Here is a 120,674-nt window from a genome sequence, read left to right as displayed (position 1 = left end):
CTGACCGACTGTGGATAACAAACGAGAAAAAGAAACTGCGGCCGACTTAACAACCACTCTCTCTTCACGATACTCAATGTATATGTATACTAGTGAAGGCGCGTACCACTGAGCTAAGCAAAGTTGAGCTTGCTCACACTCAACTATGCCGATGTTGGGAGAATCGAGAGTATTAGAATTAAGAAAGAGTAATTGACATAGTACCAAGACGATCATTGAAGAAAAACTTTGAACCGTCCCCGCGTCATTGTCCACGGGAATCTATATGAAACCACAACTCGAATCAACCTTCAATCACAAGCTACGCCTCTGTCTCCTTGGCTTTGTTATCCTCCTTTTTTGCGTCCATTTTGTTGATATCGTCCTTCAATTTCGCATTTTTCAACTCTTCTTGCTTCGCAATAATGGCTTGTTGCTGTTCAGGTGTCAGACGTGGGAGGGCCGGAAGCATTTGAGAGATCCACCCAATGATCTGTGGGGATTTCATCGTAATACTGATCGGAATATCAGCTTTTGACAAAATACACATCGAGATCAAGAATACCCACCGACAGCCGGTAGAAGTCGCCTCACATTTCGTACTCGCTTGAGACTCCGTGTGAGAGTAATCGGCAGACACCTTGAACGGTCCATAACTAACACTTGCTTTTGCAGATGTCGAGGATGACGAGAAATGTGACTGGACATGGGTTGTTTCACCACTAATCTCCAGAACGACATTGCAAGCCAGGAGGAAAGCTGTGAAGCGGAATAAGTGACGGGTAAACTTAAACTTACCAATGCGATGACTTACCAGTAGGATACATGGGGAATGTGCTGTATCGGCTCATTTCCGTAGTATGGTCTGCCGGGCTTTGACCAGTTTTCGCTTCCATCAAATCCCGCATGCGACCGACACCAGGAGAGATGCTAGAAAATTCCCACATATTGGCGGTTAGTGACCAAACTAAAGAAACGATTCAAGGGCACGTACAACTCTCCAGGAGGAACAGTCAAATCGGCATCATAAAAAAGCTCTGCCCTCAACCACGGCCGCGTAATATCCACCCTCATACACTCAAAAGATATCTTGCACGAGTTACTCGCCATACTGTGCTCCGCCTTCGAGTTCGCATTTGAGTGTTTACCCTCCACACTAGCACTAACCGGGGACCACACGCCATAGCTATAGCTCGCCCCAAACGACATAGCCGAAGCGCTTGAAGACGCTTTATCCTCAGAGCTAGAAGCAGAGATATCGAGACTGATGGGCGTGAAGAAGTCGAGTGCTTTGTCCTTCGGCTGGTTCGACGCAGGATCGGGAGCGGGTTTAGGAATATCTGCAGAGTTAGCAAGAGCCTCCGCAACCCCATTCTTTCCCTTCGATTTCTCAGTCATGAGAGCGTCCCTATCTGATATGTAGGTTGCGATCAAGTTCTCGTTCTGTATCCTCTCTCGTTGCGCAAGCCCAGTTGTGCCTCGCAGCTGCTGCCGCACTTTCTCCTCAGCATTTCCAGAGAGTTTAGAGAGACTCTGGATCTCGGAGTTACTGGCCTTCTCCATTTCCTCTTGCATCTTCGTTTTCGCGTCGGTGTAAGTCTTCAAAGCGTCCTGTTTCTCCTTAGGTGTCCTGCCATCGTGCAACCTTCGGTTCAAGAACGAAGGACAAAAGAACAGAACGAGACTTACGCGTCCTCCTTTGCCTCCGTGTTCTTATATGCGTCGCTTGCTTCTACAAAGGCCTTGATTACAGTTTTAAGGCTCTCGTTGACTTTGGTATCACTCTGGGGAACGCTGTTGGTGTCCTTCTCTGGAAGCTGTAGTAATGGCCATTAGCCAACCATACGTTTATGAGGAGAAGATTTTCTAGCGTACGTCCTCCAGCGTCCTGAGCAAGGCATTCATTTTCTGAAGCCTCGAGATTTCCCAAGTATACCATTCCACAGTACGAACACCGTCAGTACCGCTTTTGGCCTTCTTCATCGCGTAGGCAGCCCTAAGTAGAACCGAGTTAAAGGTGCTCTTTGAACAGTAACAGTAATCTCGTGAAAGGAACATACCAGCAAGATGGAGTCAAGCGAACTTTTTGGTACTCAACGGAGCCATCGGAATCCTGTATGACCATAGCACGCATGGCTTCCTGAAATCAAGGGATAAGTCACCTATCACAGTCCTGCATAGAAGCTAACCTTGCTCTGCTCCACCCTCGCCAATGCCGAATCCTGATCCACAACCGAGAAGTAGTACTCGACCTCCTCCTTCTTCCCCGTGATAACCCAGTCCATATACGCAGCTTGCACGAAGTTCCTGTACGTTCGAGCATTCTCATTGACCCAGTTGTCGTATATGGCACGAACATTTTCCATATTGCTCGGATCGACAGCATTACGCTTTGCCTCTTCGAGTGCTGTATTGAACGCCTTGGTTTTTTCCTCGACGACCTTGGTATAGGCATACTGCTTCTTGGTGTAGGTTTCGACTCGGGACTGGTGCGTCTTGGGGTCTTCAGCAGTGAGCCATTCCATGGCCTTCTTGTATCGCAGTTGAGAGTCGCTAAGTTTCTTCCCAGATGTGTCCACTCCAACGGTGGTGCCTATCGGAATAAGATGGCAGGTAAGGAAAAGCACAGACAGTCTCAACCGCGTCTTACCTGCAGGTACTAATTTAGAAAGTGCCGCTCCGTAGCTACGAGCAACAGATCTCCCGGTGGGGCCAAGCTGAATGGTAGAGTAGGTCGGCATATCATCGCATAGCATGGCCTGAGCGAGTTCGGTTTTACTAGGGAGAACGGGTGTGGTCTCGTTGCCGTCGATGTCGAAGCCACCCATGTATTCCTAAAAAAGAGAGAAGCGTTAATCGATGGCCTCTTCGAGGTCGTCAAAAGGGCTAACCTTGAGATTGAGAACCTTCCCTGGGACCATCACGGTGAAGAATTGCTCTGGAGGAGCTGGCAGAGCAGCACGGATGGCTTCACGGATTTCGTAAGAGATTTTGGCCATACGAGCTGCGGGATCGAAGTCTGCGGACATTTTGACGATGAAATGTTGGATACAGAGGAATAAGTAGTGATCGAAGTCGTGGCGACTTGATAACTGAAGGACTCGAGTTGACTCGATGGTTGTTGAGTGCAGGTGTAACGCGACTTATATACTTGAAAATCGACAGGGTACGAAGCGTACAGGTCCAAGGAAGTGGTGTATGTGCCTTCTGTCACCGGAGATGATCTTTAACCGTGACACAGGTTTCGCGCCTAGGGAGTGCAGTAGAACTAGAAATCAGGGGAACTGACGGCGTTCCTTGCAAAATCTTCATAGGACCTGGTGCCTTCACTTTCGAACTGAGTCGAGATCCGAGATTCGACGTCGGTTAAAGGAAAATAAGCCAGTGCAAGGAACGTAGCGGGTCGTTGATAAGCTGAGGAATGGAGAGTTCGTGTTATGTTACAGTTGTCCAAGGACGTTCACGGGGTTACAACTCACCGAAGGCTGTTATTTCTTGACACTACTAGGTACTACTAGGTACAGTAGTAAAGCTGCTAGGGGTCTCGACCTCCGTTTTGGTGCAATCGAACTCCTTCTCAGTCGAACAGTGCCGATTGGAAGGAAGGTGAAGATTGATACCCGGAAGCGGAATCCAACAAATCGATCAGTTTGTGGGTAGCGGATAAAGTTGTTCTTGAGACTACAAAATCTAGGAATGTGCTGGGCTGACATGTATCTGCAGCGTTAACGATGTAGGACGTTGAGTTTATTTTATAATTAGCACCTTCAGGTCCTCCTCGCCTTGTCCGGATGTCGGATCACAATCTCTCGCACGGGTTCGGGTTATTTGGAGTGGATTGGGAATGGCGTGTAATTTATTCACCAGCGGTAGCATTCCCAAAATGACATATTGCATTGGTCTTCTTCATCCAAGATTACGCATAGCCTGTCGTGATGAACTGGAGTCTGAGTCCTGATCTTGAACGCCCACGGTAGCCTTAGACAATGGATCCGCTAGTGATATGAACGCTAAAATTCACCTCGGTGCTAGGGTTTCCTCCGATGGAACTTGTTGAAATGGCAATGGTTCGCGGCTTTACGTTTGAGATGTTGATGTTCGTGGGTATTGCAAGCGTCGACAACCTGAGGCATAGTGGTTGGATGATGAATCGATGAGGAACAAACGATTTGCGAGTCAAGGTTCTGTCACGGTCTCGGCACTTTCCTACGCACCACTCTGCTCGCTCTCTATGATTAAAAAATTTTCAAGCAAAACCAGCGGTCGAGTCCTAGATCCCTTATACTACTTCACTAGACTCATATTATTATTTTTTCAGAGGTACGAAGTTGCTAAGTTTATCTGTTCAGCTTTTAAAAAACTTGAACTCACAGAATCCTCTGGGAGGGACGGACGTGTCAAGATCTTCAATTGAACATGAATATTTGAATGCCCGTCCGAGAGTCGACCTAGCCGCTCCTCAGGTCTGTGAGCGGAACGGTCCACGAGTCTTGGGCCTGCCCAAACACGCCGCGCAATTCTTCCTCACACCACATTCTCTTCTCCCTTTTCCCTGCCTCTTACTGTTGACGGCTTCCTGCGTTTAATGATGGACTCAGAAGGCTGTTGATCTGGTTGCTGAACGGAGTAGGGTTATAGTAGAATCAGGTGCGCCTAGTAGTTCCAATTTCTTGTTATACGGAGTACCACAAAATGACTTTGTAGTACGTCTACCTGGAATGAGTTTCCCAACATCTCCAAAAGGAAGTCCGAAGTAGGCGTCTGCTGTGTTCGTGCGTTCTTCCTCTATCTGTCATACCACTTTCCTCACCTTTTCACAGTTCTCCAGCGCATCATTTCTGGCGAACGCTATTGAAAGTAATCCCTACTTGTTCTATCGGTCTCTGTTTGGCATCCTGATATAGGGAGGGTTAGAGTTCTTTGGCCAATATATCAGCAATGTGAGTTTCGTATCTCTCATTTTTGATTTCGATATTCTGCTAATCGCGTGCCGTCTTTGTTATTCGTTTTCTCAGTTGGGCTCGGTACACATGCACTGACTGCGAAATTCCGACAGAAGGATCTGGTCCCGTGTTCGCGTTTGAAACTATGTTCAAGACTTCAGCTCGACGCGCAGCCGCACATCCGCAGTCCTGCGCCGGATTGGGAGGTAGACGGGGAAAAGACGGAGTACAGCATCAGGGAATCAGAGGCGAAACTCTGAGGTTATTTCAGATCGTCTCGTTATAGTGGAGGAACGCATACGGGATGGCGAGCATATTGACGCCGACTAGTATACTCAAACAATTTCCATTTATTTGCATAGAACACACAAATGTACAAGGAATCGAGTTCTTTTTGGTGCTACTTGTGTCCAATAATGTCACCTTTGAGGCCTTGAGGGCTCATTCTCTTGGTTACTTTCAGATATCCGCTCCTGTAGGTTGTTAGTAATTCCGGCAGTTCCAAATTCAGGAACCAAGCCGTGTAATCTATCTATTATCCATCTAGTCACCTTGACACCGCTGTCATGCAGTCGAAATAGTTTCAACCACAACCTCCATGAACATGAACTCACCCCTCTAGGATGTTCAACAACTCGGCTCATAACAACATCACCAGCGGAACCTTCAACACAATCTACGGAAATCAATACAATACATGGTACCCATCGCAGCATGAAAGTCAGCGCATAGGTTCTCCGGAAGAATGGAAAGTGAAGTTGTCTCAGGAAGTATGGACTTCAATTTCACGGCCATCCTCATTCATGATTCGACTCATACCACTTGTAGTATGACCGAATTCCAGCCGGGAGAATCAAAATCCTCAGAACGATCGGTGAATCCAAAGCTTGGAGAGGTGAACGTGAAAACGGCGATCTGGAGGAACAGGAACAATTCAATGGTCTCAGGGCGAAAAGAGTTATTCATTCAGCGTGTCTCATCGGTGATAGAGAAGACTCTCCCCCCTTCCTGAGTGTTGCGTATACCGGTCGCGATGCTAAGAAGGTCAGACTCTTAGGATAAAACTCCGACATTTTTGCTCACTTTACTTATTCGAATAGGTCTTCAAACGGGATCTCATCGCATTCTCTCGCATCAGGTACCCTTTGTTCTTATTTGGCACCTATATGACTGACGGTTACTCATTCAGACACGGCAACTTTGTGCAGCTACGAGGTTTCAACGATTCAGACATCCCAATGATCATGTTTCAAGAGGGTACGCCTCTCCATTGGTCCACACGGTTCGCCTCTAACCCTCCCAAACAGAAGTCGTCCCTGTGCGCCATGTTCTGGAACGCCACGGTCATTCACCAGCTTTAAAGTGTTACTTTTCTTTGCAGGCAGGCATGGTGGGTACTGCTCATGGACTATCGCTACACCGTTCATTCAATGCCACCACACCAGGCCCTAATGGCCGTGCAGGATTGGCATCAGACGCCGTCGTATCCTTGTGACGGCGTGTGGATTCAGCCGAGGAAAGGAACAGTAACCTTAGGTCCACGAGGGCCTTGGCCCACCAAATTGTTTTATGTTTCTCTAGATTCACAGATCGGAAGCTTGAACATTCCTGCTCTCCCCATTAACCTTTACAACATAGATATACTCCTCAGGTATTTGGCTGAATATTCTTCAAGCCAGTCAGTTCTGTACAGTCTGGCCGCGCCGACACGCTATCACTCATCAGAGACAGTTGGCGATTTTCCTAAGCACTATCATGTCTGGGTACATTCTTCTGGTCAACCCGTGGCGAAGTTCCAGTCCCACTGGACACATCGGGCTTCCCTCTCTGTGTATGACGAAAAGTTCCGCCGGAGATACTACGCGCAAGACCAGCCGATGGTGATGGAAAGCGGGATGACGCGGTAAGCCGTTCACTTTTAAGTTGGCAGCCGCCTGTTCCCTCGGCATACACTCAAGCATGCTCTAAGCTTTTTGCTCAAACGGCCTCGAAACCTGGATTGCGTTAACTTTCGTTTCGAATTGGATATGGGCACACATATTTATCAGCCTGCGAGCCATTTGTCGTGGCTATCTCAAGCTTGCAGCATCTTCAGCAAGTTACATAGTTCCCCGGATGAGTGGTCGAATTATGGTGAGCGACAGTCACTAGTCACCGCCTGCCCAATAGTCATCTAATTCACCTTTGATCCTCTAACAGCGTTACACGGCGACTGTTTTTACCTGGAACTTGTTCCTGAAAAATATGACCATGTTGTGAATGCCCTCGAGACGCCGTGTTATCTGTTCGTCCTCCCACCACTACAATTTTTTGACGGATATCCCGATATTGCCGCTTGGATGCGTGGAGAGAATTTGTATTACTGGTCTTCTGATGCTACTGGACAATCCATTATGCCAGAGAGTCAACGCATCCACCTAGGTTTTCCTTCCCTCGTTCCCAAACATCCAGGACTATATTCGAATGTTTGGAGTTCTGACGTCTACCATTTCATCTGGAAGTGGCAAGAGATAAAGGGTTTTGATCCCACCACGACCGAGTTTACTCGTTCCTTGGGCTTTCCTGTCCTTGAATTAGTCATTCCTGTCTCGAATGAGGCTCTATCCGGCGATAAAGGTATGTTCAGTTCGAGCGCCCGCTCAGGTTGGTATAATCATTCTTTTCTTAGATTTTACTTTCGAAGCCGGAACGGGTACTCAAAACGAGGAATTTGTGGACATGGGCACTCTCACGTCTACTGGGACTCGCCTTGATGGGGGATATACAAAGGCGAGCGAGAATAGTGCTACAATCGAAGGCATGAGCGTGGAACTAGACAAATGCTCTGTTCTATTCGAACGCCTTGGCCTCGACTCAAACGCGAATATGGAGGTGGACTAGCGTGAACCAACGCGCAGATCACGAAATAGCATGCATTAGGGATAGCGAATCTCTTGATACTAATCAATCTGATGGGTTACATATCTGGTCATGTGGAGTTTCTATTGAAATTCCCGATATTATAAAGTCTTGAGGCCCGTACCATAACCATACCCTTCGTTTCCTAACCACCATCATCGACATCAATGTCCCCAGACACTATCTTGGAGTTCTACGACATCCCGTCAAAGCTGCCAGGCATTGCCTGGTCTCCGAATACCTGGAAGACGAGGTACCTATTCTCTCGATCCCCTATCCAGTATTTAGTACCACCCTCTCACACCACGTAAGGTACTGTCTCAACTACAAGGGTATACCGTACAAGACGATCTGGGTCGAATATCCCGACATAGCCTCCACATGCAAGCGCATCGGTGCCGCACCAACGACAACCAAATCCGATGGAACTCCCCTCTACACGTTACCTGTCATCCGCGATCCGTCCACGGGTATAGCGATATCTGATTCCCCACGCATTGCAGACTACCTCGAAAAAACCTACCCCGACACCCCCCGTCTGTTCCCACCAGGTACACGAGCTCTCCAAGCCGCGTTTTATGACGAATTCGAGGACAATCATCTGAAAATGGCATCATTTGTTATTCCTAAAGTCGCTTTGATTCTCAACCCCCGAAGTTTTGAATTCTTCAAGGAAGATCGGTCGAAGCGGTTCGGTAGTATTGCGATGGAGGATCTATATCCCAAGGGTGAAAAGAAAGTCGAGTTGTGGAAAAGGTGGAAGGATACCTGGGGAGTTGTTGCTAGTTGGATGGAGGATACCGATACTTTCATCATGGGGAATGATACGATCACATTTGCTGATTTCGTTGTCGCCGGATGGGTCATCTGGCCCAGGCATTTGTGGGGAGAGGATAGCGAGGAATGGAAGGATATTGCCAGTTGGCATGGTGGAAGATGGGGAAGACTAATTGAGAGATTGTCAGAGTACGAAACGATTGTATAGAAAGGTGTATAATCATTTCGGTATCAAGAGGAAGTTAGCTTGTTTTCCGGTACAGCATGTAATTTTACAATTTCAGATCCATTATGCACGACCAAGACTAAACCTTCATAACCGGCATTTCTCCCAATCTCAGCCTCGCAGCGGCGAAAGGCACCAGCTTGACCTCAAATCTCTCGTCTGTAGCGCATGCAACAGGGCTCTGAGGCGGGGCTGCGGCCGTGTTCTTCTCCAAGCCCCATTCAATCTGACAAGCTTGCGCTATTGTTGTTCAGCCAAATACCTTCCACTTCGTAGACACAAAAGAAAAGGACTGACCAGTGAACCACAGCGGCTGTGCTCCAGGTGCCCACACTTGTTCTGGTAAGCTCGTCGTCGAGGCAGACTTATCGACCAACTTGAGCGTGGAAGGGTCGATAGCGAGACGCCATTCACTTGTAGGCAGCAGGGTGTGGTCAGTCGTATGATTATCGGTCTGTTTACAGAATGGGCATATCGGTTCAAACACGGCGAAAATAGAAAAAAACTTCGTTACTTACAGGCGTCAAAAACTCGGGGGGAGCGTTTGGATACAGCCTTCTCACGTCTGCGAGTGCCTGGGCGCTCCTAAATTCAAACTCGCCTTCAGCCCATGACATCTAGGGAAAAAACCGGGGTCGCGTACCGAAGTCCAGGCGCCGAGGTTTCGTTATTTGACAGTTGTAAAGCAAAGTTCAGTGCACCGCGAGTAACAGAGACCGCGCCGTTGAAACGAGGTTCGATGACTGTTGGTGCATCCAGGGTTACCTCCACTTTGCTAGTGCCTCGAGGAACCTAAAAGGAAATCGGAGTGGGTCTTTGACGAACAGGGTGATGAATGAACTATACCTGGACAGTATGTAACCCATGTTCATTCTCTGCTTGAAGCTGCGCTGCTTGGCCTCCGTTCACCGCGATCATGCTCTTCCCTGTTTGAGCCCATCCGGGTACTCGAATCTTGAACGGGAACGCCTTGCTCGCCGTAATTCGATAGGTGAGAGATGTTCCGAATGGATAAAGAGTATCGACAGAGACTATCAGAGATGAGGTTGGTCTCGTCACATCTACTTCAAGCAGAAAGTAAGTAAATGCTCACCGGTTACGTCGTTGCCATCAATGGTTCCTTTGAACTGGGAAGGACCCAAGAACACATGCAACAGAGACGAGTCTGACTTGTCAGTGAAGAAAGAGTGCGCCCAGAACTTGGGATACCCAGAAGGGTGATTCACGGTGCAGCAAGGGTAGTTCCTATCGAAAAGAATCAAAGGTAAGACTACGCAGATGAAAAGCGGCCAATAACACGTACGGTTCGAAACCAAAGACATTGGAGTTCGGTCCATTGTCTCCCCATGGAGGGGGATCCATAACTTTAGTCCAAATCTGATTCACTATCGAACGGTTAGTCAAAAGATCGACGGATACCGAAAGGCAAACCTTGTTGGTCATACTGGTGTGCTGAATAGGGAAAAGGAATACGCCGTGTTAACTTTCATCGAAACCGAACGGGTGAGTGAGCTTACACCACCAGTCATACATGATACCAGCAGGAAGCGCGTTATAAGCTGCATTTCGGGTAGTCAGTTTTACGATGATTAGCGACGACCACCATTTGAACGCACCCAGTTTCTCGGCTCTGTCGGCCACAGAGTTGTTTCCGAAGATACCGTAAATAGTAGCAAAAGAGAATATCTGTTCCCTAATCAGAGGATGTGAGTTCTAAAGAGAGGACGGACGCATGCTATTGACATACACGACATCACATAATTCAGTCCTAAAGAGTTGCGTAAGCTATAGCGGCCAAGGACATCTCCTTTGAAGGCTCACCCTCGAGAAGGATTGAGACCAGCGACATGTTCATCGGCTGCAAAAGTACCAGAAGCACGGCCGTGGTATCTGTAGAGCATGTCGATTCGATCAAAGGTATTTTGTCTATCTGTTGGATCTCCCGTGAAGCGGAAAGCAAGAGCTTCCGACTTCAAAGCTGCAGAATGGGGTATCAGAGAATGATATTTGTTTATGGAGTTTCGAAAAACCTTCTGCGGTGTTGACGCCATGACTTCCGGGGGTATAAGATTAAGATTCTAATGAATGCAGAGAAAGGGACATAGACCAACGTTGACATGTTAAGGTTCGTAGCAGCTTCTTTCGGGAAGATTGATTCTTGGAACCAATCATTCTTCCACGAGAATCCCGCATCCCTCAGGAGTTGCATAGTTTCGAGTAACAGGTCTTCTTGCCCTAGATGATGTGGTGCAATGAATGAGACTATTTCCGCTGAAAGTGTGGAAAACCTTACCTTTAGGATGGTTGTCGTATAGCCACTGAAGAGAGTACACCATCTGGCATGGTGGTCAGTTGACCGGTAAGATAACGACAAGGGGCCATAACCTCACCTCTTCCCATCTCACAAATTGGTAGTCAAACTCTCCCCCAAGAGAACGATCACCCTGTTTCCCTGCTTTCCATGTGGCATGAACAAGCGGAATAAAGCGATGAATCGCGTTCACGATCCTATCCGTTTGAGATGGGTCAGCCTCTGCGTATTGCTAGTTTGCAGTAAGCTCTTCGTTCAAGCAGTACTGCAGAATATACTCACAATCAAACCGAACAGTACAAGGTATCGAGGCCAGGTGAGGCGCGGGACGGTCGAATTGGGAATGAGCGGTTCTGGCCCGATCCAACCATCTGATTGTTGGTGATCCAGAGTCCAATCGAGAAAATCTCTGACTTGACCCTTGAGACGGACGTCATCAAGTTGGAATGCTAGAGCAACCTGGGCGTTACTGGGGTGATTTCAGACTTCCGACTACCAAGGGAAAGGCTGGATGATATACTTACAACCAGTACGGTGCCGATTCGTGCATTGCGCTATACTCGATGGATCCACCTTCAACCCAAATAGAGCCCTTTACGCTGGGGAAAAAACGTCTGCATCGAATGTAACGGGTAGATATATTCCTTACTAGGCTCCAAAATCTCGAATATGTCCTGCTAAACCATTTGCTTGAACACGAGCCTGGCCAAGAGCCCATCCCGTAGGCTTAACTGATCCTGTTGGAACGCGTCCGAATAACGGCGGGCTGACTAGACGCGAGGTAAATTGAGCCTCTAGGAAGTTTAGCTCCCTGAAGGCGTGACTCACGAGTTCCAAAGCAGTGCGGAAGAATGAGAGAAAGTGACACCAGAGGGGTGAACTTCCACTGTCAAGAGCCATTAGAACAAAACACCAGGACAAGAACGCGAACGTTGACGCACCATTCTGCGTAAGATTTTTGCGCCCATGACCCATCTCAAAAAGCCTCTAAATACTTCCCAGTTCCCCACCACTATACAAAACGCCCATGACCCATTCATCAGATGGTATTGTCACCATACCAGTCATTTGACGGTAAAACGCTGATCTTCCTGAAAGCCACTCTATTTTCGGGCCAAGAATTCCCACTACCAATGTCGTCAGGAGCACTCGACCAGGAGTTGAATAGAATAGTTATGAGGCGGCCCGTTCCTCGATGCGTGAACAAGATTTTGCGGAACGTTGTCGGTTTTGCTAGAGTGAGGGAGTGTATAGTTTGTATCATGCGGAACTCTCTCGTCCATTCAGATCTACAGAGTTTCTCGGGGTCTATTGGGGTGCGGGTAGAGACTCCTTCAAGAAACATTCTGACTCCATTCGAACGAACTTTCCAGCATTCTCGTGTTGGCCAATGATCATGATGCAGATGGTGAGGACTGAACATGTTGATTCGTCACCTGACCACGGTTTGGCATGCCGCTCTGGTTCATTCTGCCCCTCTACCATGATCGAGCATGACCGCTGCCATAACCTTGAGCCAATTGCCTATTCTTCCATAAATGCACAATCCATCTCCGGATCCCTATCCCCTGTCGCCGGCGTGGAAGTACAACCCTTGGCACCACTGCCTGAATCACTTGATCATGATTCTGGCACGATCTCTGTATCTCTCGATGCGCAATATACCGTTCCCGGCTCAGCTGGTTCTAAAGCTGTAGCAGCCACCGGGCCAGAGTATACCAACCCGGTGACTGCACTAGAACCACCATCCCAGTCTACTACCCAGACGTCAGTCGCTTTGAACTCGGATGGATCAGTACTCTTGAGAGAAGAGACCACCATTTCGACAGAATCCGCTCTCATCTCCAACTATCATAACCCAGCATCGCAGAACGATTCCCGAGTTTTCCAAGAGAAGCTGAAGAGTTTCCGGACATTTATAATGCAGCTACATCAGGACAAAAAGGAGTTACAAATCAAAATAGAGCAGTTGGAAGGACAGTTAGAGGATGCAAATCTAAATTTGAACGACACCGAGTACAAGTTAAAAGGTGAGCCGCAATAGCCCTTAGCCCTCTACGCAACATTTACCTAAATTGCTCTCTGTCCACAGACGAGATTGCTCGTACCACGGATCTCAATCAACAACTTGAAATCAACCGTCGTGAAACAGGGGATCTGCGTCGTTCTCATGCCCGACTCGAAGAAAAGATCAAAGGAAGAGAGGATGATTGGAACAAGCGAGAGGAAGAGAAGATGAGGGAACTAGCAAATTTTAAGGCCGAACTGGGAGCCAAGGTGGCGGAGCTACAGGCGATGGCTGACAGTCGGAGGGCATTGGAAGGTCAGCAGTGTTCAACTCAGCACGCAACGTCATGCGGTCGTCTCATTTTTCTTTTAATTTTTAATTTTTTGCTTTGTAAAGAGGACTACTATACGGCGGTCGCGACTAATCGGTCAAGTTTGGAGCGCTGGGCTTACGAGAAGAAGGCATTGGTGGAAGGTATTGCAGAATATGCGAAATCGTTAAAGCGGGTTCAAAGAAACGCGGAACAACGACATCAGGAGGCGAAGTGGGAATTTGAAGGTCAGGCTGCGTAGCGCGGGTCTGAAGCTGTTATTCTGATACTTTTTCAGAACAACTCCGACAAAGCCAGGAAACTGAACATGAAATAAAAAGGGGCTTGGAAGGTCAGGCATTATTCAAAGTCTACAAGATCATCAGTTTTCTCATCCATTCCACAGCTGAAATTACGCAGATGAAATATACAGTTCATCAGATAGAAGAAAGGTGCCGTCTTCAAGAGCAGGATAGCACGGAGAAAGAGAAGATACTTCGACAACACCACGAGGAGATTCTGACAGACTATAAAGGTAAGTCGTTGGAACACTGATCACAATACAACTTCTCATTCAGGCAATAGATAAAATTATACGCGTGGAACAATCGGTAGAAGAACTGAAACGCCAGATTGAACAATCGCGTCAGCTGCAGGGTGAATGGCAAGCAAAGGCAGAGGCTCGCGAGGTCGAACTACGACAAATCCGGATGTCGTTGGATGCCAAGACGAGAGCTTGTAATAAGATGGAAGATGCGCTATCAGGTTAGGGGCTCTCAGTTCGCATCGAGACACCAGATAATGATGACTTTATTCTTCTCGCAGCGGAACGAAAACCTGAAGGAGGCACAGAGAAGACTATCAATGAACTTGTAGCAATCAAGTTGAGAAGCAAGGACAAGCAGCCCAACATTGACTTGGGTGAGCAAACTCTGTGATTTAAGGCTTTTCACACTGACTAAATCCATGAAGCACTCATCCACAGCAACATCGAACGTCTCGTTCAACAATTCCGCAGCGTCAGCACGGCCCTCGGTAAAAAACAGGCTTCCAGTGAAACGATCTTGGAGACTTGCGATCATTTGGGGTGGCAGTTGGTTGCCATAGCGGATAGCATTTCAGAAGGTCTGGACAAGAAGGATAGCCTCGAATCAATCGCCAGTCCCTCGTCTGAGGATCCCCCGACTCTGACGTCCCGGTCAAATTCGAATTCCCAAAATGCTAGTCACGGTCACCCTCCAGCTAAAGACGCGATATTAACCGCTCCGCCCTCTTCACCAGTAGTCCTTAATACGAGCATCACGCCTTCATCACCTTCCTTGTCGTTAGCCCCTACCGCGCAACCTGACCCTTCATCTCGGTCAACCACTCGTACTTCATCTCATGAGTCCAACGTAGCAACCACAGCACCTACATCCCATTCATCGGCGCCCCCTGCATCTCTTGCGGCTGATGGCGAATCGGCCTCTTCATCTAGCGTCGCTCACAAACGCAGCCCTCCCCTTCAAGCAACATTTACTTCCTCGAGGCCTACGAAAACCATATCTTTAGAGCCTGACGTCATAGCTGTGCCCTCGAAAACTGAAAGCAAAGTAACAAATAGGCTTTCTCTAGACAGAGATGAGGAACAGGGAGCACTTGCGGCAACCACGAGGAGTCGCCCACACATGTTCTTTACGCAGCCTAGGAGGAGATTTATTACCTTCAAACGTAAACCGAGCTTGAAGCAGCCACAGTCGCAGTTCCATTCTTTGGATTCGGATTCGGATTCGGAAGAAGAAAGGAGTTCCTCAACCCACAGCTCGTCGTCAATTACACAACAAGATTCTACGACGACCACCGAACAGCGGAAGCCCAGGTCACAGTCAACGAGGGAAATCGGCGGCTTGGGCGTTGTTCCATCAACATTGAAATGGCACAAGCAGCCCGTTTCTTCGGAACAATCTATTCTGTCAAAGGCAAACTCGACTTTCCAAATAACGAAAACGGTAGCTTCAACAGATGGCGAACAGGAGTTGAGAACAGGTCTGAGGCAACGGACTGAGTCTTCTCAGCTGAAGTCGTTTGACCCTGGAACCGCCACGAAATCGACCTCTATGTCAAGAGCAGTTCGTCGGAAGCAGCCAGGCTCATCGTCTTCAGATGAGGAGGAGCTCCGGACACAACCTCGCAAGAGGCAATGTTTCTAGTTTGACCCATTTTAAGTCTCGCTTTCGCTTTTAAGTAGGTTTTAAGTTTCTTCTTTTTTGATTTAAGTGTACCGATTGCTGACTCCCGGTTTCTCTGATAGATACTTGGTCGTGAAGATTCAAGAGGAGTCGCATTGGTTGGTAATACCTTCGACGGTTATGAACATGACCTGTTCGTACCTCGAAACCTTGCAAAGATCCCTGGGCAACGATCTTGCCGGCAGTTTTCGAAACATCCGGAACGCGAACGTCCGCCGGAGTCGTGGAATACAGTGTCGCACCTGTCCTGGGTTGCGAACGCGACAGTATGCTATGTCTTTGGTCAATGCCCAGTATTCAGTCTTCTCGACGGACACTAGATACTGGTGGCCGATAATCACCAGGTTCTCTATCTAGTATGCACAGATACCAATAAGTGACGAAGTTGGTCTGGTGTTGGTAGATATTTAGGGACATATTTACCAGGGTGTTGACATGGAGTCTGCGGCTTCTTATATAAATAGGACTTTGAACCAAAGTGCATTTTCTCGCGTCCCTGTTGAACATACCTGCTGTAGTAGCAATTTACCGGTTATCGACTCCCATCGAATGAATTATCGCATGCATGCATGCCTAGAAGAATCATCAGTGATACTTCCCATGTCCACCAAATGGATTATATACAATTGTGAAGTTGTGGGTGTGAGTGATATGTATGTTCTCTACCCACTGTTCCTTTGCTTGATATTCATGGCTCACCGTTACCCCTTCTTAGCTTCAAACTTGATTGCGACTTTAGATAATATCCCTATCATTCATGCGTGAAAAAAGTTGAACCACTTCAAATCGTACCACTGGACACACTGGGAATTGAACCCAGCACCCCCCGCAATACCAGCACGAATGACCATGCTAAGCGGATGTGATAACCAACTACACCATGTGCCCTTCCAGAAGGTATGGGCCAGGTTGATCTTGTTGGCAAATTGGTTTGAGGGATTTCCCGAAAATACGCCGAAGTTTAATCTCAAGCTCAAGGCTCAACCTAGCTTGACCACGTTCACTTTTCTGGCAACCGTTATGGCCAAGCACGTCAAGGACCCCATCATCCTCTCTATCGCGCACAATCTCAACGGTGTACCATGGTGCGAAGAATACGAAAAGATGGTTTCTGGTATGATGTGTGTCCCATGGCATTTCGGAGTGCTCCAATGCTCTCTTAACCTCAACTTCACCACAGGTACGACCCACTCCACCCCAAACTCCTACAAGGCCGCCATCGAGCTCGTTGCCTCGCCTACGACTTCAACAACCGAGATCCACGAACAGAACAGTACGTCGAGAAGCAATCCGACGCCATCGAAAAGATGTTGGGAAAAGTCGGCCCAGGGACGTTCATAGAACCGCCATTCAGACCAGATTACGGATGTAATATCATAATCGGGAAGAACTTCTTTGCGAATTTCAAGTAACGTTCTCTTCTCTCTTTCTCTTTCCACGCTTTGACCTGACGAGGTCGCGATGAATTAATTGGTAAGCCTAACGATCCTCGACACCTCCCTAGTTATCATCGGCGATCGCGTTCAGATGGGTCCAAATGTTGCCTTGTACACCGCTGGACACAGCACGAGCGTGCTTTCCCGTATCAAATTCGTCGAGTACGGACTTCCAATACGGATAGAGGATGATTGTTGGATTGGCGGCGGGGTTAGTGTCATGCCTGGCGTGACCATCGGACGTGGAAGTACGATAGGTGCTGGTTCGGTTGTTACGAGGGATATTCCTCCTTATTCGGTGGCAATTGGAAGTCCAACGAAGGTGATTAAGACCTTGAAGACGGTAGAGGAGGAAAGACAAGATCCCAATAATCCCTATAGAGATTTGCCTGACAGGATGTAAAAGTTCAATAATATTATGGAGCTGTATGATAGGGAGTTTGCGCACCCGAAACGCCAACATGTGAGTAACAGAAAGACCCAAAGATTGCTCGCAGTTTTGAGCAAGGAGAAAGAGATAAAGGATCAAATAAAGAGTAATTTTTTTGTGTGATGTTAGAATAAGATAAAGATAAAATTGCCTCGCGCGATTCATCACACTGCTCTTCGTTCGAGCGCGGCCGCTTTTGAATGTACACATTAATAGGATGTAGTCACTTTCACGATGAGAAGATCGATATAAGAAAGAATAAAAGAACAAGCCCTCAACGTACCCATCTCTCATCATTCCAGCACCAAGTCCAGAAAAAACTGACATTCACTTGCCATGGCCAAACATAAAAAAGACACTACCATCCTCTCCATCGCACGCGAGCTGAACGGAGCGACATGGTGCGAAGAGTACGAGAAGATGGTATCTGGCATGAAGTGCGTCCAATGTCTATCCGCGCCAATTGGCCACAAATGACATCGTCCCTCCGGTAGCTACGACCAATTCAACCCGGACATCTTCAAATCCCAACTCCGAACTCGCGAACTCGCCTTCGACTTCAACAATCGCGATCTACGTATGGACGGGTACGTCGAGAAACAAAGGGAAACCCTCCAAAAGATGCTGGGTAAGATCGGACAGGGCACATACATACGAGCACCATTTACCCCAGATCACGGGTGTAACATCGTCTTCGGAAGTAACTGTTTCGTGAATTTCAAGTGAGACTGTTCCCCCCCTTCGTCTCTCTTTCTTTTCACCATCAATTTCTCGCGATGCAACTCATCGACCGTCTCTTCCAGCCTGACAATTCTCGACACATCTCTGGTCATCATCGGAGACCGCGTCACATTCGGCACAAACGTATCTTTGATTACGGCAACACAGGAGACAAGCGTGCTTTCACGTATGAAATTTGTCGCTTATGGACTTCCCATACGGATAGAAGACGATTGTTGGATCGGCGCAGGCGTCACTGTTCTGCCTGGAGTGACTATCGGGCGTGGAAGTACGATTGGGGCGGCGTCGGTCGTCACAAGGGATATCCCTCCGTACTCTGTTGCGGTTGGGAGTCCGGCGAGGGTGATCAAGACTGTGCAGACGGTGGAAGAAGAGAGAGAAGATCCTAGTAATCCATATAGAGATCTGCCCGATAAGACGTTGGTATGATGATAAAAACCACCGGTGGTGTGCAAACTGCCCAACTCCAAATTGAAGCGGTCAACCAAAAACTCATGAAGGGAGCATTTGTATCTTCGTTGTGTCGTTCACAACTGTTTAAATCAGAGCGTGAAAAGGGGCTTTATTTCTTGCTGTGTAATATATCTAGGTAGTCAACCAGGGAAACAAATCAAAAGGAACGGCCTTACGTGCTGATCTACACCTGCTCCCTCCTCTTTTTCAATCAGAGTCGTGTCGTCTTCGCAGCCAGAACGGGCCTAACGTGCGTCGGATAAGGAATCAGCTAAGAGATGCAACCGCACTACAGGGGAGAAAGAACGAACCAACAGGATCATCGATATCGTGGAATACGGTCGTCCATGATCCCTGACCCCCCAAAAAGAGTTAGCATTCACACCTATCACACGCAACTACCCAACCCACCAACACCCCATATGTAGACCGTATTCCTCCGATTTGCACTCCTTCACCACTATCCGACCCGCGACAATTAGCAAGTGTATTCGGTGCCCTCAGAAAACATAGGGAAACCGTACCTCCAAATAGGATTGCCTGACTCTCCACTAACAAAGCTCCATCTGACCACCTCTTGCCCATCTTCCCCGTCATCCATAACCCTGACGATCCCGTTCATGATACTTTGATTTCCACCACCACCTAAATCGAGTTGGCCACCAAAATATAGAACAGGTCTCCCCGGAAACTTCGGGTCTTCGCTGATTTTTGTTATCTGAAAAGTAGCAGCCATAGTTCGTAGGACTTGCATTAGATCGAGAGTCGTGAATTGCAGGGTGGGGCCCCCACGTTGCTGAAGGAAGAAGGAAATCGGGAACAGTCCAAAGGAACAAGGTAGAAGTGACGCACAGCATGATTGAAGCCTACGAGGAAGAGTGAAAGAAAGGGACAGTTAGTATGTGGACCACGAAGGGAACGAAAAGTAGAAACTCACGTATCAGATCTCCGTGATCACAAAAACAGAACGAGATCTCCCACTTCCCCTCGACACCCGCCCAATCTCTTCCTATCCCATCTTCCGCTTCTTGCCTGGGCAAAATAAGCTGAGTGTGCGGGAAACTCAACTGGTAGATAAATACATCCAGTTGGCGAATATTCTCCCTTGCCTCCTCCGGTATCCCCTCAAAGAGTGCCATGGATATTGTCTGATGAATGTGGCGAACATGGATCCAGTTTACTCGCAACGTAGTGTTGCCATCACCAATTCCTCGTGCATCCACACTGCCACTATCAACACCCAACCTCTCCTCCCGGAACGGTCCAAATTCATTCCCCCAATGATAATTCCCCATCCGATAAACAAACATCCTCGATTGTCGCTGAGCCGATTCCATCCAATCATTGGGCGTCAGCCCGAGATACGTATGTAGTTTCGCTCGCAACTGAAGCTCTTCGTCGTCTTCCTTCCCTCCTAAACCTGCACTTCCAACCCCTGGAGCATCAGGATCCACCAACGCCCCCTTCCTACACTCCGCTGCAACCCACATCAAATTCGCTGACATTTTATCGCTGTCCATGTCCTCTTTGTAAGACTCTAACGGTGGTACAAAGGCAACGAGCTTCAATAACGTCCTCAATGCCCGTTTCCTGTCTTCTCTCCCCCATTTTCTGGGACCATTTTCGACGATAGTCCGAGCAAAGATAACGTCTTGTAGCTCTTTCTTCCAATCAAAAGATGAAGTAGGGGTGGAGCGATGACCAAGAGGAGAGTAACATAACGTAGGATCGTCCAAGGGCTGTGACAGATATAAATTCCTCCATAGATGGTGGTCGGGTGAGTGATAGATCAGCGCATTGAAGTAGCGAGATGTCCGGGAGACGGAGGATACATCGAGGGGGTCAAGGAGAAGAAACAATTGCTCGAGGGTTTCGGGTGGTAGGATGCTAATGTGCATCGGTTTTTGGTTTGGTCGTATATGTTTTTTATGGAGGTAGTTCGAGGGGAAGAAATGACGGAAGCTAACCGATCGCGTTAATAAGGCGATGGCGTCATGTAATCAGGTGAAGAACGCGCTCATGTGACAGAATACGAGTCCACTGACAACTACGACCAGGACTCGGAGTAGGAGGCAAATCCAGTACTGAAGTTCAGCGTTCAGCTTCAAGTAGGATTCACGATAGTCGTCAGTTTGGTTCGAACACAACGCCAAATGGCTTAGGTACGTTCATGGAGCGGTCATTTCGGCAATCGCTCAATTTCGCCATCTCCAGACTCGATAAATTCTAGGCTCGTCTCTCATCTTCAAACTTCAGAAGAAAACAGACGCAGGGAACCATTTGCTTCGAAGGCATTTCTGAACGTCGTTTGTTTGAGCGGCGGTCCAGATCCGTGACCCTGTTCTTTCTGTTGCTCGTACTGACCACTTTTGAAGTTTTAAATCACATGAATTGGTCCTATAGCATCCACTGACATCTCATCTGGGCTCAGGTTTTCCACCATCTCCGGACTCGTTTTACTCCAGAAGATCGATGGGGTTCGTTGATTGGGTTTTGACTACTTGTTGGAAGAATATTTTATGCCCATCCCCACCTCTACGGATTATTGAGATCCTCTCTCTCTTCCTCTACCGTCGGAACATTCTTAATCATCCTCGCTGGAACTGACCCTGCCTCGATCGTACTTCCACGCCCGATGGTCACTCCAGGTAGAACAGTAACCCCAGCACCAAGCCAACAGTCGTCCTCAATCCTGATAGGAATAGGAAGTCCCCAGCCAACATATTTCTGTCGTGAAAGCAGGCTTGTGCCGTGTGATACGGTTATCAAGGAAACATTTGGGCCGAATGCGACCCTGTCACTGATGATGACTAGGGAAGTGTCGATAATCGTCAGGCTGGATATTACACCCATGGTCTGGGGTAAACCGGGGCTGTATGTACGTCCTTGGCCCGATTTTTCCCAACATACTTTTGAGCGTTTCTGTTTGTTTTTCAAAGTACCCTCCTGACCGTGGATCGCGATGGTTGAAATCGTAGACGAGGCCACGCGTTCGATGCTGGCTTACTATATGGACCTCAGGATTAAATGGGTTATAACTATCAAGCAGCAAGTGTTTTCATTATTGATTGTGTTGGCGAAAGGAGGCATAGAACGTACATCATGCCAGATATCATCTTCTCGTAATCTTCAGACCATGTTACACCGTTCAGGTCGCGTGCGATGGCGAGGAGTTCGGGGTCTTTCTCGTGTTTGGCCATGGCGGTCGTTCTCGGGGTCCTATACATGAGGCACTATTCAAATATTCAAACTCCGCCTGGCACAGTGCCTGCCGCACGCCGAAATTTACTTTGAACTCCCCATTTGAAAGCTGATTTTGACCTGATTTCGAGGCGAAATCAAGTTCGAAATAGGCTCGAAATGACGTCGAAATACGCGTTCGAAATCAACTTTGAATTCCCCTAATGCCAGCATAAACATGAAACCTGTGCGGTATGGTGTTTGTAGGTTGTCATGATAACGCTCAGCACGAGAAAGTACTGTCAATAACTATATCGAGAGAGAGATAGAGTTTTAAGGGTATCTTCAGAGCCAGGGGAGGGGAGCGACCATCGAAGTCGCTGCAAATGCTTGAGGGCGTGACACGACGCGCCTCCCATGGTGCCTCGATTCCACCCCTTGAAAGAAGTAACACTCTCTTTGTAGTACGCGTCTTTGGACTACTCTTAAATTTATTGCACTAGTATGTGTCGACTACCACTCTCCCCTCACGACCGAAACCTACAACTTTGAAACGAACGATGCTCATTGTTCGGCGTGCGTAACTCGACTCTTTCCTTGCACTAGTAACCTCTGGATGCTTTATATCATCTCTGAGTCTCTGACACCAGCCTACAAGTCCATTGCCATTTGCAAGCTGGTAATATTGAAGTCTACTAGAATGGTGTAGAACGACGTTATCATCGGAAACCGGGTGAAACCCAAACGACCTCGGATGAACGAAGTCTGGACGGTGCGCGAAGACACTGGTTTTCGCGTTCTTGTTTCGCCGCACGACCGATGAAGTTGGACAATGAGTCGACTGAGTTGCTTTAAGTCGGCCCTCGTGAGGAGATGACGATACATAGGTTCGCCAGGTAAGAGATTGGATTTGAAGAGAACCCAACCAACGAAGTCGGAAGCCACCTAAGACGACTCCTCGGTGAGGACTGATCGGCTTTGGCTCTAAGACTGTCGCCCTACCTCCCTAATCCACCTCCATATCCCCACCCGCACTGACCACCGGAGCTCCATAATCGTCTACATCCATAGCAACTTCGCCCTCGTCACCGAGCCCGCCGAAAGAAGAAGGTAAATCTAAGAAATGAAACAGTTATTTCAACTGATGCTAAGAATATCGAATGGAGACATACAAGTGCCGTCAGAGAGAACCTTGAAACGCCCTACCTCGGCCTCTACGGGGTCGGAAATTATTGGTTCCATAATCGGGTAGTCCAAAGAACGAGCAAAATCGGTCGTTGAGGGGTCAAAAGTTTTCGCCTCCTGCCATGCCCGTATGAGGTCGTACGTCTCAGAACTCCAGCTTCGGTTCAGACCGTAAGCTTCTGGAATAAAGGAAGGAAGCCCCAATGATATGCGTCGACTCTCTGGCATCACCGTTTTCCCATCAGGATCGGAGGACCAATAGTACAGGTCCTTTCCTAACATCCAAGTAATCACGTCGGGAGAATTGTCAATCTTTTGAGGTGGCGGGAGTACGAAGAGGTAATGCTGAGTTTCGAAGTCATGGGGAATTCGAGTCATATCGGGGGCAACGCAGTCAAACTCGGTGTCATTAATGATAAGCTCCAACCAAATCTGTCCAAGCAACGCTATCAATGTCAGAGATTATTCAACTGAACAGAATCAGAAAGCCAGTATGATATACGCACTGCAGTCTGACCATTCATGCCTCGGTATATTCATTGTGCTGAAAATGCTACATGATTGGGAAAGCCAAGTTGTACGTCTAAGGTGATGTGAGAGTGCTCCATCCATCTCGTATATGAACGAGACAATCCTCTCACGCAAGAGCTGGGAAGCAATTGATTTTATAGATAACCTAGACGCTAATTAGGTATATCTTCGAAAAATAATCGAATGACATACCGTGTCCTCCCATCTTCCAAGGTGATCAGTTCGTAATGGTTTTCTACAAGGATGGATTGGACCACAAAATGAGTCCAACAGGACCCAGGTTGAAAGTTCGCAATAGGTCGTCCAGATGAACAAAGCCAGACTTGATCGTTTTGAGGGATGTACACTTTTTCTTGATACAACAGGTAAGTGATGGATGTTGAAGCAAGACCGGACAAAAAAAAATTGTCCGAAGAATAGTTGAGAAGATGCTTGAGGAGACAATTGGTGTTGTACATGTCAGTAGGAAGAGCTGGCATGTCGGTGCAGTTTCCAAGCTGGCAACCGCCATACACAGAAAAATATTCAGTCCGAAATACCTGTGGGCCGAACGAGATCCTTCCATTCCTTGGTTGAACCCAAACATTAACGCAATAATAGTCGTCCTCGGTCTGGTGCCATTCATCTATCCTTTTCTTTGCCTATGTCCACAGTGACTCGTCATCAGAATGGCAACTTCATGAACAGCTCGGAAACGTACGATGCTGGCTTGCAAAGCAAAGTAACATCGCAGAGCTATCGAGAGTTCGCGGTGTCTTTGCAAAATATGATGTACCGGGATGAGTTCTACGTGAAAACGATCTGAGAAACAGTTTTTAACGACCCAAGATGACAGTCACCTTCATGAAAGAGGACCATCGGAATATCAGAATCATTGAACCCCCGAAGCTGCATTACATGGGCATTTCTAATCATCTGTGGTTAACATTAGCCAGCTGAAGGACGACAAAATGAGACGCACCTGATACCAGAAAATGCGACGCAATCCCGTTTGAAGACCTGGGTGTTAAGAAGGTGAGTAATCCATCCGTTGATTCACAGAGAAACGCGCAATAACCTTCTGCGCGTCGCTTCCAGTATACGCAACACATAAAAATGGTGAAGACTCGTTCATCCCTTCGACGAGACAAGCCAGATGTGCTTCTCGATTCGCCCTTGATGTGTCAGATCGCTCGAGCCACAGGAGACAGTCGGGGTCATTGTCGTATTCTCTTCGCGAGACACGTTCCACCGCAACGGTTTTGATGATCTTGATGTTTCCTGCCGGAACATAGGTGTACTACAACACTTGTGAGCGAAACGAGGAGACTCGAATACTTGAAATTGTACGCACCTCTCGATACATCTTCCTCTTCCATTCCTCTCCACCTGCATGGGCCGGTACAGATTGATGCTGGTGTTGTAGGTAGTAGTTGATGTGCTGGTTTCCCTGAATGTTGTTGAGTGTTGCGCTTCCGACTTTGTTGGAATACGAGTCATTGAACATGTCGAAGCGGAAGAGACTACGCTACTGGTGGTGTTGGGGGAGGAAAAGAGCTGTTGAAAGGCTGTTCGGACTTGATCCATGATGTTCGGCGCTCAGCGCTCAGCAATGTGCCGTAATATGCCCTGAATGACGGATCCGGTATTGAAGGTAACGTTCGGCGCTAGCGATTCGCTTTTTGCGACGCCAGATGTACTATTCTGGGTAGGGATATGCAACACGTCTGAGATCCATTTACACACACCACTTACCGTCTTAAAAATTTGACCAGAACAGTGTATTAGTGCTCAAACTGTTAACCTGAATTTAGCTGAATTTTAGGAGACTTGTACGAAGTCTCGGAGAGTGTCCGAGGGTGGAACGAGAAGTGCAAAACTTTTTGTCACGTATCGTCACGTCCGGCAACAGCCAAGCCATCGGTCTCGCCTACTGCTCGATTGGGGACTTTTGGGACTCGTTTTGCTTATTTTACACTACCTTTCACTCCCCTGTCTCTACAAACTTGTATTTAGCCTTATCAGTGTTGTTTACATCTTGCTATGTCTTGATATTTCTACTCTACAACGAGAATTACACTGTTCCTGGCTTGTCACGCCATGATCACCACAGACACTTCACTGTATTTTAATTGTCTTGTTGGATCCTGTGTATTCCGGTGGCCACAATTGTACATACAAGCTTGTATGTACTCTAAGAAGCTTGTAAAAAATTGTTGAGCCCACAAAACGACGGGAACACTCTGTTTTATGAAATGTTGCATATCCCGGTGCTTTACACATCGAAACCCAAAATAGTAGTTCCCATTTGCTGTACGACGGGGAGGATTGGATGGAGGTGGTTGCGGATATACCCGGGCCGTTTGAATTTGTTGGGCGCTTTGGCCCAGGCCAAGCAAATCCGCTCATTTTTGTCCTCAACTTCATCTTCTCAGTTATTCACGATTTAGTCGTCAGTTCGACATGACACACATCTTCTTTGACTCATTTTGGGTCCGAATTTCTGAGGACGCTTAATCGAGGGAGTTGGGACACCGGCGAACTAATAAAGAGTCTTGGTACCACATCAAAAAAAAATTTTCCGAATGCTCCTCACACTGACCTCAGAGCGTTTTATTTTATTTCAGTCCCGAGGCCAGCCAGCCAACAAATTGAATCCAATTTACAACTCTCTTCAAGACTTGAAATCATCGTCTCTTTCCTCCTTCCTAACCCGAAACCACCGAAACCAACCCAATTCTTCGTATACCAGCAGTTGGTTCAATCTCATCGAGATCCACGGATGGACCCGAGCAGAATCGAACACAAGGACAACGCTAGTGCCTACACCGGATCCTCAAGAGGGAAAAGGCCCGCAACTCCCTTTACAACAATAACGCTTACCGCCCCTCAAGATCTCAGGAGCATCAACTTTCTCTCCGAGGCCTGTGGTTCGAGATGGCACCCAACAAGTGCAGAGAGCACCACCCGGGTCTAATTGCACAATAGTGGATCCTCGAGGTCTTTAATCACACGTTTTCGTGTATGCTCAGGCCTCGGGTTTTGCCTCTCTCAAGCTGGGACTTCGGAAGATGCGACAAAACGAGCCAGGACCGGGTTGAGAGTGATTGCAATGTGCCTTGCCATCGAGTACATGTTGATGATATTTGTGGTGGTGCAGGACCGTGTATGTGGTAGTCCAACGGGTGTTGAGATTGTCGAGGATGGAAGGAACAGGAGAGGAATGGTCGAATCATCCTTTCCATGGGAGGTATTCTCGTGTCCGAGACCGTGAAGTTGCTTATGGTGAGTAAAGAAGAGACACTGGAACCCTTATTATCATCTTCCATTTCTCCAGCGAGTTCTCTTGCACTACACGTACTCTCTACTTCTATCACTCTTTGGGCTTCCCAAAGCTTCCCTAATCCCTGTTCCCTCATATCTTCACTCGCTGACCGCCATTCGCTTGCCATTAGGACACGAATGTACGACCGAGTCGGCTTAGCAGCCCCTCTTCGTGCTGTCCACCTGTGACAATGGACTCCTCAGAGTCATTAAATGTGGCGATCGGATGTTGGGGGTTTTCTGGGAAGCGGTGCGTTATGGTGTCGCCTGTTGCTTCCCTTCTCTGCGTCATGCACTGGCTCATCCTTCCTCTTTTCTCTCTGCCCTTAGACCCATGCATTCGACTTGAACACGACCCCAAATCATCAGTTCCTGATCTCGTTATGGCCAACTCAAACGAAATCCCTCCTGAACAGAACTCACGACATAGGCTGCACTCATATACGACTTAGGAGCCACCACGATTTGTTTATAGCACGGGAAAAGTTCTAGAGTCTACCGTGGTTTGCGGGTCCAAGTGTGGCTCCGAAAACCCGGGCTCTCTTTACGTCGTGGTTGAAGTCGGTTGTTGACATGCGATGAATTCTAGGACAGTCCGGCGCTATGGATGTGTACCGTACTCGAGGTTTCCGGTAATGGGGAGAAGGCTTTGGAGAGATAGGACGATAAAAAGGTTTGATCTAAACTCTTTGGGATGTACATATACTGACCCACATCGTGCAGAAATTACCGAGCCATTAACATCGGAGTCGAAGTTTGGAATGGTAGTAACTCAACGATAGCAAATACTACATAGAACGGGTGGACAACAATGTATGTGTACCCCAAACCAGCTGAGTACGTATACTTTATAAATTATTGTCAGTGGTCACATGGGAGATACATTGCGGGGTAATTCGAAAAGGATTAATGGCGTTGTGTGCCACGCTGAGAGGACATAAGGATAGACATGGGAGCCACTAGTCACTAGTCAGGACTTGCAATTGCGCAAAATTACCGCTGACCTACACCATGATCTGCGTCAGCCTGTTGAATGCTTCCACTTCTTAGTCCACTTCCATGTCTGTGTCTGTGAACAAGGAGTCATCTACCATCCCCATGTTCTTGTCACCTACAGATCGGAACTGACTGGATGCTGAACCAATACCCTGCAGGTGGGAAAGAGGTGTCGGCGAGTCTAAGTCCATGGCTCCCTCGTCTTCAGTACCAACCCTGTCTATATAAGATGATGATGAATCTACGAGAGGAAACTGTTGTTCTACAATCATGGGAGATAACTACTAACAAGTGCCATAATAAATATTTGCTGTTACCACGTCTTAGTCCACTGCCATATCCATATCCACAAACAAGGTGTTGTCTGCCATCATGTTCACATCCTCGTTCATGGAAGCTACAGGTGTAAACCAACTGAAGGCTGAACCAATATTTGGCAGGTGGGAACAAGGATTAGATGGGTCTATATCCATGGCTTCCACACATGCAGTATCAATCCTGTCTGTGTATGATGGTGAGCCTAGAGAGTAAAGCTATTGCTCCACTTGGGATACATAAGTGGAACATACCTGTGTCTTCAGAGAGATCCTTGAAATGCCCATCATTCACATTAGAGTATATCACTTCCATGATAGGATAACCCAAAGAATGAGCAAAGTTGATTGTGGTGGGATCAAAGCCTTTCTTCTCTTGCCATGCTGAGATTAAATCATATACACCAGCATTCCAGGTGTATGCATCTACCACAACATTTGGAACAATAAACGGAAGCTGTAATGACAGGCATTGGGATTCTGTCATGACTGATTTTCCATCAGGATCCAAGGAGTAGTAGTATAACCCCTTCCCTGACCTCCAAGCTTGTATGTTGGGAAATCCATCAGGAAAACATGGTGGTGGGTGTAATATCAGATAGTAACAGTTGGTTCCAATGTGATCACCAATAATTGTATTGGGAAACTTGTCTTCAGCCTGGTAATTGCAGGTTCCAAAGTTGATATCCAGGTCAATCCAGTCAACAAATACTATCAAGATTAGGAAGGTGTTCAGTTGAAATGGATTCAGAACACCGATATACTCATACTTACCATAGTCTGACCATTCATCCTTTGGTATATTCAGCATGCTGAAAACACTGCATGCTTGGGATAGCCAATCATGCCGATGCCATGGCATATCTACCTTGTATCTGAACCAGGAAAAGACTTTTCCTTGCATGTGCAACTGAGCTGTAGCATTTATAGTGAAGCTGAAAGACAATTAGATGTACCTGAGTAAAGATTTAAGTTGAACAGCATACCATATCCTTCCATCTTCCATCACAGTTGGGTGGAGATGCTCTTTGGTAAACCTGGAATACTTTGCTTCATATGTCCATTGGGACTGAAATCTTGCAAGTGGTTGGCCAGAAGAATGAGCCCAAACTTGACTTGTATGATGGGGATATTTTTCTGTTTTTGGGTACATGTGGGTGGACATGCCTGTATTGAATGCAAGAATGTCCAGGAGGAATTGAGCAGAGGAATACTTAACCAGATACTCGGTAATACAGTCAGCATTGTACATTGAAGTCTGAAGAACTGGAATGTCTGGGCAACATTCAAGCTTCCATTCAGGATCAGGATCAATGTGAAAGTAATCAGGCCGAGGTCCTTCTGGGCCAAAAGATATCCTTCCATTGTTTGGTTGAATCCACACATTGTGGCAGAGGTATGGATTCCACACTGTCTGACACCATTCAGGCATGTTTTGCTTTGCCTAGAGTCTCACAGTGATTGGAATGGATTAAAATCTTGATGATCAAGGGAGGGACACACAATACTGGCTTGCAAAGAGAAGTAGCATAGCAGAGCTGTTGAGGATTTATGGTGCCGTTGAATATGATGTACAGGAATAAGTTCTGTGTAGAAATAAATCCAGAAACATGGTCAACAAGCTAATATAATACTCACCTTCATGGAAGTGGACCATTGGAATATCTGATGAGTCATTGAAACCTTGTAGCTGTATGACATTTGCATATCTACTCATTGCTGCTGTTATTATCTGCCAACTGCAGAATAGGGAGGTAAGACAGACCGGATTTGGGAGTATTTGAGGCAGTCCTGCTTGAATACCTAAAGCTTAGAGGTGAGCATTACATCATTTGAAACCAAAGCAGACTCAGTGTATAATGACCTTTTGCGCATCGTATCCAGTGTATGCAATACTGAAGAATGGCAAAGACTCTTTCATCCCTTGGACAAGACAAGCCAGATGAGCAGTCCGTTTTGCTCTTGACCTGTCCCACCTTTCAGTCCGACTGAGATTTTCAGGATGGTCTTCATATTCTTGTCGTTGAACTTTATTTTCAGTAAAAGTTTTAATGATTTTGATTCTCCCTGCAGGGATTCGGTCATACTATGGTAGTTATGAGTGGTGCAAAGGAACCCATATAATATTAAGCAACATACCTCCCGATACAACTTCAGCTTCCACTCTTCCTCCCCTGGACCAGGTACTTCATGCTGGTGTTCATGCTGCAGATAATGGATAATAGTCTGGTTTCCATGAACGATGCTGAAGTTTGCATTTCCAAAATTTAGGTGAGACGAATTGTTGAACATTGTGGGGGAGTTGAAGCTGCAGTAATGGGCCTACCAGCAGTAGTGGTCATATTGCCCCACTCATCGCCATGTTGTCAACCATCAGCTCTGTTGCCAAGGGGTATCCAACTGTCATCTATGTATATGGTGAATTCCAACGGATAAATCTGGTGCTAAGCTATGATTGTAGGCTGTGTTCTTGTGAGATTTACTGTCATTTATGTTTTACGAGGAAGGTCAGAAACAGGTTGAGAAAACAGTGTTTGCAGATGACGGCTAAACATGAGTGAGAGGATAAAAATCGTAACAGAAACTTCAGCGACCGTTATAAATGATGGAAGTTTCACAATCACAATTAGAGAATGATTAAGGATCACTGTTTACTATCTGTCCATTCGTATCATCCACATTCAGCTTCTGGGAGCACTTGGAAGTAAGGGGCACAAGCAAAGAATTGACTTCGGTACAAACAAAGAGACGTACAGGCTTGTTCCCAGATTGCGAGCGTCCCAACACACTGAAATGTTGGCTTGGTTACTGGCCATGCAACCGTTGCAAATTGCGAATGTGTTACATTGGTGTTAGATCCATTCGGGACCATGTCGATATGTTCATTCGCGTTGGCCCATCTGAACGTGTTGTCTGGATAGGACATTCATTGTTGGTCTCCACTTCTGCTGATGTGGGTCTTAAATTATACCGTCTTTCGTGTTTCAAAGTTGTTGCACTGATATGAGATTCCGTAGTTTCTATGGCGATGCAACGGTGGCCATCCCGAAAAATATACCAACGGCAAACTTCATTTGGCGAACAAGGATATGTCGTGAATGATGACCTGCCCATGAATGTATCGAGAAGGTCAAATACTGGTATTAGAGTGATAGAAGACAACAAATAGAAACGCACACAAAAGCACCAACCATTCGCCTCCCAGACAAAGCAAAAAAAAGGAATGAAAAAAACCTCGACAAAACTTCCTTCTCTTGACCCCATTTCCTGAACTGCCTCAGGTAACCTACACAATCTAACCACCCAGGGCTTTGTTCTATTATATAGGGATACCTGACGGAGCCTCCGTTACACAAGACGAGGCATTTGGTAACTTGGTGCGGGGAACGACCCCAGGTGATGTTTCTGGAGGGAAGGTGGAAGCGACGTCGTCGCATGGGGCGAGAGACTGGAGCACCGTTGGCGAACGTTCTCAGTAGCGGCGAGGCATGTTGGGCTGAACGATAGAGAACGGAGGAAGAAGAGAGGAAGGTTAACAGCCAGTTTAGACACGCAGTTCGGAGAATGAGAAAAACGTACATAGAATAGTCCTTCTTCAGGGGCAATGGTAACGGTTACAAGTTGACGTAGGTGGTACGTCTGAACGTGCTGGTTTCCTTGAATATTGTTGAGCGTTGCGTTTCCAAATTGGTTGTACGAGTTGTTGAACCATGTCGAAGGGGAAGAGACTCCGCTACTGGTGGTGATGGTGAAGGAAAAGAGCTGTAACAGCTGTTGGAAGGCGATTCGTAGGCACTTGATGTTTGACGTGCAACGTCCGCGTCAACGTCCAATGCCTTGAATGACAAATCCGGCGTTCGGCACTTGCGATTTCTTGCTTCCGTCGGTTGGCCGATTTGGTCCTCAGTTCAAACACACATCTTCTTTGACCCGTTTTGGGTCCGAATTTCTGAGGACGCTCAGTCGAGGGAGTTGGGACACCGTCGAATGTCCAGGCCAAGTTCAGGCGTTAACTAGTAAGGAGTCTTGGTACCACATCAAATTTTCTTCCGAATGCTCCTCAAACCGACCTCGGAACGTTTTATTTTTATTTCAGTCCCGAGGCCAGCCAGCCAAATCGAATCCCATTTTACAACTCTCTTCAAGGATTAAAATCATCGTCTCTCCCCTCCTTCCTAACGCGAAACCACCGAAACCAACCCAATTCTTCGTATACCAGCAGTTGGTTCAATCTCATCGAGATCCACGGATGGATCCGAGCAGAATCGAACGCGACCACAATGCTGGTGCCTACACTGGATCCTCAAGAGGGAAAAGGCCTGCACATCCCTTTCCAACAATAACGCTTACCGCCCCTCAACATCTCAGGAGCGTCAACTTTCTCTCCGTGGCCCGTGGTTGGAGATGGTACTCAATGGTAAGCAGCGGATCTTTGAGATCTATCTTTAATCGCACGTTGTCGTGTATGCTCAAGTCTCAGGTTTTGTGTAGATCCTCTCAAGCTGAGGTGTTGTAAGATGCGATAAAACGAGGCATGACCAAGTTGAGAGGCGTCACAGTCGAGTATACGTTGATGATATCAGTGGTGCTGCAGGACGATGTATGTGGTAGTCCAAGGGGAATTGAAATTGTCGAGGATGGAAGGAACAGGAGAGGAATGGTCGAGTCATCCTTTCCATGGGAGGTATTCTCGTGTCAGAGACGAAGTCGCTTATGGTGAGACATTAGAACCCTTATTATCATCTTCCATTTCTCCAGCGAGTTCTCTTGCACTACACGTACTCTCTACTTCTATCACTCTTTGGGCTTTCCAAGCTTCCCTAATCCTTGTTCCCTCATATCTTCACTCGCTGACCGCCATTTCGCTTGCCATTAGGACACGAATGTACGACCAAGTCGGCTTAGCAGCCCCCTCGTCATGCTGTCCACCCGTGACAGTGGACTCCTCAGAGCTATTAAATGTGGCGATCGGGTGTTGGGGTTTGCTGGGAAGCGGTGCGTTATGGTCTCGCCTGTTGCTTCCCTTCTCTGCGTCATACACCAGCTCATCTTACTCTTTTCTCCCTGCCCTTTAGACCCATGCATTCGCCTTGAACAAGACCCTAAATCATCAGTTCCTGATCTCGTTATGGCCAACGCAAACAAATGCCTCCTACAGAAGTCACGACATAGGCAGCACTTACATACGACTTGGGACCACCGCGATTTCGTTTATAGCACGGAAAAGCATTCATCGAAACGACATGGTCTATCCGTGCCCGTTGTTACCACTCGAACGTTCCATAAGGCTGGAGTAGCATGAGTCACGGCACGAGAGAATTGTAGAGCCTAGCAGGTCAGATGTGGCCCCGAAGACCTGGTCTCTCTTTATGTTGTGGTTGAGGTCAGTTTTTTGACATACAATGAATTTAGGGAGAATATGGCATTATGGATGCGTAAGTACCATACTCGAGGATTTGTGAGTCGGGATCCGGTAGTGGGGAGGAAGGCTTCGGAGAAGAAAGACGATGAAAAAGTCTGTTCTAAACTCCATGGCGTGTACATGTACTGACCCACGTTGTGCAGAAATTATCGGCCATTAACATCGGAGTCGAAATTTAGAATGGTATTAACTTAACGATAGCAAATTCTACGTACAACGGGTGTATGTGTACCACAAACCCGGCAGCTGAATGCGTACAGATTATTGTCAAGTGGGAGATACACTGCGAGGTGATTCGAAAGGGAAAAGAGCGCCTGTCTGAATTTGAGTTCCTCTCCATTAATGGTGTCATGCCTATAATTGCGAATGTGCTGGAATGTGCCATGCTGAGAGGAGATAAGGATAGACTCAGGAGTCAGGACTTGCAATTGCGCAAAACGACCGCCGACAAACAACACGATCAGCATCAGCCTGTTCGATGCTTCCACTTAGTCCACTTCCATGTCCGCGTCCACGAACAAGGAGTCATCTACCATTCCCATATTCTCGTCGCCTACAGATCCGAACTGACCGAACGCTGAAACAATACCCTGCAGGTGGGAAAGAGGTGTCGGCGAGTCTACGTCCATGGCTCCCTCATCTCCGGTACCAACCCTGCCTGTATAAGATGATGGCGAATCTACGAGAGGGAACCGTTATTCCATCAGCTTGAGTTGGGGGTATTTAAGCGAAACGTAGTACCTGTGTCTTCGGAGAGATCTTCAAAATGCCGATCATTTACGTCCGAATATATTACTTCATCAGCAACTTAACAATTTACTGGTGGGAACTTTTTAGGGCTTTTTGGGGCTTGTACAAGTCGACAAGCCACCAGCCACAAGTTATGTCCAATTTCTGACAAGCTCAGATTTACTCGGGTCCCTCTGCCAAAGTTTTCCAGTAAACATGCGTTTTTCGGACAGCCTCCGATGTTGGGGGTTCTTAGAGAGCAGAAATCATGTTCAGCAATTTATATAAAGCTATTTAGGTACTATTTGGTGGGGGATAGTTGGGAAGTGCAGACAAGCCGGTGGACTCATGAGCTTGTGGGCTGGTCAAACCAGCCGAAAAGCCCAGAAAAGCCCAGAAAAGCCAAGAAAGTTCACCAGTAAATTGCGTAAGTTGCTGATGTTCCATGATAGGAAAGCCCAAAGAACGAGCGAAATCCGTCGTGGTGGGATCAAAGCCTTTTTTCACTTGCCATGCCCAGATTAAATCGTATACATCAGCCTTCCAGGAGAATCCCTCCACAACAACACATGAAATGACGGAAGGGAGCCGAAATGACAAATGTTGGCTTTCCGTCATGACCGATTTCCCATCAGGATCCAAAGAGTAGTAGTAGAAATCCCTTCCTGATCGCCAAGCATGCATGTCTGGAAGTCCGCCAGGAAACTGTGGTGGTGGTGGAAGTAGAAACAGGTAACAGTCAGATCCAGAATTATTGATCGTGTAAAAGTCGTATTCCAAGAAACCTCCAAGTTCACATTGCAGGTCAATGGATTCAACAAATTCTATCAAGGTCAGGAAGGTGTCGTGCTGAATGGAATCGTATATACTTACGGTAGTCCGACCATTCATCTTTTGGTATATTCAGCGTGCTGAAAACGCTGCAAGCTTGAGATAGCCATCCCGAAAATCGCTGATACCGTGGCATGTCTATTTTATATTTGATCCAGGAAAATAATTCTTCTCGCATCGACATCCCCAACAAAGTTTTTACATCTTTTGGTATATTCAGCCTGCCGAAGTTAACGCTGCAAGCTTGAGAGAGACATCCCGGAAATTGCTGATACCGTGGCATGTCTATTTCATATTTTTTCCAGGAAAAGAAATTTTCTCGCATCGACATCCCCATCAAACTTTTTGAATTTATAGTGAAGCTGGGAGAAAATTAAATCTATCCTCGACATTTAGGTGTGAATGGCATACCGTGTCTTTCCATCTTCCGCCGCTAAATAATACTTCGGGCGTCCATCCGGACCGGAATCTTGCCAGCGGTCGGCCAGAACGAGCCCAAACGTGACATGTATGACATCAGGAAAAAGGGGTCTGACGCTGAGCTGTGTTGAACATCGTCAGCGTGCGTTACAGGCGGTCGCACGTGTGAACGCCACAAACGCGCCAACGCACCCAACGCGGCTCAGCAGTAGGTTAGTTAATTCCGTGAGATGAATGCACGCCAACGCTCACTAACGCTTGGTCGCCGCGGCCAACATCAGCGTCAATGTGCACTGGGAACGCATGTACACGCACTCAACAGGTCAATTTGCCTGTGTATACTCATTTAATAGGGCTTCATTTATGTTCAGAACAAGACAGTAATGCAAAAAAAGACATTTATTATGATTGTTCATTTAAAATAAAATACAAACAGATGCTAATTAAAAGAAACTAATGGCACTATCAGCCCTTTCAACTCTCTCAACTTTCAACTCAATGGGCAAGCAGATTCGAAGTAAAAAGGTGGAAAGTCTGAAAATGAGGAATCAATACAAATTGAATGTAGAAGGAAGGATATAAACTCACATGGGTTATGATGTTCTTGGGTCATGTTCTAGTGGAAGGAGAATCATAGTCAAGACAATGAATGTACAAAGGAAGGAAATAAACTCACATGGGATGGTGTCAATCGAGAGCGAGGGAGAGGGACAAAGATATTGTGGGATGAGAGGGGGGAGGGAAGGGAACAAGGGACAGCAACAGTCATGCACAGAATTTAAATGCGCCGCGCCATGAGGTTAGTGTAGCTGAGTAGCCGAATCCACGGACCACTCAGTCATTGCGGCCTACAGTGTTCACATCGTTACGATCAATGATGAGTGCTGTAGGCCGCAATGACCGAGCAGCCCTCACCGTCACTATAGCTGTTCAATTCCTACCCTACACTTATTCGAAAATTTTTCAAACTCCGCCACACACGTAACTTACCCCGACTTGTCTGAGCTAAGCACCTTCCCGCCAGCCGCCCGCAGTCGTTTTTTTTTTCGAATAAGGGCAACAATTTTACTTTAGTGTAGTGCAATTTTCAACTTAGCTGTTTTTTTAGCTAACATTGTGTCAGCACACTCAACTGTTGTTGTCCCTCATTGCATTCCTTCATTGCATTCCCTCAGCCATACCAACCCCACATTATTTAGCTAAACTTGTTTATAAGTATGTCTAGAATAATTTAATCAATAAATAAAAGGGACTCTAAATGAATGAATGTTGATGCCCGTTCACTGTAGACTCAACTTGCACTAACGCATGTCAGGAAATATTCTAACCACCCCCACAGTGTAACACAGTGTCACGCCGTCCACGCTGTGGGTGTGCGTTGGGGGCACACTGGGTGCGTTCAGACCGTCGACAGCGTGTCAAATTCCCTGATTGGCCGACACTGTTCAACGCAGCTCAGCACCAGACCCCATTTTCCTGATGGACGCGGATATCGTTCTGTTTTTGGATACATACATGTAATTCGGTGTGCCTGTAAGCCCGAGAATGTCCAAGATAAGGTGATCCGAGTAAGACTTGACCAGGTACTCGGTGATACAATCGGCGTTGTACGTCGCAGGGTGAAGGACCGGAATGTCCGAGCAACTTTCGAGCTGCCACTTGGGATAAGCCTCGACATAAAAGTAATCGGGCCAAGGTCCCTGTGGGCCAAAAGATATTCTTCCATTTCTTGGTTGAATCCACACATTGTCGCAGTTATATGACTCCCACTCTGTCTGACACCATTCAGGCATGTTTTGCCTTGCCTACAGCCATGTGATAATGTTAGAATGGAATAAATATGATCAAAAGAGGAACGAACAATGCTGGCTTGCAAAGAGACATAACATCGCAGAGCTACTGAGAATTTATGATGCCGTTGGATAACGTGATGTACCGGGATGAGTTCTGTATAGAAAAAAATCCAGAAACATGCTCAAGTATCTGATACGATACTCACCTTCGTGAAATAGGACCATCGGAATATCCGAGTCATTGAAACCTTGTAGCTGTACGACATTTTCATATCTACTCGTCCGCTGCCATTAATATCTGCCAACTACAGGATAAGGAGGTTAGACAGACCGGTTTCGTGAATATGAGAGGCAATCCCGCTTGAATACCTACTTTGAGGTGAGCATTGCACTATTCAAATCGATACAGTGGTGCGTACTAACCTTTTGCGCATCGGGTCCAGTGTATGTGATACTCAAGAACGGCGAAGACTCTTTCCCCTCTTGTACAAGACAAGCCAGATGAGAGGTCCGTCCCGCTCTTGACGTGTCCCACCTTTCCTTCGAACTGAGATTTACAGAATTGTCTTCATATTCTTTTCGACGGACTCCATTTTCGGTGACAGTTTTGAGGATCTTGATTCTCCCTGCAGGAAATCGGTCATACTATGATAGCTATGAATACAATGAAGAAACTCGTATAATATTCGAGCGACATACCTCCCGATACAACTTCACTTTCCATTCCTCCTCCCCCGGACCGGCAACTTGATGTTCGTGCTGCAGACAATGGATAATGTTTTGATTTCCGTGCACGATGCTGAAGTTTGCGTTTCCGAAATTCAAATGAGACGAGTTGTTGAACATATTGAAGGAATGGACGCAGCAGTACTGGGCGAGTGGTGATGGGGCAAGATAAGGGCTGTTGAAATGCTGTTCGTGGGACGTGAGGCCTGTCCGAATCTGTGTATAAGGTTTGATGTACTGTGCTCAATGTTCTATTGATGATCGTAGGTTGTGTGTTATTCTCCTCAGCGCCTGAGATTTGGCAAATAACCACTGGACGCCGTGAAGCTTCGGAGTGTGAATGTCAGTTATAACCACCTTTAATTTACATTGTCAAAACAGAACATGAAGGAAGGATTGCAAAAATGTCCGCGTTATCCGTGTAGGACGCATAGGTATGGTTCGATAGATACCGTTCCCGAGCTGGCTTCCATTCGTATCATCTTTTATAAGCACCTGAATGGACAATCGTAGGTCTCCGCTGCAGGCGGTTCCAACGAGAGCTGCACCGTGATCGAGGAATAACTTGGTCAATGATTTTACGGGTTTCTGATGATCGAGAAGGGGGACAACGGTAAGATTGGAATAGGAGATAAGTAGGGAGGAGCGCACAAGTCGCGGTCCGGTAAAAGAGGTGGTGGATATTATTCGATCGACGTGAGTGCCAGATCGAAGCTTTAACGTTTAACCTTTGAAGTTCGCTACGTTAATTCCGTCTCATACGTCGTCGAGGCATCGGTCCAAGGAGAAAGGAGAGTGAGAATGCATCCTTCTAATGCTGTTGTCGTATGTACGCCGATGAACAGCAGTTGACAGCAATCCGTTTTGGGCGAGCACACGCCCAGAGCGATAGTAAACCGGCGAGGAGACGAATCTGATCATCTGTCAAAGGAGAAGATCTGGAAAATAGTATTGGAAACGATATGGATATCAAACGCACGCAAGAACCCCTTCTCGTCCACGTCGTCCACAGTAAGACTCTGCTCTTGATAGTATCACCTTGTCTTAAACCGATGTCCGTTCATGTCCAGATGAGATTTGATAGACGAGATTTCATTCAAAGGAGATTCCTGGGACTTCTCCCTACAACCTTGAGAAAAAGGGAATTTTAATTTTTCATTGTCAAATCCTAATCAGAAACGCCGACAAAGCAAAACATACCTCAGGGCGTGGTTCCTATGCACAAGAGAACAGAAGCAGCATCGACATAATTTCCCTTAATTACGAGCCGTCGATTCCGAGGTGCAAAGAAAGTAGGTGTCGTGCAGCATGCGTTAGGTGAGAAAGAGAGTGACTCGGAAAACACGTGGGAACAAGTATAGTTTGAACTCGGATTTGACACCCATAGACACCCACGTTGATACCGCCGACCATCCGCCACCTCCACTTCCTTCAACCCCATCCTTTAATCCTTCAAGTGCACGAACACATTATTCAAAGAATCAACCAGCGTGACTTTTTACTCCCAACCGCTTCAACCTTCAAGATTACGAAGACTGGGTAGCCGATACAAAACAAACAAGAAGTGAGCGCGTTTTACTGTCACTCAGCGATCTTTTTTAAACTCCTTGCTAGAGAAGCCCATCATATTTCTCGCGTTGGATTAGCTATGCAAGTTTGACAACGGTCTCCAAGATCGTCCCTCTCCCACAAGCGTTTGATATATGCAAGAGAAGGGATGGTTCTTGAGGTGGCCTTGGAGGGATCGATAGGAAGTTCGCGCTTTTGAGGGCTGCCTTTGGAATAGATCTCGGAGGTACGCTTATTCTTTCACTTGCCTCGACTTTAGACTAACGCAATCATTAGGCCCTTATATTTGACATCGGCCATAGTACAAGCTCGGAGGAAGAAGTTCTCGCAATCGAAGGTTTTGGTTACTCGTCATCACCCTCTCCCAGATTTCCAAAGACACTCGAAGCCAAAATTCGGAAATCGGATCGGCAGGCCTGCAGTTTTCTCGGAACGCTCCCATCAGCTATTCAGAGAGAAAAATCGGTGGAAAGCGCTACGCCATATTCGCTGACCTTGGCGATACAGGATTTGAATTTGGCGTATATATTATTCAAACGTTGGGTCGAACAATTACTGGTTATCAACTGGTTATCCCCAGCATCTCAAACTTCGGCTTTGTATCGCTCAGAAAAAACTTCAAAAAACGGACTTTGGAGCCGACACAGCGTCAGGTAGCTTCCCTTTTCCCTTTTCGCTCATTTCTTCACTCGCTGACCATCATTTCGCTTGCCATTAGCACACGGATATACAACGAAGTCGGCATAGCAGCCTTTCCTCGTACTATGCGACCGTGGCCGTGGACTCCTCAGAGGTATTAAATCTGCGTTGGACTTGACCTTGTTGGCTATCGGTTACTTCAAGTTTGCTGGGGAGCGGTGAGTTACGAGTCACGACTCTCTCGCCTTCTCACCTCCCTTCTCCGAGTCATACGCTGCCTCACTCTTTCTTTTTTGTCTCTGTGTTTAGACCCTACATTCATTTGTTCGGATTCTGTATTGACTCGCATCGGGCCTGAGCCTTGAAAGACGTTTATTGACGTGGTACTGTAGTGGAATGAAGGCTTAATTCATGATAGAAATACGGGCTACATGTATGCGAAACAGGTGATAATACGATCCACTAGAAAGGCATAACGAGTAAACGGCACTGTCGACAGCTATTGGCAAATGAGGTACCAAAGGAATAATGAAAGTTGAAAAAAGCTATCTCGAATGGACGAATAGCACGGACAGTGTTCGTGAACCTTGATATGAGGGGTACATCCAGATCCATCGTCGTGAAAAGGTGGCAACAAGGTCGCCTGGGGAAGAATGTTGGGTTCGGAACGAAACGGAGTGGCGAGCCAGGGCGGCAAGGCCACTCGCTGACGAACTGAGCTTCAGCTTTAGGACTACCGTCTACCCCACTAATCCACCTCCATATCCGTGCCTGGAGCTCCGTAGTCGTCTGCTTCCATCGTTGAATGGGAAAGGGATGCCATGGAATCTACATCCATAACACCCTCTCCCTCACTGCCGACCCCGTCGAGAGAAGATGGTAAATCTAGTCGATGAAACAGCTATTCCAGGTGATGCTAAGAAATCCAAAGAAGACATACCAGTATCTTCAGAGAGAATCTTGAAACGCCCTTCATTTGCATCCATGGAGTCGGGAGATATGAGTTCCATAATCGGATACCCCAAAGAACGGGCAAATTCCGTTGTCGAGGGATCAAAACATTTCATTTCCTGCCATGCCCGGATGAGGTCGTACGTGTCAGCGCTCCAGGTATAATATTCAGCCCAAACATCTGGAATGAAGGAAGGAAGCCCCAGTGATAAATGTTGATCCTCTGGCATGGCAGATCGCCCTTCAGGATCGGTGGACCAGTAGTACTGTTTCTTCCCTCGCATCCAAGCATTAACATCAGGAGAACTATCAGGAAATTGGGGTGGGGGATTCAGAAACAGGTAATACAGAGTTTCGTCATCAATCATATCCAGGGGAATGAAGTCTGACTTGGCGCCCCGGTCACAGTCAAACGTAGGTATAAGCTCCAGATGGATCGAGTGAATTAATGCTGTCAAGACAAGGTAGGGCAATCATTCGGACGGGATCAGAAACGTAGTGCGACATACTCACCATAGTCTGACCAATCGCTCCTCGGTATGTTCAGCGCGCTGAAGAATCTGAACGCTTGGGATAGCCAATTTTGATATCCATCGGAATACGTTGTATCCCTCTGATATAGGAGCTTAGGAAGGTCCCACTCCCAAAGGCCAGGCGGAGGGATATATTTGATGGAAAAGCTAACGGACAGCTTGAATGAGCATATTTATATTCTTTGAAACTTTCAGATCGAACGACACACCGTGCCCTTCCATTTTCCATGATGATTGGTAGGAGATCCCGGTCGAAGATAGACGTATTATACATCCAACGGGACTCGAGTCTAGCGATAGAGTTGCCACAAGAAAGGGCCCAGACTTGGAGGGATGGGGGAGGAGATTTCTGTCCTTGATATATGTGAGTGCCTGCATCCCAAACAAAGTGTTGCAGGAAGAACTCGTCCGTAGAAAATTGAACCAGATAATCGAGGACATAACCAGCATTGTACATGCCCGTAGAGAGAACAGGGATATCTGAATAGTGTTCAAGCTGCCATTGAACGCTCTCCAACACTAAGAAGGTCTGGTCAGTAGGCCAAGGCCCTGCTGGGCCGAAAAATATTCTTCCGTTCCTCGGTTGAATCCAGACATTATGGCAAAGATACGATTCTAAGCAATGGTGCAAAGAGCGCATGGTTGCCAACGCCTGTAACCACGTGGCACTGTCAAGCTCGTGAAAGATTAGAAACAAGGGACGAGCTCACAACGCTGGCTTGCAATGAAAAGTAGCATTGCAGAGCTATAGAGGATTCACGGTGCCTTTGGAAGACATGATGTACCGGAATGAGTTCTATATCGAAAGGATTTCAGAAACGGCTTCGAGGACCTAATATGACATTCACCTTCGTGGAAGAGGACCATAGGAATATCAGAATCATTAAACCCCCGAAGCTGCATTGCATATGCATGTCTAATCATATGTGGTTAATATTGGCCAGTAACAGGACAACAAGACGATGCGAACCTGGAGCGAGAAAAAGCGAGGCAATCCCGTTTGAACAGCTGTATGTTCAAGAAGGTGAGTAATCCGTCGCTTGATTCACGGAGTGGTGCATAACCACCTTCTGTGCATCACTTCCAGTATATTCGACGCATAGGAATGGAGAAGACTCTCTCATCCCTTCAACAAGACATGCCAGACGTGCAACTCGATTTGCTCTTGACGTGTCGTATCTCTCGTCCGACTCAAGGTGGTCGGGATCGTCCTCGTATTCACCTCGTGAAACACCTCTCACGTCAACGGTTCTGAGGACCTTGATTCTGCCTCTCGGGAACCTGTCATACTAAAACAGGTTGGAGTGTCAACAAGAATGTCCCGATACTCAAAGCGTACTACGCACCTCTAGATACATTTTCATCTTCCATTCCTCTCCAGCTGCATGGGCAGGTACAGGTTGATGCTGCTGTTGTAGGTAATACGTGTGATTGTGTTGGTTTCCTTGTATGTTGTTGAGGGTTGCGCTTCCGACTTGGTTAGAATACGAGTGGTTGAACATGCCGAGGGGGAAAAGACTGCGTTATTGGTGATGAGGAAGGAAAGAGCTGTCGAGAGGCTGTTCGTGGGGCTTGCAAAACGATGTATATAACTAAGGTTCGATGTTCAGCGCTCAGCACAGCACAGCACAGCACAGCGCTGAGCGCTCTGACATACGTTCCAAAGGGAACATCGTCTTTTGCTTGGTGCCTGACCCTTGCACTGATAACTTGTTGAATATAATGATTATGGAAGATTGGACGGAGTGTAAGATGTGCGAAATTCCCACGCTCAGTCAGGTATACCGAACAGTTTCATTTTTGTCTTCCCTAAGCCTTGGAATGGGCCGTCAACTTGTATTCATTCCGGTACTATGTGGCGTCCATCTCAACTCGACTCATGTTCAATCTCCGTAACTCGATTCCAATTTCCGAGTCAGGTCCTGTCGGAGATTTTAATTTCGGCTTGTAAGCCGGTGGGAATCATAAACACAACATAAGCAGCTTATCATCGGTGATAAGGGCCGGATCAGCTTTGTAATGTTATTTACAAGTGATTAATTATGTTACAATGAGATTATCTAGATGCAATAAGATTATCAGCTCAATGCGTCAAGATAATCCGCTTATCAGTTGCTTATCAGGCCCAGCGCAAAATGACAATTTTAATGCTGCAAGAATGAATTTCGATATCAAAAATACAAGAACGTCAACACAAGCGAGTTATACAGATTCAGATAGGGTATGTGGAAGGAGGGGTGCACGTGCAAATACTGAACGAAAGACGGAAACATAATGATGAACGAACGCGAATTCCAGGTCCTTCAGCTCCAGGAATTCTACAACAGGGGTCTGCTGAATGTCGAGACGTTGCTTTACGGTCGAGTTTCGTATTGTCCGGGGAAGTTCTCCTGGCCCTCCAGTCCACCCTTCCATCACAAGATAAAGTCCATATAAAGCGTGTCTTTTTCCATCAGCTGTATTCAAGCTTTTGGATCCAAAGCTGGAGTGTGCTGCTGCAAGGCTATGGGGAATTATGGTGTTGTTGAAGTGCCGGATGTATCCCAGGACCTGCTGCTCACGCTCGGATTTTGTGATGTCCGTTCGATAGCAAAAGTGGTCAAGGGCGACCAATTCATAACGGAAGTTGGCCTCGAAAAGCTCCCAAAGGATTTGATGGACGATATGAACTGGCGGCAAAGTAGCTGGAGGGAGCGCAGAGCCTTGCCATTTCACTGTCGCATTGCTGAGCTTATCGAGATTTATACTACCCTGGTTGAATTTTAGGAGTCGGCCATTGCAATCACGAGAACAGGCGTAGAACTTACCTGCATGTTCCCAGTATCAAGACATTCTTGTAACATTTTTTGTTGCTCAGCACGCAATTTTGCTGCTAAGGTATCACTCTTCAGACTGTGAACTTCCAGTCCCAACACACTTCGCCATTGCTTGGTCTTCAGCGGTTGAAAAGTTGGAGATCGAAGGCGATAAAATAGTACAGGCCGCAATTTCAACCAGGTCATGATAAACATCGCCCGCGTCGAGTCATTGGCCGTACCCGCGATTATGTTTGGGTCGGGAAATGCATAACCATTATCGTGGCCATTGGGAGGAGGAGTGTTTGGATTGAAGGAAGCACCGGCCTGTACACAAGCCTCAGACCAGACTGGGAGAGCAGGAGGTATCGCAGGGGAGATCACATCGAGAAACTTGTTACGTGTCTGTAGGCTTGACGACTGGGAAAACTTCACTGGTTCACCTGTTTTAGACCATCAGTATTGTACGTAGCAATATATCTGTCCACTCACGTTGTGCACGGCTTTGCTTTGCTTGTTTTCCAGTACACGCAGGCCTGGAGGATGGTTCCGATGGGGGTGGAGGTGAGACCGTAAAATCTGTATCTTCCATAAAGACATTGGTTGTAGAAAATCTTCGTAAGTATTGGCCCATTTCTTTATACCGGGAGATGTCACTGATCCTTCCTTTGAATACAACAGGATGGGGGGGTGATTCGTCCTCGAGAGAAAGGCGGAAACCGTTATCTTCAAAGCGTTGCATGAAGGCAGAAGATTCTGCATTCAACCACCGGTCGACTCGCGTCGAATCCTTCTGATCTAGAGGCTGCAGGTACCATACAGGGATTCCTGAGCATATGCGAGATGAGCAGGAAATAAAACGACAAGTAATTGTTCTTACCAGCATAGAAAAGCCGCTCTGCTGTCTCGCTATCTCCGGTCAGAGCCCCAACGACATTTGCCTCCTCTAGTGGGCGAACAGAAGGAGGGTTATGGACCCGTGGTCTATAAACAGAGAGCCACTCGATATGGGCAGCCAGTTCGAGGTATGCTCGCTGACATAGCGAGAACGTCAGGGCCGCTTCTCGAAAAGAGGAAAGGGTGTTCAGGTGAGCGAGCAGAAACTTGATGTCGAAGATATACTGTTCCGTAAGTCAGTCGGTCTTGAGGCCGGAGGCTTTTGAACCCTTCCCGAGGTCGTCTATAGAGAGAATAGTAATCCGATTAACCAAGGCATCGAACGCGTTCCGCAAAGGTGCTCGAAATTGAGGTGTTAAACTACCCAAGCCTCGAGAAGGGTCGTCTGGATTGGTGGGAGTAAAGTCCTCTTGCCTGGGCATTTTCCATGCCGACAAGTGTGGACTGGTGGGGTCGGAGGTAGGATATGGAATGATAGAGAGGTGTCCAATTCCAGGAGTATAGAGCTGAGGGAAGTACAGTGGATCCTCTTCCCCGAAATGAAAGTCTCGGCGCATATGAATCTGGCGCATCCCATGCAGTGAAGGAACGATATAGAGACTGTTGGGGGATGTCATGAACAACTTCTGATCTTCAAAAACTGCTCCAACACGCCCCTCATTGGAACGAATTGGTCTGTGTCAATGGGCATCAAAGTATAGCACAGTGTCAAAGTTAACGAAACAATTTAAAGAGAGAATAAACCGTCAGAGCTAATCCAACGGTGATTCATTTGCAGTAAGCACTTAACCTACTGTCAACGACGACACTGAATCACCGTTGAAGAACGAAATGTAGAAGGTATTAATCGATTAATAAAACATACCTTTTTATACCTTGAATGTGGCGACTCTGCGGCGATTCCTGTATGTCCATTTCCTTCGGCCTTGATAACAATTTAGAGTCTGTAAAGATTGTGAGGGGTCAGTGTTTATTGAATGGCAGATTCGTATAGAAAAACGTACCGATCCGATAAGTGAGAGGTGAAAGTCGAGGTACCAAACGCGACCGACACGTGAGGACGCGACAAGTCGGCAAGCGCCGAGCTGACTTCGTAAGCACCAAACAAACACTCTATGCTTTCTCTTCACTACCACTCCCTCTCTTCGATTCCCTGGCTTAGTGCTTTGGAATCACCACCGGTCATGGCTTAGTGCTGTGACCGGCTCTGCTGAAGGTTTTAGTGATCTTCAGCTTATCTTCTTGACAGTTTCTCGTTCAAATCAAAGGCGATCGATTGAGTAATATCAGTCTCTGCAAGTGCGTCCACAATTTCACTTATTCAGCTCAAAATTAGCATCTGATGATCTGAAAATCCAGAAGCAACTCCAGAAACCACCGTAAAATGATCCTAATACCCTTGCAAGCTAACCATTTCCCGTATGTTATGATTCTACCGTACTGATTACTTTCAACGTTAAACGACCAACAGAGGAAGCTGGAGACCGCCCAGCCCATGGGAAGGCAAGGCTACCGTATCGTCTTTACGGTGTTTCTCAAAGTCTCTTCAAAATGTTCATATTTCGATCCCACTTCCATCTTTACATACGATTTTGAACACGGGGTCGGTGATGAAGAAGATTGAGGAGCACAAGAGTCGTATCCAAAACAACGGCCAGTTCAAGTTGCCGTGAAGAAGTTGTATAATGTTAATGCGAGATGCGTGGACTCTTGGACACGGGGTCGGTGATGAAGAAGATTGAGGAGCATTCAAAACAGCGGCCAGTACAAGGATGCCGTGAAGAAGTTGTATGATAATGCCAGACGCATGGACTCTTGAACACGGGATCGGTGACGAAGAAGATCAAGGAAACACAAGACCAATTTACCGGTAATAGCTGTGGTACGCTCCGATTTTTGGTCAAACCTATGATTCCGCCTTACTCCATCTTATCCAGTTGCCTACACGATTGGCCAAAATCTCATCAAAGTTCATTAGAGTAGATGGGCTGTAGCTGTTTATATAACTCCCCAAATCGATGTCCTTCTCCCATTCCCATTTCCCATTTCCCATCTCCCATCCTTTCCTCATCGTATCTGTCGATACGTCTCGACATTCAGATTAGTTGACCGCCATGGCATTTAGACGGAAGCCTCAGTCTTCCACTTCGACGAACAAGGAGCCATGCCCGTACTGTAATGAGTTGGTTACCAGTGGCGGTGCAATGACCACTCATAAACGTAGCTGCTTGGAACAGCAGCGGCAGGCGAACGAATTGCTAGCCTATCGGGTTCGATACGAACTTCAAAGTAGTACCGGGCCAACGCCTCCACGAGGTAGCTAGCTCATCTACGCTTGATGGATATCCACGCAACTAACGGAGCCATTTCATAGCACAACAAGCTCAGTTACCTACGTTTAGGTCGCCCGACATAATCGAGGATCCAGGGTACTGTAGGTTGTATGCTATTCAATCATTTGCATCTGACTAACCATGTATGTCCCAGATACTCCTTCTTACCCTCCTTACCCTCCTTCCCCTTTCTCAGAACCTCCTGACGATGCACCTGTAGCAGAACCTCCCAATCAACAAACAGACCTAGACGATATAATGACCCAGTTCCATCCAGCAAGCCGCCGGCCCAAAGAACAGAAAAGATTTGAACAGTACGGCATCACGATAGATGTCGACCCAACTCCCCTTTTATCAATACCGTGGCGGCCGTTTCCCACACGGTTCGATTTTGAAGTCACTGATCTTGCTCTGCAGTGCAGCATGAATGCAGCACAGACCAAAACTTTTTTACAATTACTCCAACAGGCTCGGGATGGTTCCGAAGTCCATATGAAAAACTATGACCAGGTACAGGCAATGTGGAATGCAGCGGCAGATCGGACTACAAGGGTTCGTCACTGATTCAGATGTTATAACTTATTATGACAATACACTAACCTAATTTTGTCCTTGTAGTTCCAGAACGATGTAATCGAAGTTCCGTTCAAGGGGAATATTAGAACGTACAATGTCCTGCATCGTCCCCTCTGGAATTGGATTGTCGAGGTTGTCTCAGATCCGCAGTTGGTGCCCCTGATGGAATGGGACGCTCGTCGAAACTATTGATTCGACGGAGAGAAGTGGGAGCGCTTCATTGATGAGCCATACACAGCTGATAGTTGGTGGGAGGCACAGGTTTGTCCTGTGGCCAAGGGATCTGTTAAGTCTTACTGATTAGATTCTTCGTCTTCCAGACTAGGATCAATCTACACCAACATGCAAGCAGTTTGGATGCCAAGCCCTTGGCGCTGATCATATACGCCGACAAGGATAAGTTATCATCTTTTGGCACCGCCAAAGGCTATCCTGTCATAGCCGCCATTGGGAACTTTCCGGCAGACGCAAGAAATGGTGGCGGAATTAGCGGGGGTAGAATCGTCGGTTGGCAGCCAGTTGTGAGTATCATGTCCCGACGGGTAGTAATCTTTTCTTACCTTTTTTCATTCAGATTCAAGAGGAAGCCAAACACAAGAAGAAGAAAGCTTTTGTAGACTTCAAGACCGTCGTGTGGCATGAGGCCGCTCTGAAGATGTTTGAGTCTCTACAGATATATGCCGAGGTCGGGTGTGTTCTACGGTGTGGAGACCAAATACAACGCCTCATATTCGTCATATTGCTTATATTGTCCGCTGATTATGAAGAGCAGTAAGTGTACCGCCGTTTTTACCTCATCTTTTTATTCAGACACTCTTCAGGTGCATTATGTGCATGATTCGAGGCCTCCGTGCACTGCACCCATGTCCCAAGTGTATGGTCGAGAAGGAATCACTATCCGACCTTTCCCAACAACATGAAGCACGTACTCCAGCCCAAACAACAGAAGTCCTCGAGCGCGTGTCATCATTTGCAACAAAAGGTGAACAAGAGAAACTACTTAAAGAATACAGCCTTCGCGCTGGAAAGGTATGTTTATCTGCCATCCCATCCTACTAAGTGCTTTCTAGAATGTGTTCATGTTCTTTTCTGGCTTCGATCCATATAGTGCAGTGTCGTTCGATGACCTACACTTTGATGATAGTGGGTTATGGGGTGCCCATCTTTTCCCACAGCTGAAAAAACACCTGGAGGATATAGGACGAGATGCAGAAACAGAAGTCGATAGACGGTAAGCCCCCGAGAAAGACACCACCGGCGATTAACTTACCAGTTCGCACAAGGTTCATGGAATTTCCAAGATGGCGAAATCTAAACCACTTCGATACGGTAACAACAATCAGTTTCAACGATGGATCTAAACATCGCGATGTTGCCAGGGTTCGTGGGATAATACCTATATTACTTTTTGATATTAACGCATCTAGGCGTGTTTAGATGTTTTTATTCGCTGCAGAAGGTGTAATCAAAGAAGCAGAGGATGCAGCAGCTTACCAATTACTCATATGCACTCGTGCATATTTAAATATGACAATGTATGCCGGTCTTCATGTTCAAACCACCGCAACATTGAAAGCAGGTCGAAGAAGCCTCCAACGTTTTCATACGCACATATCAGTACGTCCACTTTTGTTAATCGATTTTAATTAATCCCTCATGCACTCATCATGTTGACAGGTGTACGCCCCTGATGATGACGAGCTCGCCGATAAATCATGGGACTTTATAAAAATGCATTATCATAATCATCTCTTCGATGATATACAGCAGAAGGGCGCGCTTCGATGATATACAGCAGAAGGGCGCGCTTCGATGATATACAGCAGAAGGGCGCGCTTCGAAATTTTAGCACCAGACCATTCAAGAAGAAGCATGGTAAACTGCGCGAAATTTATCACAGGCGAACAAACTTCAAGAATATTGAGCCACAGGTTCGTAAATCAGGATTAAATTTGACATAAATTCATATCAACTGACCCTTAAAAGATCTTGAACGTGCAGCACCAACTGGATGTATCGGATGTTATACGGAATGACATGATTGCAATGGAAGAGTACGAGGATTACCTCAAACAGCGGCGCGAGGAGCCAGGCGAGCCAGGCGACGCCGAAGAACTAATATACGAGAACTCCAAATTATTAGGAGGCGGTCACTTCACCATCAGATCAAAGCTCAAACCCATCAACTTACAGGACTTTGGAAGCAAGCATAACCTTTCGCCCCAGGACAGCAATAAGTTTCGCAGCGCTCTTGGCGATTTTATGTCCAAATCTCTCCAAGATGCTGGAATTCAACTCCCAGATAACCTGTGGATCAAATTCCCCCCTACTCATATAGTAAGCACCAACGAGCCCTTGATTATGAGCAGTTCTCATGAACACACAAAATGTCAGATAACTCCATTTCAGTATCTCAAAGTCAACTATGAATCATATGAGACGTGGAGAGTAGCAACCGATTTTCTTCGATGCAACCCCCGCTTCCAGAACCAACCTCGTTACGATTTTGTCATATTCCGAACAGAGAATGATGGACTCATGTTCGCGCAGCTCAAGCACTTATTTACGTGCGCAGTTGGAGCCGAAAAATATGCCGTCGCATATGTACAGTCTTACAAAGTGGTTGCGTTTGCACGGCGCTCACGGTCAGACAAAGCCTTGGGTATTCTTAGAGTCAAGAGGGATAAGATGGAGTTTGTTTCCGTTCATTCCGTCATTCGTGGGGCGCTTCTTGTCGCTACAACAGCCAGTGACGTTTTAGAAGAGGAGCGACTTGTTGTTGATACAATTGACTACGATATGTTCTTACGCGTAAAGAAGCACTGGCCAGGATATACCGACAACTAGGTGGAAAAGGTATGTTGTTTATTGCGAATTTATAATTTATAATTCTGATACTGTAGATATTCGGACATCCGCATGGACAGTTCCTGCAGGCTTATAATGTAATAACTTCGCATTTTGGAGGGGTGTGCTAGTGCTTCTTCGGCAATCTTTTTTCCATGGACGTTACACTTCGGATAATCGCCTCATTGTGTTCGGAATACCATCGATCATTTAGGCATTTCAACTCTCTTTCAACCTACTCACTTTGGTATACAGCGACTCGTAACAGCGACTCGTAATAATTCTCAATAAAAGCAGCCTCACAGAATCCTCTCTCTACTCACATCCACCTCGATTTTCTCCCGATCCATTTTCTTTACCACCAATGTCAGCAATTTCTGCAGCGTCTCCTGACTCCGACATCGAAGATGTCTCAACACCGACCTACACTCTACCAGTTGGTCCACTCTCCGATAAACGAGTGAGGGAGGTAAGGTTTTGGTACGATTATTATCGTTGCACAACATGTCCTCACTATTCAGTCAGATAATAGATATGTTGCAACAACATTGCGAGCAGTTGAGAAACAATAATTCCATCCTCCGAATGGAAATAGGCGCACTGAAAGCTCAAGCTACTGCTACTACTCGCCGGGGCAGGAAGGCAAAGGCCGCCGCGCCAGATGCACCTTACTCGCGAGATGTCATCCTATTGAAAGGAAAGCAATGGCCGGTCATGGGCTCGCCCTGGCTCCACCAGGACGTGTTCTTGAGGTGGCCTAATCCCAATGCACTGGACCCATTATCACCCGACCGATACCTCAACAACGACTCATATATCGAAGGAACGACTATAGAGCTGCATGAGTTCTTGGGCTCTGATGAGCTTTGCCAGCTGGCGGTTGAATTAGGAAGCTTCAGGGACGACGTACGTGATTGAAACCCCTCATATTCATCCATTTCACTAACTATCGACTATTAGTTCATTAACGAAGTAAACGCCCAAAGGTCAACGGGGCTGAACACCTCGCGGACCGCAGTGAACAACATCCTTAGCGAGTTCAACCTACCCAGTACCATTTGGCTGAGCGCTAGCTATCCCCAGCGCCAGAACCATGAAACCCTTTCCGCACTACTAAGAGCACCAGTAGGTACCACCAACCAGAACAGCAATCCCTTCAGTGCAGTCTTCTTCCCCGGCCAAGTATATAATATGGCACGTTTATTCATGAATGAATACCAACCAAAAGTAAGCCTTTTTTTTCGACATCATCGGCACCATTTCAATTCTTAACAGTTCTTGCACTGCATTCTTTTTGGACCTTCCTCAATTAATGGTGGCAAGTTTGCTGCCCGCAACAATCTTGTTGGCATTCGATGGAACGTAACAGAAGTCAACTCATCTGCGATAGCGTTCTCCGCGATACTGGTGCGTGAACGCCATAATATGTTGTATAAATTTTTCTTGATTAATCTACAGGTTCAATTTTTGTTGTCGCAAGACGAAAACCTCGAACCTAAAGGCACAAGGTCCAACATCGATTACTGGAAGAACTTCATGACTTTCAAGCAGATCATCGACAACGATATATACATCAAAGGCACTTACGCCCCTGCCTTGTTCAATTACTATAATCGTCGTGTTTTTTCCGGCATTCGAAGCGTCATGAGACCTCACGAGGATGTAACATCTCAAGATACATACGGAGATGCTGTAGCACAAGCTTTCCAGGATTTAGCTGTCAGTCGGAACCCAGGTGTGTATTATTCTTACCAGTTAATTATCTTTACTCACTGCGACTTCAGCACCTGAATCTGTTCGACGTTCGGAATCGCCTGAATCACATGATTCATCTGAACTATCTGATCCTGCAAACGAAACTCCCAACCCGACCCCAACTATCTATGAAGAAACCGAATCTGATTCTGATTCCAGTATTACTCTCCCTGCAAACCCTGCCCCTCCTCATCCTTGCACTGCTCGAGAGGTACACCCATTGCATTCAGATGGAACAGAGATTTTAGGCGGTGAGCCCCTTCGTACCGGACCACCACAAGCTGGAAGTACTCTTGGCCGTGGTGGCCGTGGCCGTGGTGGTGGTGGCCATGGCGGACGCAGGGATCATAATAGTCACGACAAAAGTGGAGGTGGTGATCAGGGCGCCTCTGTCACGCCTGATACTATTCCAACACCAGTTCCTGAACCTACATCTACGACACCTATGCCTGTGGTGGCGGCTGCTAAGAGACAAACTTTGAAGAGGAAGTAAATATAATTTTTTGTTTTTCTTGGAGCATACCGAAATTGATAGTAATATCTAATACACTATTCAATATTCAGTTATGTAGAAAGTAAACTATCTCTTGTGACGACATCACTGCAAGCTCGTTGTGCAATTTGGAAATGTGCCAGCAAGCCGAAAATTTACCCTATAAATTAGGGTACACCTCCTGTACTAATAACGGAACGTTGGCATAGTGGTCAAACCGTATTTAAAAAAACGCCCAGGTTCCTAAGGTCCTTATAAGGCCTAGGGTTCGAACCCGGATAATAACAGTCCGGTAATGTAAGATAAGTAATGGTGTTATAGTCATCATTTTGGCTTATGAGTCCGCGGATAGCCTTATCAATCTGATTAAGCCAGAAGCCGAATATTGCTTGTCAGTGCCTCATCATGACATCATAAGGCCCCTATCACCTCACCCCCTCAGGCTAGATAGTTGCTTACAACGATGTCATAAAGTCCTTATCAGCTCACCTGGTCTGGTTAGATAGCCGCTTACAACGATGTCATAAGGTCCTTATCAGCCCGGTCATAAGCTCCTTATCAGCCCGGTACACCTCTCTGGTAATAGATCCGCCTTCTCCTGTAAGCGCTTGTAAGTGCACCCGGTCTTAAGGCGTCTTATTGACCTCATAAGCGCTTATGATTACTTAATACTTTTTCCGACACCGACTTCAGAGAACGATAAGTCTTCATCGGAGTCACGCGCTTGCCAATTGAGGGATTCGAGACACAGTCGAATGTTCAGACGTCACATACTCGGTGGGTCACCCTTGTTATAAAACTAGGTGGTATTATAATCTACTACATGCGCAAATGGCGATACACTCCGTGGACTACCATCATTAGGGATCGGACCAGGAGACCAAAGTCATCTCGGATGAACGAAAAAGCGCGCACAATGCCCTATCAACGGTTCTGAGGGCCTTGATTCTGCCTCTCATCGTCGTCGGCGCCTCGAATTTCTTCGATGGGTTAAGGGTGCCGGTGAACGTTCGGCTACATAAAGAAGTTGTAAAGAAGTTGGTGACTCAGATGACTGCTCTTTCGTTCGCCGACTAGTCAACGTTTGTGATGCGGGAAAAGGCGAGTTATGGATCTTCCGTCTCCTCGATATACAATCTGATTCGTTTCCTTTCAGACGCATCTTCAAATTTAATACCGTATACCTGGTGCTCATCCCGGCTGGATTCGCGTTCGCCTCGACATGTTGTAGGTACCTAATCTTCAACCATGTTCAGCCGAGGGTATACCGGCGTAGAATGATCCTATGCATATGTCGAGTGGACAGAATACACAATAGAAAGCTCTGATGCCTGTATACACTCCAGACTTCGAGGAAATGTGTATGATTATAGACAGAAACACCGACAATGGACAAACACGGTACTATCAAGGGCTCCAAATCAAAAACTGAGTGGAAGAAAGTCAACATGGATGAACGGAGAAAGGCGTAGTACGACCCTTGAAGGAGAGGGCGAAGAACACCAGCGTTGTCGACTCATGAAGTCGGGGGAGCCCTCATGAGGAGCCGATATTCCTCTGGGGGGAAAAGACGGAATCCAGCGAACAAAGTCACAAGTACCTATTTCGGTAACGACGAGGTTCAGGTCTGAGACTTTTGTCTCCTAATCCACCTCCACATCCGTATTCGCAGCCACAAAACCTTCAACCACCGAGGTTCCGTGGCCACCTACTTCTATTCGCAAGCTGGAAAGGGATGTCGGCAAATCTACATCCATGGCTCCTTCGTCGCCATTATGGGCCTTCAGCGTAGTATATGATGGCCCATCTGAAGAGGATAAAAAAAGTTATTCCAACTGATACAAAAACATCGAATGGGAACATACCCGTATCTTCGGAAAGAGCCCTGAAACGCTCTACATCGCCATCCATGGGATCGGAAAATAATGGTTCCAAAATCGTGTGGCCCAAAGAACGCGCAAAATCGGTCGTCGAGGGGTCAAAACCTTTCGCCTCCTGCCATGCCCGCATGAGGTCGTATGTCTCAGCACTCCAGGTCTCGTAGGTACCCCAAGCTTCCGGAATAGGGGAAGGAAGCCCCAACGATACACGTTGACTCTCTGGCATCACCGTTTGCCCATTAGGGTCGGAGGACCAATAGTACAGGTCCTTTCCTAACATCCATGTAATCACGTCGGGAGAATTGTTAATGTTTTGAGGTGGCGGGAGTACGAAGAGGTAATACTGAGTTTCGAGGTCATGGGGAATCATATCGGAGGCAATGCAGTCAAGCTCGGTGTCATCAATGATGAGGTCCAACCAAATCTGTCCAAGCAACGCTATCAAAGTAAGAGGTTACTCGGTTGAATAGGATCAAAATTTTGGTATAATATACTCACTACAGTCTGACCATTCATGCCTTGGTATATTCATTGTGCTGAAAATGCTACATGATTGGGAAAGCCAATTTCCATGTCTACGGCAATGTGGAAGTCCTTCATCCATCCCGTATACAAACGAGACAATGCACTCATGCAAGAGCTGGGGAGTAATTGATTTTATAGATAACCTAGAAGCTAATTAGGTGTATCTTCAAAAGATAATCGAATGACATACCGTGTCCTCCCATCTTCTAAGGTGATCAGTTCGAAATGGTCTTCAACAAACGGGAATTGCCACACCCGATGAGTCCAACAGGACCGAGGTTGGAAATTCGTAATAGGTCGTCCAGATGAACGAAGCCAGACCTGATTGTTCTGAGGGATGTACACTTTCTCTCGATACAACAGGTGACTGATCAATGTTGAATCAAGACCGGACAGAAGAAAATTGTCTGAAGAGTAGTTGAGAAGATGCTTGAGGAGACAATTGGCGTTGTACATGTAAGTAGGAAGAGCTGGCATGTCGGTGCAGTTTCCAAGTTCCCAACCGCCATACACAGAAAAATATTCAGTCAGAGGTACCCGTGGGCCGAACGAGATCCTTCCATTCCTTGGTTGAATCCAAACATTATCGCAATAATAGTGGTCCACCTCAGTCTGGTGCCATTCAAGTATACTTTCCCTTGCCTGTGTCCACAGTGACTCGCCATTAGAATCCATGACAACCTCATGAACAGCGAAACGTACGATGCTGGCTTGCAAAGCAATATAGCATTGCAGAGCTATCGAGAGTTCGCGGTGTCTTTGGAAAATATGATGTACCGGGATGAGTTCTATGTGAAAACGATCTGAGAAACAATTTTTAACGACCCAAGAAGACAGTCACCTTCGTGAAAGAGGACCATCGGAATATCAGAATCATTAAACCCCCGAAGCTGCATTACATGAGCATTTCTAGTCATTTGTGGTTAATATTGGTCAGCTGAAGGACGACAAAATGAGACGCACCTGATGCGGGAAAATGCGAGGTAATCCCGTTTGAAGACCTGCGCAGTGTTCAAGAAGGTGAACAATCCGTCGCTCGATCAACGACGTAGTACATAACAACCTTCTGTGCGTCGCTTCCAGTATACGCAACACATAAAAATGGTGAAGACTCTTTCCTCCCTTCAACGAGACAAGCCAGATGTGCTTCCCGGTTCGCCCTTGACGCGTCGTATCTCTGGTGCGACTTAAGACAGTCGGGGTCATTCTCGTATTCTCGTAGCAAAACACCTTGCACAGCAACGGTTTTGATGATCTTGATATTCCCTGCCGGAACATAGGAATACTACAACAGCTATGAGCGGAATGAAGACACTCGGATACTCAAAGTGTACGCACCTCCCGATACATCCTCGTCTTCCACTCCTCTCCACCTACATGGGCCGGTACAGATTGATGCTGGTGTTGTAGGTAGTAGTTAATGTGTTGATTTCCCTGAATGTTGTTGAGCGTTGCTCTTCCGAATTGGTTAGAATACGAGTGGTTAAACATGTCGGAGAGAGAGATAAACTGCTAGTGGAGAAAAAGCTGTTGAAACCGTGGGACTTGCAGACCGTCGTCTGTATATCAGGATTGATTTCGGCGCTGTGCTATTATTTCGCACTCTGTTTGATGAATCTGATAGCCATTTGGTACGAAGACTATCTGGCGAATTTGGGACAAGACGGGAGTTGATGTCATTTCACTGATCGCAGAACAGAGACGAAGTCATAACGATAATCCCGGCGCATCGATCATCGCCGTTGGGGTCCGGCCCAGTCGTCATCACCGTGACGCTGTTACCTTCTCCTCCTGCCTTCAAGTTCAAGTTGCCTGACTTATTTTCAGCAAGTCGGACTGCTTTTGAACCTTTCGGACACTGGAGTCCAGAATCCGCGCTCAAAGTCTGAAGCACATCTAGCAGGAAGGAAGAAATTTTCGACTCGATTGGTGATCAGCGCAACAGAGGCGAGTTTGATTTCTTTCTATTTTACCTTTCGTTATTCATTCAATGTCGGATCGTATAGATCGCGTATCGGGTTAGGGTCTCAGGGATAGCTTGCAGCGGAAGTTTCAAACTGAACTGACAATGTGAAATGGAGAGGTGAGCAAACCGTTTCATGGAGCAATGGAAACTGCAACTAATGACAACTGTGTATCGAAAAATGATTTCAGTAACTAACTCCCAAGCCTCCTTTATCCAACTGAACAAAATGTCCGAACGGAAGTTGGCAAAGAGCCCAAGATCAGAGTCACGACGGTACATCGTTGTCCCGAACTTCTTCATCGACGGGTCATCTGAAGTGAACATTGGGTTCGGTTTCGTGACTCAAATGGCCGCTGTTTCGCCCGCCCCGTTCACTAATGCACGACTCCAGTCCCCTTGAGATCCCTTCCCAGTAACTGGCGGCTATCCAACACTGGACAACAGACTCCTCAGTCGTGGAGACCTGTCCATCCATTGCACTCATTGACCGCCGACCAGTCAAAGTTCGCGATGCAAAAAGGCAAGGTCTTCTGTCTCCGCTTCTCTGATATACAAGCTGGTTTGTTTACCTTCCTTTCTCTGCCCTTCAGACGCATCTTCAACCGTTCTGCCATACCTGGCATTCATATTCAACTCGCATTCGCCTTGACTCGACTTGCTTCAGAGCCTGCGTTTTCGTAAATGTTCAGGGGGAGTAACGTAGAATGGTCAGATGTTGACTTTGAATGGCAAACCGGTAATCTACCAATAGACAAGTACGGTATGTCATAAATGTACACAAACTAGGTGGTAATGCATCGAAACCTGCTTGAGTGCTATACTATACAGATAAACCGACGACGGGCAAACACAACATTGTCAAAGGAGGAATGGAAAACCGGGCACGAGGGATGCAAACCAACACAAGATGAACAGAAAAGGCCTTTCAGCCGAGGGGGAAGACACCGATACACGGATTCGCCGATTCGTAATCCCCACTGAGTCGATGAAGTCGGGGCGTGGGTGCCCTCATGAGGAGCCGATGTTCGCCTTGGGGAAAACCAGCGAACAAAGGTCGCAAGCACCTATTTCGGGTGACAACTGACGAGCTTCAGATCTATAATTGGCTGCTCGCTAATCCACCTCCATATCCGTGCTCGCCGTCACAAAACCTTCAACCACCGAGGCTCCTTGGTCACCTACTTCTATTCGCAAGTTGGAAAGGGATGTCGGCAAATCTACATCCATGGCTCTCTCATCGCTATTACGGGCCTTCAGCGTAGTATACAATAGCACATCTGAAGCATAAAATGTTTATTACAATTAATACAGAAACATCGAATGGGAACATACCTGTATCTTCGGAAAGAGCCCTAAAACGCTCTACATCGCCATCCATGGGGTTGGAAAATGCTGGTTCCATAATCGGGTGGCCCGAAGAACGCGCAAAATCGGTCGTCGAGGGGTCAAAACCTTTCGCCTCCTGCCATGCCCGCATGAGGTCGTAGGTCTCAGCACTCCAGCTTCGGTAGGAACCCGAAGCGTCCGGAATAAAGGAAGGAAGCCCCAACGATACACGTTGGTTCTCTGGCATCACCATTTTCCCATCAGGATCAGAGGACCAATAGTACAGATCCTTTCCTAAAATCCAAGTAATCACGTCGGGAGAATTGTCAATCCTTTGAGGTGGCGGGAGTACGAAGAGGTAATACCGAGTTCCCGGGTCACTGGGAACCATAATGCAGTCAAAGTTGGTATCACTTGTGTGGTCAAACGTGTTGGGATCGACGATGAGCTTCAGCCAAATCGAGTCAAGCAATGCTATCAAAGTAAGAGGTTACCCGGTTGAATAGGATCAAAATCTTGGTATAATATACTGACTACAGTCCGACCACTCATGCCTTGGTGTATTCATTGTGCTGAAAATGCAACATGATTGAGAAAGCCAAGTTGTATGTCTACGGCGATGTGGAAGTGCTTGATCCATCTTGTATATGAACGAGATAAAGTCCTGATGCACGAGCTGGAGAGCAATTGATTTCATAGGTAACCTAGAAGCTAATTAGGTATATCTTCGAAAGTTAATCGAATGACATACCGTGTCCTCCCATCTTCCAACGTGATTGGTTGGCAATGGTCTTCAACAAACGCGGATTGCCACACCCGATGAGTCCAACAGGACCGAGGTTGGAAATTCGCAATAGGTCGTCCAGATGAACAAAGCCAGACCTGATTGTTTTGAGGGACGTACACTTCTTCTCGATACAACAGGCGACATATGCCTGTTAAATCAAGACAGGACAGAAGAAAATTGTCCGAAGAATAGTTGAGGAGATGCTTAAGGAGACAATTGGCGTTGTACATGTCAATAGGAACAGCTGGCATGTCGGTGCAGCTCCCAAGCTCCCAACCGCCATACACAGAAAAATATTCGGTCAGAGGTACTGCTGGGCCGAACGAGATCCTTCCATTCCTTGGTTGAATCCAAACATTACTGCAATAATAGTCGTCCTCGGTCTGGTGCCATTCAAGTATACTTTTCCTTGCCTGTGTCCACAGTGACATCGCTATTAGAATCCATGACAACTTCATGGACAGCGAAACTTACGATGCTGGCTTGCAAAGCAATATAGCATCGCAGAGCTAGAGAGGATTCACGGTGTCGTTGGAAAATATGATGTACCGGGATGAGTTCTATATGAAAACAATCTGAGAAACAATTTTGAAGACCCAAGAAGACAGCCACCTTCGTGAAAGAGGACCATCGGAATATCAGAATCATTAAACCCCCGAAGCTGCATTACATGAGCACTTCTATTCATCTGTGGTTATTATTGGCCAGCTGCAGGACGAGCAGACGAGGCACACCTGATGCGAGAAAAAGCGACGCAATCCCGTTTGAAGACCTGCGCGTTTAAGAAGGTGAGTAATCCATCGCTCGATCAACGGCGTAGTGCATAACAACCTTCTGTGCATCGCTTCCGGTATACGCAACACATAGGAATGGAGAAGACTCTTCCCTGCCTTCGACGCTGATACAAGCCAGATGTGCTACTCGATTCGCTCTTGATGTGTCGTATCTATGGTGCGACTCAAGACAGTCGGGGTCATTCTCGTATTCTCGTTGCCAAACACTTTGCACAGCAATAGTTTTGATGATCTTGATATTTCCTGCCGGAACATAGGTGTACTACAACAATTATGAGATGAAGATACTCGAATACTCAAAAAGTGTACGCACCTCTCGATACATCTTCCTCTTCCATTCCTCTCCACCTGCATGGGCCGGTACAGATTGATGCTGGTGTTGTAGGTAGTAGTTGATGTGCTGGTTTCCCTGAATGTTGTTGAGGGTTGCGCTTCCGACTTTGTTGGAATACGAGTCGTTGAACATGTCGAAGGGGAATAAACTGCGCTACTGGTGGTGACAGTGGAGGGAAAGAGCTGTCTAAAAGCTGTTCGTGGGAGTTGCAGACTGTTATCTGTATATGAAGGTTTGATGCAGCGCTATGCTGTACGCTCTGGTGTGATAGATTTTGACATTTTAAAACAACACCATCTTCGCTCGGCGCTTGAGCTTAGCTGTTTTGCCAGCTGTAGAGCATCATGACTGTTGGTTATATAAGGAGGAAAATCGGATTGAGTTGCAGAGAGTTGCACAATCACTGAGATGATGAGAGTTGCGGAGATACATCGTCACCTCTCACGGTTTGGCAAATTCATCTACAAACCATTAGTTTTTGTCAAAAAACTTCCAAAACAGCCTTTGCCTTGACCGACACTCAGCGCTCAGCATCCAAACTTTCATGCAATATCAGCCTACATCCTGAAACTGAATCGTTCGTTCAAAGGTTCTATCCTCAAGAGTATCCGACCCTCGCCTGGAGCACGCATAGATTCAAAGAGGCTCGTCAAAATTCATCTTTTCGTAGCATTATCAACCATAAGAACATCATTCCCTCGTATCATCAGATTCCTCCTGTCTGTTGCTTAGAAAACTCGAAGCATACAAAAGAAAAGGGCAAACAGAGACCGTCTATCCGTGTGTCTGTACCTAAATGGCGGTTCCATGGGGTTTGGCGACCGTGGCCCCACAAGCATCTGATTCTTTCGAGAGGGTGTCGCTCAAAGTATGAATCTTCGCCGATTTCGCCGGCACCTGATATCGGTGCTCTCAGTCGTAGCCCGACGTTGGGATACAAGGAATGCACTCACCACTGCCCGAGATGTACCAAGGTCTACTTGCCTATTCTCTCTCAACTGCTTTTCCCGTTCACATCGTTCACGAACACGGGCTCTGTCATCCCTGAACCGCTGGCGTTCCTATCAAAAGACAACGCCTTGAGTCTCCCGGAGGATCAAGGGAAGGTTAATTAGAGCCTCACCTTCATTCGCGAATCCTCTTTCTCTTCTCTTTCCCTTCGGATCCTTAAGTCCTCATCCCTTCGAGCTTCGTTAATAGGCGCTTCGACTATAGCGTTGTTCAGGAGCTCTTCGTACAAACGAAGGCGATCGCGATAGTTGAGCAACCAGACGCGATGTTCTTGATTTTTCACAATGTCCTACAAACCATATTGAGGACGACGAGGCCTCTGTAAAAAAGACTTAGATTGGCTCACCATCTTTCGAAATCCCATCTGCCATTTGAATCAGTTCTGAGATTCGAAGAGAAGTTTTAGGTATGGGTTGTTTAAACTCACGTCAATGACCATCTGCTTGACACCAGCAGGCTCTGTTATCTTCTTCTTCACGGCATCAGACTCCATTGCTAGGATTTTGTACTTGCTCTTCGGGTTGTCCAGGTTCTCAGGTTTGAGGATATTTTCAGCAATCGAACGCAGCGTCTAGAGAAACAAGGTAAGATCGGAATATCTGACGTATGCTTGTAAGTGATAACTTACTTTCAGTGTGCGTACACCATGCTTCTCCAAAAGCGTGTTGATTTGTTTGCGGATCTCATGCCGATCCCAAACGCCTGCGTCATGGTCTTTGTAAGTCGACTTGGAAGGAACATTCAAAGACGTCGAATTTTGTAGTCTTCGAAGGCGTTCTTCAGCGGCTTGAGCTCGTCGTTGTCGTTCGCTTTGCATGATTTCGATTGGGAGGTCAGGATGATGTAGGGTCAGATGCTGCGAGTCGTTATCGTATTTATGCAGTCCTACTTTGCCCATGAGGCGATTTGTGAAAACTTGAAGTCTATTCAGTTGCGGCATATGATACCCACGTGAAGGGGGGAAGAAAGCTTACCGTCGTAAGCGCAGTAAGGCTTCGTCAAGCGCAGCAATGGTCATGTTGCTTCAAGTACGCGGTTTCGACGGAGATGAAGATGGGAAATCGTATCTACGAACGTCTGGACGCCTGGACGTAATATCGTTCGCTGCTAAGAGCGTCCATGAATTCTAGACGAAAATCGTTTTAAGCCAATGTTTTTCGAGGTAGTGAGGACGTGAATGGCTCACCGAGATCGTTTGTAAACTCTACACCATGATCCGATATATCACACTCTCCGTCCTCGTATTTTCCACATCTGAAGAGATGAGATTGATTTATTCCGATGAAAAGGAAATTTTTCCAGTGTGGATCGAGCTTGAGCCTCTAGAGTTGCGCTGGAGTCGAAATTATGAAGTATTAGTATTCATAAAGAACAAATGAGAGTATAGCGACTCGCACCAGTCAGAAGAAAACGAAAGACGATGAGCTCGAGCTGCTTGGTAGAGACCGTGTCAGCCAAGGTTTATGGGTGTTTGTGGGTGACCAAATCCGTTGACTCCATCATTTCGTTCCCACGGAGCCAGTTCCTTTGACCCATACCGCTACGCTCCCTCTTCAACGTATTCTCTCTTGGGTTTGTCGTAATGTGCTCGTTGAGGGTATGTGATTGTAAACAGTTCTGGACAGTAGCGCTCCTCGCTGATAATGTATATCAATACCAATATTTGTCGTTGACACAGGCACGATATTACCACGATTTCCAGGACCATAAATCGACCCCGGATGAGCCAAATTCAATCCATTATAAACTGCTAGCAGTACCTTCTAGTCTATGTGGGGTCTTCGCTTCCGAAAACATCCGCCAGTGCCAATCAAGACGCGTTGTGCATGGTTGAACTGGCCCTTTGCCACACATCAGTGATTCCCTCGAGTTCTTCTTTGATTGTTTGAGTCCGAGGGTCTTCTATGTCATGAACAAAAAACCCTTTTTGGGAGTTGCGAACCACAGAACGGGCCTATACCCCTGTTGAACGTTGGTATCGAGGACTTGTAAGTTTTCACAATTTTCTGGCTCAATTCAAGTTAACAGCACAGATCAAGCACTTTCAGCCTCATTTTCCAACCCGGAATCTCAAGGCTCTACTTGCATAAACGAGATGAACGAGATGACAGTTATCAGCGGTGAGGCCTTGAGGACGGGGAGCTGCTCCGGCAGCGTTGGATGAGCATCCGAACGCGGCACACATCGTCCTCTTATTATTTATAGGATGGCTTCTCCGATTCCAACTCACACGCGTCCATTCGCGTCATGGTCAACGCACCAGTCATCCCGAATGAATGGTATTCTTATCAAGACGCTCATTGCTATTCGGATGAACCTCGTCTAGATGTCAAGGTACGTTCTTACTCTCCTTCCTAGTTAACTCGAGCATCTATTCATTGGGGTTGAAGGACATCCGTGATATAAATAAGCTTTACAAATACTCCAACTACAGTCCCTTTAACATCGGAGACCTATCGCCACTGTGCGAAAATACGGAAGTATGAAGACTTTCTGTTGTTCCGCGGAGCGTCTGCGTCGGAAATTGGTTCCGATCCAGTCGGAGCGCCCAGAGATTTGGCTATATAACCTCAGAGCATTTCTCTCAAGGCTACCAACTTGTCCCGAGTCCAATACGACTTATACCATGCGTTCCAGTGCAATAATTTCCCTCGGGCTGTCCGCTCTCGCCACTGTTTCCACCGCCTCGAAGCTCCAGAACACTAATCCCGCTTGTGAGTATTCTACTTACGACCTTTCATTTGGGATTCATGCTCACCCTATCCCAGTCCTAGCCGAGGGCAGATTTGGATGCATTACCGCCTCTTCTGACGCTGATGGTGCCCCGGTCGTGGTCCAAGATTGTGACACGGATTTAACCAAGCAAGACTGGGACTTCACTGGCTTCAACTCACAAAACTCGCCACCTCAGCCACTGAAGATTTTCGACGACGACAAGGTATAATAATTTTATGCCAACGTCTTCTCTCAGAGACTGAAACTCAGAAACTCAAGTGTTTGGACGTGAAAGACGGGATCAACGCTGACGGTACCAAACTCCAAGTTTGGACCTGCATTTCCGGAAGCACTAACCAGTTGTGGATATCCGTCACCGATTTTACCTTCCAATGGGCCGGAACGAATAAATGTATCGATCTTACGGACGGTAACATCAACAACGGGAATCAACTCCAACTCTGGACCTGCGACTCGAATAACTGGAATCAACAATGGGCTCCTATATCTGTACCTAAACCTCCCAACCCTACGACGGGTGTCATGGTTGAAGCAGCAGGAACACTTCCACACCAAGCTAACCAATGTATGGCAGCTGCTCAGAACGCCGATGGTGCGAGTGTTTCACTTACTACCTGTGCCAACCCAATGGGGACGTTCCCCAATGGGAATTGGACATGGGTGCTTCCGGCTATTGGGTTTACTGGCCAGATTAAGACGTTTGATGGGACAAAGTGTCTTGATGCTACTGGTGGAGACTCGTCGAATGGGAATTTGCTCCAGATTTGGTCGTGCAGCGAGGGGAATACGAATCAGCTGTGGAATGTTGATGGTCCGGAAGCTTCGAGAGTGATTTCTTGGGCTGGACAAAGCAAGTGTGTGGATGTGAAGGATGGGAATCTTGCTTCTGGAAACGACGTATGTTTCTTATTAGTTATTGATTATGATATCCAACTGACAGCTCCCTTTTCCCTTTTTGCTTAGCTTGAAATCTGGGATTGTGACTCTAGTCGTAAACAGGGCTGGCAGCTCCTTACGCCGTTTGTGTGAAAGGAAATGCCTTCCACGACACCTCAATTGTGATTTCGTACGAACCTCTTAGTTTCTCTATAGTATTTCTCAATGTTGTGGTGTAGTACTCAATCGACTCGTGCAATATCCGAAATATCCGAAATTTTCACGCCCTTGAACTTTTGCTTTTTGTCCTGAACGCACTCTAACGCGACGTACCTTACACCATCTCTTTCTTCCTGCCAGTCATTTCTAGATTCTACATGCGTGTTATGCCAGAAATACGGTGCCAGACAGCCGGATTGTACGATAAGTGAGAGATATTGGCTGGATGTACAAACAGTCCAAACTAGCAAGGGAGGGGATAAGGGAGAATGCTCGGAACTTATCGCCGTCCGGCTGTTACCGGTTACCCACCGAGCTTATTCCCACGTTCACTCGTTGGACGACCCCCGCTTTCTTTCATTTGAACTTTGGAATCGACGGATCTCGACTGGAATACCAATGATATCGATAGTAAAATGACGCTGCACCTGATATCTTTGTGCATAGGAAACACCGACGTACGTTTTACTTACTCTAGCGTTTCTGACTAGGGTTGGACGACGAACAGTTTTTCTCTTTTTTCTCAAGGTCGTGTGGAGAGGTTGCATTTTGAACGAAGACTCGTCTCGACATGAATAGAAATAAGGCTAAGACAGGGTGATATTGGTATTATCGAGTGCAGTGATCTTATGTGCGTTTTTTTACAATTGTCGCCATATCGTTTCTAATAGTAGTCTCTAGACCTGGTTGAACGACAAACGGCCCCCTTGCCGTGTTATCTATCGCTCACTCTGGATGGCGCTCGCCCGGAATGCAATGTTCTCCATCTGCTGTTTTCGAGTACATCCAACAACAGCATTAGAAGCACATACTTTGCAATGACGATGCATGATGGAATTGGCGTAGAAGATACAAACCTTCAAAGTTCCATCCATCTCTTACGTCGACGAAATAGAAAGCTCAACGTTCAATGTTCAACGGTCGGATGGGCAGACGCCTGGTACGTTCCTCCATAATTATTCCCTTTTCCAACGGTCAACCTTTTCCTTCTTCCTTGATAATCATAGCTTGCAAGACCATTGGCCAAGATATCCTATTCAAGGCCCAGCTCTCAGCGCTCTCGCCGTCTGTTCCGTCAAGGCGCTTGGGGAGAATGATGCGAATGGAAGGTTGGCATTGGTACCTATCGAATCATGCCTCTATATGCTACATGGATAATGCGGACATTATTCTTCCTTCACGCTTCGTAACATTCTATTTTGAATTTTCCACTGTGAATCAGCGGTTGGAAATGGGTTTAAACTTTGACTTTTACACTCCGACTCTTCGCGTCTGCAAACCCGGCCCCCTCGACCCGATGATCGATAAGTCGGAATGCACATCAGAACATGCAGCAGAGTGCTGGACATCATGCATCAAACCTTATACAGAGATGACAGGCCTCATGTCCCACGAACAACATTTCAACAGCCTTTATCTTGCCCCATCACCACCGCCAGTTACTGCAACGTCGATTCCTTCAAAATGTTCAAGAAAGCATCTCATTTGAATTTTGGAACTGCGAACTTGAGCATTGTCCACGGAAATCAGAACGTCAATACGTACTACCTGCAGCATGCACATCAAGTACCTGGTCCGGGGGAGGAAGAATGGAAAGTGAAGTTGTATCAGGAGGTACGTCGCTTGGATATCATACGAATTTCTTCCTTGTACATATTCATAATTACCATATAGTATGACCGATTTCCTGCAGGGAGAATCAAGATCCTCAAAACTTTCACTGAAAATCCAGTTCTACGACGAGAATATGAAGATGATCCAGAAAATCTCAGTTGGAGGGAAGGACGGGAGAGGTCGAGAGCGAAACGGACTGCACATCTGGCTTGTCTTGTCCAAGGAGTGAAAGAGTCTTTGCCGCTCTTGAGTATAATTTACACTGGACCTGATGCGCAGAAGGTTAGTACGCACCACTGCATCGATTTGATAGTGCAATGCTCACGTCCAGAATGTTTAGGTATTCAAGCGGGATTGCCTCAGGTATTCACGAAACCGGTCTGTCTTACACCCTTAACATGTAGCGGGCAGATATTAACAGCGGCGGACGAGTAGATACGCCAATGTCGTACAGCTACGAGGTTTTAATGACTCGGATATTCCGATGGTCCTATTTCACGAAGGTGCGTATTGTATCAGATCGTCGAACATGTTTCTGGATTCCTTTTTATACAGAACTTATTCCAGTACAACATATTCAACGGCACCATCAATTCTCAACAGCTCTGCAATGTTATCTCTCTTTCCAAGCCTCCATCGTGAGTTCCTCCTTTGACCACGGATTTATTCCATTCTAATGGCTGTAGGCAAAGAAAAACCTGCCTGAATGGTGTCCGACGCAGCGGAATTCATATCACTGGTACAATGTGTGGATTCAACCAAGAAATGGAAGAGTATCTTTCGGCCCAGAGGGACCCTGGCCTGGTTACTTTTACGTCGACGATCATTCTGACTGGCAGCTCGAAAGTTGCTCAGACAATCCGGTTCTTCACCCTGCGACGTACAGCGCCGATTGTATCACCGAGTACCTGATCAAATATTGCCCGGATCACATCTTCTTGGAGATTTTCGCGTCCACAGGCACATCGAGCGACATGGATCTAAAAATAGAACGATGTCCGCGTCATACATGTCAAGTTTGGACTCGTTCTTCTGGCCGACCGTTTGCAAGATTCCAGGCCCGATGGAAGCGCAAAGTAGAGTATCCCATATTTAGCGAGGATCTCGACCCAATCACGATGGAAGATGGAAGGAGACGGTATGCTTTTCACTCGTAGACGTCGAGGGTAGATCTAATTCCCTTCCAGCTTTTCTATAAATTCGACAACTCGGTTGAGGCAAGGAGAATTCCTTTGCTGGTTCGAATATGAAATGGATATGCCACGGCGTCAGCAATATTTGGTTTGGCTATCCCAAGCATGCAGCATTTTCAGCACACTGAATATTCCAAAGCATGAATGGGCAGACTACGGTAAGTATCTCCAGCTGCATTCCTGATTCCATTCAACACGATACCTTCCTGACTTTGGTAGAACTCATGCACTCGATTGACTTGAACCTTCGTCTTGGCACTTTTGATTCTGAGGTCAAAGACAGCTTTGATTTGATTGCCCCCAAAATTGACAATCATCAAACTGATTATTGCTATCTGTTTTTACACCCGCCACCGCATTTTCTTGATGGATCTCCTGACATACATGCTTGGAGATCACGGAAGGACTTCTACTATTACTCCCAGGATCCTGATGGGAAATCGGTCATGGCAGAATACCAACTTTTGTCGTTTCGGATCCCTTCCATTGTTCCAAGTGTTTTAGTTTCCACACACTCCTGGGACGCCGATGTATACGACTTAATCTCGGTTTGGCAAGAGAGGAAAGGCTCTGATCCCACCACAACCGATTTCGCTCGCATGGAAGTAATATATTCCGGCGTGGATGATTGGCACTTTGAGGATCTCTCCGAAGATATGGGTACGTTCCCCACTTAAATACACCAACTTCAGCTAGCTGGTATAATGAGTTTCCTCTCTTAGACTCAACGTCATATACAGACAGTGTCGTTACTGGAGACGACGGATCCATGGACGTAGACTCGCCGACGCCTTATTCCCACTTACAACCTGGTATCAGTTCAGTGTTCGAGGACGTGGAGATGATGGCAGATGTCTCCTTCTCCACAGACACGGGCATGGAAGTGGACTAAGAGGTAGTAGCGTCAAACTTTAGGCCGATGCTACTAACCGTGGCATCTGTCAGCGGGTCCCAGTCTTTTCGCGCAATTTCTTACTCAGCACGGATTCCAGTGCTTCTGCCGTTCAAAACTATGGGCACGATGCCCTTTGTGAGGTGGACACAACCATTTCTACAGACTCAGATTCACACTTGACCACTGGTGTTTGTATCGCTATGACGGTTTCGCAGTAGGTTTTGTTATTACAATCTCCCAGTTCGTACGGACCCGTTCTACATAGTGTTAGTTTGCTATTGTCAAGTTAATACCATTCAAAACTCTTCGCTTGGAATTTTGAGCAAGATTGACAACGCAGACTTCTCCCCAGAAACCAAAATCTTCGATAGGTGAGAGCGTTTCTTCTTCCTCTGTCTTGTTGTCCGGCCGTTTTCGAATTGTCTTAGTCTTCAAGTCGAGGTAACCGGGAAAACAGTAAACGTACCTTATCCTGTTCTAACCCAGATACGACTTCAAAGGCGCGACCCTCCTCTCAATCCCTCCAGGACAGCCCAAGAACCATCCGTTCTCCCGCATGTATCCACGACGAGCGCTCGAGAGAGGAAAATGATCTCGGAGACCGTTGTGTGTAGTTCGATGAAAAAACTGGTTCCCCGCTGGCCCTGTATTATTCCTCCTAAGTAAGTCATGTGGCGTCGACGGGAAGTCTACGGTTGATTTTTTGGCAATTGTCCTTCCGCAGCACCATTGTCCCTCATACTCCGAATTATTCCTGGGTTCACTAGTTACTGAGTAATCAAAGACGTGTATCAAAGTTAGTGTACATCAGGTCCCTGGCATCCACTGCGTCCAAAGGGGATTTACGCACAGCGAATTCAGCGAAATGCGAAATCACAAACATTTACAAACACCAACTGGCCTCAATGTTCCCAGATTCGCAGCCAAATCTGAAGTGGTTTCCACCTGCTCTTCCTTTCTGGGAGTTGTTCTTTCCGCATCGCTGTACTCGAAGCCCGGGAACATGTAGCGTTGAATGACTTCTGGAGGGGTCGCGACTCGCCAGGTGTTACAACTAAGCTTCTTCTATGTTCGACAAATCCATAGGCACCCCATCACCAACATGGCCATATGAAGAAGGTGAGGAGGCCTCCTCCTCCGTAGACGACGGCGAAGAAGATGAAGCCAAAGCACTTGAAATACCCAACGTAGTAGCTATATCCACCAACCCCTCGCCACCCTCCTTCCACCCCTCTCCGCATTCCTCTCCAAGGACACCCCATCTGTCAACACCGGCGCTCTCGACAACGATCTTCTCGTTCCTGTTCTCGACGTGGACCTTCTCGAAGCTACATCAACTGATGCTCCTGTTTGCGTTTACGTTCAACTTACCAGAAAGTCTCCCAAATTGGATTTCCCACTGGTAGGTCCTAACATCAGACCGTACGGCGAGACATAAAGCTGAATACATGCCATCAGATTTGTAGCGAAATTGGACCTGTGCAGAATTGGATACTCAAAAATGTCCGTTCATCCCACTTCGCCACTACCTCAACGTACCTGGTCTATTGACACCGAGGTGGCCCGCTCGCATTCGATACAGATTACCTCAAGTGTTTGCATCAGCTGAACATTGCAATGAACCAGGATGGAATTCAATGAAGACTGAAGATAGGGTCATCACGACGATAGGTTTGGACGGGTTCATCCTGAACGTGTTCAGCCGCTCAACGTTCATTGAGCAGGCAAACCATCCCTTGACGACCCCTCGTAGGATGATTATCTGCTACACATGAAGGCACATGTGAGATGGTCGAGGCGTATCATGACAGGAACGGGGCACATGGCATATACAGGCTCTACTACCGGTATGAGCACCTTTCTCTTCTGTTAGATATACATGATACATGTGGTACGTAGTTAGACGTCGAGGATAATCAATTCATATGATGTGGTTTTTCTGTCCTTTGGTGCCCTCGTCTTCCTCGTCCTCCGAATCCTCAGTTTCATTAATCCTGAGACTATCACAGATTTTATTACAGATATGCGTCTTGGAGAATTGCTTGATGCCTTGTTCTCCATGGTCACCAGGTCCGGCGTTCCTGTCATGTGTAGATTGGTGAGTAACTACCTGACGCCCTTCAGTTTTACTTACCCTTTCTCTGTGTGAGCCATTCCGTCAAAGAGGATGCGCACTGGCATACTGTCCAAGACACCAGGAGAGGCTGCCCGTAATCCGGTCAGCAATTATCCGTATTATAGGAACAAACAACATACACTGAAGGTCAGCAAATACCCGCTCTCCGTTTGACCAAATCAGGCTGAAATGTGCAAATGCAGACATCGTCATAAAAGGAAGAGTTTGGCGGCTGGATTGCTGAAGGGTGCCACTGTACTTCATGACCTGAGTTGGTCTCTCATGCTCAATAAGCCAGGTTGGCCCCAAGCATTCCAGTAGCAGGTGACCAGCTGTCTCGCTCCCATCATTCCCGATATCCTCGCTATCTGGTGGGTCATTGTCAAAGACGCTGTCTTGGATGGCGAAGTCCTCCTTGGTAAGGCCAGAGGCCCTGGAGGGCGTCGAATCAATGACAACTTCGCAGGCAAGGAGACAATCGGTAACAATGAAATCTGCTATGTTGCTTAGAAAAATGGCAACTTCAGGTTACTAATGAGAAGACCATACCGTCTGAGAACGATTCACCCGTTGTTCATGCGTTTGCATAAAATTCTTCTAAGAAATATTTCATGCTGTATTGGACCTCCGTTTCCTTCACCAGATATTCGGCATTTGTCACCATATGTAGAGGTCGAGCCTGTGCCGCTATAGTCACTGGCTTAGAGCGCAATGCAAAACCTCCTGATGGTATGTTTGCATAGCGCTTGGCTACAAATCGTTCCCCACCAATCTTCAGCTACAAATACCGGTCAGAGTCACAAATACTGGTCAGAGTCACGCAGATTGAAGTTCAAGAGAAAGACTTACTTTATATACCAGCTTTGAGGTTCCATGAGCACATGGGACTGTCGCAATTTCTGCCTTCTTTGTATCACCCGCCTCCCACTTAATGTCCACCCAACCTGATTCGAGCACATTTACATGTGCCAACAACAGTTTGACTGATTCAAAATCATCATGAGTGACCCCATCCTGTCCCCCTGAAACCGTGGCCGAGACAAGTGCCCGGGGACGGAATGTTGATTGAAGAGGGGCATCTATAGGTGCACGGTGAGATTTCCCGAATCTACCTAGAAATATTGTCTTACCAATTCGTCGACGCACAGTTGATGTCATAGATGCCAGGTCATCATCCGCCGATCTCTTGCCTCGTCCTTTGCTCTTCCCACTTACAGGCGTACCTCCAAGTTCAACTGGAAGACGACCGTCCCTTTCCTCAACCTTTGAGATCTTCAGAATAACCGACACAATGAGAACTACAATGTTGCCATTTGTAGTACGTGCCGTCTTTCCAGAGTCCGTTGGCGGCTTGAACCAACTTATCTGTCTGGTTGGGAGAGACAATGTCACATCATGAACGCGACCGAGAGTGTCATACTCGGTGCATCCCATAAGAACATTATTCCCGGGGGAACCGGATATAGAAGTCATCGCTATAAGTTTACTATGAGTGAGATGGTGATGGTGGTGGCAACAAATTTATACCCTGTCAACCTCCCTGACGTTGCATCTTCCCAGATGTTTTTGTTGACCTTCTTGACGTGTAACATCACTGCTTCTATTAAGCATCACTCAGCTCGGCAGTGGGTAAGGAGCTAAAAATATGAATACCTTTGAGAGTAAGTTGGTCTGAATGTGTGTCCGCGAGACGACCAATTGCATGAATTGGCTTGACGTTGTTGTCTCCATGAAAGGTTAAATGCAAGTTGACTCGGCGTCCAATCCCGGTTTTAGCCTCCTTGATTTTGGCGTACTGTTGCTCCCGCTCCTGCTGTATCTTTTTCATACCATGCATGACATATCCAAAGTTACTGGTGGGTGTAGCACCAGAGTGTGTCGTGATATTGGCTGAGTTAACTATAGCAAGAGCGTGATCCAAGGGTGACCGCAAAATAGAAGACGACGGGGACGTGTGGAGAATTGGAGCCGAAGATGTCATAATCACTTGTGTTGACTTTGGTAGCGGAGGTGGCATAGCTACGGTGTCGTCTGATCAGAAAGATTATAGTTAGCCTGTGAGAAAATAAAGTCAAGGACTACCGCCGTAGCTCACTCTTTTGCTTGCATGCACCACAGTAAACACCCTTTAGATTCTTGCTACACGAACCACAACCAGTGCATTGCGGCATGTTCTGAAATGGAGTTGAGCTTCAATTCAGATCTGCATTACATGACCAAAGAGCGTACCTGGTATTCCTTCTGTTTTTCGGGCTGGTCTTTGAACTGGACATCCACAAGGTCGCATTTCGCACACAAGCCCCGCTCCGTCTTGAACTGGAATATGTCGAGGCAGCCTGATCCTGGATCTACTCCCTGGCACTTGGTGTGATTGTTGGCATCAGACATCTCTGCACAGGATATGGTGAAAGTATGATAGGTGTTAATGGATGGTTACGAGCATTTGGGCCATATTTATACAATGAGCTTGGTGATTGAAAAAACGGGACTGTGTTACTGTACAATGAAAAACGTGATGATGGAATAGGAATATGGTGGCTGGTGGAGTCATTTCTGCATGCGAATGGCCCATGCATGGTCTCTTGCCCGATTTGCAAGTGCCACTACTTCAAGTGCTTGCTGATAAACTGTGGCCAATCTCGGGTGAGTCTCCTCTTTTGTTAAACAGTGGATAGATGCCATACCTGCTTCGTTTGAACATAAGCTACAGAGTCCCTCGGTGAACGTAGCATTCACCTGTTCTGCAAGACGTCCACATCCACAACATTGGTCAAGTTCCTGAAAGAACAGGCATTATTGCTCAGTGTTATTGCTCACTGGATAAAGACAATGGAAAACACACTACCGCAATAATAGACCGTATCTCGCCGGGTTCCATGTTGTTCAATAGTAAGCAACGAACACATAGACCAGCGTGCATTTTGTTTGGGAAATTGCTTTTACAGTCATCTCCAGGTATTACAGAAAAGCATTGAGTAGAGGAATCAACTTCTGCATCTGCTTGATAGCTAGTTGTAGTCGAGTCTATCATGGGCGGGAGGAGAAAGAATGCAGGGCACAATACACGTCGTTGTTGCGTATTATGTAATGCACTGCCATGATTTCGAGTCAACTTCAGTCTTCCGTTCTGCGTTCAATGTCCTCATTATCCAGTGATTTTGTCCTTATAAAAGCAAGAGAAATTCTTTGCCAACTGTCCACCTGCTTGCCACACTCTCATTCTTACTCTCATCCTTACTATGGTTAATGACACCGGTGCTAATGGAACAAACATTGGCATCTGTAAGTTTTCTCTTGTTTTTTCGCCAAACCCCCGAATTGAATATCTATTCAGGCCCGTCTGATGCTGAACTGCGTGCAGCCTTTGAGAAATATACTGAAGAGAGGTTGAAATGGCAGGAGATGCAGTCACGGTTGACTGCCGAGTTCAATTATACACCCAAGTGAGTTCTCAATCATTGCGCTCAGAGTTTTATACCCATCGTGCCTCCTTTAGACGAGCTCTTATATTCAAAAAGATGAAAGAGCTCGGGATACACAACACTGCGAGAAGACATGCAAAGAGTTGGAGCAAAAGCGTTATGAAAACATTTGTCATGACTGAACTGGACAACGATCTGAATAAACGGAATGGGCCGGCTACTATTCAAGAGATCATGGCAAAGAAACATGTAGTTGTCCCAATGTAACTCATATTTCCTTGCCTTAATTGTTATTTCATGACTCAAGAATGTTGCAAATTACAGTGACTTTATACGGGGTGTGATGAAAGACGAGTATCCCGAGGGTGCCATTCTTCGCGCTCCAAGCAATCGCTTTGGAAAGATTCCACGAGGACATCATCTTGTTATAGGTCCTTGGCAAGAGCTCCATGGTGACGGGCATGAAAAATTATCCAGCAAAGCCCTTAGCATGGGCCCTGTTGGGATTGATATCTATGGCTTTCGTCAACAGGTCGGATTTATCCAGAAGCTGGTCGTCGTGCCAAACTCGAGGCTTGCAAATGCTATTGGCCATATCCACTTAGATGTCATTGAGGAAGCGGGGTTCCGTGAGTACCGTTCCAAGTACTGCCTCATATTTGACCCTCTGATCCTCCGTTTTGTCAGGAATGCCTGTTCAGATTACAGTCGACAAAGGTTCTGAGACTGGTGAAATGTTCGCTCAACAGGAAGCCTTACGGTAAGCTAACTCCAAGCTTTCCGTTATCTACCGAAATTTTCTGATTTAACATGATTACAGAACAGCATTTGGGGATTATGACTTGGAGAAATATCCGTCCTTCCGTGCTCTCCAGAGCAAACACAACATTATGATTGAGGTTTGCTGGAAGTGGTTTCAGAAGTTTTCAGGTGTTGAGTTACGTGGTGTTATAGAGGAGGGAAGACCAACGGGCTATTCAATTCAAGCTATCAAATGCATTGGTACGTCCATGCCCAGTATAGAGAGAAGACTGGACTTACCCCGAAGTGTTCAGTGATCTTTTTCATTGGCTCTGGCCCAAAATCGTTCAGTCGGTTTTGGATGACTACGTAATAAAATACTGGAATGGACATCGAACTCGGAAACAAAATGACTCACCCATGCCATCCGGAACAACTCCAACTCAGGTCATGCAGTGTCCTCAAGACTACGGCATGGCAGATGTTGGAATTGATGTCACCCCCGAGGCCATCCAGTTGCTTCGAGAACGCCTCCCAGCTCGTACCGAAATCCTTCGGTGGGTTAGCGACGAGTTTGAATGTGTCGCCCAGGATGCCTATGATGCAATTGGGCAACCAAGCTTAGAAGGATCACAAGCTGTTGCGCGAGGGTGGGAGATATTTGCACAGATGGCAGAGGCCATTGAAGTGCTCGTGCATGGCACAACATAGTTTATTTCTTCATCTATAGTACCGTATACATAGTGCAAAGGCAACAATGTCCCTGTCTAGCCAAGCAATCAACCCCCTTACGCCAAGCAATCTACCTGTGAATGATGTCTGAGATCTGAATCAGCGGAAACGAGGGGAGGGACTATTCTCGTACATGGTGTTGCCTGAGGAAGCCAAAAACACCAAAGAATATCTCTGAATGTCAAAGTCCCGACCTCAAAAATATTGCGGTCTCCATGTATAACGGGGCTGTGCATAGACAGTCAGCAGTTCGGACGGCGAAGGGTGTAACAAGAGCAACACCGATGATGAGCATGAAGATGCAGATGACAGCAGTGGTCACCTGTCCCTTCCCAATGTCCGTTCCAAATCAACATCGCGTTCATCCTTTGTTCAAGTTGAATAAACACGCGATTGAGAAGGGTAATCGAAGATTGAATCATAGAAAATTTGAGAGTAAATTACAGACATGGTAGCAAGTGTACTCACCAAATTTCAGAGCTTAGAAGTGACAGCCGCTCCGTCTAGCTGCTGTCGAGGAGGCAATGGTGCGTTGCGCGTTGCTGGCAATGGCGCTGACTAATTTCACTGGGGGACATCCCACCCAAAAGTCATATCGTATTACTCATCTACCTTGGTCGCCATCCACGCCAGAGGCCGCGGTGATAAGGGTGCTGGGTGCCACCTAGCTGGCAGTGGCCAAGGTGTAGAGGGCGCAGAAACCAACCTGGAAACAGGCCGCCCTGGGTGACGGAATGAACGAGCCTGTGTGCGGGCATGATCACTGGAACTTCCTCATCAGCTCTTGGTGACGAATGATTGTTTGAAGTGAACAAGAGCTACCTTCACGGTTGTGATCCTCTTCGTCATGACTCCATACCTGGTTTACCAGAGTGAGAGCGAACAGCGCCTGTTCCAACTTCCGTATCTGATAAGGGGGCGGGAGGGGCTCGTGTTGGTCCTGGTCAGCACTAAAGGTTTGAAGGATATGACGGTTGCTATGATTTGAACAAAGTAACACTCACGGGCAAATTATTCCCCTCAGATCCAAAACTACTGAATGCCATTACACTCAACGTGAACACCGTGTTCCGTGTTCCTTCCCTTCTCTTCCGATCACCTGTTCAAACTGAAGAAATTTTCGGTAAGTAAGATCCGGAATCCTAAGGTCACTTCGACGAGGCTGAAGAGAGAACTGCGCCGGATGCAAGTCGTGCACTTACAGTTGCATTAATTGGAGACTGGTATCGAACCTTCGTCACCTTTCGGAGAGCTTTCAACGCCTCGTATTCCCAGACTCGAAGACAGCAATGTGTAAAGAGCAACCCCAGAAAGGAAGAGTAGATGTAAATAACACCGATGCGGATGTTCAGTGACCAGTGAAAGCCTGGGAATAATTTGGAGTACGAGGGACAATGGTGCGGCAGAATGACAATTGCCAAAAAATCAACCGTAGACTTCTCGTCGACCTTATCCTAAGTAAGTCATGTGTGCCGTCCTGTATACTCAATGAAGTCGTGACATCGACTGGCTAAATTTTTCCAAGTACTTGAGTGCTTGAATCCTCGAGTCCATATGAACTTGACATAGGCTTGACTACTAGCCGGCTGTGAGAGTTTCGGAAGAGGAGTGACAGTTGGCGACTTTTCGCCCCACGCACATGACTATGATGATCCAAAAAAGGAGATCCGGCAAACCGGCATTTGGCACCTTATGTCACAGTTGTTACAATGTGACAACAATGCTAAATACTGGGGGCAAGCCCCCAGACCCCCTCATATACCTTCGAATCCCTAACCGCTAGCCCGAACCCCTAACCAAACCCCTAAATCTAACCACTAACCCGAACCCCTAGCCTCCCCAGTCAATACGTGTCCTGAGGGGAGAGTTTGAAAAAACGCAGCGGGACATTGTTTGTCAATGTTGACGTGACTTCAATATTTTAAAATTTCCGTCACAACCCTTTTTGGGACATCACGTGCGTGGGGCGAAAAGTCAAAACCTAGGAGTGACTCGTTTACGTAAATTGCGGTCAGGACGCTGGAAGCGCTACTCGGGCTGGTTACGCTTTCTTCTCCGACCTCGACGATGATCATGATAACGACTACGACTTTCTTCGAGCCGTAAAATCAAACATCTCTCACTGCTAGCCATTATCACATTTACATTACTACCTCGCCATCACGCGTAAATGTCCTTCAGACTAGGACTATCCCGCCCAATCTCAAAAAATTTGGTATTCTCCCGTTGAAAGCATATAGTTCGAGGTCATAATTATGTCAGTTCTTCTACCATCGCGAACGCCGAGCTTACTTAACCCCTTTAAAGTTGTTTTCTGATCCCCAGGAAACACAACCTCAGACTTTGCCTACTGAGACCAAACCTCACTCGTGTGCAACACTATGATCGACGACGGTTGAAGGTGGAGTTTGAGAAGTGAGCTGCATATAACAAACATGGGCCTGGATCGCCGACACACGGTACTCCACAGGCCGCTGTTGCGGTGTCTACAGTAGACGACGACGACACCTGATTCGGGTTCTTCTACGCCCCCTCATCTCGCACTTCTTTCTGTGAACGTCTTGCATGAAAAACACTCATCGTTTCTTTCTTCTCTTCGGTCGATGTCGAGCAAAGAAATAGGATTGGCGTGGTGGTTGTAGAGGATTTAGTGCGATTGATGTTGAGCATGATGGGGCCCGATGGATAATATAAGATTGATACAGAGCGAGGTTGAAGTTGGACAAAGGAAAGGGATAGGGATGCGTATGTTCCCTCTTACTATCCCCTCTTGACTGCCTATATGCTAACTCACCTCGATTTTAATCTAGGCGATGGAACACGACAGTCCTGTCCACAGAAGAAGAAAAATCCGCCACCACAAGGTGGAAGCACTAAGCACTAGCAAAATCGACCGCGTGTACGGTAGATGCGTCTGCTATACCTCCAGGTGTGGAGGACGACAATAGAGACTCACATACCAGAAGGCAAGATATGGGGTCGTTTTGGCTTACTTGGACATTCTTCCCTGATAGTCATCATACTCGCACGAGTTTTTTGATATCTCACGACTATCTAATCCCACCCACTTAGTTACCTTCGTCGCGTTTACAACTTCGTGGTTGAACACCAGTCCTGGAGCGGTATAAATATAACAGTCAAAAGTTCATTGGGGGGTAAATGTGAATTGCAAACCGAAATTCCGTTATTAGAAAGTAAGATACTAAAGAACGACAAAAAAAGAAGGTATCAAAGTTCCGGTCTAAGTCCAATAGATTCCACAGTCCACATTCTTACGACTCGAACACTTGGATCAAGACTTAGCCAAGCATTCGCTGATTAGCTCCACCACTGGTTAGTGTTGTTAGAGTCGCAGTCCCAGATTTGGAGCTATCGGAGAAGTCAGAAATCAATCAATCATCGTAACCGATACAAACGGGAGAGCAACACTTACATGATTCCCAGCAGTGAAATTGCCATTCGTGATATCAACACACTTATTCTTCCCAACCCAAGAAAGCTGAAGCGAAGAAGCCGGACGAGCCCATTGCTGGTTCGTACTTCCATCCACACAAGACCAGATCTGAAGGGGCGTTCCGTTGGCATCGCTGCCACCACGAACATCAAGGCATTTAGATCCTCCGTAAGTTCTGATAGGACCCGTCAAGGGGCTGACGGGGAAAGTCCAGGTTTGGTTACCGGCTGGGAATGTGTCAGTGACGTGGTCGCAAAGGGCGAGAGAGACGGATGCGCCGTCTGTGTTGGATTCGGCGACCATGCACATCAGGGGAGCTAGTAGAAAATCCAGGTACTTAGTTAAAAACGAAACAATTCATCGGGAGGAAATTTGGAAAAAACCTACCATTAGGAGCTGGATTCCCACCAACGACTCTTTCCCGAACAAATTCCTTGTTGGGAACATCAAATCCGCCCCACCCTTGGTTCGTGTTCCCACTGGCACACGTCCAGATCTGGAGTTGGGTTCCGTCGGTGACAGAGCCACTTGGGAGGTCAACACATTTGTTGGTGCCGGACCATTGAAGCTGGCTGGCTGTGGTATCAGTCCACAGCTGGTTGGTGTTTCCGTCGATGCAATCCCAGATTTGAACTTTGGCTCCGTCCGCGTTGACGCCGTTCACGACGTCCAAGCACTTAAGAGGGGGGAGAGAGCCTTTAGACATCTGGTTACGAGTAAAAGCCTTGACAGAAAACATACCTTGTTACCGAAAACCTTGACCTGTTGGGGTCCTGCATCTTGCCTGGTGAAGAGAGATAGATCCCAGGAATGGTTAGCAACATCTTCAGTGTTGCAATCGTGAATCACGACGGGAGCCCCGGCGGTGTTGGAAGACGCGGATATACATCCTTGTTTTCCAGCGGATTCCCCTGCAAACAACAACGGAGGAGAAATCTCGTAAGCTCACTGGAGACCAAGAAGATGAACGAGACATGAACGAGACATACAGGTAGGAGCAAAAGTTTGCAGTTGGTAAGGAGATGCAGCGGCGACTGCGACCAATGAGAGAGAGATAACAGTAGTACGCATGATGAGCAAGGGAGAAACTGAGTTCAGAAGGATGTAGATTCTTGGGCTTTATAAGTATAGCGTTGGGCGCTCACGAAGTTGAAACACCGAGCAAAAGCTGTACGCCACACGATTATCAAGTCCGTGACGGGAAGTTCAACCCGTAAGTACTGTGTAGAATATCGCGATCTGATAGGACATGCTGCCGATTTAGGTATGGACGGGCTGGAAGTGAACCGGAGATTCTCGATGATTTCCCTTGACTTCCGGGGTTTTGTGAGGGAGAGGTGATGGTAACGAGTGCAAACTGTCGCCCGCACAAGGCTGATTTATAACTGGTCGTGTTTCTGAGCATCCCCGACCACCAATCAAGAATGGTGCAGCACCCGGTGTACAGATGTGTATAGCGTATACTTGTGCTACACGGCCATAATCGGGTTTGAGCTGAAATTCTTGAGAACGCTTATGCTTACTTACTGAGCGCCCATAAGTACTCCGATATGCTCGCAATTTCACATGGGATATTGTCAAATTGATTCTGTTCAAGATGTTGAGCGCTGCCGCCAATTTCGAGTGAATACTTGGTGCCTGATTCGGTTAATAGTCCACCTCCATATCTGTGCAGATGGGGAAAGAGCTTTGATTCCAATCTCGGAAAGCCGTTCACACATGGTTTCCCGTGCCTACAACGCGCTGTGGTATTAGAACGGCTGTACGTGAGCAATGAAGAAGCGCAATGCTGACTTGTAAGCAAAATAGCAATTTGAAGCTAGCAGGCACGCTGCTGCAAGCTGTGATATATTCCATGCCCTCGAATGAAAAGGCCAGAGCTCCCAGGCCATCATGCTTCGACATTCACGAGTTATGGTTTGTAGCAGACGAGCATAGGGCAATAGCAACGAGGCAAATCATGTATTCGTTCGCTGTGAATTCGACTCTGAACATATGTCAATAGAGGTCGGCTAGCGGTGGTTTCAGCGACAATACTTCATGTCGTAATAACCAAGGAAAACGCACTCAATTGAAGCCCACGGGCCACCTCCACCTGCCTGCAAGCGATGGCGAATCCCCATCTCTCAACACCGTCTCCCTTTGCAAGAGATGACTCTTTTCGCTCTTCAAGGAGTAGTCGACCACTTTCCCTCGCTTTGAGCACAAAAACGACATTACCATCTTTTTCAAGTGATTGTAAAAATAGTGAAGAACGTACCTGAACATCCAGGCGTGTTAATCCTTCAAGCAGATTATCAGAGAGAATGGTTATGTAGATAAAGAGTTTTGGAGTTCTCGTCGGGCGTCGTGGACGGACATTGGAAGACTAGCGATCTTGGCGGTGTAGGCGATTATGGGTGACAAATTGTTGGCCGGAAATATTCCCACGGTTGATCAACTCACTTCACGCGTCGACTGGCAACAAATAAGAGCTTGAACCATCATATAGGAAACCGTTCGCTCTATCAAGAAATTCAGAAATTCGCTTTATGGTTTGATTTTTGATGGAAATTGATTGAAGTAGATTATTTGGTGGAAGCTGGAGGACGGCACATTGACCGACTGCATATTCCGCCGTTAAAAGCTGCATGAGGGTAAGGAGGCGAAGGAAAGTCATCACTTTGACGATGTCCGCTCTGCTACTCATGGTGAGCTCCTCAGTACCTCCCCAAAGCCGAATTTCTGCAGATTAATAACGTGTCTAGTGCGAAGACACACGGGCCAAAGCCAAACTTGCTTAGCACCCCAACGTTTTCCTGCAACCGATAACCGAGTCAGCCAATTCAGACGGAATCTTTGCGGGTATTGGAAGAGATATTGATGAAAGGTGGGCCAACCGGTGCCCGGTGAACATTTGAACACTGAAAGTCAAAGGGTTCGACGACAGCGATTCTCTTCGCGGATGCATATGCCAAACACGGGCCCAGCCCAGCCGTTCGCGGAGTAGCTGACTGAAACAGCTGCAACAGTCTACCCAACAGGCTGTTACGGTGTCTACGACATGTCATTGACACCGATTCGTATTCCTCGACGCTGGGATCGACAGGCTTTCTCTGCTCCCTTCATCTCGCGCTTCTTCTTCTGCGAATATCTCGCATGAAAAATAGCCATCCCTTTTCTCGCGACTCCGTTCGATGTTGAGCGAAATAGTTGAAGTGGTATAATGGGCGCAGTGGCCCGTGTATGGTATGATGGTACCCGATGATCATCAGGATGATCGTAGGAATGTTACACACAGAGCGTGTAGTAAGGTTGAAGGAGAGCAAAGGAATATTCTCTGTTACTGCGTCTTGACTTCTGTATGCTAACACATCTCTACATTAATCTAGACGATTAAAACGACATTCCAGTTACTGAAGAACAAATCTGCTGGTACAAGTTGGAAGCCTTAGCCATTCGAAGTTGGAATCGCCCGGTTCCTTAACATCTCGGCAACCTTTAGCTGTTCATGGCGACTATCTTATTTTACGTGCGTGTATTTGAAAGTTCATGGCGTTACTAGCTGTATTCAATTGGGTTGATTTAGGTTTGACTTTGAACGCTAGTCCTGCAGTACTACAGGAATACCGTTCCAAAGTAAAGAAAGAAAAATACTAAGGAAAGGGACCAAAATTTCGGTTCATGTACACTAATATCACAGTAGACTTGCAAGGAGGGAAGAGGAAGAGAAAGAGAAGAAAAGCAAACAGTTGCAGCAGCACTTGTTCAACAGCTCAACGCTGATCAGGACCACCACTGGTTAGTGTTGTTAGGGTCGCAGTCCCAGATTTGGAGCTATCAGGGAAGTCAGAAATCAATCAATCACCGTAATCGGTAAGAAACGGGAGAGCAACACTTACATGATTCCCTGCAGTCCAGTTCCCATTCGTGATATCAACACACTTGTTCTTTCCAGCCCAAGATATCACAGTTGAAGTATACGGCCTAAGGTGAGCCCATTGCTGGTTCGTACTTCCCTCAACGCAAGACCAGATCTGTAGAGGCGTCCCGTTGGTATCGCTTCCACCACGAACGTCGAGGCATTTGGATCCTCCGTAAGTCTTGATAGGACCCGTCAAGGGGGATACGGGGAAAACCCAGGTTTGGTTACCAGCTGGGAAAGTATCGGTGACGCTTCCGCAGCGGGCGAGGGAGACAGCTGCGCCGTCTTTGTTAGATTCGGCTACCATGCACATAAAGGGGACTAGGGGGGGGGGGGGGGTAGAAATCTTAGTTATTGGCGATCTCAGTGGTTCGGAAGAGGAACAAACGTACGAACTTTAGGGCCATGGCCAGTGGCAATGACACTTTCTCTAACATATTCCTTATTGGGAATATCATACCCCCACCATCGTTGGTTCGAGTTCCCATCGGCACACGTCCAGATCTGGAGTTGAGTTCCGTCGGTGACAGACCCACTCGGGAGGTCGAGACATTTGCTGGTGGCAGCCCATTGAAGATGGCCGTCCATGGTGACAGTCCACAGTTGGTTGGCGTTTCCAGCGACGCAATCCCAAATTTGAACTTTGGCCCCGTCCGTGTTGACGCCGTTCACGACGTCCAAACACTTAAGAGGAGGGGAGGGTGCCTTTAGACATCTGTTTACGAGTAAAAGCGTTGACAGAAAACGTACCTTGTTACCGAAAACCTTGACCTGTTGGGGTCCTGCAGCTTGCTTGGTAGGGAGAACCAAGTCCCAGGGGTGGTTGGCAACATCTCCAGTATTGCAATCATGAATTACGGCGGGAGCCCCGGCGGTGTTGGAAGACGCGGATATACATCCTTGTTTTCCAGCGGATTCCCCTGGAACAACAACGAAGTAAAATGTCGACGAGCTCATGGAAACAAAGAGATGAATGAGACATACAGGAAGGAGCAAGAGTTTGAAGTTGGTAAGGAGACGCAGCGGCGACTGTGACGAACGAGAGAGAAATAACCGTAGTGGTACGCATGATATAGACTCGACTGGCTTCAGAGAGATGTCTGTGTAGATTTTTACTCCTCCTGGGCTCTATAAGTATCGCGTTCGGCGCTTAGAAATATGACGGTGGAATCGAATCGCCGGTCAGAATCTGCACGCCACCAGATGACCAAGTCCAACCTTGAAAGCTTGTAAGTAAGTGTTGAAAGGTGTTGAAAGACCGGTGACGTCGATCACGGTCTGACAGGACATGCTGCCGAATTTGAGAGTAATGTATGCACGAGCCGTAAGGAAGTACGTCGGAGGTCGTCATTGAGAATGTTTTTCGATATCCCTTGCATATTCCCGAGGCCTCTGCAGAATGAGATATCGTATGATCGAATAATAGGGCTTGGTTTACTTGCTCAGCGTCCCCGAATCCCAGCGGTAATGGTCCTGGGCAAGCCACCTAGTACTAAGTAGTGCTGACATGTCAGTGGCCGTTCGGAGAACTAGAAGTTTGAGCTAGTGTGCCACAAGTCGGAACAGGTTGACGTCTACATGATTCTAAACGCCATAAGTGCTCCGATATCGCGTAATTGATTCTGTTCAAACTGTTAATTTTATAATGAATACCTGGCGCTTTCGCATAACAGCTGGAATTGTTCTGGGGAACGTTGTATGACGCTTTCGATAACTCTCCGTGTGGAGGTGGCGTGTGAATATTTCCATATTAAATACCCGAGAATTGGTCGCGCGTCGCTGGTACGCAACTGAAAAGGAACAACGACACCAGCGCATTGCGAATTCAGCCTGAATAAAATACGACATAACCTCTCTCGGCGGTGATGGTTGAGGCTTGAGATATTGTTGTGGGCATTCTGAGGAGGTGCGACGTCTGAGTACTTGAGTCCTACCGGCTGAGACGAGCTGTGGCCGTCATTCGTAAGTCAAGCCTCGTTATCAACTCCAGCCAACTGTGTGATCGCACCGTGAATTTGTGGTACAATTACGACAGTACACTGACCGTTAAATTCCAATCCGACTCGCGCGACGCCAGCAGACACCTTACAAAGAAGCGGTCATTGATAATGTCCTCGATATCCCTTGCATATTCCCGATGCCTGTGCAGGTGAGATATAATGAGGTCCTAGGCAAGCCACCTAGTAGTATTGACATCATGCCGGTAGCCGTTCGGAAGGAGTACTTGCAAGTTCGAGCTGAGGTTGACGTCTACATCAAGTCTACATTCTGAACGCCATAAGTGCTTCGATATCGCGGGATACTCTCAAATTGATTCTTTCTGAACTATCGTTCTTCTAAGGAATGCCTGATGCCTCCGCATAACAGCTGGAATTATTCTGAGAAGGATGGCGGAGGAACGTTGAAAGTTATGACGTTTGTCTGAGAGGTGGCGTGTGAAAATATCCATATTAGGTATCCGGGATCCTCCAAGGGCGCCTTGTTTCGACTGGTCCATCTCCCCAACAACCAGCACGTCGCTGTACGCAACTGAAAAGGAACAACTACATCCACCCAGCTACTCCGTTTGAATCTTGGGTGTTGTTGAGGCCCGCAGTGACACCTTAATTCAAGTCTTACTAGGGCTCTGGCTGTATTCACTAAAGCTCCTAGTACCTACCGGCTGAGATGAGCTGTGGTCGTCATTCGTAAGTCAAGCCTCTCTCGGAGTTTAGGATCATCAATTCCAGCCAACTTTGTGGTCGCACCGTGAATTTAGGGTACGATTACTATAGTACACTGAGCGTTAGACTCTAATCCGACTCGCGCGACGCCAGCAGACACCTTGTGCCCGCTATCACCAAGAACAGACGGGTACTGGTCGGACACTGATCGTTTGAACTAAGTAAAAAACAGGACTCTATGCTTGTCATTCGGCGCAGCTTGCATCAAACTTCCATACAAAAAGGACTCAATGAAACTAGCCATGCTTATCTGGATCATGGATGTATGGGCTTCAATTTCCAACAATTCTAATCGGGTCTTAATAATTCCATGGATCATAGGACGACCGTCTTCTCATTCCACCTCTCAGACGGATTCGGTACTCAAGGACTTCAGTAGGGACAGCCGCTAGCCTTGCATTACGACAAAGTTTTTATAAAGCTCGTCGCGGATGTTCATACAAATCTGACTACCGGTGCCGCCGGAAAATGGTACATAGCCGATTTCCGAGTTTACCCAACGTTACTGGAGGGAAAGCAAGGACCAAGGCTGAAGCGCTGAGCGCTCAACGTCAACGTTGAACGTAACAACAGGGCCCGAATGGCGAAAGGCGTAGCCCAGGAGCGGACGAATTACGGTACGTTTTTTGTGAAGCAAGATATGGGTACCTCTTGCTGCCATGTGTTTCTTTGCTTTCGAGATGCATATTACCCCAGTTTTTTCTCCCATCAAAATCAGTGGCGGCTTCTCGAACGCTCCAAAATGATATCATAACTGAGTCGTACCATTTATTTATGTAAGAAGATTTAAATTTCTATGTAATACGAGCGCAGCTGCGCACTAGCCCCGCAGCGCTTCGGGATTATGGAATGTGGGGTTTCCCCAACAGGGTCAAGTGTCGATGTCAACTTTCAAGCTTCAAGACTCAAGAGCGTGGCTGGAGCGCGCTGGCCTGCCACACCTTTGGTAGGCTGTCCTTCGAAAAAACGTAGGAACCGTGCTGCCCGAGAGACTCTCACCTTATAGCTTATTATTTGTGTAATGCTATTTTATGGTACCAGCAAAAGTCGCGAAAATCGCACTACGAGTCGTTCTCTGTTCAGGTTTTCGTTGCGCTAAGTGAGGGATTCACTGAGAGAGGACGTAAGTATTTACTCGGACAGGATGCCAGTTGCCATCCTGCCGCTGTCAAATTTTAAGTTCCGAATTGCACTCCCGAATCTCATCCAGGACTTCACAGGACTTTGAATCAAACTTGATAAAAATTTATTCATCAAGACCACCGCTGTGATCGGGCAGACGTTGACGTTAGGGTACCTTCGAGCTGTAGCCTGTGGGGAAGGTTTCTTCATATTACTTGGGAAAAGGAACAGGCAGCCAAATGAGGATTCTCGGAACTCACAGGACGGGCAAACTCCCGACGTCACGTCTTGTGTCAGGCTTTATGTAAGTCTTGCTCTTTCAAGCTCTTCATCGCTCCACTCGAGTCTCGACCCGTCATCGACATTAGTGACCTCTCACTGATATAAATCATCGTAGAGCTCCTTATCATTAAACCGCCATTCAGCGTCAGACACTCGACTCTGCTCTGGAGTACTCCTGTTACCCTATGCCTTCAGATATTTGGAGATGAGCTCCCTGGCGGTTAACCGTCGTTTTCGTTTCTTACAAGTTTAGAAACATGCGGCGGTTCTGAGTTCGGAGTTTTTACATCTCTGGCTGGCACTCGTACGCTCAAAATTGCCCTGAACGACTGTCTCATTCTCAAAATTCGACAAGCCCCACTGCCGTCTTCCTCAAGTCCCAACTTTATTCCCGAAAGGAGTTTGAAGCGGTGATACCGCCGAGATCGGCACAGTGGTCGGCAGGCATATTTCAGGGCGAAGCGCAGTGTTCAAATCCCCATTTTTTATACACAGGCACTCACGGTTTTTCATCATTTCCGTTTTTCCCGAGCACTCATATGAATTTTTCTTCGTGATTTCTTTTATGTGATGACAAGCATTATGGCGACTTGGTAAATTCGCAGAAGTGATTGACACAAGCTCTCATTCACACCGCCAAAGATCTGATCTTCTTTTACTCGAGGCAGTAGACGCCACCGATGCCAGTGGGGTATGTATAGACTTCTATCAATTGGAAGGGCGTCTAGGTCGTCTGCGGGGTCCTATCACCGTTGTGCGAAGTTTGATGGTGGGAACTTCAAATAGTTTCTATTGTTCCTAGAATTGTCAAAGCACAACATCCGAGTCTTGGAACGACAAGTACGTCCGGTAAAATTTCGTATAAAATAACGAGGCAAACTAACCATTCTCTTCAAGCTAGAAGTCATCTTCTCGATACCTGGCTACATTGCTATCATGCGCTCCACTGCAGTACTCAGTCTCTACGCGTTTGTCACGGTCGCCACCGCGTCGCAGATCGTGAGCAATAGTCCAGCATGTAGGTCTTCTCCTTCCGTGGTCAAGCATGGTTCTACCCCCATTCTAATTCATTAACAGTCACAGCTGCTGGAAGAAAAGGGTGCATCACTGCATCCTCTAACGCCGACAATGCTGCCGTCGTCATTCAAGATTGCAACACGACCGTTGCAGGACAAGACTGGGCTTACACTCCCTTAAGCGGTGCACTTCAGCAACTCAGGGTTCTCGGTGACAAAGTATAACCTACTCTTCTTCTCCCCGCCAAGGAATTACAAAACTAACCTACAATTTCCAAGTGCTTGGACGTCACTGGCGGTGTCAACGCCGACGGTACTAAACTCCAAATCTTCACTTGCACCACGGGAAACACAAACCAACTCTGGCTCAATTTCGGCGACCACACGTTCCAATGGTCTGGCACTAACAAGTGCGTCGACCTCACAGACACCAACACCAACAACGGAAACCAACTCCAAATATTTTCCTGCACCCCCGGGAACACGAACCAACAATGGACCGATCAACCCATTGCCCCTCCTACAGGTGGCGTCCGGCTTCGTGAACCTAGTACAACCGTCCCAGTTTGCTTGACAGCCGTTTCCAACGCCGACAATGCCGCACTCACTCTCGACCACTGTGGTAGCCCACCTGCTGGTGCGAACGATACTTGGGTTATTCCCGCTCCCGGAACTTCCGGCCCCATCACCACATTCGGCGGAACCAAATGTCTCGATGTTCCGAATGGAAACCCGGCCAACGGGAACTTGCTACAAGTCTTCACTTGTGTTGCGGGGAACACGAATCAGGTGTGGACTGTTGGTGCTGTGGCGGGGAAGAGACAGCTTAGTTGGAGTCTGCCTGGGCAGAGTAGTAAGTGTGTGGATGTGAAGGATTCGGTGCTTTCACCTACTGGGAATGCACAGGTGCGTGTTGTTTTGTTTTTTGCCAGGAGCTTCTTTCTAGTGATTTTCCGAACTCATGGATCACTTATCGTAGATTCAAATTTGGGATTGCGATGCCGGTAACTTGAACACTAACCAATGGTGGTTCCCTCAGTGAAGCGGCAATTAATTAGGTTTGGTTCGGTTGAACGTAGGCAAAAGACTTTCCTCGCTAGTGCCTTAGAAAAGGTTTCTTTTCATGTACAAATTTCAATAAATGGCTTTCAAGGTTGAATTTCACCCCGAGTTGGCGCGAAAAACAGAACTGCTTCGCTCAAGCCCGCGAGGGAGTCAAGAAAGAACAACTGAATTTAGGGATAGAGAAACGAAAAGGTCCCAAACTCACTCGGCGGCCTTCACAGTCTCAACTAGAGGATTCGACCCACCTCTGCTAAACTAGTACTGTCAGTTCGGCATCTTCGTAGCATATAATACACGTACCTGACCCAGGCCCACCTCACCTTTCGAGCTATGCATTATGAAGGTTTCAATCAAGAGTCATTTAATCGTTCTTGAAGTGGCATTCGCCGTTCAGGGATAAGGAAGCTTCATCTTTGCCCTGTAGGGCTGTAATCGAGGATACCGATGACCACGGAGTCAATGGTGCAGTCAGAGGTAGCAACGAGTGTAAGTAGCGCGTAAAAATAGCGGGAAGAATTGTGGTCTGAAGATATACACATCACCGATACTCGAGGTCAGAGGGAGGAATTAACGGGAAACTCGAAAGGTCACTCCTGTAAAAGTTTCTTAGTGTAAGAAATCTGTAAAATGGAACGATAAGCGTACCAGAAATGACAGAGACTCGGATTCGGTCTATATGCCTCCCTTGTCACCGAACAGTTAAGCTTTGAGCTTTAAGTGCTGCTCTTCGTGTCTTCGAAGGGGTGCAAATGATATCACTCTGTCTGAACCCCATTTTCATTCACATTAAAACGATATTTCGTTCCAGCGGGAGTTCCAGCGACTCCTCCATACCATCTTGAGAAAAAGAGACGAAAATGTACTTCATCCAATCCTAGTCGGAAACGCCGAATATAACCGGCCCTCGGTGTTTCCTACCCACAAGAGATCAGGAGCAGCATCCGTACTAGAGCCTTGATGTCTTCATTTGATATCCGTCGATTCCAAGTTCAAAGAAAGCGGGCGTCGTCCAACATGCACAGGTGGGAAGGATAAAAAATGAAACGCGCGTGACGCTCTTCAATCTCAACCGTCATATCCGATTATTCAACTGCGCGAATACATTAATCAAAGCAGTCAACCAACATGACTTTTCAATACCAATCTTCCCAACTGCTTCTTTCAACATCGCGAGGAGTGGAATAGTTGATACAAAACAAACAAGAAGTGAGCGTTTTCTGATCTTGAGCCATACGCTATTGGCTTTCACTCAACGTTCTTTCTGTTTCTTTCTAGAGAAGCTTGTTTTTCTAGGTCGAACTAAACACGCAAGTTTGACAACGGGTCTCCGTGATCATCTTTCTCTCTCGAGCGCTTGTGGTGGATATATGGATGGTTCTTGAGGCGTACTGGAGAGATTGAGAGGAGGAACAAGGATAAGGTACGTTTACTGCTTTATTTACCTCGACTTGAAGACTCAGGCTAAAGCAATTCGATGTCTGCCATAACAAGGTAGAGGAAGAAGAAGTTTACACCTATGGTCGGCGAAACAGGCTTTCTCTTCCACGGTTTTCTATCAACTACGAAACCCAGTACACCACTTGTGCGGAGAGATACAACGACTGCATTCTGTTTCGTGGGGCGCTAGTAGGCAAGGTTGGACATATCAATCTCAGCAATACAAGATTTGAATTTGAACATCCGGGTGGAACGATTAACGCTAAATCATTATCTCAACAGTAGTAACTAGCAACGACATGGATCTTTATCTGTTTTCTAGAATTCCTATCTCAAACACCCCCCCCACTTATACCGTCCGACCCGCAAATCATTCCTAAATCTCCATGATCGCTGACCTCACTCTGACCTTGATTTGGATCTCCTCCAACAACTGAGGGGGGGATTTTAGTGTGTAGATTGACCGGCGCAATATTGGGTCATTTCCCCCCCCCGAATTGGTCGAGGCTCTGGGAGTTTCGACTTACGTTGAATGGGAAAGGAATAAACCGCTGGCTGGATATCTGTAAGCATCACGCAACGACGCGTTTTCAATATTTACCGATTCCATTTCACCGAGAGGTATTCTTTCGTTCCCAGCCTTCTCTGTGGTAGGATCCCCAATGTTGCAATTAACGCGAATAGGAAAACACCTGAAAGCGAAGCTGTGGGTTGTGGCTCTCCTTTCTCTTCCTATCCGAGGTACTGACTTTAATCAATCATTTAATCTCTCACCTTTTCACTTCTTGCCTTACCTCGCAGTTATTTCCAGAAGAGTTTTGCATGGTATTGACTTAACGATAGCAAATTAACAACATGTAGAACCGGTGGTACGAACTACGAGATTGTAATAATGAACCTAGTGCAAAACTGAGTCTGTAGAAATGGTTGTTGCAGTGTCCACCTTATGAATGGCGTCGTGCCCATAATTTTGAACGGCAGAGGCGCTGGAATGCGTGCTGAGAGGGAATTGCGCGAAATGACTGGGGCTGCCGACAGATGCCACGGTTAGTAGCATCGGCCTTTCCGATGTCACCATCTCTTAGTCCACTTCCATGTCCGTGTCCGTGGACAAGGTTACATCTGCCATCATCTCCACGTCCTCGAACACTGAACTGGTAGTACCAGGCTGTAAGTGGGAATAAGGCGTCGGCGAGGCTACGTTCATGGCCCCATCGTCTCCAGTAACCATACTGTCTGTATATGATGGTGAGTCTAAGAGGGGAAACTCGTTATACCAGCTCAAGTTGGTGTATATAAGTGGGAAATGTACCTGTATCTTCAGTGAGATCATCAAAACGTTGATCATCCATGTCGGAATACATTACTTCCATGCTAGGATAACCCAAAGAACGAGCGAAATCGGTTGTGGTGGGATCAAAACCTTTCTTCTCTTGCCAAGTCGAGATTAAGTTGTATGTATCGGTGTCGTAGGAGCGTGCGTAAACCGAAACGCTTGGAACAATGGAAGGGAGCCGAAATGACAAACGTTGGTATTCTGTCATGACCGATTTCCCGTCAGGATCCAAGGAGTAATAGTAGAAGTCCTTCCTCCAAGCATGTATGTCGGGAAATCCATCAGGAAAATGCGGTGGCGGGTGGAAAAACAGATAGCAATCATCAGTTTGATGATTATCAACAACTGTGGGAGCCGAGTCAAAGTCGTCTTCGACCTCGTAATCAGAAAATTCGAGATGAAGGTCCAAGTCAATCGAGTACATGAGTTCTATCAAGGTCAGGAAGGTGTCGTGAAGAATGGAAGCAGGAATGCAGCTGGATATACTTACCGTAGCCTGACCATTCATGCTTTGGAATATTCAGTGTGCTGAAAATGCTGCATGCTTGAGATAGCCAAGCAAATGCTTGCTGACGCCATGACATATCTACTCTATATGTGAACCCGCAAAGGAATTCTCCTTGCCTCAACCGAGTTGTCGAATTTATAGAAAAGCTGGAAGGCAGTTAGATGTGTCCTCGACGTTTACGAGTGAATGGCATACCGTCTCCTTCCATCTTCCATCGTGATTGGGTGGTAATTCTTTTCAGTAAGCCAGGTATACCCTATTACGGACGTCCATCCGGACCGGAATCTTGCAAGCGGTCGGCCACTGGTACTGAGAGCCCAAACTTGACGTGTATGACGCGGACAGTCTTCTATTTTTGGATACATGCAGCTTGGTGTGCCTGAAAAGGCGAGAACGTCCAAGAAAATGTGATCCGGGCAATATTTGATCAGGTACTCGGTAATACAATCGGCGCTGTATGTCGCAGGGTGAAGAACCGGAACGTCCGAGCAACTTTCGAGCTGCCACTCGGAATCAGCGTCGACGTGAAAGTAATCAGGCTCAGGTCCCTGTGGGCCAAAAGATATTCTTCCATTTCTTGGTTGAATCCACACATTGTCGCAGTCATATGACTCCCACTCCGTCGGACACCATTCAGGCAGGTTTTTCTTTGCCTACAGCCATGTGATAATGGTTAGAACGGAATAAATACATGACCAAGGAGGGACGCACAATGCTGGCTTGGAGAGTGAGATAACATTGCAAAGCTGCTGAGGATTTCTGGCGCCGTTGAATATGTTGTACTGGAATGAGTTCTGCATAGAAAGGATTCCAGGGATATGTTCAACGATCTGATACGATACTCACCTTCGTGAAATAGGACCATCGGGATATCCGAGTCATTAAAACCTCGTAACTGTACGAAATTTCCATATCTACTCGTCCGCTGCCGTTAATATCTGCCAACTACAGGATAAGGAGGTTAGACAGACCGGTTTCGTGAATATGTGAGGCAATCCTGCTTGAATACCTACTTTGAGGTCAGCATCGCACTATTCAAATCGATACAGTGGTGTGTACTAACATTTTGCGCATCGGGTCCAGTGTATGTGATACTCAAGAACGGCGAAGACTCTTTCACCCCTTGGACAAGACAGGCCAGATGTGCAGTCCGCTTCGCTCTCAAGCCGACCCATCTTTCGTCCCAGCTGACATTTACAGAATCGTCTTCATATTTTTCTCGCCAGACTTCGTTTTCAGTGAGGGTTTCGAGGATCTTGATTCTCCCTGCAGGGATTCGGTCATACTACAGTAGTTATGAATGAAAGGAAGCGAGTCGTATGATATTCGAGCCACGTACCTCCCGATACAGCTTCACTTTCCATTCTTCCTCCCCCGGACCAGGTACTTGATGTGCATGCTGCAGGTAGTACGTATTGACGTTCTGATTTCCGTGGACGATGCTCAAGTTCGCAGTTCCAAAATTCAAGTGAGATGCTTTTTTGAACATTTTGAAGGAATCGATGCTGCAGTACTGGCGGTGGTGGTGGTGATGGGGCAGGATAAAGGCTGTTGAAATGCTGTTCGTGGGACATGAGGCCTGTCATCTCTGTATAAGGTTTGATGTACAACATACCTCATAGTAAGAAATTCATAAGCTTATCTCCTACAATCTCCATATTTTTCCTATAAGTTGTTTCCGCATGGCTTCCAGAGATGAGCTGCTGGCACAAACGTACGCAGTTTCGTTGCTTCTTGAAGAAAGGGAAACAGAAAAAAAAAGATCAGCTCTAGACCCAATTTGATTTGTACAGTATTTTACCGTCTTTGGCCTTTGGTCATTGTTCTTGATCTCGCGGTTCGAAGAAACCCGTAGTCATCGTCGTCGAGTAAAAGCAACCGGACAGTCACAGAAAGCGTCCGGCGTTCGGCTAAGCGTGGGAATCATGCTGGAACCGTCCACACAGTGACTGTCGTCAAATTGCGCAAATTCACTCCCTCTCCCCGACGACCTGGTCTAGCCTATGTCGAGTTCATACGTCGCAAGGGCATAAAGACACAAGTGACCAAGTATTCAGCAAAGTCTAGCCTTTCGATGTCACTGGGGCTTCAAGCTTAGACACCCTAGGGCTCGTTTCTTCGGACATGGTAGAACAGATCAAGTTCTCGCGAGTGTACTAGCGCCAAGAAGGTACGCAGTCAATGTTTATTTCAGTGGAGTAGATAATACTCTGGTTGAAGTTTGACACTTACAGGTACCCGGAATTCATTGGGGTAAAGGATCGCACACACGACCAACACACGACTGTCAAAACTTGGTCATACATTTTCATTTATACTCTCGACAGCGACTATAGTATTCACGACATTCGTCGCAGTAGCCAATGCACAGAACTCAACTGGAAAGAAGTTCGTTCATGAATCTTCTCAGGCCATATTCCACGAGTATTGACGTTCTTACTCTAGCGCAAATCGACGGAATCCCGAAATGCGTCTCGGCATTCTTCCAAGTCTTCCGGATCTTCCGTTGTCATCCACGACTGCTACACCAGCGACGCTTAAGAAGGAACTGGAGGGTCTCCCCGGCCTACCCATCCACAGTTCCGCGCACTATTAAGCTCCTCGGCGAAAAAATTGGTGAGTTCTTATTCAGTGACTACAGCGACGATAGATTGCTAACTCGTTCTTACCTTCCAGTGCATAAACGTACTAAGGACAGCACCAACACCAACGGCACCAAACTCCAACTCTGCACTTGCTTTGCCTCGAACCAACAATTCATTTCTCCGAGTCACAGCAGAGCCTACCAACGGGCCGGAACGAATAATACATCGATCTCACCAGGCAGATGAAAACCAACTTCAGATCTGGACTTGCAACGATCTCAATAACCAGAATCGATGATTCCCTGGGAGGTCAATTCCAGATACGGAAACGGTTGACGTTAAGCTCTTGGTTTGGATCAATTCAAGTGAGCCTCCCGTTTCTAGTCGGAACTTTAAGACTTTCCTCGCTGGTGCCTTAGAAAAGGTTTCTTTTCATATACAAATTTCAATATATGGCTTTCAAGGTTGAATTTCACCCTGAGTTGGCGCGAGAAACAAAACTGCTTCGCGAGTTTTGCATGGTATTAACTTAACGATAGTAAACTAACACTATGTGGAACGGGTGGTACGAACTGCGAGATTGTAATAACAAAAAACCGTGCAAGACCGTCGTAGCGATACAAACACTGGTCGGGTGTGAACCCGAGTCAGAGAGATGGTTGCTGCACTATCCACCTCATGATGGCGTGCCCATAATTTTGAACGGCAGAGGTGCTGGAAAACGTGGTGCCCTAAGAAGAAATTGCGCGAAATGACTAGGGCTGCCGACAGATGCCATGGTTAGCATCGGCCTTTTCGATGCTACCACGTCTCAGTCCACTTCCATGTCCGTGTCCGTGGACAAGGTTACATCTGCCATCATCTCCACGTCCTCGAACACTGAACTGGTACCAGGCTGTAGGTGGGAATAAGGCGTCGGCAAGTCTAAGTCCATGGATCCATCGTCTCCAGCAACGACACAGTCTGTATAGGATGTTGAGTCTAAGAGGGGAAACTCATTATACCAGCTCAAGTTGGTGTATATAAGTGGGAAATGTACCTGTATCTTCAGTGAGATCATCAAAACGTTGATCATCCACGTCGGAATACATTACTTCCATGCTAGGATAACCCAAAGAACGAGCGAAATCGGTTGTGGTGGGATCAAAGCCTTTCTTCTTTTGCCAAGCCGAGAGTAAGTCGTATGCATCAGCGTCCCAGGAGCGTGTGGAAACTAAAACAGCTGGAACAATGGAAGGGAGCCGAAATGACAAACGTTGGTATTCTGTCATGACCGATTTCCCGTCAGGATCCAAGGAGTAATAGTAGAAGTCCTTCCTCCAAGCATGTATGTCGCGAAATCCATCAGGAAAACACGGCGGCGGGTGTAAAAACAGATAGCAATCATCAGTTTGATGATTATCAACAACTGTGGGAGCCGAGTCAAAGTCGTCTTCGACCTCGTAATCAGAAAATTCGAAATGAAGGTGCAAGTCAATCGAGTGCATGAGTTCTATCAAGGTCAGGAAGGTGTCGTGAAGAATGGAAGCAGGAATGCAGCTGGATATACTTACGATAGTCTGCCCATTCACCCTTTGGAATATTCAGTGTGCTGAAAATGCTGCGTGCTTGGGATAGCCAAGCCAAAAATTGCTGACGCCATGGCATATCTATTTCATATCCGAAAAAGGAAAGAAGTTTTCCTTGCATCTGCAACCGAGCTGTCGCCGAATTTATAGAAAAGCTGGAAGGCAGTTAGAGCTATCCTCGACATTTACGAGTGAATGGCATACCGTCTCCTTCCATCTTCCATGGTGATCGGGTGGAGATGCTCGCTAAATATTACTTTGCGCGTCCATCTGGACCGGAATCTTGCAAACGGTCGGCCAGAAGAATGATACCAAACATGACATATATGACGCGGACAGTCTTCTATTTTTGGATGCATGCTGGTTAGTGTGCCTGCGTACGCGAGAACGTCCAAGAAGACCTGATCCGGGCAATACTTGATCAGGTACCCGGTAATACAATCGGCGTTGTATGTCGCAGGGTGGAGAACCGGAATGTCCGACCAACTTTCGAGCTGCCACTCGGGCTTAGCGTCGACGTGAAAGAAATCAGGCCAAGGTCCCTCTGGGCCAAAAGATATTCTTCCATTTCTTGGTTGAATCCACACATTGTCGCAGTCATATGACTCCCACTCCGTCGGACACCATTCAGGCAAGTTCCGCATTGCCTACAGCCATGTGATAATGTTGGAATGGAATAAATACATGGTCAAAGGAACGCACGATGCAGGCTTGGAGAGTGAGATAGCATTCCAGAGCTGTTGAGGATTTATGACGCCTTTGAATATGTTGTACTGGAATGAGTTCTTCATAGAAAGGATTCCAGGGATATGTTCAACAATCTGATACGATACTCACCATCGTGAAATAGGACCATCGGGATATCCGAGTCATTAAAACCTCGTAACTGTACGACATTTCCATATCTACTCGTCCGCTGCCGTTAATATCTGCCAACTACAGGATAAGGAGGTTAGACAGACCGGTTTCGTGAATATATGAGGCAATCCCGCTTAAATACCTACTTTGAGGTCAGCATCGCACTATTCAAATCGATACATTGGTGCGTACTAACCTTTTGCGCATCGGGTCCAGTGTACGTTATACTTAAGAACGGCAAAGACTCTTTTACCCCTTGGACAAGACAGGCCAGATGCGCAGTCCGCTTCGCTCTCAAGCCGACCCATCTTTCGTCCCAGCTGACATTTACAGAATCGTCTTCATATTTTTCTCGCCAGACTTCGTTTTCAGTGAGGGTTTCGAGGATCTTGATTCTCCCTGCAGGGATTCGGTCATACTACAGTAGTTATGAATGAAAGGAAGCGAGTCGTATGATATTCGAGCCACGTACCTCCCGATACAGCTTCACTTTCCATTCTTCCTCCCCCGGACCAGGTACTTGATGTGCATGCTGTAGGTAGTACGTATTGACGTTCTGATTTCCGTGGACGATGCTCAAGTTCGCAGTTCCAAAATTCAAGTGAGATGCTTTTTTGAACATTTTGAAGGAATCGATGCTGCAGTACTGGCGGTGGTGGTGGTGATGGGGCAAGATAAAGGCTGTTAAAATGCTATTCGTGGGACATGAGGCCTGTCATCTCTGTATAAGGTTTGATGTACAGCACTCTGCTTCATGTTCTGATGTGCGTTCCGACTTATCGACCAGATGATCGAGAGAACCGAGTTTGCAGATATCCGCTGGACGCGAAGACTCGGAGTGTAAAAGTCAAATTTTATAACCATTTCCAACCCAGTGAAATTTTCAAAACAGAATGTTACGAAGAGTAGCACGCATAGGTATGATTCGATAGGTACCAGTGCCAACCTTCCATTCGCATCATTCTCCCCAAGCGCCTTGATGGAACAGACGGCGAGAGCGCTGAGAGCTGGGCCGTGTTGAATAGGATATCTTGGCCAACGGTCTCGCAAGCTCTGATTATCAAGGAAGAAGGAAAAGGTTAACCGTTGAAAAAGGGAAGAAGTATGGAGGACGTACCAGGTGTCTGCCCATCCAACCGTTGAATGCGGCCGTTGGACGTTGAACGTTGAGGTTTATTTCGTCGACGGAAGATCCAAATCGAATTTTGAAGATTCGTATCTTCTATACGCCAATTCCATCATACGTCGTCAATGCATCGGGTCATGTGGAAAGGTGAGCGAAGCATATGTTTCTAATGCTGTTGTTGTTGAATGTACACGAAGTCGGCAGATGGAGAGCATTGCATTCCAGGCGAGCACCACCCAGAGTGAGCGATAGGTATCGCAGCAAGGGGGTCTTCTGTCGTTCAGCCAGGTTTAGAGATCTACTAGTATTAGTAACAAAAAACGCACATAAAAACACTGCACTCGATAATTTCAATATCACCCTGTCTTGACCCTCATTTCTATTCATTTCGAGACGAGTCTTCATTCAAAGGAGCCTTCCTACCTCTCCATACGACCTTGAAAGAGAAAAACTGTTCATCGTCCAATCCTAGTCAGAAACACCAAAGTAAAACGTACCTTGGTGTTTCTTATGCACAAAGATATCAGGTGCAGCGTCAGGGTACTACCATTGCCTTGAGTTGTCTTTCAGTCGAGATCTGTCGATTCCGAGGTTCAAATTAAAGAAAGTGGGCGTCCAAGCGTCGTCCAACATCATTGCACAGGTATACGAGTGAACGTGGGAATGAGCTCGGATAAGCGGTGACAGCCGGATAAGTTCCGAGGATTCTCCCCGACTATCCCTCCTCAACTTGCCACCAGTTTCGCGGCTTGGAAATACTGGTGTAGAGTCATTATGAAGCTGCATGGTTGCTATCGAGCAACTTAAACCCGCCAGGCTCGGAAGCATGTGATGGGTTGAATCGGAGTCCAAAGCAATAATAAGGTGCTCAGATACTAAACGCCCTCTTGATGTGGTCTGGCTTGGGTCTGACGCTCAGTCCTCGTTATAAATTTTTGAAAAGTTCAAATCCGGAATCCTGGATGTCAGAATATCGACTCGCTTCGACCACACGACGGTCAGCACCTTTTTTCAAATCATGTTCTGACAGCAACGGTTCACGCAACCCTCGTCCCGGTTCCTTTGATAGAGCGAGAACATCGAGTTAGAAGAGGTGAGGGCGATAAAGTATTAGAAAGAGTCTCGATCCGCTGATTAATTTTGCAGATGAAGCTTTAGTTACAGAACAACGGAAAACCAACACTTTAACTACGCGAAGAGAGGGTTCCACAACTGGTTGAGATTACTCGGGTTGGGGGAATTGGAGTCGCAGTCCCACATTTGAAGCTAAAAAAGAGGAAACAGCCGCAAATCATCAGTTGCAGTTCAAGGATCCATACAAGTGAAGAGTAACATACAGCGGTACCAGGCGCATAAACCCCATCTTTAACATCCACACACTTGTTCTGTCCAACCCAAGAAATCGTAACCACCGACAAATCCTCTGGCTTAGAAATTTGCCATAATTGATTCGTGTTCCCATCCGTGCATGACCAAATTTGGACTAAACCTCCGTTGGTTGGGTTTCCGTCACGGACGTCGAGACATTTTTTCCCGTCGGTCGACTTGATCTGACCGGTGAATGTGTTATGGTTGGCTCCCATAGGGGGAAGGATCCAGTTGACAGTGTTTAAGTCACCACACGAGGCGAGCGTAACTGTCGTACCGTCGACATCGGAAGATGCTCCTCCTATGCATAAGGAAGATTGAGGTGCTACGGTTGCCAATTGAAATCGGACTAGCTCCACTGGCGGAGGAGGGGAACTGGAACTGGCAGTCCACCTCTGATTGGAGTTGTTCGGGTCGCAGGTCCAGACTTGTAGCTGATTTCCGTTGTTGATGTTACCGTCGGTGAGGTCAATACATTTGTTCGTTCCTGCCCATTGGTAGGTAGAACTAGCGACGGGGATGAAAAGCTGGTTCGTGTTTCCAGCGACACAGGTCCAGATTTGGAGTTTGGCACCGTCAGCGTTGTTGCCGTCAATTACATCCACGCACTTTATATATTGATTAGTTCTGTGGCTCTGTTGTCGGGGAGAGGAAGTGATAGCACACCTTGTCACCGAGAACCCTGAGTTGCTGAGGTGCAGAATTCTCCACGAACGTCCAGTCTTGCTCTACTAGATTCGTGCAGTCTTGAATGACGACCGCTGCACCGGTGGTGTTGGAAGACGCAGTAATGCATCCTTGCCTGCCGGCAGCTGGGACTGTAACAAGTCAGGACTTTGGAGAGATAATTGACGGTAAAGAACGAGACCCACATGCTGGATTATCACTGACAATACGCAAGGCCGTGGCGACTGCGACAAAAGCTGAGAGGCCGAGAGCGAGTGTGGCAGAGTGCATGTTAGGATGAATAGCCAAGTCAAGTTACTGAAGGCGACTTCTAGTGAGGGATGAGTTGCTCGACTCAGTTTTATACCTGACTGTCCTTTACATTCCGCAGGAAACCCAATCTTCACCGCCAACCTCCGTCTTGACAGGTCATACTTAGAGTATGAGCTCACAGTGCTCCGCATTCAGATATCGGTGATAGAACCCCGTTCGGTCACTCGTGATACCTAATTTTAGTTTCGTGGAAGTGAAGAGCTGTAAGTTTGGACTCAATGGCCTTGTCCCTCCCGAGTATGAATATGTGCCGACGTTCTGTGACTCTGATCCAGGCGTCGTGTTGGATTCAAAAGGGCATCATGAATGCGTGATCGTTAGTATTCCATGTCGTTGGAAATCCGAAGAGGTATAAGGATCAGAAATGTTCCCATTTCATCGAAGGAGTAGACAGGCACGGTTGAGACAGGTAGTCGAACGACATCTATTCCAGATGATAGGCAATGATAGGCACAGACATTACTGAATACGGAGCGAACTAGTCCCACTACTAGAGGCGATGAGTATTCTTAATAGAGGAAACAACGAACTGGCGGAACGCACCAAAGCAGACGCTACTACAAAGTTGGGTTACTAACGAGAGAACCCAAAGCTGCCCCTCATCTTCATTTCCAGTCCGGCAGCGCCTAATTTGTGAGTCGACAAATCCAGGGAGTCCAAAACTCTTCCTCATATCTATCCTTCGCAGCCTGGTTCCTGGTTTCTGGAGAAGCGGCCGTGGTCTCATAAAGAGTAGAGTATGAGGATCGTGGTTTAACCCATGGACCTTGAGATGAAATGAGTTTCTGGAGAAGAAGTAAGGACGACAGTCAAGGACATACCCCATACGCAATAAGTTTTCCTACAATCTCCATATTTGTCCTATAGCTTAAAGCAGAAAAAAAACATTAGCTCTAAACCTCCGAGTCAGCTCGCAATAGATCGATCCTTAACGTACTACATACCAGACTCGGTTTGACTTGCCGTCTTTGTTCATTGTTCTTGAGCTCGCGGTTCGAAGAAAGTCGTAGTCGTCATCATTGTCGAGGAGAAGATCTAGAAATCATAAGCAGCCCGAGAAGAGCGTCTGGCGGGTCCGGCGTCCTGACCGCAATTTACGTAAACAAGTCACCCCTCCTCCAAAACACTCACAGCCGGCGAGTACTGGCTCATGTCAAGCCTATGTATGGGCTCGAGGGTTCAAGTACTCAGGTACCCAGCAAAATCTAGCCTGTCTATGTCACGGCTTCAAGTTTGTACATCCTAGGCTCGTTTCTGGCACTGTGTAGAACACATTAAGTTCTCGCGAGCGTACTAACTAATAGTGCCGCGAAGGTACCCAGTCAATAGTTTCGCCGTCAGTACAGTGTAGATGATACTCTGGTTCAACACTTACAGGCATCCGACATTTATTGGTGTATAAAGGACGGCACACACAACTTACTTAGGAGGAATAATACACAACCAGCGAGGAACCAGTTTCTACATCGAACTACACACACAACGGTCTCCGAGATCATTTTCCTCTCTCGAGTGCTCGTGGTGGATACATGCGGGAGAAGGGATGGTTCTTGGCTGTTCTGGAGGGATTGAGAGGAGGGTCGTGCCTTTGAAGTCGTATCTGGGATAAAACCAGGATAAGGTATGTTTACTGTTTTACTTACCCTCGACTTGAACACTAAAGCAATTCGAAATTGGCCGGACAACAAGACAGAGGAAGAAGAAGTTCTCGCGTCATCAACCTTGCTCAAAATTTCAAGACACTCGAAGGCAAACTTGGTCGGCTCGTTGATCGGAGAACCAGGCCTTCTCTTCTGCGGGTTTCTATCAACTACGAAACCCAGTACACCACTTGTGCAGAGAGATATAATGGTTCATTGGTGGGGCGCTAGGCGAAGTTCGCGAATCGGTCAAGGCTCCGGGAGTTTCGACTTGCGTTGAATGGGAAAGGAATAAACCGCTGGGTGGATATCCGGAAACTGTAGCATCACGCAACTACGCGTTTTCAATATTTACCGTTTCAACCATTCCACCGAGAGGTATTCTTTCGTTCCCAGCCTTCTCTGTGGTAGGATCCCCAATGGTTGCAATTAGCGCGAATAGGAAAACACCTGAAAGCGAAGCTGTGGGTTGTGGCTCTCCTTTCTCTTCCTATCCGAGGTACTGACTTTAATCAATCATTTAATCTCTCACCTTTTCACTTCTTGCCTTACCTCGCAGTTATTTCCAGAAGAGTTTTGCATGGTATTAACTTAACGATAGCAAACGGTGGTACGAACAGCGAGATTGTAATAACAAAAAACCGCGCTACAAACACTGGTCGGGTGTGTGTCTGAGTCAGAGAAATGGTTGTTGCAGTGTCCACCTCATGAATGGCGTCGTGCCCATGATGATTTTGAACGACAGAGGCGCTGGAATGCGCGGGGCGCTGAGAAGAAATTGCGCAAAATGACTGGGGCTGCCGACAGATGCCATGGTTAGCATCGGCCTTTTCGATGCTACCATGTCTTAGTCCACTTCCATGTCCATGTCCGTGGACAAGGAGACATCTGCCATCATCTCCACATCCTCGAACACTGAACTGATACCAGGCTGTAAGTGGGAATAAGGCGTCGGCGAGGCTACGTTCATGGCCCCATCGTCTCCAGTAACCATACTGTCTGTATAGAATGTTGAGTCTAAGAGGGGAAACTCGTTATACCAGCTCAAGTTGGTGTATATAAGTGGGAAATGTACCTGTATCTTCAGTGAGATCATCAAAATGTTGATCATCCACGTCGGAATATATTACTTCCATGCTAGGATAACCCAAAGAACGAGCGAAATCGGTTGTGGTGGGATCAAAACCTTTCTTCTCTTGCCAAGCCGAGAGTAAGTCGTATGCATCAGCGTCCCAGGAGCGTGTGTAAAGCAAAACGCTTGGAACAATGGAAGGGAGCCGAAATGACAAACGTTGGTATTCTGTCATAGTGTTCTCATCGGCGCGTTCGGCGTGGTTCGGCGCGGTTCGTACCGGTTTGGGTTCCGGCGGGTCGCCGGAACCATTGAGGGATGCGGTTCGGGCCGGAGAACCCGACCCAAACCGTTTAAACCATGGGTTCACGAAATTTTTTCTTTTTTTTTACAACAAAAATGGGTAGAATGGGTAGCTAGACTGTTAATATGTTACGTAGTGCAAGAAAACACGTTATACTATGGAATTACAGGCTACGTAGGTAAAGGAAGCTCCCCAAAAGTATCGCCATACTCTGCCAGTCCAAGAGTCTCAGAAAGCACTGTTCCGGCCGCCAACTCCTCCAACTCAGCTTTTTCGCGTTCAATATCGAGGTGTGCAGTGAAATTAAGCTCCAGCATGACCTGGCCATTCTGTTTGTACGAAAATTTGAGAATTTGAAGTGCCTCCATGATGTTGGGATCAAGGAGGTTCCTGAGGTCCGACTTCGTCAACTTGGCGGACGAAAACACCCGCTCGCATGGAACGGATGTCCCTTGAATTGGGAGATAATCGAGAGCGGTAAGGTAAACTCTCGGAAAACGTGTAGCAGTCATCTGTAAATGAGAATATCAGTCCTTGAACTCGGTTCCTTGGTGTGAACGACTTACCCCCCACTGCTCGAAGATGTCCTCAGAGGTTATGGGCTCAGCAAGGTAGGCATCTACTTCGGCCTCCGCACTGAGAGGACGTCGTGAGCCGGAGTTTTGACCATCCCGTAAGATATCGGTGGCCCAATCGCCTGTTGCACTCCCCGTAAATGGATCAGCACTACGCTCGTTGCCAGGAAGATCCTTTTGCTGCCAATGGCTTGTCAGTTGACAACGAATGGTGCAAAATAGGGCTTCCCATACTCTGACCACATCCACAAACGCCCGCTTGATCCTTTGGTAGTGTTGCGGGTATTTAGCCTGTATATATCCCATTTTAATATTGGGGACTACGACTGTATTGGAGAGTAAGTGCTGGCAGGTAAGTCATGCTTTGCGACTCACTCATAGACAAGAAGTACGCCGGAACTTTGATGAGACGATCATAATAATTGTCGAGTTTAGCGATAGCAGCATCGATGGCCTCTGCGACGTTCAGACACTTCACTCTAAGTTCATCTAACCGATCTGTCATTGCGTTGAATGATGATAGAGCCTTGCACAATGTCGGTACCCGCTCAGAAGATAAACGCTGTTGGAAAGCGTGAGGGATTTGAAGGAGTTCGGTCACATCCTCAATCGCTCTCCATTCGGCCTTATGGAGTTGTTGGTTGGCTTTGATCTCGTGGTAGGTGGGATTGTTGAGGAAGCAGTCGATGGCCTGAGTTAAGGAATCAGAAAGATAAAAAGCACATAATGTGGATTGTTACTTGCTGGACAAAGTTGCTTGAGCCTTACTAGCATTAAATGGGAAGAAGACCACCTATTTACTATGTCTTTTAGCAGCTTGAGGTCTTTCCCTATTGTTCTCTGTGCCCAAATCTGCATCCTTGCACGACGGGTCCCGCTAGAACGCAACTGAATCATGGTCAAAGATAGCAATGAGGTATAAATAGGGAACTTACTACTCGGATAAGTTCTCGACAACGAGTGAATAATCCAACATCTGGAACAGCGGGGTCACCGTCCCATGTGTACCTGTTTGCAAGATCTATATTCTTGATGACGTCCATTGCGGCGCTGACGGCAAGGTGGACAATGTGGGCGAAACATCTGTCCGAGGAAAAATGGAGTATTGACAAACAAGACCAGTTCCATATGTACCTGATATGATTCTCTTCAGGATTGAAGTCTACCCCTCTGTCGGCAAGTTGTTCGGAGATTGCATACATCATAGTATCATTATTACTAGCATTGTCGACCGTGATGTAGCCAACCTATGTAAGAGAATGTCATACATGTAACATGTCAAAAAAGAGCGACATACCTTTTCAGCTAGTTCAAGACGATCAATGATCTTCATAAACGCTAAGGCAAGATGGTGCCCTGTATGGCTCTCTGGAAGGCCAAAAAATCCGATCAACTCTGATCGCAATTGAAGCTGTTTCCTGCCGTGATTTCCCTCTTTCTCATCAATCCAGGTAGTGACGACTGCGACGAAGGGGAACAAGGTGATATCCGACCACCCATCCATTGAAAAGGAAACTTTGCCCTTGACGTCCTGGAAGTATGAATGAGAAAAACGTCTGAAAGGCGAGATATACGGAAGACTCGCACCCTTAGCTCCGTTTTTAGATTGTGCATGTGAACGATCCATGCCTCCATCACCATATCCTGCACGGTTGTGGCATGTGGAATGTCATGCGGGTTGAGGGTTTCACGCAGCAACAAAAGGATGTTCCTGAACCTGGGAGAATCAAGAAGACAAAACGGCTGAGAAATGAAGTTCAGTATTCAGATGATTTGAAATGTCGCTAAAGTACCTACCAAATCCTCAGCGATAACGAGCTCCATAAGAGCATCCACAAAAAGGCGGTGCGTGAAATGTTGGCGGTTGAGATTGTCGTCAACTTGCTGTCCTCTCTCGATACGATATGCATGCAGGATATCGGGTACTTTGCCCGTAGAGTGGATGTGGATCCCCATTTGATCGCATGCCTTGATCCATGCGTCGGTGTGTTTCACGATAAGGTGGTTTCGTCTTGTCGCCGTGTTTGTGCCGCGTCCATAGCGGGCCTCTTTTCCAGCAGCACTACCAGAATTCAGTCAGCTTCAGTCTAACGACAAGAATATTTGATACCTACAGGCAGAAACGACAGTAGTCCTCGGAGTTGGGGTCCTTTGGGTTTACCGGAACCATAAAATCGTGGACATCTCTGCACCTGGTCTTGTCATCCTTTGCGAGGCGGCTACCGGCTTTCCGTTTAGGCGTTGGAAGGTCTGCGAGAGTGCCATTCCTGACATGTGCGGGCTGACGCCTGATACGAACGTCGGGAGATCGGACAAAAGTATTTGTGGCGTGCCGTCTCGGAGGTTGGGGATGTCGTCCATCCCGAGTTAGACTGTCTTCCTCTACATCAATCGACTCATCTTCATCACCTGGATCAGCATAAGAACTGCCACCGAAGGTGACGGTACGCGCTGGTCGGGGGCTGGGAGTGTGAGGGTTACCCTCCTCCTCGTCGTCAAGCTCGTCCTCTTCCTTGTCGTCATTCACATCAACAAAAGAAGGATCGCCATCATCGTCTGCCAAAAGATAACGTCAATGATGAATGAAAGCTGGAATAGTTGGAACTTGCCTTTTACGACTTTCCCAACTTCCTTTCCTTTTCCTTTTGACGTCCGGTTGGGATGAGCTTTGACTGGCTTTAGGAACTTAAGAAAACACAGAGTGATAACGTGCTCACTGGATCCAGTAGACCTGTCCCCGGTACGAGACCCCACCGCATGCAATTCACCTGCCATTTCATCGAAAGTGAACTCCCCAGAATCGGAATCTGAATCTGAATAAGAACAGAGGGTTGAAAGCATGAGTTAGCCTGAAATTCAGATACTCAAAAGTAAAACGCACCATCAGCAAACTGAGCCGCCTTCTTTTTGCGTCCTAGAGGTGCATCAACTCCCATCACCATCACTGGGAGACAGTTGCGGTTTGGAGTGTGGGTTCTAGCAGAGCGACGGAGATTAGGTTCTGGGGTGGCCGGGACCTCGTCTGTGAGAGAAGATCTGAGCGTTGCTATAAACTATACGAGGGGCGATACACACTTTGGAGACCAAAAAATTCTAAAGTTTTGTCAGGGGTAGTCTGACAACCATCTGAAATAGCTGAATCTAGTACGACATTTGGTCAGACGAAGAGAAACCAAGCCAAAGCGCAAACTATACGTATAGAAACGACAGAGGGCGATACCCTCCGTGCAACGGGAGCATGGACAACGTGTTCTTGAACCTGTTCTATGAAAACAAAGATTTTGAATAAGTAACAGTAACGGAGCAAACATAAACGATTGAACTTACGATCCACCGAGATGTCCTCATAGGGACGCGGCTTAGAAGCAGCTACGACATCGTGAGTGAGGGTACGACTTTTTTCGCGTGCTTTAGGACGTGGAACCAACGGTCCTATAGGTTCTATGAATTTGTGAGAAGAAGAAAGAACAGAAATGAGCCAGAACAAACCAGTGGAAGAGTCGGGGGCAGCAGCAGCCCTATGCCCGCGTTTGGTAGGCACTTGTTGTACATCTGACACGAGGTCAGTAACGACGAAGAAATATGAATGACAGGCAGAATGGTACCTTCAGTTGCTCCAGAAGTCGTTGCATTGGGGTGACCTGCGTGAAGTGGGTAAGAAAATCGATGGGAACGAACAAGAGATAACACGTACCACTAGCTTTTTTCCCTTTCTTCTTGGGGGGCATGGTCGCTTGGTAGCGGAATTACGACTGGCAGAGGGCTTTTAACGATCCGAGTTGTGACCAGTGACCATCGCATCATGCCTTGACTGCATGGAGAATACTGAGGTCAGAGAAACCCAATGTACGGCAATTAGTTCTTGAGGATTCGCGTAAAGGCGGAGTACACTCACATATGAGAATAAAAACAGACAATTTGACTCGATTTCAGGGGGTTGTAGTAGATGTTATCTCTGAATATCAACAACTTATGTCCCTCATGCCCTTCGCTTGAATCCTCGCCATTGTCAATATGGCCTCCAGACCAAATCGTGCAGCTTGTGGCCTTCGCTTGAGTCCACGGCATTGTGAATGAGGCTGCTCTTGACCAAATCGTGCAGCTTGTGCCTTTGCTTGAGTCCACGGCATTGTGAATGAGGCTGCTCCTGACCAAATCGTGCATCTGCCAAAATTAAGCGAAATTATCAACACATTATAATATATGTTTAAGCTGGCTATGCATACCTTATTATACCGATAGACAATTTTTCCGGGGTTGTGAAGGCATACTCGTTATGGATGCCTATTTGAGGATCTGGTAGGTGGCCGTCCAGGTTCAATTCAGGGTAAGCTTCACTATCAACATAGTCTTACCGTTGATTTATATGGATAGGATGCAGGGTTGTACGCCTAAAGGTTACACTCTGTTCACAAGTACGTATCCAGTATCCTAGTCAGACCATGACGAACTGGCAGAAGCGGGGCGATTTGGAAAGGATAAGGGCAATACACCTGATTTCCTGTGTATTACGGACATCTAATGCGGCGTAATCAGTAAGATGAATGCGAGCTAGAGAATCCCGACGCATACCTTGGGCTCGGAATCGAGCGGGATGAATGATGAACGCACAAGCTGCTTTTCCTCTTGCTCGTCACCTCCCACCCACCCTTTTCGATCGTTATCTACCTCTGTAAACGACTCTCCTGGACACCAGCATGGCCTAGTTACCCCTCAATGTGAGTTAGGTAGCGGGTATCAGGGCGGCGATGCGACGATCCCTGACAGCGATCAACGGGCATTATCAAGGCTTTCAGAGCGCTTCCTTGGATATATGGTGCAAGCCATCCTAGGAAGACCTCATTAAGCCTTGAATGCACGAGTTCGCGGCGGAGGTAGGAGAGGAATTGGGGCAATGTGATTGGTACAAATCTGTACGCTCCAGTGGGTAATGGTGAATGTCGGAAAGTCGATGAACAGTTCGCTGACATTGGAAGGGTGTCAATATTCCTCCAAGTCGAGACCTAGAAAGCAGATGAAAGATGGTCAGTAACAGTACCAAGTGACGTGAGATATGCTAGGACTTTTCAAAGAAAAAGACGACTTCGACGTCTATTTTGGATCTCTCCTCACTCAGTTATGTTCATACTGTTTCATACTTTAATTATTTCGATTCTAGACTAGCTACTATACTGTAAAACAACGGAATGGCAGACTTACCGTTCACGATGATGGTGGTTCTAGGAAGATGGTGGCATGAATTGTTTCCCACGCGAGTCATCGTAGTTGTTGTTCCGCATTGGGCAGTTTCGTCGCAGTCCCACGATGTGCTGACCGGGAATTTATTCTCCCGAATTCCCGGTCAGCACATCGTGGGACTGCGACGAAACTGCCCAATGCGGAACAACAACTACGATGACTCGCGTGGGAAACAATTCATGCCACCATCTTCCTAGAACCACCATCATCAACGAACGCGTTGGGTGGATTATGGTACGTAGGGGTCCGTTTCTCATAGTACGTAGAGTAGATAGTTAAAATACACGAACTATTTCATTATGAGTGCGAGAGAAATGAAGCAGGAGCAAAAAAAGCCCCATCTTACTTCGTTAACAACAAAAAACCCTAATGATAGTGCTGACGGTCGATTTTATAGGCTCAGCTCACGCAGTTCAGGTTCAGTCATCCATAGAGGTTCTGAATTAACATGGTATGTGATTTTTACTCTAGGGAATGGTTGGCTGGCTGAGTTTTATAGGCTTCAGATGCTCACTCGTTTCTCGATCTCGAAGCTGAACACGATAGTAGCGACTCCCAGGAGTTCGAGGACGATTTAGACTTCGATGGTAAGTATTGTTACATTGCGTTTCAGTATCTTATTGCTAACTGACGTACTGTAGGTTTTCTCGATGATCAGGATCACGACGAAACCGAACCTCAGCCTGCACGCATACCCAACCCAGAGGAGCCAGAAGGACCGTCATTTATAGACTATCTAGAAGCTCGTTACATCAACAGAACTCTATCATTACCAAGTATCGAAGAGACCGACAATTTGAACCAAGGGCGGCTAAGTGTAGCTGGATGGCAGAAAGGAAGATTGAGTGGGAAGGAGTGGTTGAAAGACAACGCAAAAGAGAAAAGGACTGCCCCTCGTGAGGCTGCTGTCGGTGAATGGGTCCAGATCCGGTCTGGAAGCTACAAGGGCGACGTAGGATTGGTTTCAGAAACGCGAGGCCCAAGGTCCCTCGTTCTGCTTGTTCCACGGCTGGACACCAATTACGCGGCAGAAGGATCTTCTCGAAAGTGCAAGAGACTTGCTACACGGCCTCTACCTCAGCTTTTTGACCCTCGTAGCTTCCCAGAATCCATATTGGTCGATGCCAAGGCTTCTAAGTACAAGCATCTTCGAAAAACCTTCGTTCATGGGCTCCTCGTTTCCTCTTACTCCAATTCCACCCTCGTACCCACGACAACTATTCCTCCTTGACTCGAAGCACATTTCAATCGAACAAAACATCCTCTTGTTAATGAGTATCCCATGCCTTATCCGGCAGACTGGGTTCTCGCTGCTGGCGACAAGATCCTTCCGTCCAAACCCTCCTTGAGTACGATCCCTGGGTCATTCAAGTACTTAAATGCACGTCTAGACCCGAAGCAGCCCCAGACTTGTACGGTTGCCTTTGAAGATGGCGATTATGCCCTTCCTGTTCGCCAGGTTCGCAAAGTTGTCGATCCTGGAGATTTTGTTCGAGTTATGGGCGGTATTCAGAAAGGGAAGGAAGGACTCGTCATCACATCCAGAAACGGTATACTGGAGGTGGCTCAAGACGACGCTGATCGAAGCCTTGTGAGTTTCATTTTATTTCATCTCAAGCTACAATACTGATTATCGTCTAGTTCAAAGTCTATCTCAACTCGACCGAGACAATTGTGTCCACGAACACCGCAACACCTTGGGTGGGGGCAACTGTGGCCGTGCAACGGGGTCCTTACACGTTTAGACAGTGCATCGTCAAGGATGTCGTACGGCAGGAACGGCGGGAGGGTAGACGCTTAATGCTGAGCATTTACGTGCTTAAGCTACAATGTCACGCCCTTCTCGACCATGACAATGTTGTGGAAAGTAGTAGTGGAATGAGGCTCGTTGACTGGCGACCTCTAACTAAGGTTCAAGAGCGAATTTACGGTGTTGGACCCTCGATGTCAGTTGGGAAGGAACCTTGGATAGGCACGAAAGTACGGGTCATCCGCTCTCACTTCAAGGGTGTGACCGGTACAGTTCAGGAAGTCACTCTGGACCGGTCTCCTATGCCCAAGTCCGGTTTACTTTTGAAAGTAGAGCTGGATCTGTTCCAGGCGCATCGAAGTCAACCTGTCCATGTACTCGACTACAGCTACGTTGTGGAACTCAATTCGCAAAAGTTCCTCAATGTCTGGCGTCCGCTTGGTCACGGCCACGAATTCTGGCTCCCTCACGAAGGTCTACGGAACCCGGTCGATACCCTCAAGGCCATCGATGCGAGCTATGTCCCGTCGAACTCTTTGGTTCCTGGTACTCCCCTTCCATCACGCGATGAGATGATTGAGATGCTAGCGACCGGAGAAGATGCATGGAATCCACAGTCACCCACATGGAATCCAGCACCACGTTCACCCACGCCTCAACCTGCAGGAGAGGCTCCACCTTGGGATCTAGAGTGGGATGCATCTACTTTCTCTGCTACCAACAAGAATCCTTATGTGGCAGCTATTCTTGCCCGACTCAATGCTGCAGGAGAAGACACGTCTGAAAGTGCACCAGCAAACTTGGCAGAGGAAGCGGCGGCAGCTCCTACTTGTCCTACACCTCCACCTCCACCTCCACCACCCTCATACTGGTTCTCCCAAGCGGGCCTGGTGAATATCGAGTTTCAAATCGGTCTCAAGAGCACTGGAAAAGACGAGTGGGTCACCCTCGTTCAGCCTGTCTCTGTCAACGACAAGCCCGCTGTCCGCTTTTTGAGAGACGGCACTCTCGTCCGTCAAATCGATGACATCAGGATGCCCCATGACACTATCAAGCCTAGCACTGAGAAAAGCTTAATGGTGGTGGTTGGTGGTGCCTCTGAAAACATTGGGAAGCTCGTGCGATGCTTGGGCAACTTTTATTTGGGAGAGAAGACCGAAGACAAGCACCGAATCATTGTTGGAGTCATCAAGAAGAACACCATGCACGACGAACAACTGTCTGAAGAACGCCTGGAATTGGATCCTAGGAGCGATTTAGTAAGGGTGAAGGAGACGGATAAAGAAAGGGCGAGGTTCAGCAAGGATATCAAGGCAGTTCGTGACGTTATTTTGGTTAGCAATGGACGTAGGGCTGAGATACGCCCCGTTTCTTGATTTCTTCCTGTTTCACATCCGTTTTGGACTGTAGATAGACACTTCTTGTAGCCATAGGTTCCATTCCTTGCTGGTGGCATCAAGTTCTCTGATCTGACGTTCGCCTCGAGTTCCGTGCAATGGCTTTCTCAAAAGGAACCGGCCTGATGATGTTTAGGTGTATTGCAAATGAACTCATCGTTCTGGCAATCAACGTTGCTGTTCTTCTACCTGCTGTATATTATCAATCGACATCGGCCATTTCTACAAGCCCCGTAGCTTTCCCCCTCTATCTCTCCCCTTTCTATTTATCCAAAAATGACCCTTTTGACATGCGTTTTGTGGATAGGACTTGGCCCATTCATCCCTGCAAACCTTTGGTACCCCAGCGAAAAGGCATTTACCGTCCGAAAACACCTTGAAGCTAACCTCAAGGACAAGGATTCCAAGTTTTGTCTTATCTTGATTTAGACAGTTCGCTAACCATTGCCATTTCAGATCAAAGGCTATATAAGCAACAGTTGGAACCTCGGTAATTCCTGACGTTACAGGACATGCTCGAAAGCTCCGGGTTTCTCTGGAAGACTTGAACCGACTCCAATCTGAACGAGAAGATATTGTGGGACGAGCGAAAAAGCTCGCGGAAGTAGACGATATTCGGCAACATATCCTGAAAGCCGCTTCAGGTTCTAGGCGAAGTCCAACCAGCGATGTTTGAGGATGTCTTTGACAAGGAGCTAGCCAAGTACGACAAGTTCATTAAACTGATGAACGATCTACAGCCACGGCAAGGACAGCTACTCAACTCGATTAGAGTAAGTGGAATAGCTTTTGCTCTGACTGTGAACCGGGTCTTAAGTCATTGTAGGCAGAACACAAGCTGTTCATCCAATCACGGAAGGATGACACGACTGTCGAAGAGAGAGAAAGGGCTCACATAATGATGGAGGTACTTGGAAGCCTCTTAAACCGCCTTTTGTGGATGTATTTGGGCAGGAATATGGATGTCAGGATGTGGTAAGTCCTTTCCTGTTTCCTCCTCATTCGTTGCATTCATCGTTTCTGATTCATCCTTGTCTTGGATTGTAGAGCTGTAATCTTCATGTCCATGGGTACACCGACCGTCCGTCGAGATGCACGAGCAACGTTCAGCTCCCCATTGATCGTCGGAATCATCATGGCTGTCGGAAATGTTGGCCAATCTCTCCTCCCATACAACAGAATGCGACACCTTCCTCTCCCGAGATGGCGGTTTCACATCGCACGAAGTCCACAAAGATGCGCATCTCTGGGAGTTTGGCGATTCCGGCGGGATACTCATCGTGGTTAACGATGAAGAACCTAAGGATTTCGTCGCGTATTCCATCAATCAGGGAATGAGTTGGAAGGAATACAAATTTGTAGGTGAGGGGGAGAGGAAGGTCCGGGTGAGGTATCTCGTTACGGTGCCTGCGGATAATAGTAGGAAGTTTATCTTGTTTGGAGAGCGTGCTGGTGGGGAGGGATCTGTAGCGATTCCGATTGATTTCTCGTCATTGATGAGTAGATAGTGTGAGTTTTCCCCCGGAAGAATTTGACAACAGCTGATCTTTGTTGCGGCTTTCAGGTGTCTTGGACCCAGACGATCTCAATCACGATCCCTTTGAACTGTGGAGTCCTAGTGAAGGGAGGAATGAAAGATGTGTCTTTGGGCGATAGGTGAGCGTTCTTGTTGCATTCTTTTCGTTTGCTACGGTGGAGTATTGACATTTCCATATAGAAGCTCTACCATCACCGTCTGCCAGATGCAATGTGCTACGTCGGTGATGGACTGGAGAATGAAGAAAGAGTCAAGATTGTCGATAACTGCCCTTGCGTTGAGAGCAACTTTGAATGGTCCGGTTCTCACAGGTTTTCACGTCGGCGAGATGCGTTAGAGTCCTGTCGCTAAGAACTCGTATCATTTCTCCCGGTCATTTTACAATGGGTACAAGAAAATAGCTAGCTCAAGGTTCGCTTTTCGTCATACATCCCTATATTCTTCAATGAACCCTTTCATTTCGTTCACAACCTGATCGATAGACATAGCCGGAAGGTCGTATCGTTCTCGATGTCGCAAACTGCCTTCGAAGTCGTTAATGGATATCAAAACAGCAAAAAAAAAGCGAACGGACTCACAATTGCAAGGTACTGTCGACACTTGATATCCGGCGATCTTGAGCTTAGAATGCAGTATCGATTCTGGACGCTAGTTAGCAGAAAGCATGGACATGGGATCGAGAGCCAACCCGTTCGATGGCACCAATGGAGCTTCGTCTTGTAAACCTCTACCAGCTCACTTTCATCCAAATGGCAGTTTTGTCGATGCTCCGCAAATCTTCGCTCCGGATTGTTTGTCCTGCCTAACTTCACGAATTCCTCTTTGCCAACAAGAAGATAAACCCATCCCTCCCCATCACTGTCCGAAATTCTTCGACGAATCTTCGCCTCGAACGCTGTTTGCAGCTTGGTGTCCATGAATGACGATACGAGAATGCTTGGTCTGGGTAGAATACGGTAGGTTGAACAACGCCAATCGTCCATTTTGGGACAGTAGAGTAAACTTCCACATACGCCTACAAATATCCGTGCTCGACAATTCCAAAGACGGTAATGCGACTTAGTTGACTATGCTACAAGGTTCTTTTTGCACTTTAAAACAGTGCTACGGAGCGATATTTATCGTATTAAGAACTAGAGTGAGCCCGAATTGCTAGTTAAAGCTAGTGCCGCTAGTAGAATGTGCCGTAGGCGCAGCTAGACCAGTTAGAGAGAGCCGTAGATCGTGTCAGAAAACTGTATGACCGTTCGAAACCTGTAGAACACTATGAGCAGAGGACTTAAGCGGTAATTCACCGAGTTCTACTCTCTACATTCTACTATGCACTGGCATATCAAGGGATTGTACTATTAGAAGACTTGTAGTCTTCACAGAACCGTTCGTAGCAGAACTTAACAAAGTCAAAAGACCTTCATACTAGGAGTACCTACTTCTACGGGGATTTAGTTGACAAGAAATCGGACATAGGACCACACAGACTAGGAGAAATTTGATATGACCGTAGATCGAGTCCCGATCTGAGGAAAAGACAAAAAGACATGATACAGATCCCAGATCACAGATAGAGTACCTAGGAACCAGGCAGGAATGAACAACGGATCTCGGAGTCCACACTGTTCATGTGCTATGGCGATTCGGAACTCTGGATCCATATGCTGGAACTACTTGGACACACAAAGTCCATATGATTTGATAACGTCGAAATGCAGGATAAGGTCCGTAGGCAGGAAATACCATATGGTACGCCTATGTAGGTCCATTCTACATGCTGAAACAAGAATGGAGAACGGTCCAGATTGGTCCAAAACATATGATTCGAATACGGAAAAGCTCCGTAGACAAGATTCTGCACATGTAGCAGTCCCTAGCGATAAGACTCCGCATGGATTCGTAGCTACGGTGCATTATTTTTAGAGATAGAACAAGTAGAGATAGGATTACAAAGCTAGCGTAGAAGTAGTATAAAAGCAGCTCATGTATCCGTAGATAAAAAAGTACTACCCGTGCGTAGGAAAGTCCTGAGTGGGTTGCCCGTGAGTAACTGCTCTTGACACCAATAGAGAGATTTGCCCTGTCCTTGTGCAGTGAAACGATAAGACTTGATTTGAACTATACGAGACCGTCGAGGTCAAACTAGAGAACTATCCGCCCGTAGGCCGCCGAGGTCTTGATTACTGTTTCGTGATCCGTCGAGGGTCTTAGCGTTCGTGTCCGCCGAGGACTTAGTTTTTGTGTCCGTCGAGGGCAATAGTCTCCAATCGTTCGAATTAGTCTTACCGTAGACGAAATTCATAGTCCCACTTAGTCCACTGGACAATAAACAGAGCCCCTACAAACCCTAGAATTCCCGTAGCTGTGGTGTTTTACACTTCCAGTTATACATTGATTTCATAAGAACTTCATACGATATTGAGACTGTGATCTTGTGCGTAACCTTTGCCAAGCAGTCCACCCTTGCAATCTTTCCTGGTGTGTAGAGTTATTGATAGACTTTACACGGAGGTTTACTAGTTTTTGGGTTGATTTGGTGTTGGTGCTACTCCCGTAGCTCTGATATTAGGTTGACTCTTGAGTGGTATTCCTCGCCCATTAACGGTTTCCAGTCCTGTCTTTAATTCTCCTGCTCTTTCGCATAGTCGTACATCGCATTCGCACTCCCGTATACCCACCCCGACGTACATCGATAGATGAAAGTGATCCGATTGTTTATTCGCAGGAGAACGACTACAGACTACCTACTCCATACTGTATCTAATAAAACAGACCTCCTGTGGTACCAATGAAGATTTCCGAGATGTAGTACGCCTACTGTACCAAAGAAAGCTATAAAAAAAATCTCAGACCCAGTGGGTCGGGCGTTTCAAAAAGCCGTTTTGCCGCGCCGAAACCGTTTTGTATTCGGTTTCTCGGCAAAACGGATTGCCGAACTATTTCGGCATCTCGGTTCGTGTTTCGGTTTCAAACCGGTTTCGAACCGAACTGATGGGAACACTATTCTGTCATGACCGATTTCCCGTCAGGATCCAAGGAGTAATAGTAGAAGTCCTTCCGTGATATCCAAGCATGTATGTCGGGAGATCCATCAGGAAAACGCGGCGGCGGGTGTAAAAACAGATAGCAATCATCAGTTTGATGATTATCAATAACTGTGGGAGCCAAGTCAAAGTCGTCTTCGACCTCGTAATCAGAAAATTCGAGATGAAGGTCCAAGTCAATCGAGTACATGAGTTCTATCAAGGTCAGGAAGGTGTCGTGAAGCATGGAAGCAGGAATGCAGCTGGATATACTTACGGTAGTCTGCCCATTCACCCTTTGGAATATTCAGTGTGCTGAAAATGCTGCATGCTTGGGATAGCCAAGCCCAACATTGCTGATTCCATGGCATATCTACTCCATATCTGAACCAGCAAAAGGAAAAGATTTTCCTTTGCATCACCGAAAAGCTGGACGACAATTAGATCTGTCCTCGACGTTTACGAGTGAAAAGCATACCGTGTCCTTCCATCTTCCATGGCGATTGGGTGGAGATGCTCTTTGGCAAACCAGCAATAATCTGTTTCGTACGTCCATCCGGACCGGAATCTTGCAAACGGACGGCCAGAAGAACGAGTCCAAACTTGACATCTATGACGCAGCCAGTCTTCTATTTTTGGATACATGTGGTTCAGTGGGCCTGGAAAGGCGAAAACGTCCAAGATAATTTGATCCGGGCAATACTTGATCAGGTACTCAGTGATACAATCGGCGTTGTACGTCGCAGGGTGAAGAACCGGAATGTCTGGGCAACTTTCGAGCTGCCACTCGGGATAAGGGTCGACGTCAAAGAAATCAGGCGTAGGTCCCTGTGGGCCAAAAGATATTCTTCCATTTCTTGGTTGAATCCACACATTGGAGCAGCCATATGAAATCCGCTCCGTCGGACACCCTTCAAGCGAATTCCACAATGCCTACAGCCATGTGATAATGTTGGAATGGATTAAATATGATCAAAGAAGAAACGCACAGCGCTGGCTTGGAGAGTGATATAGCAGTGCAGAGCTTTTGATTTATTATGGTGCCGTTGAATATGTTGTACTAGAATAAGTTCTGCATAGAAAGGATTCCAGGGATATGTTCAACAATCTGATACGATACTCACCTTCGTGAAATAGGACCATCGGAATATCCGAGTCATTAAAACCTCGTAACTGTACGAAATTTCCATATCTACTCGTCCGCTGCCATTAGTATCTGCCAACTACAGGATAAGGAGGTTAGACAGACCGGTTTCGTGAATACCTGAGGCAATCCCGCTTGAATACCTACTTTGAGGTCAGCATCGCACTATTCAAATCGATACATTGGTGCGTACTAACCTTTTGCGCATCGGGTCCAGTGTACGTTATACTTATGAACGGCAAAGACTCTTTCACCCCTTCGACAAGGCAAGCCAGATGTGCAGTCCGTTTCGCTCTCGACCTGTCCCGTCTTTCGTCCCAACTGAGATTTACAGAATCGTCTTCATATTTTTCTCGCCAGACTTCGTTTTCAGTGAGGGTTTCGAGGATCTTGATTCTCCCTGCAGGGATTCGGTCATACTACAGTAGTTATGAATGAAAGGAAGCGAGTCGTATGATATTCGAGCCACGTACCTCCCGATACAGCTTCACTTTCCATTCTTCCTCCCCCGGACCAGGTACTTGATGTGCATGCTGTAGGTAGTACGTATTGACGTTCTGATTTCCGTGGACGATGCTCAAGTTCGCAGTTCCAAAATTCAAGTGAGATGCTTTTTTGAACATTTTGAAGGAATCGATGCTGCAGTACTGGCGGTGGTGGTGGTGATGGGGCAAGATAAAGGCTGTTGAAATGCTATTCGTGGGACATGAGGGGGCATATATATTTTCAAGTGACGGAGGTAAGTGACATTCACTTACCTGTCACTTACCTCTAATTCAGTGACTAGTAAGTGACAGGTCAGTGATGGTTCAGTGACAAGTAAGTGATCGGTCAGTGATGTTCAGTGATGTGTGGGCTGGTGGCTATGCAAGGACACAGCCATACTATCAGTCTACGACTGTGCCCTCTCCGCTGTACGATCTGTGG

The 120,674-nt window shown here is 47.0% G+C and overlaps 41 protein-coding genes and 1 non-coding gene across 46 annotated transcripts; 15 read left to right on the top strand and 27 right to left on the bottom strand.

Moving 5' to 3' along the window:
- Positions 1-301: 301 nt before the first annotated feature.
- E1B28_012060 (uncharacterized protein) lies at positions 302-3,008 on the bottom strand (the record flags this gene model as incomplete). The annotated part of the gene is made up of 10 exons (XM_043157128.1): positions 302-494; positions 549-738; positions 794-909; positions 974-1,609; positions 1,669-1,796; positions 1,855-1,975; positions 2,040-2,119; positions 2,169-2,572; positions 2,630-2,813; positions 2,871-3,008. 10 exons carry the CDS (start codon positions 3,006-3,008, stop codon positions 302-304), a joined length of 2,190 nt encoding a protein of 729 aa, XP_043004494.1.
- A 548-nt stretch (positions 3,009-3,556) lies between these two features.
- On the bottom strand, positions 3,557-3,889 carry E1B28_012059 (uncharacterized protein; the record flags this gene model as incomplete). Its single annotated transcript, XM_043157127.1, has 3 exons — positions 3,557-3,685; positions 3,745-3,785; positions 3,844-3,889. 3 exons carry the CDS (start codon positions 3,887-3,889, stop codon positions 3,557-3,559), a joined length of 216 nt encoding a protein of 71 aa, XP_043004493.1.
- Positions 3,890-5,456: 1,567 nt separating this feature from the next.
- E1B28_012058 (uncharacterized protein) lies at positions 5,457-8,157 on the top strand. The gene is made up of 10 exons (XM_043157126.1): positions 5,457-5,692; positions 5,751-5,966; positions 6,023-6,060; positions 6,112-6,179; positions 6,230-6,312; positions 6,368-6,825; positions 6,892-7,055; positions 7,122-7,538; positions 7,591-8,073; positions 8,133-8,157. The coding sequence occupies exons 1-9, from the start codon at positions 5,546-5,548 to the stop codon at positions 7,800-7,802; spliced, it is 1,803 nt and encodes a 600-aa protein (XP_043004492.1). The 5' UTR covers positions 5,457-5,545; the 3' UTR covers positions 7,803-8,073; positions 8,133-8,157.
- On the bottom strand, positions 7,943-12,607 carry E1B28_012056 (uncharacterized protein). Of its 2 annotated transcripts, XM_043157123.1 has the most exons (22): positions 12,076-12,607; positions 11,963-12,020; positions 11,784-11,904; positions 11,659-11,733; positions 11,417-11,603; positions 11,214-11,366; positions 11,117-11,159; positions 10,935-11,058; positions 10,854-10,876; positions 10,645-10,801; positions 10,571-10,591; positions 10,440-10,516; positions 10,341-10,382; positions 10,255-10,275; positions 10,127-10,208; positions 9,917-10,068; positions 9,670-9,854; positions 9,467-9,615; positions 9,342-9,408; positions 9,121-9,277; positions 8,137-9,063; positions 7,943-8,077 (listed from the first exon to the last, which is right to left on the bottom strand). In XM_043157123.1, the coding sequence occupies exons 1-21, from the start codon at positions 12,172-12,174 to the stop codon at positions 8,903-8,905; spliced, it is 2,154 nt and encodes a 717-aa protein (XP_043004489.1). In that variant the 5' UTR covers positions 12,175-12,607; the 3' UTR covers positions 7,943-8,077; positions 8,137-8,902. The 2 variants fall into 2 exon arrangements, with proteins under 2 accessions (XP_043004489.1, XP_043004490.1); XM_043157124.1 differs by having other exon boundaries at positions 8,137-9,277; positions 12,076-12,558.
- On the top strand, positions 7,988-8,805 carry E1B28_012057 (uncharacterized protein; the record flags this gene model as incomplete). The annotated part of the gene is made up of 2 exons (XM_043157125.1): positions 7,988-8,073; positions 8,133-8,805. The coding sequence occupies 2 exons, from the start codon at positions 7,988-7,990 to the stop codon at positions 8,803-8,805; spliced, it is 759 nt and encodes a 252-aa protein (XP_043004491.1).
- Positions 12,598-16,232, top strand: E1B28_012055 (uncharacterized protein). The gene is made up of 9 exons (XM_043157122.1): positions 12,598-13,164; positions 13,227-13,457; positions 13,539-13,700; positions 13,751-13,804; positions 13,859-13,987; positions 14,038-14,217; positions 14,278-14,373; positions 14,425-15,675; positions 15,743-16,232. The coding sequence occupies exons 1-8, from the start codon at positions 12,618-12,620 to the stop codon at positions 15,639-15,641; spliced, it is 2,616 nt and encodes an 871-aa protein (XP_043004488.1). The 5' UTR covers positions 12,598-12,617; the 3' UTR covers positions 15,642-15,675; positions 15,743-16,232.
- Positions 16,233-16,475: 243 nt separating this feature from the next.
- On the bottom strand, positions 16,476-16,568 carry E1B28_012054. Its single transcript has one exon. It is a non-coding gene; the product is annotated as a tRNA-Ala (tRNA).
- Positions 16,569-16,669: 101 nt separating this feature from the next.
- On the top strand, positions 16,670-17,573 carry E1B28_012053 (uncharacterized protein). The gene is made up of 3 exons (XM_043157121.1): positions 16,670-16,801; positions 16,861-17,088; positions 17,159-17,573. The coding sequence occupies exons 1-3, from the start codon at positions 16,701-16,703 to the stop codon at positions 17,517-17,519; spliced, it is 690 nt and encodes a 229-aa protein (XP_043004487.1). The 5' UTR covers positions 16,670-16,700; the 3' UTR covers positions 17,520-17,573.
- Positions 17,574-17,882: 309 nt separating this feature from the next.
- Positions 17,883-18,716, top strand: E1B28_012052 (uncharacterized protein; the record flags this gene model as incomplete). Its single annotated transcript, XM_043157120.1, has 3 exons — positions 17,883-17,983; positions 18,041-18,268; positions 18,350-18,716. The coding sequence occupies 3 exons, from the start codon at positions 17,883-17,885 to the stop codon at positions 18,714-18,716; spliced, it is 696 nt and encodes a 231-aa protein (XP_043004486.1).
- A 231-nt stretch (positions 18,717-18,947) lies between these two features.
- E1B28_012051 (uncharacterized protein) lies at positions 18,948-19,476 on the bottom strand (the record flags this gene model as incomplete). Its single annotated transcript, XM_043157119.1, has 4 exons — positions 18,948-18,985; positions 19,052-19,094; positions 19,152-19,200; positions 19,265-19,476. The coding sequence occupies 4 exons, from the start codon at positions 19,474-19,476 to the stop codon at positions 18,948-18,950; spliced, it is 342 nt and encodes a 113-aa protein (XP_043004485.1).
- A 17-nt stretch (positions 19,477-19,493) lies between these two features.
- E1B28_012050 (uncharacterized protein) lies at positions 19,494-20,638 on the bottom strand (the record flags this gene model as incomplete). The annotated part of the gene is made up of 2 exons (XM_043157118.1): positions 19,494-19,606; positions 19,678-20,638. The coding sequence occupies 2 exons, from the start codon at positions 20,636-20,638 to the stop codon at positions 19,494-19,496; spliced, it is 1,074 nt and encodes a 357-aa protein (XP_043004484.1).
- A 336-nt stretch (positions 20,639-20,974) lies between these two features.
- E1B28_012049 (uncharacterized protein) lies at positions 20,975-21,701 on the bottom strand. The gene has a single exon (XM_043157117.1). It carries the CDS (start codon positions 21,591-21,593, stop codon positions 21,276-21,278), a length of 318 nt encoding a protein of 105 aa, XP_043004483.1. The 5' UTR covers positions 21,594-21,701; the 3' UTR covers positions 20,975-21,275.
- Positions 21,702-21,781: 80 nt separating this feature from the next.
- Positions 21,782-21,940, bottom strand: E1B28_012048 (uncharacterized protein; the record flags this gene model as incomplete). The annotated part of the gene is made up of 1 exon (XM_043157116.1): positions 21,782-21,940. One exon carries the CDS (start codon positions 21,938-21,940, stop codon positions 21,782-21,784), a length of 159 nt encoding a protein of 52 aa, XP_043004482.1.
- Positions 21,941-22,343: 403 nt separating this feature from the next.
- E1B28_012047 (uncharacterized protein) lies at positions 22,344-25,168 on the bottom strand. Of its 3 annotated transcripts, XM_043157114.1 has the most exons (10): positions 24,970-25,168; positions 24,694-24,915; positions 24,598-24,635; positions 24,476-24,551; positions 24,337-24,422; positions 23,829-24,277; positions 23,612-23,781; positions 23,093-23,551; positions 22,923-23,036; positions 22,344-22,865 (listed from the first exon to the last, which is right to left on the bottom strand). In XM_043157114.1, the coding sequence occupies exons 2-9, from the start codon at positions 24,725-24,727 to the stop codon at positions 22,927-22,929; spliced, it is 1,422 nt and encodes a 473-aa protein (XP_043004480.1). In that variant the 5' UTR covers positions 24,728-24,915; positions 24,970-25,168; the 3' UTR covers positions 22,344-22,865; positions 22,923-22,926. The 3 variants fall into 3 exon arrangements, with proteins under 3 accessions (XP_043004480.1, XP_043004479.1, XP_043004481.1); XM_043157113.1 differs by having other exon boundaries at positions 22,344-23,036; positions 24,476-24,543; XM_043157115.1 differs by having other exon boundaries at positions 22,344-23,036; positions 23,093-23,537; positions 24,476-24,543.
- A 3,090-nt stretch (positions 25,169-28,258) lies between these two features.
- Positions 28,259-30,541, bottom strand: E1B28_012046 (uncharacterized protein; the record flags this gene model as incomplete). Its single annotated transcript, XM_043157112.1, has 9 exons — positions 28,259-28,437; positions 28,505-28,960; positions 29,024-29,184; positions 29,236-29,693; positions 29,753-29,835; positions 29,888-29,958; positions 30,015-30,052; positions 30,114-30,335; positions 30,389-30,541. 9 exons carry the CDS (start codon positions 30,539-30,541, stop codon positions 28,259-28,261), a joined length of 1,821 nt encoding a protein of 606 aa, XP_043004478.1.
- A 2,345-nt stretch (positions 30,542-32,886) lies between these two features.
- E1B28_012045 (uncharacterized protein) lies at positions 32,887-33,551 on the top strand (the record flags this gene model as incomplete). Its single annotated transcript, XM_043157111.1, has 2 exons — positions 32,887-33,244; positions 33,325-33,551. 2 exons carry the CDS (start codon positions 32,887-32,889, stop codon positions 33,549-33,551), a joined length of 585 nt encoding a protein of 194 aa, XP_043004477.1.
- A 3,545-nt stretch (positions 33,552-37,096) lies between these two features.
- On the bottom strand, positions 37,097-39,521 carry E1B28_012044 (uncharacterized protein; the record flags this gene model as incomplete). The annotated part of the gene is made up of 8 exons (XM_043157110.1): positions 39,371-39,521; positions 39,150-39,299; positions 38,144-39,091; positions 37,868-38,089; positions 37,776-37,813; positions 37,651-37,718; positions 37,513-37,598; positions 37,097-37,456 (listed from the first exon to the last, which is right to left on the bottom strand). The coding sequence occupies exons 3-8, from the start codon at positions 38,288-38,290 to the stop codon at positions 37,097-37,099; spliced, it is 921 nt and encodes a 306-aa protein (XP_043004476.1). The 5' UTR covers positions 38,291-39,091; positions 39,150-39,299; positions 39,371-39,521.
- Positions 39,522-40,974: 1,453 nt separating this feature from the next.
- On the bottom strand, positions 40,975-43,615 carry E1B28_012043 (uncharacterized protein). The gene is made up of 9 exons (XM_043157109.1): positions 43,209-43,615; positions 42,930-43,151; positions 42,833-42,870; positions 42,711-42,778; positions 42,573-42,658; positions 42,072-42,514; positions 41,843-42,009; positions 41,319-41,780; positions 40,975-41,263 (listed from the first exon to the last, which is right to left on the bottom strand). The coding sequence occupies exons 1-9, from the start codon at positions 43,362-43,364 to the stop codon at positions 41,127-41,129; spliced, it is 1,779 nt and encodes a 592-aa protein (XP_043004475.1). The 5' UTR covers positions 43,365-43,615; the 3' UTR covers positions 40,975-41,126.
- Positions 43,616-44,064: 449 nt separating this feature from the next.
- E1B28_012042 (uncharacterized protein) lies at positions 44,065-46,171 on the bottom strand (the record flags this gene model as incomplete). Its single annotated transcript, XM_043157108.1, has 5 exons — positions 44,065-44,613; positions 44,670-45,100; positions 45,150-45,485; positions 45,538-45,778; positions 45,866-46,171. The coding sequence occupies 5 exons, from the start codon at positions 46,169-46,171 to the stop codon at positions 44,065-44,067; spliced, it is 1,863 nt and encodes a 620-aa protein (XP_043004474.1).
- A 1,497-nt stretch (positions 46,172-47,668) lies between these two features.
- E1B28_012041 (uncharacterized protein) lies at positions 47,669-50,251 on the top strand (the record flags this gene model as incomplete). Its single annotated transcript, XM_043157107.1, has 12 exons — positions 47,669-47,870; positions 47,929-47,988; positions 48,042-48,439; positions 48,506-48,641; positions 48,702-48,724; positions 48,784-48,984; positions 49,038-49,234; positions 49,285-49,492; positions 49,534-49,694; positions 49,747-49,843; positions 49,901-50,080; positions 50,141-50,251. The coding sequence occupies 12 exons, from the start codon at positions 47,669-47,671 to the stop codon at positions 50,249-50,251; spliced, it is 1,974 nt and encodes a 657-aa protein (XP_043004473.1).
- Positions 50,252-50,509: 258 nt separating this feature from the next.
- E1B28_012040 (uncharacterized protein) lies at positions 50,510-51,310 on the top strand (the record flags this gene model as incomplete). Its single annotated transcript, XM_043157106.1, has 1 exon — positions 50,510-51,310. One exon carries the CDS (start codon positions 50,510-50,512, stop codon positions 51,308-51,310), a length of 801 nt encoding a protein of 266 aa, XP_043004472.1.
- Positions 51,311-51,674: 364 nt separating this feature from the next.
- Positions 51,675-53,558, top strand: E1B28_012039 (uncharacterized protein; the record flags this gene model as incomplete). Its single annotated transcript, XM_043157105.1, has 6 exons — positions 51,675-51,779; positions 51,836-52,216; positions 52,271-52,537; positions 52,586-52,717; positions 52,769-53,045; positions 53,095-53,558. 6 exons carry the CDS (start codon positions 51,675-51,677, stop codon positions 53,556-53,558), a joined length of 1,626 nt encoding a protein of 541 aa, XP_043004471.1.
- A 1,643-nt stretch (positions 53,559-55,201) lies between these two features.
- On the bottom strand, positions 55,202-57,469 carry E1B28_012038 (uncharacterized protein; the record flags this gene model as incomplete). The annotated part of the gene is made up of 9 exons (XM_043157104.1): positions 57,302-57,469; positions 57,027-57,248; positions 56,927-56,964; positions 56,805-56,872; positions 56,666-56,751; positions 56,154-56,605; positions 55,937-56,106; positions 55,424-55,876; positions 55,202-55,365 (listed from the first exon to the last, which is right to left on the bottom strand). The coding sequence occupies exons 1-9, from the start codon at positions 57,452-57,454 to the stop codon at positions 55,202-55,204; spliced, it is 1,806 nt and encodes a 601-aa protein (XP_043004470.1). The 5' UTR covers positions 57,455-57,469.
- Positions 57,470-58,979: 1,510 nt separating this feature from the next.
- E1B28_012037 (uncharacterized protein) lies at positions 58,980-61,594 on the bottom strand. Its single transcript, XM_043157103.1, has 9 exons — positions 61,150-61,594; positions 60,874-61,098; positions 60,777-60,814; positions 60,655-60,722; positions 60,517-60,602; positions 60,007-60,455; positions 59,790-59,959; positions 59,262-59,729; positions 58,980-59,206 (listed from the first exon to the last, which is right to left on the bottom strand). Exons 1-9 carry the CDS (start codon positions 61,300-61,302, stop codon positions 59,043-59,045), a joined length of 1,821 nt encoding a protein of 606 aa, XP_043004469.1. The 5' UTR covers positions 61,303-61,594; the 3' UTR covers positions 58,980-59,042.
- A 217-nt stretch (positions 61,595-61,811) lies between these two features.
- E1B28_012036 (uncharacterized protein) lies at positions 61,812-63,651 on the bottom strand. The gene is made up of 9 exons (XM_043157102.1): positions 63,579-63,651; positions 63,368-63,514; positions 63,156-63,307; positions 62,810-63,104; positions 62,609-62,752; positions 62,528-62,545; positions 62,294-62,470; positions 62,124-62,231; positions 61,812-62,067 (listed from the first exon to the last, which is right to left on the bottom strand). The coding sequence occupies exons 3-9, from the start codon at positions 63,197-63,199 to the stop codon at positions 61,963-61,965; spliced, it is 891 nt and encodes a 296-aa protein (XP_043004468.1). The 5' UTR covers positions 63,200-63,307; positions 63,368-63,514; positions 63,579-63,651; the 3' UTR covers positions 61,812-61,962.
- Positions 63,652-64,595: 944 nt separating this feature from the next.
- On the top strand, positions 64,596-66,153 carry E1B28_012035 (uncharacterized protein). The gene is made up of 4 exons (XM_043157101.1): positions 64,596-64,895; positions 64,950-65,119; positions 65,176-65,814; positions 65,881-66,153. The coding sequence occupies exons 1-4, from the start codon at positions 64,664-64,666 to the stop codon at positions 65,944-65,946; spliced, it is 1,107 nt and encodes a 368-aa protein (XP_043004467.1). The 5' UTR covers positions 64,596-64,663; the 3' UTR covers positions 65,947-66,153.
- A 677-nt stretch (positions 66,154-66,830) lies between these two features.
- E1B28_012034 (uncharacterized protein) lies at positions 66,831-67,170 on the top strand (the record flags this gene model as incomplete). The annotated part of the gene is made up of 2 exons (XM_043157100.1): positions 66,831-66,952; positions 67,020-67,170. The coding sequence occupies 2 exons, from the start codon at positions 66,831-66,833 to the stop codon at positions 67,168-67,170; spliced, it is 273 nt and encodes a 90-aa protein (XP_043004466.1).
- A 156-nt stretch (positions 67,171-67,326) lies between these two features.
- E1B28_012033 (uncharacterized protein) lies at positions 67,327-69,711 on the top strand (the record flags this gene model as incomplete). Its single annotated transcript, XM_043157099.1, has 9 exons — positions 67,327-67,626; positions 67,687-67,908; positions 67,967-68,004; positions 68,062-68,129; positions 68,182-68,264; positions 68,313-68,764; positions 68,814-68,977; positions 69,039-69,479; positions 69,542-69,711. 9 exons carry the CDS (start codon positions 67,327-67,329, stop codon positions 69,709-69,711), a joined length of 1,938 nt encoding a protein of 645 aa, XP_043004465.1.
- Positions 69,712-70,768: 1,057 nt separating this feature from the next.
- On the bottom strand, positions 70,769-71,169 carry E1B28_012032 (uncharacterized protein; the record flags this gene model as incomplete). The annotated part of the gene is made up of 2 exons (XM_043157098.1): positions 70,769-71,032; positions 71,086-71,169. 2 exons carry the CDS (start codon positions 71,167-71,169, stop codon positions 70,769-70,771), a joined length of 348 nt encoding a protein of 115 aa, XP_043004464.1.
- A 466-nt stretch (positions 71,170-71,635) lies between these two features.
- E1B28_012031 (uncharacterized protein) lies at positions 71,636-73,303 on the bottom strand (the record flags this gene model as incomplete). The annotated part of the gene is made up of 8 exons (XM_043157097.1): positions 71,636-71,795; positions 71,849-71,918; positions 71,971-72,263; positions 72,317-72,324; positions 72,380-72,427; positions 72,471-72,608; positions 72,680-72,909; positions 72,961-73,303. The coding sequence occupies 8 exons, from the start codon at positions 73,301-73,303 to the stop codon at positions 71,636-71,638; spliced, it is 1,290 nt and encodes a 429-aa protein (XP_043004463.1).
- A 130-nt stretch (positions 73,304-73,433) lies between these two features.
- On the bottom strand, positions 73,434-74,218 carry E1B28_012030 (uncharacterized protein; the record flags this gene model as incomplete). Its single annotated transcript, XM_043157096.1, has 3 exons — positions 73,434-73,861; positions 73,926-74,004; positions 74,060-74,218. 3 exons carry the CDS (start codon positions 74,216-74,218, stop codon positions 73,434-73,436), a joined length of 666 nt encoding a protein of 221 aa, XP_043004462.1.
- Positions 74,219-75,069: 851 nt separating this feature from the next.
- On the top strand, positions 75,070-76,366 carry E1B28_012029 (uncharacterized protein; the record flags this gene model as incomplete). Its single annotated transcript, XM_043157095.1, has 7 exons — positions 75,070-75,112; positions 75,165-75,273; positions 75,327-75,501; positions 75,560-75,881; positions 75,940-76,012; positions 76,073-76,254; positions 76,308-76,366. The coding sequence occupies 7 exons, from the start codon at positions 75,070-75,072 to the stop codon at positions 76,364-76,366; spliced, it is 963 nt and encodes a 320-aa protein (XP_043004461.1).
- Positions 76,367-76,413: 47 nt separating this feature from the next.
- Positions 76,414-76,704, top strand: E1B28_012028 (uncharacterized protein; the record flags this gene model as incomplete). The annotated part of the gene is made up of 1 exon (XM_043157094.1): positions 76,414-76,704. The coding sequence occupies one exon, from the start codon at positions 76,414-76,416 to the stop codon at positions 76,702-76,704; it is 291 nt and encodes a 96-aa protein (XP_043004460.1).
- Positions 76,705-80,043: 3,339 nt separating this feature from the next.
- On the bottom strand, positions 80,044-81,250 carry E1B28_012027 (uncharacterized protein; the record flags this gene model as incomplete). Its single annotated transcript, XM_043157093.1, has 5 exons — positions 80,044-80,094; positions 80,159-80,496; positions 80,567-80,855; positions 80,921-81,090; positions 81,169-81,250. 5 exons carry the CDS (start codon positions 81,248-81,250, stop codon positions 80,044-80,046), a joined length of 930 nt encoding a protein of 309 aa, XP_043004459.1.
- A 2,694-nt stretch (positions 81,251-83,944) lies between these two features.
- On the bottom strand, positions 83,945-85,152 carry E1B28_012026 (uncharacterized protein; the record flags this gene model as incomplete). Its single annotated transcript, XM_043157092.1, has 5 exons — positions 83,945-83,995; positions 84,061-84,383; positions 84,476-84,788; positions 84,834-85,003; positions 85,068-85,152. 5 exons carry the CDS (start codon positions 85,150-85,152, stop codon positions 83,945-83,947), a joined length of 942 nt encoding a protein of 313 aa, XP_043004458.1.
- A 3,887-nt stretch (positions 85,153-89,039) lies between these two features.
- E1B28_012025 (uncharacterized protein) lies at positions 89,040-90,322 on the top strand. Its single transcript, XM_043157091.1, has 5 exons — positions 89,040-89,050; positions 89,108-89,228; positions 89,288-89,445; positions 89,506-90,132; positions 90,206-90,322. The coding sequence occupies exons 2-5, from the start codon at positions 89,147-89,149 to the stop codon at positions 90,266-90,268; spliced, it is 930 nt and encodes a 309-aa protein (XP_043004457.1). The 5' UTR covers positions 89,040-89,050; positions 89,108-89,146; the 3' UTR covers positions 90,269-90,322.
- Positions 90,323-92,548: 2,226 nt separating this feature from the next.
- On the bottom strand, positions 92,549-95,436 carry E1B28_012024 (uncharacterized protein). The gene is made up of 12 exons (XM_043157090.1): positions 95,374-95,436; positions 95,291-95,305; positions 95,188-95,237; positions 94,912-95,131; positions 94,636-94,857; positions 94,544-94,581; positions 94,419-94,486; positions 94,284-94,366; positions 93,768-94,225; positions 93,555-93,718; positions 93,041-93,493; positions 92,549-92,982 (listed from the first exon to the last, which is right to left on the bottom strand). The coding sequence occupies exons 3-12, from the start codon at positions 95,190-95,192 to the stop codon at positions 92,810-92,812; spliced, it is 1,884 nt and encodes a 627-aa protein (XP_043004456.1). The 5' UTR covers positions 95,193-95,237; positions 95,291-95,305; positions 95,374-95,436; the 3' UTR covers positions 92,549-92,809.
- A 1,207-nt stretch (positions 95,437-96,643) lies between these two features.
- Positions 96,644-99,257, bottom strand: E1B28_012023 (uncharacterized protein). 2 transcript variants are annotated; one of them, XM_043157088.1, is made up of 9 exons: positions 99,056-99,257; positions 98,780-99,001; positions 98,688-98,725; positions 98,563-98,630; positions 98,428-98,498; positions 97,930-98,372; positions 97,711-97,880; positions 97,197-97,649; positions 96,644-97,138 (listed from the first exon to the last, which is right to left on the bottom strand). In XM_043157088.1, exons 1-9 carry the CDS (start codon positions 99,203-99,205, stop codon positions 96,969-96,971), a joined length of 1,785 nt encoding a protein of 594 aa, XP_043004454.1. In that variant the 5' UTR covers positions 99,206-99,257; the 3' UTR covers positions 96,644-96,968. The 2 variants fall into 2 exon arrangements, with proteins under 2 accessions (XP_043004454.1, XP_043004455.1); XM_043157089.1 differs by having other exon boundaries at positions 96,644-97,649; positions 98,428-98,510.
- Positions 99,258-100,897: 1,640 nt separating this feature from the next.
- Positions 100,898-102,034, bottom strand: E1B28_012022 (uncharacterized protein; the record flags this gene model as incomplete). Its single annotated transcript, XM_043157087.1, has 4 exons — positions 100,898-100,975; positions 101,047-101,685; positions 101,744-101,895; positions 101,950-102,034. 4 exons carry the CDS (start codon positions 102,032-102,034, stop codon positions 100,898-100,900), a joined length of 954 nt encoding a protein of 317 aa, XP_043004453.1.
- A 359-nt stretch (positions 102,035-102,393) lies between these two features.
- On the bottom strand, positions 102,394-103,135 carry E1B28_012021 (uncharacterized protein; the record flags this gene model as incomplete). The annotated part of the gene is made up of 4 exons (XM_043157086.1): positions 103,021-103,135; positions 102,898-102,969; positions 102,620-102,842; positions 102,394-102,566 (listed from the first exon to the last, which is right to left on the bottom strand). The coding sequence occupies exons 2-4, from the start codon at positions 102,928-102,930 to the stop codon at positions 102,394-102,396; spliced, it is 429 nt and encodes a 142-aa protein (XP_043004452.1). The 5' UTR covers positions 102,931-102,969; positions 103,021-103,135.
- Positions 103,136-104,374: 1,239 nt separating this feature from the next.
- On the bottom strand, positions 104,375-105,023 carry E1B28_012020 (uncharacterized protein; the record flags this gene model as incomplete). Its single annotated transcript, XM_043157085.1, has 2 exons — positions 104,375-104,733; positions 104,792-105,023. 2 exons carry the CDS (start codon positions 105,021-105,023, stop codon positions 104,564-104,566), a joined length of 402 nt encoding a protein of 133 aa, XP_043004451.1. The 3' UTR covers positions 104,375-104,563.
- A 13,557-nt stretch (positions 105,024-118,580) lies between these two features.
- E1B28_012019 (uncharacterized protein) lies at positions 118,581-120,370 on the bottom strand (the record flags this gene model as incomplete). The annotated part of the gene is made up of 8 exons (XM_043157084.1): positions 118,581-118,819; positions 118,881-119,032; positions 119,082-119,536; positions 119,593-119,675; positions 119,728-119,795; positions 119,853-119,890; positions 119,945-120,166; positions 120,221-120,370. 8 exons carry the CDS (start codon positions 120,368-120,370, stop codon positions 118,581-118,583), a joined length of 1,407 nt encoding a protein of 468 aa, XP_043004450.1.
- Between the last annotated feature and the right edge of the window lie 304 nt (positions 120,371-120,674).

The sequence above is a fragment of the Marasmius oreades genome, chromosome 8 (genome assembly GCF_018924745.1).
Source record: "Marasmius oreades isolate 03SP1 chromosome 8, whole genome shotgun sequence".
NCBI lineage: Eukaryota > Fungi > Basidiomycota > Agaricomycetes > Agaricales > Marasmiaceae > Marasmius > Marasmius oreades.
This window is presented reverse-complemented; position numbering and strand designations above follow the sequence as displayed.

What these genes read in the sequence shown, in the direction of transcription:
- E1B28_012058 (XM_043157126.1), top strand. Translation starts at nt 5,546, where the DNA reads ATGTTCAACAACTCGGCTCATAACAACATCACCAGCGGAACCTTCAAC. An exon ending in AAGTGAAGTTGTCTCAGGAA is followed by an intron (nt 5,693 to 5,750) that starts GTATGGACTTCA and finishes TACCACTTGTAG; the next exon opens with TATGACCGAATTCCAGCCGG. An exon ending in ATCGCATTCTCTCGCATCAG is followed by an intron (nt 6,061 to 6,111) that starts GTACCCTTTGTT and finishes TTACTCATTCAG; the next exon opens with ACACGGCAACTTTGTGCAGC.
- E1B28_012056 (XM_043157123.1), bottom strand. Translation starts at nt 12,174, where the DNA reads ATGAATGGGTCATGGGCGTTTTGTATAGTGGTGGGGAACTGGGAAGTA. An exon ending in CAAAAATCTTACGCAGAATG is followed by an intron (nt 12,021 to 12,075) that starts GTGCGTCAACGT and finishes GGCTCTTGACAG; the next exon opens with TGGAAGTTCACCCCTCTGGT. An exon ending in CGACAGAGCCGAGAAACTGG is followed by an intron (nt 10,383 to 10,439) that starts GTGCGTTCAAAT and finishes CCCGAAATGCAG; the next exon opens with CTTATAACGCGCTTCCTGCT.
- E1B28_012055 (XM_043157122.1), top strand. Translation starts at nt 12,618, where the DNA reads ATGATCGAGCATGACCGCTGCCATAACCTTGAGCCAATTGCCTATTCT. An exon ending in GATTCTGACAGACTATAAAG is followed by an intron (nt 13,988 to 14,037) that starts GTAAGTCGTTGG and finishes TTCAGGCAATAG; the next exon opens with ATAAAATTATACGCGTGGAA. An exon ending in GCAGCCCAACATTGACTTGG is followed by an intron (nt 14,374 to 14,424) that starts GTGAGCAAACTC and finishes AAATCCATGAAG; the next exon opens with CACTCATCCACAGCAACATC.
- E1B28_012053 (XM_043157121.1), top strand. Translation starts at nt 16,701, where the DNA reads ATGGCCAAGCACGTCAAGGACCCCATCATCCTCTCTATCGCGCACAAT. An exon ending in AAGATGGTTTCTGGTATGAT is followed by an intron (nt 16,802 to 16,860) that starts GTGTGTCCCATG and finishes ACTTCACCACAG; the next exon opens with GTACGACCCACTCCACCCCA. An exon ending in AACTTCTTTGCGAATTTCAA is followed by an intron (nt 17,089 to 17,158) that starts GTAACGTTCTCT and finishes TTAATTGGTAAG; the next exon opens with CCTAACGATCCTCGACACCT.
- E1B28_012049 (XM_043157117.1), bottom strand. Translation starts at nt 21,593, where the DNA reads ATGGGTGTAATATCCAGCCTGACGATTATCGACACTTCCCTAGTCATC.
- E1B28_012047 (XM_043157113.1), bottom strand. Translation starts at nt 25,122, where the DNA reads ATGTTCAATGACTCGTATTCCAACAAAGTCGGAAGCGCAACACTCAAC. An exon ending in AGAGGAAGATGTATCGAGAG is followed by an intron (nt 24,916 to 24,969) that starts GTGCGTACAATT and finishes CAAGTGTTGTAG; the next exon opens with TACACCTATGTTCCGGCAGG. An exon ending in GGTTCTCTCTGACGGCACTT is followed by an intron (nt 23,037 to 23,092) that starts GTATGTCTCCAT and finishes TTCATTTCTTAG; the next exon opens with ATTTACCTTCTTCTTTCGGC.
- E1B28_012043 (XM_043157109.1), bottom strand. Translation starts at nt 43,364, where the DNA reads ATGTTCAACCACTCGTATTCTAACCAAGTCGGAAGCGCAACCCTCAAC. An exon ending in CTCGCTTTTTCTCGCTCCAG is followed by an intron (nt 42,779 to 42,832) that starts GTTCGCATCGTC and finishes ACATATGATTAG; the next exon opens with ACATGCATATGCAATGCAGC. An exon ending in TTTCATTGCAAGCCAGCGTT is followed by an intron (nt 42,515 to 42,572) that starts GTGAGCTCGTCC and finishes ACGTGGTTACAG; the next exon opens with GCGTTGGCAACCATGCGCTC.
- E1B28_012037 (XM_043157103.1), bottom strand. Translation starts at nt 61,302, where the DNA reads ATGTTCAACGACTCGTATTCCAACAAAGTCGGAAGCGCAACCCTCAAC. An exon ending in GCATGAGTGGTCGGACTGTA is followed by an intron (nt 59,730 to 59,789) that starts GTCAGTATATTA and finishes TTACTTTGATAG; the next exon opens with CATTGCTTGACTCGATTTGG. An exon ending in GGCTCTTTCCGAAGATACAG is followed by an intron (nt 59,207 to 59,261) that starts GTATGTTCCCAT and finishes TTTATGCTTCAG; the next exon opens with ATGTGCTATTGTATACTACG.
- E1B28_012036 (XM_043157102.1), bottom strand. Translation starts at nt 63,199, where the DNA reads ATGACCATTGCTGCGCTTGACGAAGCCTTACTGCGCTTACGACG. An exon ending in ATGGTGTACGCACACTGAAA is followed by an intron (nt 62,753 to 62,809) that starts GTAAGTTATCAC and finishes TTGTTTCTCTAG; the next exon opens with ACGCTGCGTTCGATTGCTGA. An exon ending in TTGGTACATCTCGGGCAGTG is followed by an intron (nt 62,068 to 62,123) that starts GTGAGTGCATTC and finishes CACCGATATCAG; the next exon opens with GTGCCGGCGAAATCGGCGAA.
- E1B28_012035 (XM_043157101.1), top strand. Translation starts at nt 64,664, where the DNA reads ATGAAGACTTTCTGTTGTTCCGCGGAGCGTCTGCGTCGGAAATTGGTT. An exon ending in CCAGAACACTAATCCCGCTT is followed by an intron (nt 64,896 to 64,949) that starts GTGAGTATTCTA and finishes ACCCTATCCCAG; the next exon opens with TCCTAGCCGAGGGCAGATTT. An exon ending in AGATTTTCGACGACGACAAG is followed by an intron (nt 65,120 to 65,175) that starts GTATAATAATTT and finishes CAGAAACTCAAG; the next exon opens with TGTTTGGACGTGAAAGACGG.
- E1B28_012025 (XM_043157091.1), top strand. Translation starts at nt 89,147, where the DNA reads ATGCGCTCCACTGCAGTACTCAGTCTCTACGCGTTTGTCACGGTCGCC. An exon ending in CGTGAGCAATAGTCCAGCAT is followed by an intron (nt 89,229 to 89,287) that starts GTAGGTCTTCTC and finishes ATTCATTAACAG; the next exon opens with TCACAGCTGCTGGAAGAAAA. An exon ending in CACCTACTGGGAATGCACAG is followed by an intron (nt 90,133 to 90,205) that starts GTGCGTGTTGTT and finishes CACTTATCGTAG; the next exon opens with ATTCAAATTTGGGATTGCGA.
- E1B28_012024 (XM_043157090.1), bottom strand. An exon ending in ATGGAAGATGGAAGGAGACG is followed by an intron (nt 93,719 to 93,767) that starts GTATGCCATTCA and finishes ACTGCCTTCCAG; the next exon opens with CTTTTCTATAAATTCGACAA. An exon ending in GCATGAATGGTCAGGCTACG is followed by an intron (nt 93,494 to 93,554) that starts GTAAGTATATCC and finishes TGACCTTGATAG; the next exon opens with AACTCATGTACTCGATTGAC.
- E1B28_012023 (XM_043157088.1), bottom strand. Translation starts at nt 99,205, where the DNA reads ATGTTCAAAAAAGCATCTCACTTGAATTTTGGAACTGCGAACTTGAGC. An exon ending in ATGGAAGATGGAAGGAGACG is followed by an intron (nt 97,881 to 97,929) that starts GTATGCCATTCA and finishes ACTGCCTTCCAG; the next exon opens with CTTTTCTATAAATTCGGCGA. An exon ending in TGATCTCACTGAAGATACAG is followed by an intron (nt 97,139 to 97,196) that starts GTACATTTCCCA and finishes TTCCCCTCTTAG; the next exon opens with ACTCAACATCCTATACAGAC.